At 38.4% G+C, this 144,179-nt stretch overlaps 5 protein-coding genes and 1 non-coding gene across 7 annotated transcripts; 2 read left to right on the top strand and 4 right to left on the bottom strand.

Annotated features, from left to right (window-relative positions):
- Positions 1-40,608: 40,608 nt before the first annotated feature.
- Positions 40,609-42,550, bottom strand: LOC104114637 (E3 ubiquitin-protein ligase RGLG2-like). The gene is made up of 2 exons (XM_070199577.1): positions 42,421-42,550; positions 40,609-41,679 (listed from the first exon to the last, which is right to left on the bottom strand). The coding sequence occupies exon 2, from the start codon at positions 41,672-41,674 to the stop codon at positions 40,685-40,687; it is 990 nt and encodes a 329-aa protein (XP_070055678.1). The 5' UTR covers positions 41,675-41,679; positions 42,421-42,550; the 3' UTR covers positions 40,609-40,684.
- Positions 42,551-45,235: 2,685 nt separating this feature from the next.
- LOC104114631 (exocyst complex component EXO70A1-like) lies at positions 45,236-56,292 on the bottom strand. The gene is made up of 12 exons (XM_009625118.4): positions 55,946-56,292; positions 55,745-55,840; positions 52,945-53,150; positions 52,142-52,393; positions 51,063-51,201; positions 50,784-50,996; positions 50,420-50,625; positions 47,760-47,960; positions 47,568-47,667; positions 46,548-46,657; positions 46,308-46,454; positions 45,236-45,811 (listed from the first exon to the last, which is right to left on the bottom strand). Exons 1-12 carry the CDS (start codon positions 56,114-56,116, stop codon positions 45,694-45,696), a joined length of 1,959 nt encoding a protein of 652 aa, XP_009623413.1. The 5' UTR covers positions 56,117-56,292; the 3' UTR covers positions 45,236-45,693.
- A 5,351-nt stretch (positions 56,293-61,643) lies between these two features.
- Positions 61,644-64,273, bottom strand: LOC104114632 (glycosyltransferase BC10-like). The gene is made up of 2 exons (XM_009625119.4): positions 63,035-64,273; positions 61,644-62,132 (listed from the first exon to the last, which is right to left on the bottom strand). The coding sequence occupies exon 1, from the start codon at positions 64,072-64,074 to the stop codon at positions 63,040-63,042; it is 1,035 nt and encodes a 344-aa protein (XP_009623414.1). The 5' UTR covers positions 64,075-64,273; the 3' UTR covers positions 61,644-62,132; positions 63,035-63,039.
- An 18,508-nt stretch (positions 64,274-82,781) lies between these two features.
- Positions 82,782-82,884, top strand: LOC117281074 (small nucleolar RNA R71). Its single transcript, XR_004511669.1, has one exon. It is a non-coding gene; the product is annotated as a small nucleolar RNA R71 (small nucleolar RNA).
- Positions 82,885-93,271: 10,387 nt separating this feature from the next.
- Positions 93,272-93,802, bottom strand: LOC117281073 (uncharacterized). The gene has a single exon (XM_033660879.1). It carries the CDS (start codon positions 93,800-93,802, stop codon positions 93,272-93,274), a length of 531 nt encoding a protein of 176 aa, XP_033516770.1.
- Positions 93,803-140,055: 46,253 nt separating this feature from the next.
- LOC104114634 (dnaJ protein homolog) lies at positions 140,056-143,726 on the top strand. 2 transcript variants are annotated; one of them, XM_009625120.4, is made up of 7 exons: positions 140,056-140,191; positions 140,287-140,467; positions 141,398-141,563; positions 141,657-141,798; positions 141,880-142,153; positions 142,244-142,442; positions 143,104-143,726. In XM_009625120.4, the coding sequence occupies exons 2-7, from the start codon at positions 140,318-140,320 to the stop codon at positions 143,433-143,435; spliced, it is 1,263 nt and encodes a 420-aa protein (XP_009623415.1). In that variant the 5' UTR covers positions 140,056-140,191; positions 140,287-140,317; the 3' UTR covers positions 143,436-143,726. The 2 variants fall into 2 exon arrangements, with proteins under 2 accessions (XP_009623415.1, XP_009623416.1); XM_009625121.4 differs by having other exon boundaries at positions 140,064-140,191; positions 140,272-140,467.
- Positions 143,727-144,179: the final 453 nt, after the last annotated feature.

Here is a 144,179-nt window from a genome sequence, read left to right as displayed (position 1 = left end):
CCTACCTATATATATTTTACCTCTTCATCTTTGGCGTCCTTTCCTACCATCGATGACCCTTACTCGCCTTGCGGTAATCCTTCTGTACTAAGGATAACAAAATTTTCTTACTCGTGAGGGTGACACTTAGTGTAACTGGCACATACAGTCCGTTAAGCTTAACTTTGCTCACAATATTTGCTTTAGGGAAGTGTCTTCCTGAATGACCATTCTCTAAATTTTTCATGAATCTTCTTCTGTTGTTTATTATGTTATCGCCGAAATGAAATATGAAATTCTCATGATGTTGACCATTATCACTCACTCGGTCCCTAATTCATGTTTAGTTTATCTTGTTCACTAGCCCATACTGATTTATAGTACTCTGGGGTCTAACTTTTCCTTCTGGTAGTCACGTTGGAGTCACGAGCTTATTTCTCGAAATGAGGATACAACTTTATGGCATATACTCTTTTGTTGTCCCCAGGCCTGGCACCTCTCATCTTTTCCTTCCCTTGACTATAGACTATATAATACTGTCATTTCATTTATTTATTTTTTCTACCGTTGTCATCCATGTATCACATCTTACTCACAATGCTTCATTAATTCTCTTCTTATTTCCCGCTAACATTTATGTCTATCACTTTATTTTGAAAATTCGAACAAGATATTCTTTTGCTCTTAGCTCCCCTTGCTCCATTCATTAGCTCTTCAAGTTGCCTAACATTCTCTCTCTACTATGGACGGGAGTCACACTAAGATAATATTTATCCCTTCCAGGCTTCTAGTGCCCATCTTTGTGATACTCATATCTAGCTGTACTATTTTAGAGTGCACCATCTGGGTGTTTCACAAGGAGATCTATTAGCATATTTGTAATATCCTTCAGAAAGGTCAACTAATGCAAACAATTCATCCACCATTTTGGGTCACTCTAACCCCAGCCGGATCCTAATATCCCGTCCTTCTCTTGAACCATATATGTTAGCTCCCATAGGGCATAACTAAGATCGATGTAGCCAATTGTACATACCTCTGTTACTGTTGAATGTAACTCAAAACACTTATATTCCTCTGCCTCAATTGTAAATATTGTTAACCTTCATTAACTAGGCGCCTTGTACCCTTCTTCATCTTGCTTCTCTTGCTTGCTGAAACATGTATTTATCTTCTGAATCTCTCATTGTCTTTCACCATAAAAGTGGATAGGTATTCTTGCCTCAAGGTTCCTTATTAAGAGGCTTACACGTCTTAGTACACACATGATTTGCGGAATACCTCATATTTATCCATCATAAGCATAATTCAAAAATTGAGTTCCTCTGACTCAATTCTTCCACAGCTATATCTCTTACCAACCGTCTTTCTAGATGTAGGTATCATCATACTATAAGTAAGATAGAGTTTAGGAAATTGAGTTCTTACAATTGAGCTCTACCACACGATCTAGAGTAGGAAGAAAGAGTGACAGTCCTAAATGCCCCGTAGCCTCCTGCTTATAAGTGTGGTGCACGACATACCCATAAACAAGACTCTACAAGACACGGCTTATAGACTCCCTAGGACAGAATTGCTCTGATACCACTTTTGTCACGCCCCGAACCTAAGGGAGAGACCGGCACTCGGTGCCTCACCTATCCTCTCGTACCAACTTGCGACTAAGGGACTCTGAATATATAATGTCATACTTTGGCCATGGGCCACATTGCAAGACAATTGCGAATACTGACTAAATATCAATAAAAAGTTGGGTCGGCTGTCATAACTACTACAGCTGACAATCCAACAAAATGTACATAAAAGGCCTATAAGCCCAACATACTGCATTAACTAACAAGATATGTCTACAAGCCTTTGCTAATGGATATACTATGATCGGAACAAGGCTCCGACCTACTCATATATATATATATATATATATATATATATATATATATATATATATATATATATATATACAAAGATGTACGTAAAGCTCTAGACCCGACAACTTCGAAGGGTATGGAGCTTACTGATTAAGCTGAACTTGGGAAACACCTAATAAGGAGGTCTACCCGTCTGTCTATCTGAACCTGCACACATGAAATGCAACGCCCCCAGAAAAGGGACGTCAGTACGAAAAAATGTATCGAGTATGTAAGGCACTATATTGAAAGCTGAAACTGAAATGATAATATAATAACTGAAAGCAACTGGAAGTCAATGATAATCTGAAGATATGCTTACATGCTGATACTGACTCAACTCTCTCAATATAGTAAGTAAAATAGTTGGCTGGCCTTATAAGGCTAGGTATTTATATAATTGCTTTGCCGTAGTAGGCTCGCTTATAGGTGCTTGACCATACTAGGTTCTGTATCTCGGCCAACTAGGCTCGCTCATAGGCACTCGGCCACAGTAGGCTCGGTATATAACTTACCATCTGATCAGAGGTTTCCCAATAGGGGCCTGCCCATCTATTATAGCTCGATGGTAATGAAAATACTGTAATACTGTATATATAGACTTTTTGCTCTCTTGACTGGAAAAAGTAAATACTCAATTGAATATGAAGTCTCGATAAGGAGAATATTATAACTTACAAGACTAAGAAAATATATGTAAATTCCGAGACATGAATTTTTTTTCTTTATACCTCGTTATCAAACTTGTGTAATTACTAAATCATGCAAAATAAAGGAAGAGCTTAGCCTTAACATACCTGAGCTGATTCTCTTGAAAATCCCTCTAACACACGTCAATTGCGACAACACGTAACGACGGATCGAAGTAGGAAAACATCCGTATGATATTCTTGAGAAAGATTATACCATGCTTCCTTAGAATTGCATCTTTCGCATAATCAGATCTTGTATGAATTTTCAGAAGCAATTTCACGTTTCCATCTCTTGCGTTCTTGGTCACTACTGGATTTGGTCTTGATTACAAGATATCATATTTTGGCTTGGAAGAATCATTAATCCTTGGAGTGCTTTTTGATGCATAACTCACGCATCCAACTCTCAAGATTGGAAAATATACTTATTTCCAATAGTTGGCCCAGCAAAATGAGTCCAATATTCAAGTTTGGTTCATTTTATGCCACCACCTACTTAATCACTTGATTAAATGGCAAGTTGCTGCCATGATTTTGACATACCACGTGGAAGTGTTGTCCCCTTAATATTTATCCAAATCATTCTTAGATAATTGTCCACAAATTTAATTTACAAGTTAATCTCCCACTTAAAAATTCATAATTACCCAATTATCCATATAATTAAGAATTATCTCAAATTACTTAAAATATTTCTCACTTTTAACACACATTATACACCTCACTATCATGGTCATGTGGTACCTTGTATGGTACTAGTCCATAAATATCGGGTATTATAGCTCGGACCGTATTTTATTCCAAATTGTCAAACTTCGATGAAACTCATTTTCTTTGATTCACTTACCCTCTTACCTTCACGAATTTAGTTATCACTTTTTTGAAATAGCATGATGCTTATAATCCCAAAATAAATCTCATTCCCAAACTTACTTCGATTAACTTACGACAAAGCTTTAACGTACAAAAACTTGGGGTGTAACAGTTACACGGCTGTTTGGTGGCTTTGGAACAACTCTGGGCACGTTCGAGGACGAACGTAAGTTTAAGTGGGGGAAGATGTAACGACCCGATTGGTCGTTTTGAGCATTTGCACTTCAATCGATAGTTTACGGGCATGAGTAGCTCCGTATGATGTATTATGACTTATGTGAATCATCGGTTTTGGTTTTCAGGTTATTCAGAATCGAATTGGAAGAATGAATTTCAATGTTGAAGCTTTAAGTTGGAAGAATTGACCAAGTTTGACTTTTGTGAATTTGACCCCGGAACGGAGTTTTGATGGTTCCGTTTGGTCCGAAGGGTGATTTTGGATTCGGGCGTATGCCCAGATTTGCATTTGGATGTTTTTAGAAGATTTCGTCACAAATTGGCAAAAATTAGAAATTTGAAGGTTTGAAAAATTCATAAGTTTGACCGGAAGTTGACTTTGTGGACATCGGATCTGGATTGTGGTTCCTGGAATTTGAATAGCTTCGTTATGTCATTTGGGACTTGTGTGCAATATTTGAGTTCATTCCGAATTGATTTGATATGTTTCGGCGTGAGTTTTGGAAGTTGAAAGTTCAAAGTTCATTTAAGTTAGATTTGAGGTGCGATTCATCGTTTCGATATTGTTATGTGTGATTTGAAGCCTCGAGTAGGTCTGTGTTATGTTATGGGACTTGTTAGAATATAGGGACGGGGTCCAGAGGGGCTCGGGTGAGTTTCGGATTTGTTTGGATCATTTTTGGCTAAATTGTTGGTGGCGGATCTGGTGTGATCGCACCTGCGGCTGGTTTGCGCAGGTGCGATGGTCACAGAAGCGACGAAGGAGTCGCATAGGCGAGGTGAGTGGTGGGTGAGGAACACCGCAGAAGCATAGGTTTGGAGCGCGGATGCACAGGTGCGCAGTGATAGGGTGCATGAGTGAGGTATTGCACATGTGCGGATGGTGGCTCGCACCTTCGATATCGCAGAAGCAGGTATTTTGTCCACAGGTGCAAGGGTCGAGTTCTCAGCTGGTTCCGCATAAGCGTAGGTTGTGTCGCAGAAGCGATGCCGCAGAAGCGGCTAATTGTTCGCAAAAGCGAAGATGCTGAGCAGAATGCTATAAATCGAGGTTTTTGGTTCTTTCATCATATTTTGAGATTGGGGGCTCGGATTGAGACGACCTTTGAAGAAATTTTCATCACAAAGATTGGGATAAGTGTTCTACACTTGGTTTTGATTTTATTTCATGAACACGTCTTCATTTTTGGCAATTGGTTGATGAATTTTAAAGAGAAATTGGGGGGTTTTGTCTAAATTTTCATAAAGCAATTTTTTGAGTTTTGAATGTTGATTCGAAGTCGGATTTGAGTAAAATTAGTATGGTTGGACTCGTAATTGAATATGTTGTCAGATGTATTGAGTTTCATCGGGTTCCGAGGTGCGAGCCCAAGTTGGGCTTTTGGGTCAATTTTGGGCTTTTGATTAAAGATTCGACCTTTATCATTTGGAAGTGTTTCCTTAGGAATTAATTAATGTATTTGAGTTGCTTTTGGTTAGTTTTGAGCCGTTCAAAGGCTGGTACGTGTGGAATGGCATTTTTGGAGCATCGCTTGGCTTTCTCGGTATTGGATTTGGCTTGTTCGAGGTAAGTAACACTTCTAAACATGGAGTTGAGGGTATGAACCCAGATTTTACGTGTTATGTGTTTGGTGTTGAGGTGACGCACATGCTAGGTGACAGGCGTGTGGGCGTGCACCGTGTGAAATGTGACTCTGTTATTTTTGTGGTACTGTGTAGTTACCTAATCTTATCTCGAACCTTGAAATCTCTATGTACTAGAGCTTTTGAACTGTGATTCATGCTAGAAACCATTTCTAGGCCACATGCTTATTCTACTGGGACCCACCGAGGTCATTGTTGCTGTTGAATTATTTGCTTATATTGCAATTACATACTCAATCATACGCATTCATTTGCATATCATATCTCAGTCTCTGTCACCATTTATTGATACATCACATCATCATTTTTGGGCTGATTTTCATGAAATTGTGAGCCCGAGACACTGGAGAGATTGATGATTGAGTGAGGCCAAGGGCCTGATGGTGAGGATATTTATGGGATCGGGTTACGCACCGTAGCATGTTTTATTGATTTATGCCATGATTGTCTTGTTATAGCGCTTGGGCTGAAGGAGCCTCTCCTGAGTCTGTACACACCCCCTAGTGAGCGCAGGTACCTACTAAGTCCGAGTGCCGAGCGATTGGGAGGATTGAGTGACTGGGAGGACTGAGTGAATTGATACTCTGAGAGTATGCAAATGGTTTTATCACTGAGTTGCATCGCATTGACATGCACACTTGACATACAGGCATAGAGATGAATTTTCCTTATGTTGTACGATATTGCGTCATTCATGACTTCATATACTCATTGACATGTAGGCATATAGATGTATTTTCCTCATGTCATTTGAAAATGAAGCATCTTATCTATTGTTGAAAAGTTTTGTTTTGGAAAAATCATAGTTTTACAAAACGTACTCATATTTTGGCGATTTCAGTAAAAGATTTGGGTTTTCACTGATATACTTGAAAAAGCAGGCCTATTTTTCTGAAACTATAAGCGAGCTGAGCATTTTATCTCTGAGCTACATCTTTTATTACTTCCATTATGTTGTTATGAATTGTTGTGGGCTATTGGTGTTGGACCCCGACTTGTGTCCCGACTCGTCACTACTTTTAACCTAAGGATAGGTTTTTTACTTACTGAATATATGAGGTCGGTTGTACTCAAACTATATTTCTGCACCTTGCGTGCAGATATTGGATGTTGATGTTGATTTGATCGACGGGAGCTAGATTTGAAGACGCACCTGCATTCCAATTGTAGCTGCCTCTTGTTCATGGTAGCCTTAGATTTATAAAAATTTGTTTATGTACATTTCGAATAAATGATGTATTTGTTTCATACCAAATTTGTAAATTTTAATCTTAGAAATTCATGATTTGTACTACTAGTCCTTGAGATTTTTTTTTTGTATAAAAGCGGTGTATTATCATTTCTTATCTTAATAAATCTTATTAAGTTAGATAGTTGTTAATTGGCTTACCCGACAGGTTGGGTTAGGTACCATAACGACTAGGTAGATTTTGGGTTGTGACGGTTTCATTGCTATCCAATGTATTTGATTGGGATTACTTGTAAACCGACTCAGTTTGCTAATAGCACATGCTATATCTGGTCGCGTACAATTAATGATATACATCAAACTTCCCAATACTCTTGCATAGTCCTGTTGTGAGTCATTTTCACCTTCATTCTTTTGAAGTGCATAATTTACGTCAATTAGAGTCTTGGCAATCTTGAAATCCAAATACTTCAAGTTGTCAAGTACTTTTTCAATGTAGTGAGACTGTGATAATGCTAGACCTTGTGGAGTCTTGTGAATTCTGATTCCTAAGATCACAATGGCAACTCCTAAGTCTTTCATGTCGAATTTGCTAGCCAACATGCTCTTAGTAGCATTTATATCTGCCATATTTTTGCTCATTATCAACATGTCATCAAAATATAAACAAACAATGACTTCATGACCTAGAGTGTTTTTAATGTAAACACATTTGTCACACTCGTTGATTTTAAACCCACTTAAACATTGTTTGGTCAAATTTGGCATGCCATTGTTTGGGTTCTTGTTTCCATAAAGCGACTTAACTAGTTTGTACACTTTCTTTTCTTTACCCGAAACAACAAAACCCTCAGGTTGTTCCATGTAAATCTCTTCCTCCAATTCTCCATTTAAGAAAGTTGTTTTAACATCCATTTGATGGATTTCAAGACCATACACGGTCGCCAGTGCCATTAACACCCTAACAGATGTTATCCTTGTTACTGGCGAGTAAATGTCAAAGTAATCAAGGCATTCCTTTTGTCTATAACCTTTGACAACAAGTCTTGCCTTATATTTGTCAATAGTGCCATCAGCTTTCATTTTCCGTTTAAAGATCCATTTCGAACCTAAAGGCTTATTTCCCGGAGGAAGATCAACCAATTCCCATGTATTGTTATCCAAAATTAATTGAATCTCACTATTGACTACCTCTTTCCAAAATGCTGAATCAGAAGATGATATAGCTGCTTTGAAAGTTTGAGGGTCATTTTCAAGCAAGAATGTCACAAAATATGGTCTAAAGGAAGTATATGTTCTTTGACGTTTACTACGCCTTGGATGTTCTTTACTTGGAGTATTTTCTTTTGGTTCTTCCCATGGTCATTTAGGTCTTTCACTTAACGACTCGCATTCAGTTTTATACGGATAGATGCTTTCAAAGAATTCAGCATTATCTGATTCAATTACCGTATTAACATGAATTTCGGGATTATCATATTTATGAACCAAAAACTGACATGCTTTACTGTTTGTAGCATATCCAATTAAAACGCAATCCACAGTTTTTGGTCCGATTTTTACCCTTTTGTGTAAAGGTACTTGTCCCTTTTCTAAACACCCCCACACTTTGAAATATTTCAAGTTGGGTTTTCTTCCTTTCCATTTTTCATATGGAATAGATTGCGTTTTATTGTGGGGTACTCTATTGAGTATTCGGTTAGCTGTAAGGATAGCCTCCCCCCAAAAACTCTACGGTAATCTGAAACTTATTAATAAAGAATTCATCATTTCTTTAATGCACAATTTTTTCTTTTCGCAATTCCATTAGATTGAGGTGTGTAAGGGGCAGTAGTTTGATGGATAATTCCATATTCCGAACATATTTCTACAAACGGAGATTTATATTCTCCACCCATATCACTTCTAATCATTTTATTCAATTGATTCTCCACTTCATTCTTCTATTGCTTAAATGTTTCAATTGCTTCATCCTTACTATTAAACAAATAAACATAACAATATCGAGTACAATCGTCAATAAAAGTTATAAAATACTTTTTCCCACCACGAGATGGTGTCTACTTCATATCACAAATGTCAGTATGAATTAAGTCTAAAGGATTTGAATTCCTTTTAACAGACTTATAAGGATGTTTTACAAACATAGATTCAACACATATTTGACATTTTGATTTATTACACTCGAATTTAGGCAATACTTCTAAATTAATTAACATCCGCAAGGTTTTGTAATTGACATGTCCTAAACGAATATGCCATAAATCATTTGACTCCAATAAATAAGAAGAAGCTGATTTTTTATTAATATTATCAACAACCATTACATTGAGTTTGAAAAGGCCCTCTATGAGATAGCCCTTTCCAACATATATTTCATTCTTGCTTACAATAACTTTGTCAGATACAAATACACATTTGAATCCATTCTTAACAAGTAAAGAAGTTGAAACTAATTCTTCCTAATAGTAGGAACATGAAGAACATTGTTGAGCGTTAACACCTTGCCAGAAGTCATCTTCAGAAATATCTTCCCATAACCCTCAATCTTGTCTGTTGCAGTATTTTTCATGGAAAGCTCTTCTTCGGGACCAGCAGTAGAGTAAGTCGCAAATGCTTCTTTGACATCACAAATATGTTGAGTGGCTCCAGAGTCAATCCACCACTCCTTCGAATTTCCAACTAGGTTGCATTCCGAAAGCATAGCACACTGATCATTGATGTCATCATTTTTCTCCTCTATGTTGGCTTGTCCCTTTTTCTTATCCTTTTTCGGGAGACGACAATCAGGGGCTTTGTGACCAGCTTTTCCACAATTGTAGTGGTTGCCCTTGAATTTCTTCTTGTTCTGCTCCTTAGTCTGTCCAGAAGACCTCTTCCTCTTCTTACTTTTTGGAGCAGTCTCCTCAACGATATTAGCTCCCATAATTATTTAATTTCTATGAGACTTATTCTTGGCTGTTTTGTTATCTTCCTCAATCTCAAGACGAATCACAAGATCTTCCAACTTCATTTTCTTGCGCTTGTGCTTAAGATAGTTTTTGAAATCTCTCCACGAATGAGGCAATTTTTCAATCATTGCAGCCACTTGAAATGCTTCATTCACTACCATACCTTCAGCAATAAGATCGTGAAAAATAAGTTGAAGCTATTGAACTTGGGTTCCAACAGTTTTGTTGTCTATTATTTTATAGTCTAGAAACTTGGCAACCATAAACTTTTTCAAACATGCATCTTCCGTCTTGTACTTCTTCTCAAGTGCATCCCATAATTCTTTCGAAGTTTTCATAGCACTGTAGACATTGTACAAGTCATCCTCCAAATCACTTAGGATGTAGCCTTTGCAAAGAAAATCTGCTTATTTCCACGCCTCAACAATCATAAATTTCTCGTTGTCTGGCATGTCCGCGGCAGGCACTGGAGGTTCTTCACTAGTGAATTTCTGCATACTAAGTGTGGTAAGCTAGAAGAACACCCTTTGCTGACATCCTTTGAAGTTGGCTCCAGAAAGTTTCCCCGATTTCTCGGCCGGTGGCACAACAGTTCGGCTTGACGAGGCTATCATCGTTGCCGCAACAGTCGCAGAAGGATTTTTATTATCAATTGCCATTTTTGACTGTCAACAACAGAAGAGTTCAATTAATGGCAAAAAATAGTACAGTAAACAATACTGTAATTAATGATAAACAGTACGTTTAATAAATAAAAATAGAAGTTTTTATATACTGTTTCACAGAAAACGATGAAGTTTTTATGTTCTTCAAATCGTTTCTGAATTTTAATATTCCGATGAAGTTTTTATATCTTCAAATCAGAATAGAAAAATTCAGAAGGAGTAGAAAACCACACAGGTTTTAATTTCCAAAAATCGAATACATATTATAACATAAAAAACTAATTTCCTTAAGATTGTTAGCCAATTTGTATTACTTTAATGAATAATGAAACAGTAAACTTTCTGAAATAGAAAACAGAAACAGAAATTTAGCAACAATAGAATGTCGAAATAATATCTGAAACTAATTTCGGAATAAATCGAGCCCACTAAATGCACAGTGTGTCCTTAAAAAAATTATTCCCCTCAAGCCATATTTATGCCATGGCTGTTGGAATAGGTGGGAACATTAATATTCCAGGAAAAAGGATTTAAAAATAATCTCGAAAAGAAACGGACCGGGCCGCGTCTTGGGTCCTGTGTTATTTTGGGTTGAATTTTCGTTAATTAATTAATTAAATAATTAAAAGAAATTTTGTCCAAAAATATTAATCAATTGGTCTTTGACCAACTCCGAATTCGAAGCCGAAGTCGAGCCGAGCGAGTGACATCGACGGTGCGAGGCTTACTTTCTTTCCAATCCATTTAACACCAAGAGAAGTGCTTTCTCAATATAAACACATTTACTTTTCTTTCTACCACCAATGAGGGACACTTGCTCTTTCCAAAGCAAATTCCCTCCACGTTCTTACCTCTATTTCTCATTCATCAATCTTTTAATCCCAACAAAAATTATAGTCAGGCTATCCCTAGGTTTTCCCTAATATTAGTCAGAAGTTAGGAGACGAGTTCCGACCAGCTGGCTCCTTCAGCTTTGCACGCCTGCATCAAAAAATCAGTATCTTGCTATAGGAATGTGAAAATCGTAATCCTCTTGAATCTACTGATGCTAGACTCAAAAGATTACAACATATCAAAATTTCACCTCCAAACATCTTCTGGATCGGACAGTATTAATTTTTGACGATGATCAACGCTTTTGGCCTGCTGATCTCACAATTTTGTGCACTCTCGGTGAAAATATCATACCTCGAGATAGGAGCGTCCAAACACAGAGTCGTTTATGCCGTTGAATAGAAGACTCTGAGAGATACAATATATACAAAGCAATATTCTCCACCCCCTTTGATCCAATCACAGTAAATCTTTGAATCAAAGGCCGAAATTGGGAGGATTATTCGGGAAACATATTATTTATTTTTACAGGTTTGACGAGAGAAAGGTTGGTGCCTCCTCATCCTTGTGGCTTTGGTGAAAAAATTACATAGAGAACTCATGTTTGTAACCTTTGGCTAGAAAGTCTGTGGTGCATCCTTCACCTTCAAGTTTTGGCGTGGGATAACTCCTTCTTCCAACTTGGTGAAGAAGTTCATAGAGCGTCTCATCCTTCAAGTTTTCGCGCGGAACAACCCCTTCTTACAACTTACTGAAGAAGTTCATGGAGAGTTCTGTCCTTCAAGATTTGATATGGAATAACCCCTCCTTGCAACTTGATGAAGAAGTTCATGGAGTTTCCTATTTTTGAAGATTTGACGGAACAATCCGTGGAGTATTCCATCCTTCAAGATTCAACAGAGAAGTGTTTGTCACTATGATCACCATCTATATTGAAGCGTCGTGTCGCCGATACTGTGGGATGCACTTCTTTTTTTTATCTTGTAGGTTTATAAATAAGCGCAACCAGTCTTAATATCAGCCCAAGAAGACGAAAGTGGTGTCCACGTAATTGGCAGGGAACCACTTGGAGTCTCTTCTTTACAATTTTGTGACTTCGGTGAGATACTAGTTGGTATGCTACCTCCCTCGAAGAAGTATATTTCACGTCTCCTTATTGCGGCTTGATGAAGAGACACATGATGCATCCCTCCTTGAGACTTGGCGAGAAGGAGGTTTGGAGAAACCATATACCATCCTTGGCAAGTCAGCACGTGGCGCATCCCATCCTTCAACCTTGTGGCGATGAATTACATGGAGTGCCTCAACCTTCAAGATTTTGGTATCGAACCACGTCTTCGTTCAGTTTGGAGAAGTCCATGGAGCATCCCATGCTTCAAGTTTTGGTGTAGAACAACCCCTTCTTGCAACTTGATAGAGAAGTCTGTGGAATGTCCTGACCTCCAAACTTTAGCATATAACAACGTCTTCTTGCAATTTGGAGAAGAATTTTATGGAGCATTCCATCCTCCAAGAATTGGAGTAGAACAAGCTCTTCTTGTGTATTGGAGAAGAAGTGCATAAAGCATACTTTTCACTACTCGATGAAATGATACATATAGTGATTCATCTTTCTAGCTTTGGAGGAGAGCATTATTATCTTCTCTTCGTCATCGTGATAAAGTAGACTTTTTTTAAAATTTATGTGACTGATACCTTCGCAAAGAGGATCAAGTCATTATGTAGTTCAAAAGAAGTACATGTATTTTTTTTTTGTATGCAGTTTATACTCGTGTAGACAATGAGCATATCAACTCGAAGCCTTTGCTCAAATTTAAATAGCTTTACATCTTGAAGACTTGCTTAATCTGAAGAGCTTTGCATCTTGAAGACTTTGCTCGAATTTGAAGAGCTTTGCAACTTGAAGACTTTGCTCGAATTTGAAGAGCTTTACATCTTGAAGACTTTTCTCCATTTAAAGAGCTTCACAACTTGAAGTATTTTCTCTAATTTGAAGAGCTTTCCAAGTTGGATATTTGGCTTGAATTTGGAGATATTTTCAACTTGAAGACTTTGCTAAAATTTAGAGAGCTTTGCAAGTTGAAGATTTGGCTCGAATTTGAAGAGCTTCGCATTAAAGTCTTTTCTCTAATTTGAAGAGATTTGGAGATTTGGCTTGAATTTGAGGAGTTTCGTGGCATACAGTTTAAGCTCGTGTATCAAGGAGCATCATAACTTGCAGTTTAGGCTCGTGCGTTGAGGAGCACTTTGACATGCAATTTAGGCTCATGCGACAAGGAGCATTGGAACATGCAGTTTAGGCTCATGCATCATGGAGCGTAGTGACATGCATGGACTCTTCGATTTCAATTTTGGATGAATACTTGCCCCTATTCTCGGCATCGTCTACTTCGTTTCATCGTGAGTCTCAAAGATAGACAACCTTTGATCTCCATGTGTAGCCATACTCAATTCCATATCATGTGCACGACTAGCCAACTCTTCAAAAGTTTTAGGCTTTATTCCTTGCAAGATGTAGCGAAGGCCCAAATACATACTTTGGATGCACATTTCAATGCCAGAAGTTTTGCTAAGAAGGTCTTTGCAGTTGAGGCTTAAACTCCTCCAACAATTGATGAATTTGATAACTCAATCCTCCTTCTGTTGGTGGGAATTTATTAGTTCAATCATGCTCACAGTGCGCCTCGTGCTATAGAAGCAATTGAGGAATTTTTGCTCGAGTTGCTCCCAACTATCAACGGAACCAGGTTCAAGATCTTTGTACCAATCGAAAGCATTTCCTTTGAGAGATCCAACAAACTTCTTGACAATGTGATCATCATAAGTTCCAACATCATTGCACGTCACGATGAAGTGTGCAACATGTTGCTTGGGATTTCCTTTACCATCGAATTGTTGAAGCTTAGGAGGTTGATATCCGCTTAGCATCTTCAAGTTATCAATCCTTTATGTGTACGGCTTTGTGTATGTAAGGAAATATTTAGGCGAAGGCTCAATTTTATCTTTGATGGCCCCTATGATGAAGTCCTTCAATTGCTCAATATGAATCTGTCCATCAGAAGAGACTTGGAGCTCTTTGGTCATTGTTGCTAGGTTTGCAGAGGACTCTCCTTTCTCTTGAATTTCTGGAAGCTTCATAGGTGCTTGGCTTGATTCTTCCTCTGTCATACTCTACACCTTATCCATCAACTTGGAAAGTTTATCATCTTGATATTTCATGTATTTTGTCAGGCCTTTAACTGCTTTTGTCAAATTTGCAAGTTGTTCTTTTATGGTAGAAGTTTCAATCATCATCGTTTGCATGACCAGCGCAGAGGACGAAAAATGGTATGGATCATCAATTGGATAGAGAGCAGATTGTGGAGTGACATGATTGGAGAAAATTTATTGCCCAAGACGTCATCATCTTTCTGCATGAAGGGATTGTGGGACTGGCGATGACATTCTTTTGAAAGGCTGAATCATGCCAAAGTTCGTTCGGCCACCTCAGCGATGTTGTTCCCTTCTTCTAGCACGTACGAATAGGATCTTACTTATTTTGGAGAAGATGAACCAAAAACATGAGTTGTGGATGGCACTCCAAGCATTTGTTGTCCTAGCATCTCGGCTTTGCTTCTTTTGATTTGGCCAATAATCTCCATGGCAACTTCCAATCCACTTTTGGAGTCAGATCTAGGGTTGATTTTCATTGAGGTCATCTTGGTGTTCTTGAACTTAGAAGAGAAGAGATGAGAGGTAGATATGGTCCCATTAAGCGTGCCAAATTTTGTAGCGACTAAAGTTCGCTCCTAAAAAATAATACTCAAGACAAGAAATATAGCGACAAATATTATATTCGATTTCAAGTTATGGAGTTACAGTCTCTAAAATATCTCAAATCTAAAGAGATGTAGTCCTCTGATTCTTCTCCTCACGAACGATAGTTCTAGAGCTTAAGAGCTTGATCTTGAACTTGATGGATTTCAGATTTGTAGTACATCGTGAATAATTTGAAGGTTGTCACGAACCAGGATTTGGTGTTGGATTATCACGAACAGAAGATTTGAAGCCGCCCGCCTATGATTTAAGTTTGACTTTGGAATTTGACCACAGACAACGATTGCAGATATGGATGAAGACCTTGATGTTATTCTTCAGAGCTTCTTTAGCCTTTCCTTCTGCTTACTTCATATCTTTTAGCCTTGTCCTTTGACCCCTTTATATAGGCGTGGGGTGGAGTAGCCTCCAAGAAAATCCCCATGGGCCACTGGGCTTGGGCTTTATATGGGTCGATCCATTTAGTAGAAAATTAATTAAATGGGTTAGCTCAATAATATTGGGCTTTTATTTCAATAAATTTAATTAGATTTAAATAAATAACCCAATTATACTAGCCTAAAATATTTGGTTGGACTAATATATATTTGATTTATGGTAAAATTCAAATTTCTTATAGATTTAAATTTAGTAAAATTTTAATTGTCTACAGATTTTATTAAAAAAAAATAAAAATTGATTCGGTACGGTACGGTTCGACTGATTTAATCAGTTTTTAAATATCCATTGACACCCCTAGATATTTCACAAATCCTAACACTCGAGGATTTTTGGTACTCACTTGCATATGGTACTCATATTTGTTTTTGCTAAGAAAAGCCTTTTATTGATAAACAGAAACTAAACTATTACAGTAGAAGGTACTAAACGAAGAGTTATAGTGCCTTGTAGGTCTAGATTAAAACACAGTAAAGTAAACATAGTAGGATTTTCAAAATGCACTACATATTGGGTATGTTGATAGGGCATGTCTCTTTCATAAGTAGCCAAAGCATCTGACACGCTGTTACCCTCCCTAAAAGTGTGGGAGACCTCAGGCTGTTGAAGATCACAGAGCATCAACCTAAAATTAGTAAGTAAATGTGAGTATTTAAGGTTCCCAGTAGAAAGGAATTAAAGTAATACTTGTGAATCAGTTTTCACTTTAAGCGGTTGAAAATATTTTTGGACAACGATGTGCAGTCCATGTAGTAGAGTTAATAACTCTGCTTGCAAAACCTCAGTGAGATAGAGGTTCTTGCAGTAGCCGTGAATCCAGTTACCAGTAGAATCACGAAACACTCCTACCGCCTCTCCATGGAGTGTTGATTCATCAAAGGCACCATCAATGTTAAGTTTATAGTAGCCAACATGGGGAGGTGTCTAATGTACAAGAAGAGTAATGTGTGGTGGAGGTTGTGGGGGCATAGGAGTCAAATATAGAAGTTCTGTTACATTAGTAATAATGTTCTGAATTGAAACACTAAGAGTGGTATTGTGGAAGACATTATGATTACTAGTTAGCCAAATATTCCATAGTACTATAGGTGAGAGCGTGGATAAGGGAACAAGTAGATTACGTGCTAGAGGGATGAAATATCTGGAGGTACAAAGAGTACATATCCAGGAACTGTAGTTATCAGTTGGAGGTGAGAGGTTTAAGTGGCGCCATAATTGTAAACCAAGAGGGCATTGAAGAAAAATGTGAGTAAGGTCTTCATATGGGTGGGAACATGTTTTACAAGATGTATTAGAGAGTATGTGACGAGATTGAAGTAAGGAGGAAGTTGGTAATTTACCACATAATAGGAGCCACAAAAATGCTTGATTTAGTGTGTAGCATGAGTGTTCCAGATCCTAAGACGGGGATAAATAGGAGGAACATTGTGTATTGGTGTAATGAGAGAGGAGTAGGCTGATTTGGTTGTAAAATTCCCATTAGGGCTATTACTACAATAAAGGGTATCAACAACAGTAAAATGGTGGCAAATGTAGGTGTTGAGGATTAAATATTTTATATGATCGGGGAATTCAAATGAGAGGGTGGAGAAGTTCCATGAGTGATGGGAAATGATATGGGAAAGGGGAAGTAGTAGTTCATGTTTCGGGATTGGTCCTTAGATAAGATCACATAGGGAGTATGATGGTGTAATCCAACGATCAGTCCATAATTGAATATGCTGGCCATTAGCAACTTTCCAATTAGTCCCTCGATGACATAAGGGATAAGCTTTGACACATGTTTGGAGAGAAAAATCTGTGAGGTGTAATTAATAGGAGTTGATGAGACACATTTGCATCGAAGTACAATGTCCCATAGGGTTTCACTATGCGTTTGGAAGCGCCAATTTAGACTAGCTAGCAATGCCATATTTTTTTTCAAAAGGTTTAGGAATACCAAGGCCACCATAATGCTTTGTATGGTAACGACATCCCAATGGACCAGATTGAGACGTTGTTTTTGAGGAGTGGAGGCCCAGAGGAAGTTACGTTGAATATGGTCAATATGTTGTAAGGTCTCTTGTGGTAAGAGTTTATTTTGTATAGCATATATAGGAATGGAAATAAGTACAAAACGAATAAGGATGACTCGTCCAGCTAGGTTAAAAAAATTAGTTTTCCAGCCTTAGAGGCGTTGGTTCATACGATCTAGTATATATTGATAATCTAAGTATTTTGGGTGAATATTTTGCATAGGTGATGGTAGGCTATCATCTCGTATTTTAGTCGCTTATTACACTTTAATTCACTGCACTTCATTTGTGTTTGAGCTTGAATTGGTATTGTTTGAACTTAGTGTGTGTTTTATGCCTTGTAGGAATAATTTCGAGTTATATACATATTGCGGAGCTAATTTGAGCTATTTGGAGTTTTGAAGTCTGAGTAAAAGCCCAAGGGTTTATGTCAGGATCGTGTTTGGGGATCAATCGACGATAGTGCACTTAGTGGGAGGAAAAAGAGTTGAGCAGAAGTGAAACTCAGATGCACGAATGCGCATGAGAGACTCCCAGCGCGCACACGACTGCGCAAGTGACATAGTATTCTGCCAGACATGCGCGGCCATGAGAGCGGCCACACCTCCAGGTGCGCGGCCACACACGTCCACTTCCGGGAACTTTACCCAGGCCTATTTTGGTAAATTCGGAGGCGACTCTTTTTGACCTATATGAAGCCTAGCTCATCTCAAAATAAGGTATCTCGGATTTTGGAGCAACTTTTGGAGAGAAGAAGGAAAGGAAACAATGGAGACTCAAAATACTTCATCCAATTCATTCAATACGGAAGTTGTTTGATTTTGGGAATTGTAATGTCTTCTTGTTCTTCTAATACTCTTGTGATAAACAACTTCTCCACTATGGAGTAATCTTTCTTAGGGTTATTGACATATATTGTGATTCGACAATTGTTAGGGGTTTACTCTATGTTAGTTGCCTGAATTTGTTGAATGGGTTATTAATTGAATTGCAAGGTCAATCGTGGTTCTACTTTAATCGAAAGAGAAGTGTTGTTGCAATTCGTATTGTGTTATCTTTTTGGGGTTGATTTTACGCCTCTCATAAGTAATCGAAAGAGCTTAGAGAGTTATCAATTGACCCAATTTGGAGGAATAGCCGAGAGACGTTCTTCGAAAGATCATTCATTCACTGTATTTTTACATATGTTCATTGGATTTGTTATTAGGTTGGTTAACGGAACTCTCATTAATTCGGAAGAAGATTTTGAATCCTAAGATTAGCCTAATCATCCGTTGAAATCGAAGAAGTCGGTAGAAGTTGAGAGTGAACTTAGTACGGAATTACCCAAAATAATAGTTGATCTCATATCTTGTCACAACCCTTACTTCTCACCTTGAATTTCAATCGTTGCTACTTGGTCAGTAAAGTTCCATTATTTTCTCATAATCGATAATCTTAGTTTTTACTATTAGTTGATAATAACATAAATCAAAGGTTTATTTTTCTGAATGGTGTTAAGCTGAAGATTTAATAGAACAATATTTAAGCCAATCCCTATGGAGATGATTTAATACTATACTATCTTTGACTAGCGAGCCTAAGTTTTATACACTGGTTTTGCTCTCATCAAATTTTGGCGTCGTTGCTGGAGATTGGCGATCAATATTGTTTGAAAAAAATTTCGGTGCTAATTCAGGAACAATTCTACTTTATTTTCCTTTTTTACGCTCTTCTTATTTGTGTGCAGGCAACAGGTTAAATTCAGTGGTGTATGACTCGATCCTCTTCCAAGGAATTGGAGCCATACAATCCAGAACTAGACAAGCACCTGCGACAGTTGAGAAGGGAGAAAGAATCGAGTGGATCATTATTGAGCCAAACTTTGACTCAAAATACAATGGTGAACGACGGAAGGGGCATGGACCTAGCTGCAAGAGAGGCAACTCAACAAAAGGATGCACGGTTAGCAGCTGAAGCAGCCCGTAGAGCTGCGAATGAAATAGTTGACGAGGATCGAAGGTTCAATCTCAACCGAACCATGGTCGAAGATGAATTTGAAAATGCAGCTCCCATGCCTGGGAGGTCTCTAGGAGATTATGCCAGACCAGTATACAACCAACAACAATCTAGTGTGAGGCCCCCGCCCATTGATGCCAACAATTTTGAACTCAAGCAAGGAGTCATCAAGACCATTCAGAACAACTGCATTTTCATAAGCAAACCCAATGAAGATCCCAACAACCATCTGATGGACTTTGACGAAATTATGAACACATTCCGCTACAATGGAGCATCACATGATGCCATCTACCTTATAGCATTCCCTTTCTCACTTAAGGATGATGCAAAGCAGTGGTTGAGAAGTTTACCTACAGGGTCAATCCGTACGTGGGAGGAAATGACTACCAAGTTCTTAGAAAAATATTTCTCTGCTGCTAAGACTGGACGAATGAGGAAGGAGATTCACAATTTCAGCCAAGGTGAAGGGGAGACGGTGTTCGAGGCATAGGAAAGATTTAAGCAGCTATTGTAGAGGTGCCCTCATAACGGAATGGAGCAATGGATGCAACTCCAAGACTTCTGGGACGGGTTAAACCCATCATCAAGAAGATTGCTGAATAGTGCGGTTGTAGGTCCTCTGATGAAGAAAACTCCAGAAGAGATTGTCACATTTCTGAATGAACTATCTGAAGACACAGAACACAGGTCCACTGACCAAGAGGATCGAAGAAGATCAGTAGGGGTGCACCAAGTAGAATCGTCTGTAGCAATGCAGGCCCAAATTGCAGCAATGGCTAAGGACATCAAGCAATTGATAATAGCTCAGGTGTAAAATCAACCACAGGTGGGATGTGACATCTCTGGATTGGGACACCCAACTCATGAGTGCCAAACATTCACCGTAGAAGAAGAAGTTAAGGCATTGGGGAATTTTAACAAAGGCAACTACCAAGGAGGTGGTAATTTCAATTCTATGGGACAGAGACTTCCGGGGTCATCATGGAGTTCTTCAAATGGTAGCTTTAATTCTTAGCAGCAGCAAAATCTCAGAGCACCAGTGCAAGGACCTCATGGCTTCCAAAACTAGCAGAGACAACCATACCATCCTCCACAGCCAAACAACTCAAGATTAGAAGATCTAAGAAGTCATTCATAAATAAATCAGATGAAAAACTTGAGACTCAAGGGACCGCTATCCGAGATCAAGGCATAACCATCCGTAATCTAGAAAGACAAATGGGGCAGCTCACATCATTGTTATTAGAAAGGGCTCCGAGGACTTTGCCGGCAGACACTGAGAAGAATCCAAAAGAGACGATCAAGGTCGTGTCTCTCAGGAGTGGGAAAACATTAGCAGAGCCCATTGCAAAACCAAGGGCTGAGAAGGAGATCAACTCAACTAGATAGCAGAAGAACAGAAAATTGGTAAATCTCTGCCTAAGGAGGATATTAGTAGCAAGGAGGTTGATAAGCAGAAATTAAGCAGCACAGTTGAGGAAAGCAAGCACATGCTATTGTTACCGTTTCCTCAAAAGATGAAGCGGGAGAAACTAGACAAATGCTTTGTAAAATTCTTGGATATGCTGAAATATCTGTATGTAAACATCCCATTCACCGAGGTGCTCACCCAGATGCCAGCCTATGCAAAATTCTTAAAGAAACTACTTTCAAGTAAAAGGAAGCTCGAGGAAATGAAAGTGGTCAAACTCAATGGCCACTGTAGTGCCATTCTACAAAATAAAATCTCTAAAAAATGTGGGGATCTTGGAAGCATCACTATACCCTGCTCATTGGGGAGAGAAAATTTTGACAAGGCTCTGTGCGATTCAGGTGCATCCATTAAATTGATTCCATTATCGGTGTTCAAGAAATTGGAAGGAGAATTAGGAGTGATCAAATCTGTGTCGGCATCTTTGCAACTGGCTGATCAGACCATGATCATACCGGAGGGCATACTTGAGGACATTATGGTGAGGGTGAACAAATTTATCTTCCCAGTAGACTTCATCATAGTAGACATGGAAGTGAATAAGCAGGTACCTTTAATCCTGGGAAGACCATTCATTTCCACTGGCCGGGCTACTCTTGATATATATGAAGGGAAACTCATGCTTGGGGTGGGATACAAAAAAGTAGTGTTTCAAATGAAGAGAATGATGAAATACCCATGTGATGAGGCATCTGCCTATGCTTGTCTCAAACTGGATGTGGTGGGAGAGTTAGATGAACAACACAAGTTGGATAAGCTGGTAGGTGATTCATTAGAGAGATGCATTAGTCAGTCAAGCACAACAGAGGATAAAGATCCTGAGATCAAGAAGGAAGTTGAGGCACTGGAAGATGAGAACCAGGTGGTAGGTGAAGAAGAATTCGAGAAAGAAATGATCAAGCCGAAGCTGGAATTGAAAGTACTCCCGACACATTTAAAATATGCTTTTTTGGAGACTAATACTTTTTCCGTGATTGTTGTTGTTGATTTGACATTGAACAGGAACACATGCTTGTAGAGTTACTACAGAAGCATAAAAAGGCAATCGGTTGGAGTATAGCCGATATTTAGGGGATCAGCCCCACAATCTGCATGCATAAGATCCTGTTGGAAGAAGGGAGCAAATCGGTGGTGCAGCCCCGGCGCAAATTGAACAAGAACCTTAAGGAGGTGGTGCAGAAAGAGATACTCAAACTTCTAGATGAAGGTATAATATTTCATATATCTAACAGCAAATGGATCAGCCTCGTACAGGTTGTGCCGAAAAAAGAGGGCATGACGGTGGTGAAAAATGAGGACAACGAACTAATTCCTACCAGAACAGTTACTGGTTGGAGCATGTGCATAGACTACCGAAGGCTAAATGATGCAACAAGGAAGGATCACTTCCCTCTTCCTTTCATTGATCAGATGTTGGAGAAGGTGGCAGGGCATGGATGTTAATGCTTCTTAGATGGATATTCATGTTACAATCAAATACCAATAACTCCCGAAGATGTTGAGAAAACTACCTTTACCTGCCCTTACAGAATCTATGCATACCGGATCATGCCTTTCGAATTATGCAACGCACCGGCTATATTTCAGCGATGCATGATGTCAATCTTTTCAGATTTGAATGGGAAGTGTCTTAAGGTGTTCATGGACGACTTTACTCTATTTGGAGATGACTTCAAGGATTGCTTGAGGAATCTCGAACTTATTCTGAAATGTGTATGTATTAAAGTGCTTAGGGAGGTGTAGTCACTCTTATATCCAAATGCATCCTACACATCCCGCAGCCTACATTTCAACCAATTAAAGTCCTACTTGATCCTTGACTGAATGAGCTCAATTAATAGAGTATTACACTACGGACAAGCATATGGTACGTCTTTTGTGGCATATGAATGTTGTTTCAGAGAGTGAGTGAATTCTTTTTATCTTAAGTTCCTAATTTTTCTTAAATTTCATTGTGTGTGGAACTACTTTCTATTGTTATGTGAGGGCACTTGATTCACAAAGGAAAGGTAATGTCGTTAACCTCTGTGTTAAAGTAAGTGAGTGGGTTATAGGAATGCGTGATGCTTTTGAGTCAAATCTTGAGGTGAGGATGTTACGGTATTGTGCTTAATCTGTTTTAAATATTCTTTGGGTGATGATTTATGAGAGTTGTTGAGAAAAGGTTGTGTCTAGATGAAATGTAGTTTGATTGCTCGAGAACGAGCAATGGTTTAAGTGTGGGGTGTTGATGGTAGGCTATCATCTCGTATTTTAGTCGCTTATTGCACTCTATTTCACTGTACTTTATTTGTGTTTGAGCTTGAATTGGTATTGTTTTGCACTTAGTGTATGTTTTATGCCCTGTAGGAGCGATTCCGAGTTATGTAGATATTGTGGAGATAATTCGAGCTATTTGGAGCTTTGAAGTCTGAGTAAAAGCCCAAAGGATTAAGTCGGGATCGTGTTCGGGGATCAATGGACAAATAATGCACTTAGTGGGAGGGAAAAGAGTTGAGCAGGAGTGAAACTCAGATGCGCACCCGCGCATGAGAGATCCCCAGTGCGCACACGACTGCGCAAGTGACATAGTATTCTGCTAGACATGTGCGGCCATGAGCGCGGTCAAACCTCCAGGTGCGCGGCCACGCACGTCTGCCTCCGGGAACTTTACCGAGGTCTATTTTGGTAAATTCGGAGGCGACACTTTTTGACCTATATGAAGCCTAGCTCATTTCAAAACAAGGTATCTCAGACTTTGGAGCAACATTTGGAGAGAAGAAGGCAAGGAAACAACATAGACTCAAAATACTTCATCCAATTCATTCAATACGGAAGTTGTTTGATTTTGAGAATTGTAATGTCTTCTTGTTCTTCTAATACTCTTGTGATAAACAACTTCTCCACTATGGCGTATTCTTTCTTAGGGTTATTGATAGATATTGTGATTCGACTATTGTTAGGGGTTTACTCTATGTTAGTTTCCTGAATTCGTTGAATGGGTTATTAATTGAATTACAAGGTCAATCGTGGTTCTACTTTAATCGAAAGAGAAGTGTTGTTGCAATTCGCATTATGTTATCTTGTTTGGGTTGATTTTACGCCTCTCATAAGTAATCGAAAGAGCTTAGAGAGTTATCAATTGACCCAATTTGGAGGAATAGCCAAGAGACATTCTTTGAAAGATCATTTATTCACTGTATTTTTGCATATGTTCATTGGACCTGTTATTAGGTTGGTTAACGGAACTCTCATTCATTCGAAAGAAGATTTTGAATCCTAAGATTAGCCTAATCATCCGTTGAAATCGAAGGAGTCAGTAGAAGTTAAGAGTGAACTTAGTACGGAATTACCCAAAATAATAGTTGATCTCATATCTTGTCACAACCCTTACTTCTCACCTTGAATTTCAATCGTTGCTACTTGGTCAGTAAAGTTCCATTATTTTCCCATAATCGATAATCTTAGTTTTTACTATTAGTTGATAATAACAGAAATCAAAGGTTTCTTTTTCTGGATGGTGTTAAGCTGAAGATTTAATAGAACATTATTTAAGCCAATCCCTATGGAGACGATTTAATACTATACTATCTTTGACTAGCGAGCCTAAGTTTTATACATCGATTTTGTGCTCGTCATGTCACGATCGGATGATACGTTTTTGGAATAAATAATTTTGGATTTTGAAAGGTTAATGCGTTGTCCAGAAAGGGACTGATTTGGTTAAAGATATCTATGATAGTGGAGGCATTATGAAAATCAGCCTCGGAAAGGAGTACCAAATCATTGGCGAAAAACAGATGGGATAATGGGGGGCCATGTCACGATCCAGTTTCTCCTATAAGCCGTGATGGCGCTCAACATCGCCGCTAGGCAAGCCAACGGTGAACTAAACATGTGACTATTCTTTTAATAAGTTTCCAAGTAATTAAATTCTATTTATTAAGAGATTAAGGAGTAGAAAATTTAATAAAATAAAACGAAGGCAACTGAGTGGGCAAAAATAGTGACATAAATACTCCAAAACCATAAAGTCTACTAGTTTGTGTGCCAAGACCTGGTGTCACAAGCGTGTGAGCAACTAGTAGAATGTACAAAATTCTAATTACTGTCTGAAATAAAGGAGACAGAAAATAGATACAAAAGAGAGATTCTAGGTGCTGCAGAACAGCTCAGGAAGCAGCTCACCACTAGGCCTCGGGGTAACGGGGGTGCGCGCCGATATGACCGCCATATGCACCTGCCTCAGATCCTGCACGATTAGTGCAGAAGTGTAGCGTGAGTATATAAACAACTTGTACCCAGTAAGTATCTAGTCTAACCTCGAAGAAGTAGTGACGAGGGGTTAACTTCGACACTTACTATGGGCTAATAATAAAATACATAAATTCTAAATAAGCATGGGTTATATAAACAGTAATAATAACTCAATAACAAGCAGTAAATACATAATCCTTTCACTAATCATAAATTCCAGGTCAAATTCTGTCATTAATAATTACAACCTCCCAATCCATAAAATAATATCAAGTATAATTAGGCTCCGAATATTATTACGCACGATGTATGCCAAGGTCGTACAGCCCGATCCAGACTAATATGTACACTGCTGAGGGTCGAGCGACACGAACCATAGATGTTACTATCTACTGCCGAGGCGTTCGGCCCACTCCTCAAGAAGAGAGGATACTTTATGAACAACCGATTTAGAAGCTAATACAAGGCCAATGCACAAGGAAGCACAATTTCTATTAACGGTCAAGTAACTAACAAGTTTCAATATAATTTAGGCACTTTAATTAACAAGTAGGGTACAAACATTACAAGTATTTCATGATTTGGGTCCTAAGCTACCCGCACATAAGCATAATTAATAGCTACATACGGACTCTCTTCACTTCGTACGTATGTAGCCCCCACAATTAGCAGCAAATAGTAATTTAAATCATCTATGGGGTAAATTCCTTCTTATAAGGTTAGGCAAGAGACTTACCTCGTCTCGAAGCTCACTTTTCGGCCCACAAATTTGTTCTAAAGCCTCAAATCGGTGTCGAACAATCCGAAACTAGTAAAATGTTATATAAATTAATCAATACATGTTCAAAAGTTCATAATTTAACTATTAGAGTAATTACCCAACCCAAATTGGAAGATTCCTAAAATTCAGCCTCGGCCCCACGTGCCCGGATTCCGGAAATTTTCAAAGATAAATGTTACCCATAACCTAACGAATAATTTTTGCCCAATTTCATAACCATTTCCATGGCTAAATCCCATTTTATCCAAAACCTAGGTTTTCCAACTAAACCTATAATTTTTACAAATTTTATATGTTAAAATCTACCCATAATCTATGTTTTAAACTCATATTGCATAGAAATCACTTACCTCAAAGTGCTTGGTGAAAATCTCTCCTCAAATAGCTCTATATTCGACCAACAAGTGAGAGAAATGAAGAAATGAGCCTAAGTCTCGCCTTAAATGCAACCCTTCTCCCCAGTGGTATTTCCGCACCTGCGCAAGGGTCTCCGCTTCAGCGGGACCGCTTCTGCAGTCAACTGTCCGCATTTGTGGAACACGCATGACCCCTGACCCCTTGCACCTGCGGCCAAGTCCCGTATCTGTGAGCCCTCTTCTGCGGCTCGCCTCGCACACCTGCGACCATGGCCAGGCTGCCTCTCTCCGCATCTGCGGACCTATTCATCGCAGAAGCGAGTTTGCTTATGCGGAAATGCTTCGCTTCTGCGGAATTCACTTCTGTGGAAATGCTTTGCTTCTGCGGAGTTCGCTGACCCCTCCTCTTTCCGCTTCTGCGAGCGAGGTGACCCATCTGCGGTGCCACTTCTGCGGTCATTCCACCGCAGGTGCGAACGCACCAGATGAAAGGCACCAACAGCTCTTCTCCAAATAGCAAACAAGCTCCGAAGACCCTCCGAATCCTATACGGGGTCCCCGAGTCCTCGACCAAATATACCAACAAGTTTGTGACATGAAACGGACTCGCTCGAACCCTCGGAACGTGGAAAATAACATTAAAACTGAGAATCACAACCCAAAATCAAATAGAATCAACTTATGAACTTCAAGTCCTTCCAACTTACTCCGAACGCGCCGAATCATACTTAAACTACTCGGAATGACACCAAATTTTGCGTGCAAGTCTTAAATTACCATACAGAGCTATTTCCAGACTCAGAATTTCAAACGAACCTCGATAACTCCAAAACCTACTCCAAACCAAATTTAAAGAACTTTAAAACCTTTAATGTGCCAACTTTCAACTTTATGCGTTGAAACGCTCCCGGGTCATCCAAAACCCGATCCGAACATACGCCCAAGTGCGGAAATTATCATACGAATCTATTGGGACCATCAAATCCCAGTGCCGAGGTCGTTTACTAGAAATATTGACCCAAGTCAAAATTAACATTTTAAAGTCAATATTAAGGAACTAAGTGTTCCGATTTCAACCCGAATCCTTTCAAACCCGAACTAACCATCCCGGCGAGTTATAAAACAGTAAAAGCACGTACGTGGAGTCTTATTTAGGGAAACGGGGATCTAAAAATCAAAATAACCGGTCGGGTCGTTACATGCCAGCCCGGGCAATTTTACTGGAATCCAATCTTTGTGGGTAACTGCCCTCTCAATAAGTTGAGATAGCGTTTCCATACATATGATGAAAATGTAAGGGGATAAGGGATCTCCTTGTCGGATGCCACAGGATGGTTGGAAGAAATGTGTAGGTTTACCATTAATTAAAATAGATATGGAGGACGTAGTAATACAAGACATGATATGGTAATGAATGTGGGAGGAAAATTCAGATTTTGAAGAGAGTATCTAATAAACGACCACTCTAAATAGTCAAAGGCCTTTTCAAGATCAAGTTTGATCATCATTTTACCAAGCTTACCCTTTGTTTTCCTTAACGAATGCAAGGCTTCCTGAACTAGGATAACATAGTCCACGGCACGACGACCATGGATAAAACTACATTGGGTTGGGTTGATAATTTTGTGAAGAAGAGGCCTAATGCGTGTGGCAATAATTTTTGTTATTGTTTTATAAATAGTATTGCACAACCCAATGGGTGGATATTGACAGATATGTTCTGGGCTTTGAACTTTAGGGATTAATGTGAGAAAAGTAGTATTAATATCGGAAAAACTACCCTATATACCTACCTAATCAAAAGTAATTACCCGTAATTACCCATTTTAAAAGTAATTACATCAAATACCTATTATATTACAACTAATTACCTGCACAACCTAATACATAAGTAGCTTTCCTTTTTTTGTCTCCTCATCAATTCTCGCTGCTGCCGCTACCAATTTCCCAAGTAGAACCAGCAAACACTTTTAAGAAGTTTCAAAACTAATTTTCCTCTTTTACTCCATGAAAAATCACAATTCTCAATCACAAAAGAGATTGCATTTGTATGTTGTTTGTATTGTACCTTTTTCTTGCTATCATCGCCCTTTTTTTTTGTGATCCATAATTCATTTTATCTCCTAAAAGTAAAACAAAAAATAATATGTACTATCTAACTAAGATTTGAAATTTCTTATCTGTTTGAAGTGTTTGTTGTTGGAATTTATTGTGTATTGTTCTTTGATGTGTAGATTATGATGTTAATGCTAATTTTCGAAGATTTTATTGTGAGAAAATTAAATCCATCATTGAAGGATCTTGAAGCTTGAAACTCATTAATTGGGTTTATTGAGTTTATAGTTATTTCGATCCAATTGTGATTAGAGTGTGCTTGAATATTAATTGGAGGTTGTGGTTATATTTTGAATCAATTTGGTAGAGATTTTGGAGTAGATTTTACAATTTTGGGTTGAACTAGCAAAAATGACGAATTTATACTATATACTAAAATGGTATATTATATACCATTTTGGTATATAATTAATTACAACAATATAATGTTATAGTATATAGTATAATATAATAGTATAATATTGAATGAAGAACACAAGATATTATTTTGATATATTGTAGAACTGTATTCCCTATTGGTATAATTATATGTCATATTGGTATCATATGGTAGTTGGAATATTTTTTGGTTGTTTTAGTTGCATTTTTTAGTGAATTCTATTCTGAAATTATTTATATGATCATGTTTTGCTATGTTGGATTTTTTTGTACCTATGGACATAGATTTTGTGTATTATGTAATAGTTTTTATAGTTATATGCAGTTGTTGGAACGACCTCGTACAACTATATACCCTATTAGCATAGCTACATACTATATTAGTATCATATGCTAGTTGAATTATTTTTTTGTTGTATTAGTTGCATTTAATTGGTACACTATTTGATTTTCTTTTAATAATAGTAATATAGTACAATATCTTGAAATACTTTATTAAATTAATATGTGGTACACTATTTTTTTATTTTTCTCTTCATGCATGTGTGTTATGTAATATGTATAGGTATTTGGACAAACTGCAGCTCACTCTGCACCATTTCAAAGAATGGACTTTACAGCATGTTCCACGAGAGCAAAACAGTGAGGCTGGTGCACTTGCAAATTTGGGATCATCGGTCGAGGAAGGCGAGATAAGCTCGGGGACTGTCATTCAACTCTCGAGATCCGTGATCGAAGAAGGTCATGCCGAGATAAATTCTATGAGCTTAACCTGGGATTGGAGGAATAAGTATATTGAATACTTAAAAAATGGAAACCTCCCATCGGACCCTAAAAATTCGAGGGTCCTACGAACCAAATTTGCTCGATTCACATTAACTGCAAATGGAACGCTATACCGAAGGATATTCGATGGACCATTAGCAGTATGCTTAGGTCCAGGAGACACCGATTATATACTATGTGAGGTGCACAAGGGCACTTGTGGAAATCACTCCGGTGCCGATTCATTAGTCCAAAACATAATCAGGGCAGGGTATTATTGGGTCGATATGGGCAAAGATGCAAAGGAGTTTGTTCGAAAATGTGACAAATGCCAAAGGTTTGTACCGATGATCCATCAGCCCGGAGAGCAACTTCACTCAACCCTATCCCCATGGCCATTCATGAAATGGGGAATGGATATCGTCGGCCCTCTGCCATCGGCCCCAGGTAAAGCTAAATTCATTTTATTTATGACTGACTATTTCTCTAAACGGGTTGAAGCGCATGCGTTCGTGAAAGTAAGAGAGAAAGAAGTTATAGACTTTATCTGGGATCATATCGTATGTCGATTTGGGATACCCAACGAAATAGTGTGTGACAATGGGAAACAGTTCGTCGGCACCAAAGTGACAAAATTCTTCGAAGACCATAAAATAAAAAAGATATTATCAACACCGTACCACCCTAGTGGGAATGGACAAGCTGAATCAACGAACAAAACTATCATTCAAAACCTAAAAAAGAGGCTGAACGACGCTAAGGAAAAATGGAGAGAAATCCTACCCGAAGTTCTTTGGGCATATCGAACAATATCAAAATCCAGTACGGGGGCAACCCCGTTCTCCTTAGTATATGGCTCTGAAGCCTTGATTCCAGTCAAAGTTGGGGAACCCAGTGGCAGGTTTCTATATATAATAGAAGAGTCAAATAACAAGGCTATGAACGCTAGCCTCGAATTATCAGATGAGAAATGAGAAGTTGCTCTCGTCCAATTGGCCGCCCAAAAGCAGCAAATCGAAAGATACTATAATCGAAGAATCAAGCTTCGCTATTTTAAACCCGGGGACTTAGTGCTAAGGAAAGTCACCCTCAGCACCCGAAATCCAAACGAAGGAAAACTAGGACCGAACTGGGAAAGACCGTATCAGGTTCTCAAAAAAGTCGGAAAAAGATCATACAAGCTCGATATTATAAACGATAAACAACTATCAAGCAATTGGAATATGTCGCACCTAAAACGATACTACTGGTAAGGTACGACCCTCCCATATTCATCTGCATTTCGAAACTAACCACTACAGGAGTCCGATCAGGAGCTAGGATAAATCCGTCAATACTAAGCCCTAGGTCTGGAAGCATGAGTCGCACTCTTTTTCCCTTAGACCGGTTTTATCCCAAATGAGTTTTTCGGCAAGGTTTTTAATGAGGCAACCAATGATTGTGCTATACTTGGAGACAATTCAACAGTATCCGAGGCCTCTTTACAATCGACCTTGAATACTGGGGGGGGGGGCATTAGCCTTCAAATATATCAAGTTATGATGCAAGAAAGTTATTTCATAACAACAAGGTTCTAATAGGAAAAGTTGTAAGAGCCAAATGGTCAAAACAAACCATGCTCATGTAGTTGGCCCGAGCCTTGACGCAAATCGTGAATACGTGTATAATGCCTTGCAAAGAAAATTCTCTTCTTTACCGATATCTTATATCCAAGAAATATTCCTCTATGTCGAAATTGATTATGCTTACGCCTACGGGCTACATTACTTCGAGTTCGAAACATTCACTCGACTATTACACCTATGGATTACTTTACTTTGAGTTCGAAATATTCACTCGAGCATTACGCCTACGGACTACATTACTTCGAGTTGAAACATTCACTCGACCATTACGCCTACGGGCTACATAACTTCGAGTTTGAAACATTCACTCGACCATTACGCCTACGGGCAACATTACTTCGAGTTTGAAACATTCACTCGACCATTACACCTACGGGCTACATTACTTCGAGTTTGAAACATTCACTCGACTACTAAGCCTACGGGCTATTTTTATTCCGAGTTAGAGCAAGAACTCACTCAACCATTATGCCTACGGGCTACTTTACTTCGAGTTCAAAATATTCACTCGACCATTATGCCTACGGGCTACATTACTTCGAGTTCGAAACATTCACTCGACCATTACGCCTATGGTCTATATTACTTCGAGTTTGAAATATTCACTGGACTACTAAGCCTACGAGCTATTTTTATTCCGAGTTCGAGCAAGCACTCACTCGAACATTACGTCTACGGGCTACATTACTTCGAGTTTGAAACATTCACTCAAATATTAAGCCTACGAGCTATTTTTATTCCGAGTTTGAGTAAGCACTCACTCGACTATTACGCCTATGGGCTACATTACTTCGAGTTCGAAACATTCACTTGACTACTAAGCCTACGGGCTATTTTTATTCCGAATTCGAGTAAGCACTCACTCGACCATTACGCCTACGGGCTACATTACTTTGAGTTCGAAATATTCACTCAACTATTAAGCTTACGGGCTATTTTTTCCGTGTTCGAGTAAGCACTCACTCGACCATTATGCCTACGGGATATTTTTATTCCGAGTTCGAGCAAGCACTCACTCGACTATTATGCCTTTCGAGTTCGAATCACTCACTCAACTAATAATCCTAAAGGCTACATCATACTTCAAGTTCAAATAATCACTCAAGCATATGGGCTACCTCATTTCAATCTTCAATAAGCGCTCACTCGGTTATAAAGGCTACTAAGTACAAATTCAATAAATTCGATCAAATTACCTAAATCCTTACAAAAACATTCAAAAGGCATGAATAAAATCTTCACAAAGTAGAAGCAAAAGATATTTTTATATACAAGATTGTTTACAAGATTGATTAAAACATAGAAGCTAAGGGCTAAGCTTCTTGGCTATCCCCGAGAGCGGTCTCCTCTCCACCGGGGTCCCCCCTCCCCCCCCCAATTCTCGAACTCACTCATATTCCTATCATCATCATCATCATCGTCGTCGTCGTCGTCATCGGAAACCAAGTCTTCAGTATCAGTTTCGAGTTCTTTGGCCCTTTTTATCTCTTCAGCAAGGTCGAAACCTCAAGCATGGATATCCTCGAGGGTCTCCCTCCGAGATTGGTGATTAGCAAGTTCAGCGACCCAATGTGCTCGAGTATCAGCGGATGTGCTCGAGTATCAGCGGTCTCGGCTGCCTCTTTTGCTTAAACTTGGGCAGCTTCAGCCTCGGCCCGATAGACGGTCACAAGTGCGTTCGCATCAGCCTTTGCCTTTTCAATGTCATATTCGGCCTTAGCAAGTTCGGAGGCCAACCGAGCCTCGATCTCCTTTATTCTTCTTGCTTGAGCCGAGCCTTTCTCTTTTATACTGTGAAGTTGGTTTTCAGCCGCTGATAATTGAGTTCGAGCGACTTCTTTCTCTGTAGCGAAGCGGTCGATACCTTCTTTCCACTTCAAGGTCTCCGCTTTTATCACATCGACTTCCCCACGAAGTTTCCCGATCATCTCAATTTTCTGCTGCAGCTATGAGACCGAAATATTAGCCATCGTTCCAGTATCGAGTCCATAGGCTTTTAAAAGTATCATTACCTGCTCGGATAGATCGGCCTGATCTTGGTGAGCCTTGGCCAACTCGACACGGAGGTCTTTTATTTCCTCTGCCCTTTGCCCTAAGAGGAGTTTAAGGGAGTTCCTATCCTCGATAATCCGTTGAAGATTGGCCTTATATCGACATAGCTCGGCTCGGGACCGAGAACATGCTTCTCGATGACTTCTGCGGCCTGCAAAGAGAGAATAAACAAAGTTAGAAAAGAAAAGCAAACATTAAAGTAATACCAACGAAATAATTTAAGGCTTACCTAAGCCTGTTGCACCCTATGAAAAAGGTCCGATCTATCGCTAGTAGCAGCAACGTCCTCGACACCGGTAAACAGGTCATGAAAAGGATCCTCTCCGCCATGAGGCCTATCTAGTTTGAGGGCCCCCAAAGCTTGGGCCTCTCGAATCGCCCCTACGAAAAAAGCAGGAAAGGTGGGCAAGTCTTCGATTGCTACTGCCCCAAGTGAATCACTTGGAGCATTCTCTTAGGTTCAAAGAGATTCGAGGAGGGCCCCTTCGGATATATCCCCCATCCGTTGGCTTCGATGGGAAGCATATTCGATCTCCAACAACTCGGGGACTCTGCTCGAATCCTTCTCCGATATATCGTCAGTTCGAGGCGGAGCCTTATGAACCACCAGCGATCCAGCTGCCTGTGGAACGTCGGTGGTCTTCTTCATTCGGGCCGCCAGCGCGGACCCATCATTTTCTTCTTCCTCTTCCTCTTCCTCTTCATCCCTTAGACGCATAACTGATTCTACGGTCAAAGGAATGGTATTCCTGTTCGGTTTTCGAGCCGTCCTCTTCTTCGGCTTTGGATCCTCGGGAACTGAAGCTCTTTTCCTCTTATTATATTTTGCCGGCTTTGGGACAGAGGCCAAAGCTTCTTCCTCGATGGACAAGGGCCTCAAAACCGCATCTTTGCCCACACCTACATGTGGGAAATTTTATTAAAAATATATGGAAAGTGTCTCGTTCGAACTACTAAAAGGTACGAGAAAGGGGCTCACCGTGATTGTTTGCCTCCCATCGGCCCTTTGACAAATCACGCCATGAGCTCTAGGAGTATGTGGAGGTCGAAACCAAAGCTCGTACTCAATTCTTGAGTTCGGGAATTGCTACGGGCATCTAGGGAACCGTTGCATCACAGAAAGAGGAACATTGGTGAGAAAAGAAATGAAAGGGCGAAATAGAAGGAAGTAACAGCAGAACCACACTTATTTCTACTCTATCTACTTTAAACCCTCCATTACTCTCGCTCCATATATTATGAAAATCATTAAATGGACTCCTGACTTTGTCCCTGAATGTGAAACCTCAATTGCTCCTATCTGGATCCTAATTCATCAACTTCCATGGCATCTTTTTAGATGGGATATTATTTCAAGAATGTTTAGTTCTGTTGGCACTGCTATGGCACCAGACATGTCCACTTATTCTAAGTCTAGTGGAAATGTGACCAAGCTTAAAGTTGAAATTGAGCTCTTAAAACCCAAACAAGATCAAATTTGGGTGGGGTTCAAGAGATTAGGCACTAACGAGGAGGAGGGATATTGGTTAGACATAGAATATGAAGGTGATCCCTCATACTGCCAATATTGTTCTATGCAAGGCCATGATATATCTTCCTGCAGAAATAAGAAAAGGGATGAAGAAGCTCAGGATCAAGTTATGAAAAGAGATGAGGAGGTTCAGGTCTTGGGTACATCCACTAAAGAAGTAAGCAATGATGAATGGACAGTACAGAGAAACAATAAGAAGAAGAATCAACAATCAAAGGGCAAGAATATTTTGAGTGGATCATCGCAACAAACTCAATGTGAAGGCAACTTCACAGAGCACAACTTGTAATTGCAGAAGGAAGAGCATCTAATCCAACAGTCAAGGGATCAGGGGAACACTCAAAAACAGATGATGAATAAAGCAAAACATTCTGAATATATTTCACAAAACCAACAAGTACCAAAGCAGCATAATAGATCAAAGAAAAGAGTTCACTGGCAAGCACAACCGAGTAACCATACAACCTATCTTCCTCAAACCTCCAAGCAATCATTGTAACAAATCAATACAACTAACCAACCCATTCCAAGCTTAAAAAAACACTCTTCCAACCAAAAGGTCCCAATCACAACCTACTACACCCAATCCTAACTACTCAACAGAAACTCACCAAACCCCTCCTCCCAAAAAAGAACAATCCTCCCAGGTTAAATCTAATACTATATCCATTTTCATCCCTCCTAAGCAATAAACTCTAACATCCCTAATCGACACCATCCCAAGACCAATCCAAAATAGTCCAACCCAGCAAATAAACCTTACTTCAGTGCAATTAGTAAAATCACAATCTCATCATACCCTTTATATACCACATGACCCTCTACCGAATGATCCCCTACCAACAGATATTGCTTCTACTGAAGGCAATAATGATGTAGAGCTCGAAAATAAATATGATGTAGATTCATAGTTTAAAGTCGATAGGGAAGAATCAGAAACAACTGAAAATAATCTAATCATAAATGACACTGAAGATGACTATGAAATTGTTGTAGATCAATCGGAGTCCAGTGATGAAAATACGGATGCAAAATCCACCAATAGTGATGATGTGGATGACGTATTGATTGAAGGTTGCTCTACTCAACTACATCTATCAGATGAAATTTCTCAAGCCTTTCTGATGATATGACTTCACCATGGATGGTCGCTGGCAACTTTAATTCTATAATGGAGCTTGAGGAGAAGAAAGGGGGTAGAATTCATAGTATGTCTAAAAACCTTCCTTTCATTAATTGTATAGTAGGCAGTGGTTTGATGGACCTTGGCTACTTTGGTAACCCCTTCACCTGGTGTAATGGCTGGGCACCTAGTAAGAGGATATGGTCAAGATTGGATAGGGCATTAGTAAACTCTGAATGATTGCAAATATTTCCTGATACTTCAGTTGTTCATTTGGTCAGAACTGGATCTGATCACGCCCCATTGCTTATTTCTACGGCCAACACTATATGGGAGCCTAAGAAATATTTCAGATTCTTAGACTTTTGGACTGAACAAGAGGACTTCTTAAAAGTCGTTGAACAAGCTTGGCAGATACAGGTCGAAGGAGGTTCTATGTGAAAATTTCATCTCAAGCTTAAGAATGTTTGTAAGAGTCTCTCCTCCTGGTCTAGAAACACTATTGGGAATATTTTTGACAAAACCAAGGAACTACAAAATAGACTTGCAAAGCTTGAGGATAGATGTTTGAATGATAACTCAGAGTATAATAGGATGGAGTACAACAATGTGAATGCTCAGCTTATCAAGCACTTTAAAAATGAAGAATCCTTTTGGAGGCAAAAAGTTGGATTGAAGTGGTATTCAGAGGGGGATAATAACACAAGGTTCTTTCATTCTGTTATCAACTCCAGAAGGAAAAAGCTACAGTTAACGAGAATTAAAAAACAGGATGGCACATGGATTGAAAATAGGGATGACATAGTTACTGAAGTTGTTGCCTTTTTTGAACAATAATTTGCACAAGAGACTACATGTAGAGATTTTTCTATTCTCAAGAGGCTTCCCAGAGTGATAGGTGAAGATGACAAGCTGGCATTGGAGGTCATTCCAACTATAAATGAAGTGAAACAAGTGGTCTTCTCTATGAGTAGTAGTAGTTCACCTGGTCCGGATGGCTTATCTGGGAAATATTTTCATCACTGCTGGAATATTATTGCTAAGGATCTTTATGATGTTTTACTGGATTTCTTTTCTGGTAGTGAACTCCCAAGATATTTCACTCACACATGCCTATTCCTTATCCCTAAAATTGACAACCCCCCAACGATACACTGATTTTAGGCCCATTAGCTTAAGTAACTTCACTTCCAAAATCATATCCAAGCTGCTGAATATTAGACTATCCCTTTTGATGAATAAGATCATCTCCCCTAACCAAATGAGCTTCATAAAAGGGAGATCGATCTCTGAAAATGAAATGCTCACACAGGAATTGGTTCATAATTTAAAAAGGCAAAATATTAATGGGAATGTAGTGTTCAAACTGCACATGGCCAAAGCTTTTGATAGGGTTGCTTGGGACTACCTTTGCCAGACTTTAAGACAATTGAGATTCTCTGAATTTTGGATTGACATGGTTGCCAAGTTGGTCTCTAACAACTGGTATTCCATTAATATCAATGGAGTTAGGCATGGATTTTTCAAATCCTCAAGAGGTCTCAAACAAGGTGACCCACTATCTCCCTCACAATTTGTTATTAGAGCTGAGCTATTATCTACTATGTGGATCAATTGAGGAATAAGAATTTCATCCCCTTTTCCGTGGACTATGGTAGTCCTTTGATCACTCATCTTACATATGACAATGACACTATACTTTTTTCCTATGTGGACCTTCTATCCATTTCCATGATGATAAGGAAGCTAGAAATTATGAGCAAGTCTCAGGCCAAATGGTGAATAAAAGAAAATCTTCTTTTCTGGTATCTCCCTCTACTCCTATTTGTATCATAGATGATATCAAATGCATTACTGGTTTTTCTCATTCCCCTTTCCCTTTTACTTATCTAGGGTGCCCTATTTACATTGGAAGAAATTTTTTTTTGTCATTTTGGAAATATGGTGGCCAAAATAGCAAATAAAACTCAGGGGTGGAAAGGAAAACTTCTTTCTGTTGGGGGTAGAGTGGTCCTTATCAGGTCTGTACTGCATTCACTATCATTGCATATCATATTTGTTGTGCATTCACCAAAAACTACCCTTGGACATATTGAAAAATCTCTTGCTAATTTCTTTTGCGGATCTTTAGAAAGCAAGAGAACTTATCACTGGTTTTCATGGAAGAATTTATGTTACCCTAAGGTAGAGGGAGGGGTAGGATTTAAGTCATTGCATGACATGTGCATTTCATTTGCTGCTAAAGCTTGGTGAAATTTCAGAACTCATAAGTCCCTTCTCACTCTCTTTTTGGAAGCCAAGTACTGTAAATGAAGTCATCCAGTTTCTAAAAAGAAGAACTATTCTCAATCTCCCTCTTGGAGAAGGCTAATGGATATTAGAAAAGATTGTAAAAAGTATATCTTATAGAAAGTGGGGAAGGACAACATCTCTTTTTGGTGGGACAACTGGACAAATAAAGGTACATTAACCAAAGTAATTGGACAAGGCAACAAATCTAAGAAGATTAGAGTGTCCGACTTTATCTCAAGCAATCGATGGATCCTTTTCAAGCAAATCAGCTTGGAAGGCTCTTAGGAAATCTAAAGGTTCCTCACTCACCCTTCTAAGATTTGGCATAGTAAGTTACCATTCAAAGTCTCTTTCCATACATTGCGGTTATTGAATGGTAAATTAGCCACAGATGATTCTTTGGTTAAATTTGGCGTGCATGGCCCTTCAAAATACTATTGTTGTCCTAATAGTACCTCTGAGTCTATTAAGTATCTATTTTGTGAAAGTGTGGTTGCTGGGAAAGTTTGGAAATATTTTCAAGATGCATGTGGTTTGAGAATACAATCTACAGGTGGCATAAGAGTCAAATTTATTAGATGGTGGATTGTTCAACCTCAAAATAAACTTCATGAGTTGATATTGCAATGTCTTCCATCTGTTATATGATGGAAAATTTGGAAGTATCGATGTACTTTTAAATATGAGGGAGTTAGAAATACTATTAGCAGTATCATTGCAAAAATTACATACCCGATGCGACTGCTTCTTTCGGCTCAATTCTCTTCTTTATCCTTCACCTTTCCCTTTCCAAGAATTACCCAAATAGTTGATACGATTAAGCTCAAGTTGAGCATCATTTCAGTGATATGGAATAATCCTGCTTTCGGTGAGTTCAAATTAAATGCAGATGGGTGCAACAAAGGAAATCTTGGGAGAGGGGGTGGTGGGATTTTAAGAGATCACCTTGGACATATGGTCATGGCTTTCACTGTGTATCTTGGGTGTTGCTCCAATAATTCAGCCGAGGTGCAGGCTATTAAAACTGGAATGAGGTGGTGTTTAGACCACGGCTTTAACAGATTAACTATTGAATCAGACTATTTACTTGTTCTTCAAATGATAAAGGGAGAAATCTCCACGGCATGGCAAATCAGAGAAGAAGTCAAAGAGATTCAAGCAATGAACACAGATGGACAGTTTCAATTCACTCACACCTTCAGGGAAGGTAACATTCCAGCTGATCTTCTAGCAAATTTAGCGGAAAGAGATAGAAAAAATCAGTTCTTCATTGGCGCTATAAACATGCCAAGGCAGATTACATCCTCAGTGAAAAATGATGAGCTAAGAAGACCAAGTTTTAGAATTAAGGTAACGAAGAACACCTTCATCTTTGATCCAGGTTGAATGTGATATTTGTGCTAAGTTTCATACTTAGCAATTTTGGGACCTTAATTGTTTCAGGAGTAACCCTCCTTTTCTTTCTGTTTTCTTAGGGATAAGACAATTGTAAAGTTGGATTTGTCCAATTAGCTCTATTTTGATGAGGTCAGGTATATGCCCCCTCTATGTTCCTTTTGACTTATCTTCAATATAATCTCCTATGGAGAACCTTTGGCGGAAAAAAAAAGAACGTTATGTATAAACAGAAGCTCAGAATGTTGAAAGATGCAACAACAAGAATGTTTTTAAAGATACAGCAGCAAGAATGCTAAAAATATATGGTTGAAAATTTGTCACAGCGTACGGTACTCCGGGCATATTTTTTTCTTTTCTTTTCTTTTTTATAAGAAAAATTTTCATTATCGTCAAATTAGTTGAAGCTAGAACTGAACCCGCTTTGAACCTGTCTTCAACCTCGCTCGGCTTTGAAGCCATTGATCGCTTTGTTCAACTTGCCGACATGCTCAACTTGCTCAAAAAGATTTTGAGCTCGGTGTACCAAGCTAGGGGAGCAAACGGATTTTTTATCTTTTATGTGTTGACTATAGGGGGGGAAAATTCCAAGCAGTATCATCTATCTGTTTAATTTGTAAACTGGAGAAAATATTTTAAGGATAGGTCACTACAGGAAATAAGGTTTCAGCCTTTCTGCGGCACCACTTTAGTCGCCACCAAAGGTAAGTGCCGAATCGCCACAATAAGTGATGGTTTCAGGGGGAACTATATGTTAATGTTTTGAGTAGCGACCTGCCTTAATTTTGTAGCAATCATTTGTTTACTTTTTGTGCGACTCTAATAAAACAAATTAGCTTTTGTGGCGACCTAGTTGCCACAAAATGTAAGCAAATGCGCCACAAAATAGATATAAGGTTGGTCGCTATTCCAACCAACAACATATGGTTCGCCGCTGAATTTGTGGTGACTCGGCACTTACTTTCGTGATGACTAAGAGGTCGCCCAGAAAGTCGTCATTGAAAACCTTACTTCTACTTCTTGTAGTGAGTGTCTTCCAAAAATATAACATCCCTTGATAAATAGACTTTATTTTTGACAGGATCAAAATATTGTCGGAAATATATTTGAGATTTGTTGACATACTAAAGATTCTTGTTTGAGATTTGTTGGAATAAATATGCAATGTGCAAAGCATCCCAGGCAGCCTTGGCAGTGGCTGTAGCGGCGAAGTAGCAGCAAGTGTAGGATAAATCGAAGGAAGTAGTGATTGATAAACCAGAAACTTGCTCCACATTTACAAAAAACTTAAAAAGAACAAACTTTAACACCAGAAAGCATTCAGTGATTGATATTTGGCATAGTGGAACCTCATTGTCATGAGATATAACCCTAGAAAAGTGACTAAATTGCACCATAGGGAGGAGGAGGGAGAGGAATCGTGCCAATTTCCAGCCCTCGACGAGCACCCAAAATGTTCAGCTCGAGAGTTGCCTTGTACTGAGAAGGTATTTCCATCAATGCTGCCAATGCAAACTCTGCTTCTATCCTGGACCAGTTCACATTTTTTGACATGATTTCTGTAAAATTAACAAACTGGAAATTGTCAAACGCTCGAGCAGGTATATTGTCATCGAATTCCCTCATCATATCCCACGGCCCATCTCCAACCCCAACTACAACAATAGACAAGGCATATTGGCTTGCTTTCACAATTGCTTCAACTGTTCTCTTCTCTTGAGGGCTTAATTGACCACGCGCAGCATCTACACTTGTTGTAACCTGTCCATCTGCTATTATCAACAAAACATGGTATTGGCCACCACTCTGCTCTACAATACTGATTGCCATTTCAATAATAGGAGCAAACGACGTTGGTCCAGCAAGGCGTAATTGAGGAACTAATTCTCTATATCGACTCAGTACTTGCTCGAATCCATAACATACTTTCTCATCCTGATAGAAACTGAAGACTTGTTGGTCATGTGTTGAGGCATCACCAAATCCAAAACAAGGAATTAAGTTGTCCTCATCAAACTTTGATAGTGTTCTTCCAATGATAGATATTGCTTGTTCATATGGATTTTGCTGATTATCCGCGATATGATGCAAACTTTTCCCTTGGAATGACCTTGCACCGGTCCACTCATTGCTCTTGGTAAAATCGATGCCAACAATTAAGTTCGAAGACTCTAGTCCTGCACGTGCAAGCGCATCAGTAACCTGTTCTATGCTGTTGTAGTCATCGTTGATCTTTGAATATTTCCTTGATGCAGGAAGTGGACCACAATATGCCTGATAAGTCGGATAATTGTAGCTTGGTTGAGTATATGATGACTGCGGATTGCCTGAATATCCGCCAGTTTTTGGCCTCTTTGAACACTTGCCACCCATGAAATCTGCAGTTTGTAATATCTCTCAAACACTTCAATTGATATAGCAAACTTTGTAACATTAACTAGCTAGTTAAACGATTTACTCAATCTTTTTACCACCTAGTAAATGATAGGTTTAACTTTGGCACTTCAATTTTTAATGGTCTCTTCGCATAAATGATGATTTTCAACATTCTCTGAATCAAGTCATATATACCACCAAGACATATTGATTAATACATAGTCTCGTGGGAAAACTTGAGTTGCGCGAATACTTCATTTGTGGTGCCACACCCGTGTCGACACGACACTGACACTAAGTATGGGTGTGGGATACGTAGCGGATCTAGTCAAATTTTGACCGTAAACTACGAAGATATTAGATATAAGATTTGGCATTTTGATATCTCAAAACAAAAGCGATTGTAGATTTCTAGATGTCTACTTACAACTTGAGAATAAAAGATTATGTTACTACACTCTACATGCTACATGCAAGTTTTCCACATAATGTCTCATAATTTAGGCATATTTTTATAGCTCTACTTTTAAATATAGTCGAATCCAATGCAAGCACATGTATCCGTACCTAGATCCATATTCATAATCTTAAAATTTCAATCTTGATGGATCCGACCTCTGGATCTGCACCCGTTTGGACCGAGCCTGAGGGTTCAATTCTATATTGCGAAAGATTACATAATAATGTTCTAAACATGCAAGAAAGTGTAATATTTTGGCTAATCTGAAAGTGGGAGTAAATACCTGTTGGAAACTTTCTTGAACTTCCTTGTCTTGCAGATATGCTTCCCAAGAATTGTAGTGTAGTTCGGACGGTTTACTGCATTATATTTATAATATCAATTCTAATCCCACTCCAAGTAGGTAATTCCAATAGGAATTGTTTCTTTCCATATTAATAATTTTTTTGTACTGGGAAAAAAAAAAAGAACAATCATATTCCGTTTGGGATCAACTAATTTTTTCTATCTGATAAAAAATAATTGTAAAACTCTAAATTAAATAATCTTCTTACAAGAATCAAACATTTGTATGTGTGCGACTCCACGTTCAAAACTAGAGCCTATTTGACCAAATTTTGAGAATCTGCTTATTTTGAAAAATGTGTTTTTCATAAGAAATGCTTTTTGAAAATAGTTTTGGATAGTAGTAATTTATGTTTGTCCAATACATTTAAGGATGTTAATATTAGAATATCAATTTATGTTTGATCAATCTTTTCAGAAAGTACTTTTGAGTGTCATGTTATAATAAATATATATAGAAATTCACTTTACAAATAATATTATTTAACTAGATAAATAGTTTTAAATATTTCTTATGATAGATTGTAGCTAAACATTTAGTTTCATTTAATCTAAATGTATAAAGTAAAATAAGTATAATTAAACCAACAATATGGCACTTGACATTTCATACGGGTATTTTAATTGTTAAGATGATTTAAGTAGGGATAGTTTGATATATATAAATTTTTGTTAAGGATATTGTTGTCACGAATAAAATTAAAAATAACTTCTACTTCTACTTCTGCTTCTACTTTTTGGGAAAAGTTATTTTTCTGACTTCTTCTCCACGATAGGAAAACAGCTTCTGCTGCCACGCAAAAGCACTTATTTTTTTCTGAAAGCTTGGCCAAAAACCTCAATTCTCCAAAAGAAGCTTGACCAAATAGGCTATAAGACTTGCCTCTTCTAACTCTTTTTAATGTAGCTTAGTAGATAATACAAAATCCAGTCTTATGTTCTTTTTTCTGTTATTCTACTACATTAGTTAGCTATTAATTTGTAACTTTGAATTATAGCAGATATGGAAACAAAGATCGTGAAGGATTGTGGTTGGAGGGATAGGATATACCTCGATACTTACCAAAGCTCTTGGGTTCGAGGCCTGGAAATAGAGAAAATCCGTTAAAATAGCACGGGCTAGCCAGTTTTCGGACTGGTCATTCAAAAATAGTCGGTGTTTGCCAAGTCATTGAAAAATAGCCACTATTTTGCTGCAACAGAGATTGGTCCAGCATAATATGCTGGAGTTCCAGCAAAGTATACTGAAACTCCAAACTCCAGTATAATATACTGGAGTTCCAGTATATTATACTGGAATTCCAGTATATTATGTTGGAGTATTTTCCGGATTTTGAACAGTGTTTTCTTTCAGATTTATCTTTATATGAAAAATGGCTAAATTTCAATGACTTTTGAAACTGTGTCTATTTTTGAATGACCACTTGTAAATCTGACTATTTTTGAATTTCTCCCGATAGTGTAGCACTTCAGAAATTCTCAAAATGCGTAAAGCCTAGTTGAAAGTTTATCAAGTACTCCCTCTGTTCCTACATAGAATTTTTAAGTTTTTTTGGGAATAAAATTTACATATTTGAAAACTAAATAAAGAGTATTATAGACCCTTATGGTCGGACCCTTTCCCGAACCCCGCGCATAGAGGGAGCTTAGTGCACCCGGCTGTCTTTTTAAATAAAGAGTACTATAATTAACAATTCAAAATATTTTAATAGTAGGGTGTTTAATGAAGTTCTGTTAGCATAATCATTATCAGCTGGTTTGGTATAGCTGTTTGTCTACAATCAAAATGCCAAGGAGGGGTACAAGGTGGATTTTCATTCAATCTTTTCTACAGCATGAAAATTTGCACAAGCAAGTCAATAACTATGTAACATTATTTTCTCAGTTAGTTGCAACAATCTAATTGTTACCATTATGTATTCAATACAGTCAAATACAAGGCTAGACATCAATATACATCAAGACTGCAATTTTTTTAATGACCGAGAAATTCATCCGGGGCCATTCCTCATGACCAAACGCGGCCTTCAAAACTCAGGGATAATAGGTCTGCCCCTCTACCCTTCTCCGCTTAAATATCAGTCATAGTTCGCATGGCGCAGGGATTGAACCTTTGAAGTCAAAAGTCCCTCAATCAACCTTTGCGACTTGAACTAAGCCTTGGGGGCGAGCGTAAAGATTATCTATTCTATATCACTGAAATTGAAGGGAAGAAAGAACTTAAGCTTCCATGAACTAGAAAGAAAGAAAGGCAAGAGGAAAGAATAAACTGAGGGAACTTGAACATTCATCTTACTTAGCAATTAGAATGACTAATTTTCTCTTAAAATAAGTCAAGGAATTTCAATAACATGACATATAAAGCATGGTTCAGCCAATTCAATTTGGCACCTGCACATTGGAGCTCCATAGAAGTGGTTAAGTATAGCTAAACAGATAGAAATGAGTTAGGTGAAAGTGTCCCACAACCTAACACTTTTAGGAAAGTTGAAGAGTCTCTTTAAGTTACTTGCTCTTGTGCCTAATGCCAAAGATCTTGTGAATGCTAAACCTACACATCACATGTTCAAAATAATCTTTCATTTCTATTACTAATTTTTCAAATAAAATAAATTAAAGAACCGGCTCAAATTCATCGCTCAGCAGTTCAGAGTAGAGTGTCAACAAAAAACACCATAGCCGCCTTTCAAGCTGGGGTGGAAAAAGCTCATTCACCTCAAGTAGGTTCAGACTCAACTCAGTGACCAAGCATATGAGTAATTAAATGGCATAATACTAACATTATCATTAAATTGTTGAATCATTGTCAAATATAGACTAGCCAAGAAAAACTCTGAACCTTAGGACCAAAAAAGAGCTCCCAAGAGAGAATATCAAAACAGTTTGCTATACAAAACCACACAAGCTATGTTGACTACAACACGACCTTAACAGAAGCACGGCATTTTTGGACACGAGATTTGACAAACCATAATACTTGGACAGGTTCCGTATCCAAATATAAGTGAACTTCTCTATACAGCTTGCTCTTTTTATTTTTCACTTTTTATTGCAAATCCTGTTGATCCTGAACATAGAGTAGTGAATGGAGAACCATAATGCTGCCACCAATTTGGTGCAAGAACTCAACCATGTAGCAACTATATCAGCAATGGCAGAGGAGAGGATAGTGCAGAGAGCATAGCTGACCTCAAAAGTGGCTAGCTGAGGTTCACCGTTTGGGCTCATTTAACGTCTTACCCTCAAAGAATTCACCAAGCATACGGTCAAGATCTTCAGCTGAATATCTGATGTACTTTTGGGAGTTTTTACCACTCTCAACTAAAGGCCTGACAGACAGGAAAAAGGAGCATTTTACATCATCTCAACTTTCCTATGGAATTAAACAACATAGGAAATACTCCTTATGTTCCATCTTATACGACACTATTACATATTTTGTTAAGTATAAAACTTGTGACATGTAGTACTACTTTATGTAGCTTCTAACTATGTAAATTTTATTCAGGAAAGAGTAAAGACTGGATTTACATAATTAGAAGGTTATACCCTCCTAGCAATGCGAATTATTTAAAGCATGAAGCAAAAGAACTGTCTCTGTGTCATATATTTAAAAGATGGCAAGTGACCAAATATCTTATTTTTTCCGTTTTAGTACTGGAATTGAATTTGAATAAAGAATTAATAGAAGACGGAATCACTGAAATCTTGTTTCATCTTCACTTGAAACTTGAGTAAGGAGCAACTATCTAGCTACATCACGTTAGAGGTTTCAATAAACAAGCATGCAAGAGAGAAATAATAGCAAAATCAAATAAAAAATACCCAAAGCGTTTAATGAAAGATCTGTATGCAGGCAGCAAAACTTCAGCGACCGCAAGCCTCAATGACTCTCGCAACTCAGTATCTGGAACAGTCCATTGAGTTTGCCGTTGATGAAGCTCTTCAAACTGCACATTGAATATCTTAAACCTGATAAAGAGTAAAAAAGTTATTCATATCAGAACCAAGATTAGATCATCACTGTTAACAAAAGTTTCTAAAATAAGAAACCTGAGAACCTACCTGTCTTTCACAATCGATCTTGAAACTCCACTACTATTCTGTCCATCTACACTACCAGAGTTACTGCCTCCAGATGATGTTAGCCCTTGAATTGATAGGCATTGAAGGATCTACTCAAGAATAAAACAAAGTGTTGATTAGGACAATTGTATGGGAATTTCATATTCTTTGTCCACAGTGATCATTCTCATGGCATGACATAATTCCACCATTTGAAAAGAATTTGACAGTTCAGAAAGAGCAGTTAATTTGCACATAATAAAAATTAAAGCGAAGGTAACTTTATTTTTTAAAACAAGTAAAAGAAAGGTAATTATAATTGCACCTATTCAATGTTCTTCATAATTTTATTTACTAATCTAGAGATGATTTTCCAAAAACGCACCCGATATGATAACTAGATTTAACATTCTCAGATACTTTAACAAACTGCACACCTACTTTAACAAAAACGATGCAGGAAACTTCCCCCTCGCTGGAAAACGAATAAGATAAATAGAAGTTTGCCAAACATTGAACTATCTGTGGTTGCATCTACCTAAGCTCTTCCTTTATAGAAACAATCTTGTTGGCAGCAAGCAAAGAGTTGATATGATGATGGAATTGGTTGCAAGGGAAGATTCTCCGAGACGGCAGGAAAAAGGAAATCTATGATACATATAAAGGTTAATGACCAAAGTGAGACGGTCTATCCCTTTTTCTACTTTGCAGTTATTGTCATGCGAAAAAAAAATGATCCTGCTCTATGCACTCACACAAGCTCTTGATATGGGGTAGAAAATGGAAGCTCATCAGGTGAGGGCAAATGATTCAAATAATAGTACACTAACTGATCAATCACCATAATCATAAATGAGACATGAAGCTGCAGAATAGAGCATATTCAGTAAAAGCAATAACCCAAAAACAAGAAATGAAGCAGCAAAAAAAAGCAAATCAGGACGAATGCCCATTCATCCCCCCCCCCCCCTTTTTCTTGAGGAAGGGAGTTGGAAGGAGGAAAAGCGAGATGAGCAATACCTTTGCCCAAGCAATTCTTTTATATTGATTTGCATGTTGTTGTACAACTCTCCGGTGTCGTTGCACCCAGTCATCCCCTAATAAATCTTTGGCTTCAGACCTGGAAGCAACAAAAAGATCAGCACCCAACCATAAAGCAATCGGACAACCTTTGAGCTTGTCATCAGCATCCTGATGTATAGTTAACTTAACCTGCGCACAGATCTGACCATATAGTGAATATTGTTCATAAGGAACAAGTGAGTCAGAGCAGGATCCTTATACTGCTTAGATTTCCCGTCCAAATTGCTTTGAAGAGCCTGCATTATACGCATAGTAACAGCAGCTAGCTGAGAATTTGAATCTCCTCCATTTTCAAATTCTTGGAATAGTTGCTTCAGTGTTGATTGATAGCTGAAACAAAAACATTATGCAACTCGTCAAGGCAATTATGTCAATAAAGACTGACAGCTTATCTACAGGCAGTTCCTTTCCTTAAAACAAAACAAATCCAATTCCTATGTACTCTTCTGCAGCAGATGTTTGCTCCAGAATAAAACCAACAAGCCTGGAGAAGCATTTCAGAATAGCCTAACAAGTCGTGGGTTCGAGCCCCACAGTGGGTGCTGTCCTTAAAATTACTTATTATTAAAAATATATATAAATGAAGAAGCATCACGGTGCCTGGAAAACCTATTTGATTTTATTCATACTGTATAAAGTACTTCTGCTTACTGTACAAACACACACACACACACAGCAGCAGCAGCATATAATGACATGTCCTCAGTTACATATGTTGGAGAAAATGACAAAATACTCCACGATTGTGCAGGTCAGATAGTGATAACGCAGAAACCATTCTACTGTTTCTGACCAAATAATTTAAAGAAAGCTACTCTGCCCACAGAAAATCCAGGAATAAATAGTTTCTGATAACTTATCCAGGAGCAAATAATACTCACTTAAATATTTTATTCTTGCATTCCAGACAAACAACCAAACACATCTTGCTCTTGCTGAATAAAGGTTTCACTCGGTCTGTTGAATAATAACATGTACACTATGATCAACTTCCTTTGAAATATTCTTTTTTGAACTTATTACTTCATTCCATGAAATGGACCTGAATTGAGCGGAATAGATATAGAGGATTCACAATCAACAGATTTGGAAGAGGCACCGTTGATTGATATTACGTCATTCCCCTACCCTTTTTAGTCTTCTTCCTCCAGAACAATTGCATTCACGAGTATTACGTAAACCTAAAACTACAAAATCTACACTTCTCTTAAAATAGGAATTAGTTGCCCTTGTAATACATAGTAATTGCCCATTTATTTTATACATCCTTTTGAAATCTGACAAATGCTTTCATTACTAATCTCTGTGACCAACTAACTTCACATCTGTCTCATTGGTTCCTTGAGATCTGAATTATGCAACCCACTGACGTAGTACCTCATCACTGTTGTAAGGCAAAGTGTTACCCACCCTCTCACTATATGCGGCCAGTCATCTTCCAGTTTCGACTAATACCACCTCCCATCCGACACTGCATATTAATCACTGAGCTTGACCACCTAGCTTATTCATCTTTAGGCGTCTCCTTTTTGATAACATTATTTTCTCATATGTAACGTGTATACTGAACGCCTTAAAGCTATGAAGAAGAAACAATTTCGACACAACTATTATCAACAAAAAAAAAACTTTTTCGACATAACTCAATTTATCCACCGGGTATATCAGGTGAGCAGCAAAGCGTAAAAAGATGGAAAAACAATAATGAGCTGATCGTCTGTTCTCCCTATGCTTAGCATTAACATAACAGCAGCATGAGGGTCAAGACCTCATACTATATTTGTTTCTCATAGCATAAATGTTAAGCTCAGCTCAGCTCTGGAGGATGATCAAATGCAGAGAGAGAGAGAAAGGCGGGGAGGGAGGGAGAGTCAAGAGCTCAACCTGTGCTCTGTGTATTGAATAAACTGAATGAATGAAAATGTAGGGGGGGGGGTTGATCTGTGAATGAATGAAAACGTAGGGAGGATTGATCTGTGATCGACTGAAAATGAACAATATATCTTCTACTTAACCAGTAACCGCTACCACAAATAAATCAGCTACCACTAACCTCCTACCTTAACAACCTAAATCAACTTCTTAATTTAGCAAGGACTACTTGCTGCTATTTATAATGCATCACAAGCATAGGTACAATCGGCCTGCAACTGGCTGTCACTATAGCATTCCTCATCTGCAATGATAAACATCCCACCAGCTTCATTGTTCCTTAAATCTGAGGCTTCAGAAAACTCTGACCAAACAAAGCAAAACGGTTTTCTGCAACCTTGCAGTCAAGCAAAATTTGATTAAGGTCTTTCCTAAAATATATGCTAATACAGTAGGTAAGTGAATCCTCAAAACCTTAAGGATCCTTCACATTAACCCTCGTGCCCAAATTGTGATTGGTGTTTTACAATTCCATATATGAATCCTGAGGCCCAACGTATTGCTACTACAGTTCTTAGTTTAAAAAGTTGCAACTAACCAGTTCCTTTGTGTGGTTCTATATGGCATGAGTATGATGATACTTATTCATCCACCCTAACGCTGAAAAAACCAAAGAAATACAGAGGTTATCCAGAAACCATGGCAATTAGAGCAAGTCTTATCTACTTTGCTGCTGGCACAAATTCTCATATTATGGCACACTAAAGAGTCCCCGGGATACCCACTCGGAACGTATTCATACAATTTAGTGAAGATGTGGTAAACTAGTAATATACCCTTGGAAGAAGAAAGCTACTATCGGACTTTGCCTCCTACCAACAAGCAAAAAAACATGTTATATAGTTGAGTGAACTTACTCAAACAGGAACTTCACATAATTAATCACATAGCTGGTCAAGGGATGGACAGTTCCATCTGAGACGGCAGTTTTAGTTGCATCCTTCTCAACTGCTTCTTCAAAGTCACTAAAGGTTTCTTGGGCTGTCTGGGCAAGTCGCTTTGTCAAACCAAAGGCAGATTCCCTAATTTCATTGCAAGCTTTACCTATGAAAAGTGATTCAATCTGCAGAAGAGCTCAAACTACATATTGTTAGTATATAAACCATGAAATTTGACCCCACAAAATTAAAGACTTCAACGATTGAGTGTTTGGCCTTGGACTGTCTTCCATGTAGGTAAAATGTTATGAATCAAATGCCTGTTTGCTAGTATTTCTCATACCTCTGAATGAAGTTCCCGCATTATTTCATACATATCTAGAAGCACAAATAACTTCTCAGGTGATCTTTTGCTTTTTGCAATTGCATCACCAAAACTAAGGAGCATTGCGACACTCGAGGTAGTAACTTCAGCAAAACATTGATCCTTGAGTGAATCAAATCCCTCAAATATTTGATCACACACTTTATGCTCCCCAGAAAATAACAATTTGACCTGTTCAAATAGCACTTTAGTCGAAGGCAAGCTTTTATCTATTTCCAGGGGTATTAGAGAACTTACAGCAATTCGCATAAAATGAATCCAATTTCCAATTTTAGCTTCCAGAACTTCCCATTGCATCTTCTGAACATCATCTTTGCTAAGTTTTTCCACTCCCAAAAGGCGAAGACTTTCTTCCAGTACAGGAGAACGCGTATCCCTATCGAGACATTTATAATCAAAAGAATAAGAAAATAGGCCGAAATGAGGAAAGGAATCATCAATAACTGTTGCAACGTGGATGTAAAAATTTCCAGGAAACTACTACTTATGTTCAATCATAAGAGAATAACCAAGAAACTTTTTCATGTATTTAGAATTGGCCTGATGCTTTCAATTCCTCATTGATCTCTATATATGCATCTCCACACTCTATTAACCCCAATACAACTGGTGAACAACAGAAATACCAAAAGTCGTCTCCTAAAAGAGTTCATCGAATGAAAAGGTAATTAAACCACAACTAGTTCTTTCCTTCTACTCTTCTGTTCTATGATAACTCCTACTCTTCTATTTTCAGGTTGGTTATAATATGAACAAATTTGAGGAAACTAAAAGGTCTCCCATCTATCAAGAAAAGGGCATCTTAGTATTTCACCTTTGAACTCTAAGTTAAAGGTGGAACTTGTAATGCTATAATCAAATTGGAGGTTTTGAGAAAGAGGCAAGGCTAGGGACCTACCTACCTCCCTCCCTCCCTTCTCTTCCTTAATGAGAAAAGAGCATTCTCTACTGCTATCGTTGTTGTTACTACGACTAAAGAATACCAAAAGCCTTAATAACCACTTTGATGAGCACCGTATTTACTGTATTGGACATTTAAACTTCTGCAACAAGCGCAAATTGTGGCAACAGTCTATAAGTTCGACTTTTGGTTCCAAATTAATCCACTCCGATTACGTGTCAAATTAAGCCACACATTGTCAAAGCATGTAAGGCAGTTATCTTAAGCTTCGCCTATTTCTAAACTGCTTAATAGAGAATAGTTCAGCTTTTAGCCGGTAGATTAATCTTTTCTCCAGGATATTATACTTAAAAAGCAACATTGTCTGTACAAGATGTCAAGATCATATAGTTCATGATTAGAAATAGATATTTACCTGTATATTTTTACAAATTGCTGTTGATGACCAGCTTGAATCATCTGTTGGGCTAAATCGTGCAGTAAAGGCAGGATCCTTGGAGGTATAAGAGCTGGCGGTGTGAAGACAGCATTTTCTGCACCATTTTGCTCAGCATTGCTATTGGACAGACGGTTCTTACCACTAGACTCCTGGTGTCCAGGTGATCCAGATGATGGTCGCATTGAATTTGGGAGACACTCAAAGAGCCGATCAGGTTCAACAGGTTTACTGAAAGTGTAGAATTCAGATTTAATCAAAAAACTCCATTGGAAGATCAAATAGCAGTATTTGGGTGCATTTCTTCTTCAGTATTGAAGCATCATTTGGAGTATTGAAGGTTAAGAACATAGGCAAGACATAGGATTTTAGAACTTATATAGCAACAGCTTACAAGGATATTCCTCACAAGATGCCCCTCGAATCTCAAACCCTAAAATGGTACTAGGGCATAATCACAACCTATATAAAGGATAACTTAAACAGCACTGAAACAACCATTTTAACTTCCTTATATACTTCACTAATCTTTTTTTTTTGAGATGGAAATACTTCACTAATCTTTATATGTCAAAAAGGAGAAAACTAAAATTCCTATCAATATTGATACTTGAATTTCAAATCAATCATAAGTCTACAAATAGGTTTTCATGGAATTCCTGCTGGGAAAGAATTTACACGCAAAGTATCTAGGAAACAGGATCAGAATAAAGTGTAAAATAAGGTTTCGAGAATAAGTCTACCAATAGAATATGTTGTAAGCAGTAAAAATGTTAGCAAACCTATAAGATAACAAGAGCTGCTTAAACTCCTCTTCGAGCTTTGAAATAGCCTTGGCTAGCAAACTATTAGCATGACTGAGCACTCCATCGCTACTCTTGAAGCTCTTGTTGTTGCTGAAGAAGCGAATATTGTTTCTCAGCTGTTCAATTGCTTGAAGATAACTTTCTAGATCCTCATGTGGCCCTTTAAGTATTTTAACTTCCGCCTAAAATAAAGGTATTATTAATTAAGAAGTTCTAAAATAAAAATGTACATTTAAGAAAGACCAACTTTATCCGAAAAAATTTATCACAAAGATATAAAGGATTCTTCGCAGCTGATAAGGCAAAAAGGGACTACAACATTAAAGTGGATTTTCTTTCACTTTCTCATTTGTGGATCCCAGGGAAGAGCAGTTTAACCAGTACAGCAAAAGCAGAATATTCTTTCTAAAATCATATCCCAGCTACACTCACTTTTTACAGGGGGAAATGTAGCAGCAAACACTTATTCTTTTCAAATTCTACAGGGGTATTTTGCTGGCAGTCTTTGGGTTCAACTTTTACAATCCTGAAGGTTTGGGTATTGGAGAAGCCACTCTTTTGCCCTTCTCTTTTGATCTTGTTATAAAATTGGAGAGCCCAAAATGATAGAAGCTGGAATGAAACAAATTTTCTGCATCATGAAATAAGAAGAAAGAACTGAAAAATTATATAACAAGAAAATATTTTTTTTCAGTTCTCGCAGGTAAGTTTATTCAAGACAAAGCGACATTTGCTCCATCGTGAAGCACCCTCAGATGATGAACATTGACTCTTCCGTCATTGTTTCTGAGAGACCACTTCAAACAAGAACATCATGTTCTTCCACTCTGTGAGCTTGGGGTTAGGATTTGTTTCTCCTTTATCATTCTCCAGGTCCAGGGTGGCTGATAGTGGTTCATCTTTTACAATTTGGCTGTCCTTTAAAGTACGCATGAGTTAGAGAATTTTTGTCCTAACAGTTTCAACTTGATAGAACAAGTAGCGATGGCCGATGAGTTGGTAAGTGAAGAGGTGAAAATGTGAGGCTGGAGTTTGAAGGAGAGGTCATGGCCGGATGGTTCAGAGAGATCTTGAGGATCATGCTTCAAGTTTGAGCCTAAACTCTAGTACCACGAAGAAATTCAAGAAAGGAAATGGATAGTGAAACGTAATTTCTTTCCTGTCCTATGTTCATGTAGGAGGGGTATACTTATACACTACACAAATGTTATCCCTATCACACTTCTAGGAAGATTATGCTCATCTATATCTATTTGTATACATCTGATAGACTGAAACTTATCAAATAGATATTGGCGGTGAGTTCCGGTTTATCTTGAACACTAAGGTCTCATTTGTTTGAACTTAATAAAGGTCTGAATCGTTATTATTCAGATCTCAATCGTTAAGTGTGTTTGTTTCTAGTTAGAATCTTGATCATCGAGATCTCAATCATTAAATGCATTTGATTTTTTTTCTTTTACAACTACTTAGCGGGTCTGCTACATATTTGAATTACTAAGACCTATAATAGAGTTCTAATATTATTAAATGTTATTCATTCAAGGATTTCTGAATAGAAATTATTTCACCATAACTCCAGCCGCCTACCACTGTCAACTACCACCACCAAGTCACCACACTCAGCTGTCACCACCATCAATCACCACATTCAATTGTCACCACTACTAACCAACATTTACAATATCACCACCAACAACCGTTACCATGACCACCACCAATCACCACCGGAAATCACCGGCATGAGCCACCGTCACATATCGCCAACCACCACTATCGGGCTGTTAAGCACTTCCCGAATATATTCCTTTCTATTCTGTGGACACCGCACAAAAGGGACCTTGGCTTCACTTGTCGTGGTAAGACCACCTCTTTATAAGCTTTCCCTATCGCTCTGATGAACCTCTTTCTGCCTGTTCTCTAGAGTTCAACAACAGATTTTTGCCTATCCCTTCTTTGTCCATTAAGATGAAGGACGACTAAGCAATTATGCTATCATTGGAACCCCAAACTAAAAACTACAACTAGAAATCCAGCTTTAAGTGGTCAATATTATCAGAAACTCACTCTCTGGAGAATTTTATTGACAAGCATGAGTGACGAAGGGTCTTGTGTTACAATTTTTGGGGGTAAAGAAGATGTTCTTGTTCTTCAATTCCCTAAACTCATTTCAGTTTTCAAGATTGGGTTGGTGTTCTGATAGGTAAGAGGTGTAAGAACCGCGAGGTGTGAAGCCTGATCGTTCTAAAGAATGAAAATTTTTAGAAAATGAGAGATTTTAAAAAAATAAGTAAAAGTATAATGAAATATAGTCAGATAATATTATGATCTGAACGCCATCTTTCAACCAATTTTTTGGAAATTCTGTTATTGACAAGGGCAATATTTTGCTTGTACATCAATCGAAAAGAGGCAGCTGCAAATGCTATCAGTGGTTCTTCCTTCCTATCCCATCTATCTATAAGAGAGGCAGCTGCAAATGCTATCTTCCTTCCTATCCCATCTATCTATAAGAGTTGCTTGATTCACCCCAACATTCAGTTGTCACCACTACTAACCACCACTTACAATATCACCACCAACAACCGTTACAATGACCACCACCGACACATATCGCCAACCACCACTATCAGTTGCCACAACCACCACCATTAACTATCACCAGCACCCACCACCATATTCATGTTCAATTAAGTAAACTAAAAGGAGCAATGTCTATCAGATCTAAGCAAACCAAACGACAAAACAAACTATAGAGGCTAAAGCAAAATCAAACCTGACGAGAAATATCAAATTGGGACAGTATAACCTCAGCAGCCTTTAAAGTCTTATCAATATTTCCATGAGCTTTCCTAATAGCATGAGTCCTTATCTGCAAACAATACAAGATTGACTAAAACTGATCAAAAATGTAATTGCAAACAAATTAGCAAGTACTGACCACAAAATTAGATCAGGAAAAAGGAAAATTGCTGACCTGAGTGGGACGCATAGCAGTGTCAAGAGCAGAAAGGCGGTGATCAAAAGAACCCAAGATATTGACCACATTGTCTGTAATGGATTGACTCTTCTCCACTGCATCTCTCATCATTTTTGCTCTTTCACTTAGCACATCTACACCTCCTCCTGTGTTTCTTGGTATACCCATCTTCTTCAGTTCTTCTCTGTGTGTGTGTGTGTGTGTGTGTGTGTGTGTGTGTGTTTTCTAAAGAAAGGTAATTGGGAAGGAATGAAAGCAATAATGGAAAAATGGAGGAAAATTGGTTGGGGGGGGGAGGGGGATGACTGATGAAGAAAGGGGTCCAAGATTAGTTGAAAATGGTGGACCGATGTTTTTTCTTTCTTTGTAAGTTAGATCCTTTTAAATAAAAAAAGTTAGATCCTCTCTTCAAATGGTGTTTCTAATATGGTCAACTTAGAAATTAAGTATCATAACCCATAAGGGTATGTTTCTCTATTTTTTTTTCATTCTTTTTCTTGTTTTGATTTTTGTTTGACTCGTATCTTTTTATATTTGAATCATATTCTATTAAGAAATTTATATGCTTCCACTTTGGAATTGATTAAAACTCTACAAAAAGAAGTCAAATGCTCGGACTTTGTTTTGTGTTAAGAGCATAATAATGCATAATGTATAGGTTTATGCGCACATCACAATTCTCATGTTCCAACTCTAACGCGGATAAAAGCATAATATTTAAGTTTAAGAGGATTTTTGGGGTAAAATACTACTTTGTGGCTATTGATTAAAACATAGCAAACATTTTTAATGTATTTAAAAAAGGGATTGTCACACAAATAGCTTGTGAGATTTAATGTTTATTTTTTCTATACGATATATATTGATTATACATAGTGTTTTATATATATATATATATATTAAAAGAGTTAATACTCTAAAACTCGCCTAAACTATACAATCTTTGTCAATTGCCTACCTAAACTATCGCATGTCCCAGAAAACCCCCCTAAACTATATAGCCCTTCACAATATAAACCCCTCGTCGTATTCTTACTAGTGCGTATAATACACACTCCAAATTATTTTTAAAATCTGCCATGTGAAAATCTACGAGAATATTTATTTAGCTTAATCTAAAAATCAGACTTAATTAAGATTCTAATACTCTTTATTATATCATTATAAAAAATTATACGATAAAAATAAAAAAAGAGACTAGTTTAGATAGGGAACTGACAAAAGTTTAGACAGAGAACCGACAAAAATTATATAATTTAGGCGGTTTAGGATATTAACTCATATTAAAAAAGCAATAGTGACCCTCCGCTTCTTCTCCGTTTCTTCGTGCTTTTTTTGCTTCTCCTTCTTGCTAAGACAATAAAGAGAGTGAATGCACGTATTATGCTTCAATCCCAAACTAAACTCCTTTGCGCAATATCAACTCCAATTCAAACCTCTAAACTTAATTTTTGAGGTACGGAGTTTAAGAAACAAGAAAGATTTTTCAAATTTATGATCTAAAACATATCATAGAAATTTATATGACTATAAATCATCTCATTAAGAATAAAATAAAAAATTTAATAAAATTACATTATTTCTGCATAAAGAAGTATGATATTTTTTTTGGGACACACTAAAAAGAAAAGTACGAATTATAAATTGAGAAAGATGGAGTATATATGATGCATAGCCACTTATTGTTGCTAATCGTTGTGCGAAGATTGTAAGGGTCGTTTGGTATAACGGTAGGATAAACAAGGTTATCCCATAAAATTAGCTATTCCACTTTCTATATGAGATAGCTTATTCCATCATTTTAGTATAAAATTTATCTCGGAATTAACTAATACCTTTAACCAAACATGGGATATATGCAATCCCAAATTCTATCTCGAAATTATTATTCTTATTCTGGTAACCAAATGACCCCTAAGAATACTACAACTACCGTAGAAAAGTGCAAAAAAATAATAAAGGTGAATATAATATGTATTCTTGTTAACTCTTTAACTATCATAGAGTAAAAAAATGCAAACTGAGAGAAACTATCTTTTCGGGGAAAGTTTAGGTCTTACCGAATCACGCATAGAGATATAGATAACACACATAGAGCTAGCGGTATTTTATAACTAATTAATTGAGCAGTTGCCCATAAACTACCTAAAAACGAATATTTTTTATTTAATTCACATCCCGACATAAGAAGTCCAATGGGATCAATACTTAAAATGGCAATCCCGAAAAAAAAAACAGAAATACTAAGATAGGCTAGAACAAAGTGATCACCAAAATGAATTACTAAATCACTTACAAAGATAGATATTACTGCTATGAATGGTCAAATACTGAATAAACGAGTATCTCTTGTAGATGGAATAAGGTTCTCTTTCAAAAGTAATTTTATCTCATCTGCTGGAACTTGAAGAATTCATAAGGTTCCATACGAAGTTCTCAACTATATACATTAAATCTTATATAGGATCTTTATATAAATAGTTGGCCAAATCTACTGTTTACTTTTTCTAGCCGATATATAGAGACTATACACGATTATATGTATATATTTATATTTACCAACTATTTTTAGTTTAAGTAGCAGGGTGAGGCTATTTAGGTTAATTCTTCAAACTTAATCTCTAAACAAGCAATTTTAACTTCAAGACAGTTTATTCAAGAGTTGTTGAAACTTCATGCACCTTATATCGAGGCTGATGTTGTTCGCTTTTCATACGAGTTGCAAGTTAATAATAAGATGGTATTTTGCTAATTTATTCATACCTTTTTCTTGAGTTTTAAGGTTATTTAAGTAAGATTTAATAGCTTTAACTAACTTAATTTGGTCGATTTCAGATGTTTGAGCTTAAATAAAATATTTGACAAAGGATTGGATCAAAAAGGATGAAAAGAGATGGAATTTGAAGCATAAGATTGAAGAATTTGAATATTGAAAAGTGGAGATGGCTCCACTAAGGTCAATCGGGAGCCAAAACTGGGGTGCAAAAGTGCATAAAAAATGGCTAAGTCGGGAAAATTTGGAGTAAACTGCCCAACTTCACGATCTTGAACGTCTCCACGAACTGCTCCACGATCTTGAAGGGCATCTAGAGTAAAGAATTGTGCAAGTATAGCCCAGCTCCACGATCTGAATCGTGGAGCCATTTCAGCCCACGAACTAGGCCACAAACATCAGCATCTCCACGAACAAAGCCACGAGGACACCTGAAGCATTAAAGCTAAACGTGGAGACGATCATTAATCGGCTCCACGACTAGAAACCGTAGGGGTACTTTTGTTAGATATTGCAAACGATTATAAATAGCAATATAAGTCATTTTTAGTGTATCTTTGACCCATTTGAACATTGAAGAGTAGCTTTTGGAGTTTCCCTTTAAGAGTTTTGGGTAGTTTCATTATAGTTTGCTTAATTAATATGTTTAGATTATCATTTATCTTTGTATTTTTTTCTTTATTATGTCTAGCTAAGCTTCTTAAGCTAGGATTGTGAACCCTAAGTGGGGTTATATTTTTGGGTTGTTAATATAAATTCGAAGTTTGATTAAGCTTTGTATTATCTAATTACTCCATACTTTATTGATTGATTTTGTTGTTGCAAACACTAATTCATGCCTATTTTGCTTGTTCGAGCTTGGAAGAGTAGAACTTAGCTTAGATGTAAAGTAATTAGCAAGGAATTAAGTGGGTTAATTACTTGATTAATGAAATCTAGCTAAGAATAGTGTGATATATACTTGGACTAATCAATTGCTTATCATTGAGTCTTAGTTGGCTTGGAAGAGCAACTTGGGGTAAAAATCTCTTATTGTTGGAAGACATTAAGTTAGTAGAATAGAAATTAAAGCCATAACATATGCTTAATTAACTAGAATTGAACATTTGTATACCCAAAAGCATAACCTACACGAAGAGGAAGCAATCCTAACGCTTTTCTCTTATTTGTTACAACTTCATTTTTACTCGCATTCTAAGTATTCGATAAAATTCCTAAACTAGTTTTCATAGTAATTTTAGAAGTAACCTTAGAAGTAATTGAACAACCACTCTTCGTTTGAAGATTACATTAAGAATCACCAAGTTTACACACATTTGGACACTCTAACACACACATACTCCTTGTGGGATTTGACCCCAACCTTGTTGGATTTATTATTGCTAACGATTGTAGTACGCTTCATTAAGAGGTGTAGGATTGGACGTTAGCACCCATATTTAAGAATAAAAGAATAAAGACTTGACTGGACGATATTCACGAGCAGATGATAAACATGAGTGAAGAAGAGTCTTATGTTACCATTTTTGGTGGTAAAGAAGATGTTCTTGTTCTTTTATTCTCCAAACCCACTTCAGCTTTCAAGATTGGGTTGGTGTTCCAATAGATGAGAGGTGTGAAGCCAGATCGTACTAAAGACAATGAAAAAATTTCGAAAATGAGAGATTTATAAAAAATAAGTAAAAGTAAAATAAAAGATAGTCCTATATTGACAAGGATGAACTTTTTCACGAAGAAATGTTCGCGCCCAACTGCTTGTATATCGATCGAAAAGAAGCAGCTGCAAATACTATCAGTATTTCTTCCTTTCTATCCCATCTATCTATAAGAGTTACTTGATTTGCCCCCATCTTTAATAGGATTGGACTAAGTTCGGGCAGATCTCCGTCCCATTTCATGGGCTTCTATGAAAGAAGGCGGCGCAAAGGAGGCTCGAGGGCTTGTTAAGGAAGGAAAGGGTGGAAAATGAAAGGCATTTTCTGGTCCCCCTAAGCCGGGGGTGCTTGGGGGGGGGGGGGGGCACGAAGAAACAAGGGAATGAAATGCCGCTTCCAAAACTTTACGGTTAACTTACCACAATAGGACGAGAGGGAGATGCCTCAGACTAAGAAGAAAGGGCGAAGGAAATGGCCCCAAAAGAAAGGAAAGCTAGGACATGAAGTACCTTCCCCGTAAAAAAGGTGGAGCTATGTAGGCTTGCAAGCATAGGCTAGACAAGCGGTACACTGAACATCAACCCAATCTTGACAAAAAAAAAAGGAAAAGCAAGTACACTCTTTAACGCCTGGTACATGAGCATTAGCAAATGAGAATGTGCGTGCAAACATTAGTTGTGGAGGGCGCTATAGGCATTAGCATAGACAGGTGTTGATAAACATGAACTATGGAAAGACTACAAAGGTAAGACTTTGATCACTGAAAGAGTATTTCTTTTTCTTCTTTTTTTTGTTGGTCAATATTTTATACTAGACTAAATTAACAAAATGTTCACATTCCTAAATTTAAAAACAAATGTCGGACCAAATCAAAGTGCAGATCATCAATTTTTAAGTCGACTTGAGTCAGTTTTTTCATTTTAGACTTTAAGTAGGGACATTATTTAAAGATGTCTATTAGCATGAAGTACTAAATGAATGCATCAAAGCTCCATCTATGTGAAGTTGTCCATATTGTGAGTCCCAAACTCAAGTGAAGGAAGAACATTATGGTACGTTAGCGGTAGCAGCTAGAGTAAAACTTGTCAATTCATGATGAGTCCTCATATGATGATAACATTAGTTGAGCTTAAATGAAAAAGTAAGGATTCATATAGCCCACCCTAACTTATTTGGGATTGACACATAACTATTGCTATTAAACCAAATGAATGCATCTAGTTGTAAGAAACTAAACCTAAATAAGGTAAATTTGTTACACCAAATAGAAATTAAAAATGAATAAAATTGACACATGAGCGGCAAAATCTTCTACATGTAGATTACAATCTAGTTCCTTTACACAAATATGAAACAAGAGGTTTGTATAATATATAAATTTATAAGGCATATGAGTTACAAATTGAAACCTCATAAAAAGTATGTGTAAAAGGAAAGAGAACAAGAGAGAAGCATGTTTGCTACATTTTGCTTATCCTTGCACCAAATCCTTCTCTAACTGCATCTAAGCCCATAATTAGCACCATTTTGACCATCGCACCATTCCAACATCGTTTATAAACACCCGATACGGATAAGTTTTATCCAACCAGCAAGAAAGCCAAGGCAGTTCCCTAATTTATGTACAAGAGAGACCACCAAATAGCAGCAGCATTTGTTTATTTTGAGAGGGCTTTGGCTTAAGCCTCAGCCTCTTCCTGCTTCAGCCTTCAGACTTTTGGTTCCTACAATAACCTAAAACAACATTTCAAACCACCTGCAAAATCAAATAAAGTAGCGCGCTTCAGTAATACAATAGAGGGGAGATTGGTTTTATGGCTCATTACAAATATTATTTTAATCGTCTAGTTATTTTTACAAGAGATTAGTAAAATATAACATATGAGGTCTGTAAGCAAAACACAATAGATCTTTGTAGAATCCGATCAACAACAACAACAACAATCCAGTAAAATCCCGCAAGTAGGGTTTGGATAGAGTGTACACAAACCTTACCCCTACACTGGAGAAGTAGAGAGACTGTTTCCGAAAGACCCTCGGCTCCTTTGTAGAATCAGATCATTTTTAAAATTATATTAAAATTGTAACTAGTCATAGGAGATCATTTTCTTGACCATATATCTCATCATACATCAATATTAGGGAAAACGAATCAGGCCATAATGAATTCTACTCCGATGAAAATATTATGTAACTCTTTAACAATTAACGAAAAATTACCTTATTTTCATGTGTAATATTTAAGAAAATGGTAATTTGGGTGATTCAAAAAGAAATTATAAAAATAAATATCCAATGAACATACAAAAATGATAGATCAATAAAAATATTGACAAAAATATGCTTCGCATCTGATGATAAACATGGTACACAATTGATAAATCAATTAAAATATTATCATTAGGTGTTTTATTTCCGTAAACTTAATCCTAGTATAAGTTATTCCATGTTAGATCCAATATGAAATAATATACTAAAATTTTCTATAAAGTTATCTTGATATTACTTATATGAAAAAAGAAACGCCATATCAAACACGGTATGTAATAGTACTATCAACTTTTTCACTTCGGATTTATTTTTCTAATCCTAATAACCAAACAACTTCTAAATATTTTTGTTGCAATAACAAATATGTTTTTAAAAAAAATAACATACCCGGTTTAATCCCGGAAAATGACCTTGTCTGCAATATCCATCAACGGCTTCAAACAATCCGGCGAGAATTTTCTTGCAAACATGTGAGAATACGTAGAATTCGATTCCCGGAGCTTATAAATAAGCTCCGACGAAATCTCCGCCGGAAAATAAGTACGCGGGTGTCCATCAACACTCTCCGTCCAATTAACACGAGTTAGAGTATACTGTGTACAACCTTCGGGATCCTCCATTGACAAAAGTGTTGGGAAATAATGCTCCTCAGGATAACACGAATCGTCGTTCAAACAAGGTAATCTAAACTTCCTCCATAACCTCCTATCCCTAATTACTACCAATGCATGTCTTCGCGTCAGAACAAAGAATTGAGACCCAAATCGAAACCTATCGAATGGTACTTCGGGTAGCATTGCACTTTCGCCACGTGCTACGTATCTGTCCCACATGTACGACTCGTTAGATAATATTTGGATGAAGCTCCGATATTCGGGGAATTGAGATGTAAAGAGGGAGTTGTAAATATAGTTGAATGAATGTAAAGGGATGCAATGTTGTGAAACAAGGGCAAAATAGGAATTTAACGGGTCGTCTAAGAGAGCCGTCGCCATAAGGCGACGAGCAGCGGATATTAGGGTAGGGGATGCACGTTGAGTCCTCTTGGCCGCGATAAAACGGCCCTTGAAAATCTGCCCGCTAGGTGGCGAAACTTTGGCTGAGGGATCTGCATGGATGTAAATATTGTAAAGACCGTCGTGGCCGGCGAAGAATCGATCCCAAAGAGGAGCGAAATGAAGATCAGTGTTGGTGAGGAAGAGAAAAGCGATCTTCAGATGGGGGTTGGTGGTGCCAAGGCGAGAAATGGCACCACCGCCCCTATCAATGGAAGCAAGGGTAGCGCGGCGGAATAACGCTAAATCATCAAGTTCATCAGGAATTGAGATTTCTACGTGTTTTGGTGGAAAGATTCGTGGTGCGAAAAGGAAAAGAAGAGGAAATGATAATAAAAGTGCAAAAGATAGAACAAAGGGCGTGTTAAACATAGCCACCCTTTACGTTAAACATATATAAACTATAGGGGAAAACAACAAAAACGAATGTAGATATGACAAGATGATTTTATGTACAATGTGATGAAGATGAAAGTCAGAGGAGGAATTGGAAAGTTATTCCCAAATACTGAAGGGGACAGAGCAAAAAAGTTGGAAATTTGTGGATAGTGATTAAGAAAAAAAACAATTAGAGAATGGTGCCATGAAAATTCACAAAAGTAAAAGTGGAAGTCTTATCTCCTAAAGCTTCGGAGGCAATGGTAGGATGTGAGTTATTTTAGGAATTAATATATATATATATATATATATACGGGTGAAATCGGGCTCATGAGACGCCTCGGTTTTCCAATAAGGTAAACGGAACAAGAGGCATGATGACAAGGGACCAGAATCGAGGCAAGGATCCCCTCGAGATGAGATCCGGGCAAAGCGCCCGAACTCGGGAGTATCGGGGCCATGGCCCCGAGTTCGATTCGAATCCTAGAGGCATCAGAGAGCACTACCAGGCAATCGAGCACGACCAACAATAGGCCGTGATATACGTGACTAACCGGATATCACGGCGTGGATCTCGACACATATCGGCAGAAATCCAGTGATTAGTTAAACGGAAGATTTTTAACTTTTATGGAACTGTATTTAGAGTAAGACTCCCCTACTATATAAAAGGGAGGGGGATCTGATCATTATTCATTAACCACATTGTAATACGCACATCAAGATAATATACTACTCCATATATTTCAAATTAGACGAGATACTTTCCTTTTTAGTCTGTTCCAAAATAAATGACACATTTTTAAATTTGGAAATAATTCAACTTTAAACTCTTTATTTTACTCATTTTACCCTTAATGAGAAGCTTTTATAACCACACAAAAATATCATTACCCCACAAAACCTTTACCCCTTAAGCTTTTAAAACCACAAGTTTCAAAAGTCTTCTTCATTTTTCTTAAATTCCGTGCCGAGTCAAACTATCTCATCTAAATTGAAACGGAGGGAGTATTATTTTCTCTGTTATTCAAAGTTCTCACTTTTGTTCATCAGTGCTCAGTTATTGTGAGTCCGAGATCGAGGGCAGATATTTCATTAAGGCTGTTGTTGATTCCGGAACCTACCCCTTAAGCGGTTTGACAATTTATTACGTCTTCTATCTGTTTAATCTAACACAATTTATCGTTCGTATTGAATTAATCCGCGTATCCTTAAAATCACTTACAAATTTAATTGTTACCCGTTTTGAGGGTAAAGATATATCTCAACATATATACACAAGTACACTGGAGAAAAATTTCTAGAGTCAGAACTCAAATCCAATAAATAACATTAAGACTTAATTTTTACACTTGCAGAAGCTTTAAACCTAAATCATTTCAGTATGAGGATTTTAGTTATATACTTTACAATGCAAAGATTAACTTGTTATAGTAAATTAAGTACAATTACTTTAGGTCACGATATTAAATAGAGTTATATATAATTACCTAAGTGATCTGATTATGTAAATATTTTTTACAATGTCAGTACATAGAGTTAAAATCTATAATGAATATTTCATCTTTCTATATATATATATATATATATATATATATATATATATATATATATATATATATATATATATATATATATATATTATATTTATTTATTTATTTTTATTTTGAAACATCTAGATACGTTCGAAATAATTGTCGCAAAATTTCAAAAGAATCAATTAGTACCTCCGTGTGATCACAAATTAACGTGAATTGGCCTAGGCAGTTAGAATTGAATTTTTTTTCATTCTCAACTCTATATTTGAGCAACATGAGCTCGACTTTGAGAGGGATTTCGATCGCAATCACTCCAAACTACTTAAATACGATGCCTAACACAATGATTGGTTAATATAACGGATTACTACAATAGTTAGTCTTCAACATTAGAAACTATATCACAAAAATTCATTTGTTTTGCTCCAAGACTCAAAAATATGAATTTTGGAAATTGAGTTAATTTGAGCATCATGATGGACTCTAGCAACTAAAAAAAAACGGTCTGGTATTTATTGAGTGTTATAAAATAAAGACTGCAAAGCAAATAAATCAAAGATATGTATAGAGAGAGACTAATATTTTATTCAACTTCAAACTGATGTACATAATAAACTGAAAGCTCCTCTATTTATAGAAAAAGAAAGCAATTATGAGGCTTCTTAGGAAGCAGCTGCGAGGATTTTCTTGAGCTGCTTGTAAGCTGTCTGCATGAGTTGCTCACAACCTGCCTGTTTTATAAGAAGTTGCTACAAGTCATTGAAAGTACGGGGGAGGGGGGGAGGGGTGAATTGTCGATTTTTATTTTTAGTACTTTAAGTAGTTGACTAGTTTACCAATTAGTCAACTAAAGATAAGAACAGAATAATAATAATAATGTAGAAATAACGTGCAGGAAATAAAGACACCAGAATTTTTATTACTGGCTCGGATTCAATGTGAATCCTATGTCCAGTCCCCTTGGGTTGCAAGGGTGATCTCTTTCAGTTATTGAAGTTTCTCGAGTACAAGATGGTTGATGTAGCTTTACACCAACAACTTAGTCTCTATGTCACTTTTCCCTTCTTGATACAATGCCTCACCAGTGTTTATCTCTTTTTCTTCTCTCACTAATTATACAGCAGATCTAAAAAAAATGCAATGCTTGTTTGAAGTAGAACAAAAAAAAGTGATAATGGTTCGTTCAAAGTATGTCTGCTTCAAGCCTGGAACAGATATATATATATACTTCGTGAGGCCTTCTTGACTCTTGATTGACGCGTGTCTTGAGAGAATACAAACCCAAGGGAATTGATCCTTGAACGGAATCGCAAATTGATTCTTTCCAAGAATAAGATCAGGTTTCCGTTGATCTTCCTTGACTTGTGGCCTTGACAGACTTTTCTTCCGTGGGGCAGATCTTTCCGTTACTTGAGTGATTGATGATGGATCCCTTAATTTCGGGCTTTAACGATCTCCAGTGTAGAGCTTTGCACTCTTGTTTTACTTTGATTTTGGGACCTTCCCTAGCTTCCATCAATCATCTATCAAATCATTGATTGACTCTTCTTCCGGATTTCCGCTGCTTCTTCCTTTATCATAGCTAATCATTGATACTTTTCCTTTCCTTTGCTTCCGTTGATAGATTGTTTCCTTAGTCTATGCTTGAATGATAGGGAATCTTAATTTCTTTGTTTTATCTCTTGTGATTCTGCACCAAACGTATATTTAACAATCTCCCCCTTTTTGGTGATGACAAAAATAATATATATAAACAATAGTTTACTTCCCTGTCGGCTTGCTCTGTTGTAGTCGACTCCCCCTCAACAAGTGTTGCATGTACTTTAGTCGACTTCCTCTCAACAAGTGCTGCATATGCTTTAGTCGACTTCCCTCAACAAGTGCTGCTATTTGTCCTGCAATGTATGGCATCTTTTCTCCCCTTTTTTGACATCAGCAAAGAGGGGACATGCATATGTAAAGTTGAAATGAAGCAGAGACAGGCACATCATAGGCAAATATTTGTAAATTATAGGCATACAAAGTTTAGCAAAAGTAAACAAAATATCCAGCGACTGGTTATCCAGTCCAAAACAAAAAAAAAGGGCAAAATATTGTCGGAAACATCCACAACTAATGACGCAAGAAATAAGTGAGAGTGTTACAAATTGCCTCCTTTAGACGCTCAAAGCTAGCATTAGTTGAAACTGTTACCCCATCAATTATGTCATGTACTTCCTTGAAGGTTTTGACTGCGTTTTCTACAAGTTTGAGAATTTTGACCCTTATCTTTGAAACATCGGACCCAGTCTCTTTGGAGATGGCATGGATGTCCCCAAACGTTGATTGAGTTGTAGCAAGAAGGTGCTTGATAATGGTCAGCGTATTGTCAATAACGGTTAATTTTTCTACAAGATCAGGATCACTTACACTATGATGGGAAACATAGGCTTTAATCTTAGAATCAGGCTGAACATTCTTGACTTCACCCTCTTGTTTCTTCACCCAAGAATCCTTAACACAATATACCCCATACTAGCTAAGGCTCTGAAGTTTTAGGACTTTGAAACAAAAATAAAAGGGTATTCTGAGATAGAGATGTTGCGGGCTTCCAAGATGTGGGTGATAGCCATACCATAGGGTAGACTGGTGGGGTCATCAGCACTTTCAATCATGAAGTTTATGACACATGAGGACAGTTTAACCTTAAGTTTGGTCATAACACAGTAGGCAAGAAAGGTGTCTCGTTGAGAGAAGGTGTAGAATGAGCCAGTGCGAGGAAGAAGGGTAGTTTAAACAATGTGGGCCAGAACTCGAGTTTCGAAACTAACATCTCTGGGACCTAACTGGTTAGGAAGAAAATCAGATGGACACTTAGCTATATAACATTTTGCTTGATCAAAAGAGATTTCAAAGTCATCAGGCCAAGTATTTTTTGAAAAGCATGGGAAAGCCAGAGCACTTACATTAAAAAATTAAGTCAAACATGGCACAATCAAGGACAATGTATTTTCCTAGAACTAGGGATTCTAATTATCAAGCTTGCTAGAATGAAAATTGGCATAGAACATCCTCACTAAAGTTTCATAAACTTTGGGAGGGGGTACAGAGAGGAATTTAGAACATCCTTGAAAATCAAACAAGTCCTTTACCTTACAATTGAGGGCCCCATGTCATCAAGATCGATTACTCTGCTGGGAGCAATGGGCTTGTCTTTGAGAGCAACAAAGAAATCCCTATTTGGGGTGTCCCAGAAATTGAGGTCAGACTCTAGAGAACTCGAGAAGTCTACTTTGGATTTCTTGGGGGTAAAAGATTCAACGGAGTCTTCCATGCTTTTGCCAAGAGATTTTTCTCTTATTTGGTGAGAGTGGTCAGATGGTTCTGCCTGAGAAGAGGCAAGCCCTTCTGAGTGGTCAGACCCTAGGTCTACTTGTTCTGGAGGCTGAGAAGAGGGTTTTCCCTTAGAACGAGTAATTTTTCTTATGGAGACAGATGGATTCTTGGAGTGTTTAGCTATTGGAAGATTTTGAAGAAGGGTTTCTGAGTGATAAGAATAATGAAGACAAGAGAGGATGGTTCATATGATTAAAAAGAAAAGGTTTTGACTGTTGAGTACAGGAAAGGAAAGGGTGTCAGTGATAGGTCATGATGATTGATTTTTCTTTCTTGAAAGCTACGACTGGTGGGAAAAGAGAGGGAAATCGGAGGCTCTTAATTAATGTGTACTTACAAAGAAAATAAAACTGAAAACATTAGATATGAAAGAATTAAAATTTACAAATAGGTCCTAATTTTTATGATCAGGCAAAATAATGCCAAGTAGTTCTCTTAAGGAGCAAAATCTATCTTCAAGTAAAGGCTTAGTAAAAATGTCTGCTAATTGATCAGTGGTGCCAACAAATGATAATTCTATATCTCCCTTGAGGACATGATCTCTAATGAAATGATGTTTAATATATATATGCTTAGCCCTAGAATGATGCACATGATTCTTTGAGAAACATATAGCACTAGAGTTATCACAAAATATTTGAATAGGTTTAAAACAATAGTTCATAGTCACCCAGTTGATGAGACATCCATAGTAATTGTGCACAGCACTGTCCAATGGCAATATATTTTGCCACAGTTGTGGATAATGCAACTGAGCCTTGTTTCTTACTATTCCATGATATTAATGCATTTCCTAGTAAATGACATGTTCCACTGGTGCTCTTTTTGTCTTCCTTATCACCTGTAAGATCAAAACCTAAAAAACCTTCAAGCTTATAATTGTTAGAATGTGGGTACCATAGTCCATATGAAATAGTTCTAATGAGATAACGAATTATTCTCTTTACCACAGTCAGATGTGATTCCTTAGGAGCTAATTAAACCTAGCACATTTACACACACTAAACATAATATTTGGTTGACTAGCAGTCAAGTAAAGCAGATAGCCAATCATTCCATGGTATTTAGTTTTATCAACTAGATTTTCTTTTTCGTCCTTGCCGAGACTTGTTAACGGGCTCATTAGTGTATCAATTGCTTTAGCACTGCTCATGCCAAACTTTTGAATTAATTTCTTTGTATATTTCATCTGGCACACAAAATTTCCTACTTCAGATTGTTGAATTTGAAGTCCAAGGAAAAAGTTAAGCTCTCCTATCATGCTAATTTCAAACTCGCTTTGCATGAGATTAGCGAATTCCTTGCACAAAAGAGGGTTAGCACTTTCAAAGATAATATCATCAACATAGACTTGAATAATAAGATTACCTCCTTATGATCTTTTGATAAATAATGTAGTGTCTACTTTACCTCTTGTAAAGCCATGATCAAGTAGAAATGAGCTAAGTCTTTCGTACAAGTCTCGTGGAGCTAGTTTGAGTCCATACAAAGCTTTAGTCAACTTATACACATGGTATAGAAATTTTGAGTCTTCAAAACTAGGAGGTTGTTTTACATATACCTCCTCATCAATAAAGCCATTTAAAAAGGCACTTTTGACATCCATTTGGAAAAGTTTAAATCGTTTGAAGGATGCATATGCAAGAAGAATCTGTATGGACTCTAGTCGAGCTACTGGAGCAAAGGTTTCATCGTAGTCGACTCCTTCATGCTGTGAGTAGCTTTGGGATACTAATATGGCTTTGTTTCTCACAATATTTCCATCTTCATTTAGCTTATTTCTGAAAACCCGTTTGGTTCCAACTACGGTAGCATTTGCAGGCTTAGGTAGCAGTTCCCAGACTTGATTTTTATCAAATTGATCGAGTTCCTCCTCAATTGCTTATACCCAGCTGGAGTCTTTTAAGGCTTCCTCAACCTTCTTTGGTTCGATCTGAGAGATGAGTGCTACATTTGCCTTTTTCTTGAGAGCTCCCCTGGTTTTTATTCCTTCACTTGGATCTCTTATGATAAACTTTTGAGGATATTCCGGCTCACTTCTCCACTCATTTGGACGTGTTGCAATCGTATGAGTAGTTGATTCCTTCTATGATTCTGGTTGATTATTGACAGGTTCATTAGTCGACTCTGTGACATCGTCTGTATTACCAATCAACTTTTGTGATTTGCTTGTTTGTGATGTTTCTTGGTTGATGTCTTCATCACCTGCAATAATTCGTTTCTCGGCCGTAGTGTTATTTTCATCAAATATGACATGTACTGATTCTTCTACAGATAAAGTACGTTTATTATAAACTCTAAAAGATCTATTGTTTATGAAATAACCTAGAAAAATACCTTCATCACTTCTTGGATCAAATTTTCCAAGATTGTCCTTATCGTTATTGTGGATAAAACACTTGCTGCCAAATGGATGAAAATAGCCTATGTTGGGCCGTTTACCTTTCTATAATTCATATGGAGTTTTCTTCAAGATAGGTCTTATAAGACATTTGTTGAGAATATGGCAAGTTGTACTTACTGTTTCTGCCCAAAAATGATTTGGCAGGGAATGTTGCAATATTATTATTTTGGCCATATCTTGTAGAGTTTGATTTTTCCGCTCAACTACTCCATTCTGTTGAGGTGACCTTGGAGCTGAAAAGTTGTGAGTATATCCTTGATCATTGCAGAAATCTTCAAATGCTCTACTTTCGAATTCTCTTTCATGATCACTTTGGATGGTTGTAATGAGATACCCTTTTTCTCTTTCAACTTTTCTACAGAAAATCTCAAAGTATTTCAAAGCTTCATCTTTATGAGATAAGAAAATCTCCCATGAAAAACGTGAGTATTCATAAACAATAAAAAAAGCATATCGTTTTCCTCCAATGCTAGTAGTTCTGGTAGGTCCAAATAAATCCATGTGAAGCAATGATAAGGGCTTGGCAGTAGACACAATGTCTTTGCTTTTGAAGGAGTTTCTGGTTTGTTTACCAATCTGACATGCATCACATACATGATTTCTACAAAAATTGAGTTTAGGAAGTCCAATTACTAAATCATGCTTGGAGAGTTTATCAATTAGATGCATGCTTGCATGACCAAGTTTCTTATGCCACTACCATGGATTATCAAATATAGATGCTAAGCAGATGTGGCTATCTAAATTTTCAATGCCATCAAGAATGTAAACATTTCCATACTTTTTTCCTAAGAGTATAATTTTACCTGACTCATCTTCAATAGCGCATCTTGTTTTCTTGAATTTAACTTTGTACCCTGAATCACATAGCTGACTTATACTCAGGAGATTATAGTTGAGTCCATCTACAAGATATACTTCAGTGATATCACAATTGCTATTGAATGGAACTGTACCGGTGCCAACTATCTTTCCTCTTGAATCATCACCAAATTTGACACTTCCTCCATTTATCTTAGTAACTTCTTTGAACAGGCTTTATTCACTTGTCATGTAACTGGAACACGCACTGTCTAAGTACCATTTTCCTTTGCGGCTCTTTCTGTGGTGTTCCTGCAAAATAAAATTATCACTTTCTTTTACGTACCTAAGCTTGCTTGGGTCCTTGCTGGTTAGTTCTACTGGAATCAGGTTTGTCTTTGGGTTTCCAAATCTATCTTGAAACATTAGACTTACGAAATCTGCAAAAAGAGTAATTATGTTCAACTTTGTTACAGTAATGACACACATTGATTGATCTAGTTTTTTATCTATCACTTGTGTTAGTACTTGTGGATTCAGTTGTAGCCGGCCCGTTTCTAGTTGACTTGTAAGTCACCTGGTTGGACTTGACGGAACTATGACTGGTGGATTTACGCATGCCATTCAATTGCATTTGCAAATCCTGAACCTCATCTTAAAGTACATCCCTTTCGATTTCACATACTTCAATTTTGATTTCCTAGTCCTTTGTTTACCTATTGAGTCTTCTCAATTCATTCAACATATTTTGAGACTCCTTTAGGGTGAGATCAAGAATATCCTATAATTCTTTACATCTATTACAATTATAAGATCTTACCTTGCTTGTTTCACCACGTGCCATGAAATAATTTTCAGTATTTTCTATGCTTTCATCATGCGATGTGTCTTCATCAGTCCAGCATCCAGAGTATTTGTTCATGTCATTTTCTAGAATTGTCATGAAGCACATGTTTGCTATTTCTTCATGTTCTGAGTTTTCTTCATCACTCCAGCTTCCAAAAGATTTGTTTTTTTTGAATCCTCTGGAGTCTTTTCTTTTAAGTTCAGGACATTCAGCTTGAACATGCCCTTACCTTTTGCATTCATAGCATTTCCCATCATTCTTGTCTTGTTCATTATATTGCCCGGTTCATCTGGATGACATCCTTCCCTTTCTTGTGTTTCTATACCTTCTCATTAAACTATCCATGTTTCTTGATACCATGGAAATCTCCTCTTCAAGAGCTTCTAGGTCGTCATCAATATCATTTTTAGGTCTTTCAGTTGTAGCTTTGAAAGCAATTATTTTCTTCTTTTCTTCCTGGTTTGTTTTCTTGAGATGTGTTTTCTCGAATGCTATAAGATCTCATCATAGCTCATCATATGAAAGTTTGTTTAGTTATTGAGATTCGAGTGTGACTACTTTTTCCTGCCAAGTGGTTGGTAGACTCCTTAGAATTTTTCGAACTTGATCACCATTTGAGTAGGGTTTACCAAAGGCTTTTAGACCGCCAATGATTTTGCTGAACCTTGCAGATATTTTCTCAATGGATTCTCCTTCTTTCATCTGGAAGAGTTGATAATCATGAACCAATATGTTTATGTGAGTTTTTTTCACCTTGCGGTTCCTTCATATGTAACTTCTAGTTTATCCCACATTTCTTTGGTTGTGTCACAACTTGAGATTTTCTCATACTCCTCTCTACTTATAGCATTATAGAGTAAATTTCGTGCCTAAGCATTGACCCGAACAACTGTCATTTGCTCGTCCGTGTATTCATCTATATCTTCCGGATCAACTGGTGGTTGAGCTGTTGCTGGTAGTGGATAGTTACCCTTTTTGATAACGCGCCATACTTTGACATCATAGGATTTTTTATATATTTCCATTAATACTTTCCAGTGAGAAAAGTGTTGTCCATTGAAATATGGTGGCCTGACTTGCGACATTCCTTCTTGAAAGAGTGCTCCAACAGTTACTTGATTTGCCATGATCTTTTCTCACAAGATTTTAAGCAAAAGTGTGAGACTCTCTCTGATACCAATTGAAAGTACAACAGGGAGGGGGTGAATTATCAATTTTTATTTTCAGTACTCTAAGTAGTTGACTAGTTTACCAATTAATCGACTAGATATAAGAATATAATAATAATAATAATGCAGAAATAAAGTGCAGGAAATAAACATACCAGGATTTTTATACTAGTTCAGATTCAATGTAAATCTTACGTCCAGTCCCCTTGGGTTGCAAGGGTGATCTCTTTCAGTATTTGAAGTTTCTCGAGTACAAGATGGTTGATGTAGCTTTACACCAACAACTTAGTCTCTATGTCACTTTTACCTTCTAGATGCAATGCTTCACCAGTGTTTATCTCTTTTGCTTCTCTCACTAATTACACAACAGATCTAAAAATAAATACAATACTTGTTTGGAGTAGAACAAAAAGAGTGATAATAGTTCGTTCAAATTATGTCTGCTTCAATCCTGGAACCGATGTATATATACTCCGTGAGGCCTTCTTGACTCTTGATTGATGCGAGTCTTGAGAGATTACAAACCCAAGGGAATTGATCCCTGAACGGAATCGAAAATTGATTCTTTCCAAGAATAAGGTTAGGTTTCCATTGATCTTCCTTGACTTGTGGCCTTGACATGCTTTTCTTTTGTGGGGCAGATCTTTCTGTTACTCACGAGCGCAAAACACCACTTTAATTATGTTCGCTAGTCAAAGATAGTATAGTATGATATCGTATCCACATGGATTGGAGTTAAACAATATTTTCTTAGTTTCTAATTTGATTGCTATCTAGGAGAATCAACAATTGAGATTTATATGATTACTAACTAAAGTTAACTAAGAATCTAAAGCTATTGACTAATGACTATCGCAACAAAAGTAAGCAAGGAAGTTATCAGTGGGAGAAAATAGGAATTGAAATTGTAGGTGCAAGATAATTGTTTGGGATTTAACTCTAAATAATTCACTTCTAATGTTCAAGTGAGTCTCTCAAATTCACTCAATTATTAGTTCAAACGTTCAGCAACAACTCTTCTCTCGATTAAGTCTTAGCCTCACAAGATGAACCAATTTAAGCACGTGAAGATATGCAAGAATGCGTAGTGGATTGATCTTTAGGAGAACCTCTCTCGATTATCCTCCTAACTAGATTTAATCAATGATTCAAGTAGCCTCTCTCGATTACTAAAAAGAATTAATGAACTCAATCAACAAGAATATGCAAAGATATCACAAGTTATGCCTCTCTCGATAACACGAACAAGTGAATATAGATGCAACAATTAAATCATCCAAAAAATGCTTCAATACATAAAACTAGAGTTATAATCCACAAACAATCATCAATACACCAAATCCATTAAACCCTAAAGAGAACTACTCCATAGATATGGAGCAATTCATCACAAATATAATTAAAAGATAGGAAAATATAAATTCAATCCAAACTCGTGTCTTGAATGAGAAAGGAATGATAAAATCCTTCTGCTCATGATCTTCCCATTCCTCCCTATCCTCCTTAGGTCGAATATGTGTCAAAAGTCCAGGAAATAACGTTTTCCTATTTATTTATACCAAGTAGGGTCAGACCCTGATGAAATCACCTTCTTCTATCCGAAATAGGAAAATTACTCTGTAAAAATTGCACAGGCGTGCCGCATGGGGCGACGCGCCATGCGGGGCATTAGTGGGGAATTCCAGAGAGTTGGTTCTGACAGGCAACAAAGATTTGCACAGCCGCGACGCCCCACGCGGTTTTCTCAGACTACGGATATTTCTTGCGTTTTGACGTCCAGACTTGGTCCTCGACCCCCGAACACGATCCGGGATTAATCTCTTGGGATTTTACTCAGACTTCAAAGCTCCAAATCACTCAAATTAATTTCATAACATCTACATAGCTCATAATCACTCCCACAAGGCATAAAACACACAATAAGTGCGAAACACTATCAATTAAAGCTCAAAATAAGTAAAGTGCAGTGAATTAGAGTGCAATAAGCGACTAAAATACGAGATTATAGCCTACCATCAACACCCCCACACTTAAACCATTGCTCGTTGTTCTCGTCCAATTTCACTCCTCTATTCGAGGTTATGAAAACAGTCGATGCAATAGTAATACCCAACAAGAGTCGGGGTCGAATTCCGCAGGGAGCTATATGAATGGGAGTTAGTAGTATATATCTTAGTGTGTAACTTTGCATATATAAATTTGTACTTCCGCAAAGTTGGTTGTTTAAAAACCTAAATTACACTATGATTGCAATTTAAAGACTGAAACTAGGAAAATTATTTTTGTTGTTTTTCAAATGATATAAAAGGCCCAAGGCTATGACCTTCACCTAGGTGTTTGCCTAATGGGTTGTAAACTTTAAAGCTTGTTTTATTGGTTGGGGTATATTATAGCTATCAACACTCGGTTACCCACTCAATACCTCTCGGTCAGAGAGTGATTTTGCCAATTTGGATTTCTCAAGTCCAAATGGGTGTTGAACAAAACGGTTGAATAAAATCTCAAGTCGGGTTTTTACTATCTCTAGGTTCAACCCTTTAATTTGGCTTATCAATCTCTCGATTGACCCAATTTCTTGTTAGCTAAGTTTTCCTAGACTAAGTCTCTCTTTCTCAAGTAGAGACCAAGTCAAATAGGCATGAATTAATATTTGCAACCATTAATTCTTCAAATAAAAGCAAGAACAAGGCTAAATATTAAACACTCAACCATAAATAGACAGCAAATCAAACACCCATTAAGTTTACACATTAGGTTGGGTCACAACCCTAGTAAAATTCTAGCTACTCATGCTTAAATTGGAAGAAAAAGAAGAAGAAATGGAAAAATACAAAAAGAAAGTGAATAAGTTGAAGAGTTAAAGGGATTCAAAGAAAAGTAATGATGCAAAGCATGGAGAAATCAAAGAAGGAGAAAATGAATATCATGACCAACAAAGAGTGATGTTAACTCTCTCTATTTACCCTAAGAAAAAGAAAATGCCTCAAAGAGTTGGCAAAGCATGAGCCTAGAAAAGAAAATGGAATGCTTAAGGAAAGATGAACCTGTTCTATCATAGCATTTCCAACCTTAGTCCAAAAGCCTCCATTGCATTTCGAAAAAGCCCTACGTGATTTCAAGCCGAGTGAGCTTACATTAGTGGTGATTTACATAAGGGTCAAGCCTATGGTACTTAAAGTCGTACTTGAGACATTTTGTTGAGAAAGATGAGCGAACCTTTCACAAATCTTTGGATTGAGTGCTATATTTTTAAGTGAGATAGGAAAACGGAGAGTAGAGGAGGAGGAGTTTGGGATCCACAATGAACTACATGAAAGAGCGAGCTTCCTTGATGAACAAAGTCAACTCTTGATGCTCAAGTGTCACACTAGAACTATTTGTGCTTAAAGGTTTAACTTGTTGCCCAGTTGATAATACATAAGTGGTTTGGATAATTTTTGGTCCCAATTGATGTGTGATTGATTCACTTTTGATTAGCTGGAATGGTTCCTAGCTTGTGGAGGTGGGAACTACTTTATTTTCTTGAGGACAAGCAAAAGCTTATGTTTGGGCGAGTTGATAAGTGGGAATTTTGACTACTTATTAGTGCCATTTAGCTTTCATTTTAGTCCAAAAGTGCTTAATTATGTTCTGACGAACTATGCTTAATTGCAGGAATATTGTAAGATGAGCTCCTGAGATGAAATCCAACTCAAGAAGGAGTAATCTGAACTTAAGGACAAAAACAGGCATAAAAGCTCAAAAGTGCGGACCGCAAAAATATCATCTGCGGCCGCAAGTTGTAAAGAATCTTCCATCAAAGAATGTTGTAAAGTGCGGTCCGCACATGAAGTGTGTGGCTGCAGAAGTTGGGTCAGAGAAAAAGTTAAGATAACCTGCATCTCAAGTCCACCAAAAGTGCGGACCACACAATTATTGTGCAGCCGCCGAAGAAGAGCTAAGCGGCCGCAGTCACATTTGTGCGGACCACAGAAGAACAAGGTGCGGCCGCACTTACAATTGTGCGGATCACAGAAAGAGTGCAGTGCGACCGCAGATCAGAATTATGCGGCCGCAGATTTCCAATCCTGTCAAGCTGAAGAATAGTGCGGACCGCACATGGAATTGTGCGGCCGCAGAACCTCCAAAAGGAAATTTGTGTCCAAAAATTCCAGCCCTGTATAAATAGAAGAGTTTCACTTTTTAAGGTTAACTTTTGACATCAGCTGCTATAGTAGATGGTTCCTTTTGTAGTTCTTGCTATTTTGAGCTTTTTGAACATAGAGTTTATCATTTTAATTAGCAATATGGGTTTAATTATCATTTTTTTCTTCTTCCTTTTCTTCCAATTTAAGCACGAGTATCTAGATTTACACAAGCAATAAATCAAACACCCACTAAGTTTACACACACTAGCTACTCATGCTTAAATTGGAAGAAGAAGAAGAAGAAGAAGAAGAAGAAGAAGAAATGATAATTAAACCCATATTGCTAATTAAAATGATAAACTCTATGTTCAAATAGCTCAAAATAGCAAAAACTACTAAAAAGATTAAAAGGAACTGTCTACTGTAGCAGCTGATGTCAAAAGTTAACCTAAAAAAGTGAAACTCTTCTATTTATATAGGGCTGGAATTTTCGGACAAAAATGTGCTTTCGGAGGTTCTGTGGCCGCACAATTCCATGTGCGGTCTGCACTTTTCTTCAGCTTGGCAGGACTGGAAATATGCGGCCGCATAATTCTAATCTGCAGCTGCACTGCACTCTTTTTGCGGTCCGCACAATTGTAAGTTCGACTGCACCTTATTCTTCTGCGGTCCGCACAAATGTGACTACGACCTCGTAGCTCTTCTTCGGTGGTCGCACAATAATTGTGCGGTCCGTACTTTTGGTGGACTTGAGATGCAGGTTTTCTGAACTTTTGCTCTGACCCAGCTTCTGCGGCCACAGACTTCATGTGCGGACCGCACTTTGCAACATTCTCTGATGGAAGATTCTTCACAACCTGCGGCCGCAGATGATATTCTGTGGTCTGCACTTATGAGATTTTGTGCATGTTTTTGTCCTCGAGTTCAGATTACTCCTTCTTGAGTTAGATTTTATTTCGGGAGCTCATCTTACAATATTCCTGCAATTAAGCACAATTCATCAGTTTTTGGACTTAAACGAAAGTTAAAGGGCGCTAATAAGTAGTCAAAATCCCCACTTATCACTCGTCCTCGAGCAATGAAACTACAATTCACATAGAACACGACCTTTTTCCAACACTTTTCATAACTCATCATACCAAGAATATTTTAAAAAAGATTAAGTACAATACCATAACATCGTAGCCTCAAAAGTTGACTCAAAAGTACCATGCATTATTTATAATCTGCTCACTTACTCTAATATAGAAGTCAATGACATTACCTTTCCTTCGTGAATCAAGTGCCCTCACACAACAATAGAGAGTAGTTCCACACACAATAGAAATTAAGAACAATTAGGAACTCAAGATAGAAAGAATTCACTCATTCTCAGAAACAACATTCATATGACACAAACGACGTACCATAATCTTGCACGTAGTGTACTACTCTACTAATTGAGCTCATTCAGTCAAGGATCAAGTAGAAATTTAATTGGTTGTAATGTAGGCTGCGGGATGGGTAGGATACATTTAGATATATGAATGACTACACCTCACTAAGCACTTTAATATATATAATTAATCATTCAAAACCCTACACTTATGTCAAACCATAACTCGACCTTCACATCAATATATATTTACTCCCTACTTCTTTAAGCACAATTACATCAAGTTACCACTATCAAGGAACCTTTTTCACAATCATACACTTATATTTTCTTTCCTTTTCAATTCAAGAATCTCTTTCTTTTTCAAAACAATGCACCTTTCTTCTTAGTTCAATAGTTCCACTCAAAAGCCAAACCAACCACCCCACACTTCACTTTTACAAAGTTCATGACAAATTCAAGTGCTCACGAGAGGTACAAGGTTCAAATGGTCAATTCGAGAAAATGGGTAAGGCTTGTAATGTGGTTGCCAAAGAAACATGATTAAGTCTCAGATGGGTTAACTAAGATACATAACAACTAGGTGGGTAAAAGCATATAACTGGCTCAACAAAGAAATACCTATATCCCTTCCAAGACTGAATAAAACTACTATTTCGCTTAACAAACACACGAGGCAAGTTCTAGACATCAAATGCAATGCGCAGAATCCACAAACCTCACACACACATGGCACATAACTCACTCAGGATCGGATTATCAAGATACACTAGTCAAAGCAGTTAAGCAAAGTTAAGATCAAACAATTTAAGGTACTTATACAAGAGTCAAAAACTGAGCCTGAGCGTCACACTAAATCACTCACACTATTCTCAAGGCATAATAAAGTCAAGAGATATTGTTTTCAATTTAAATCATAGCACAACGTTTCCTATTCCTAAAAAAATAAAAACTAACTATACCCGGTTCAACCAAAAACCTTGGAAAAGAATCGCGACACAAAGAAAAACTAAGGGGGAATTATTATACTACCTAACAAAAGAAAATCTTTTTGTATTTTTCTTTCGACTTTAATCCCTCAAGAAATCCGTCGAATGATATCCATCATCGGAAAAATTAAAAAAAGTTCATTTTTATGTTTTTTTAAATTTTCCAACTACTACAACTAACACATATACATACAACATACAATTATCCCCCACCCCCACACTTTAAGTTGTGGCATGTCCCCGTGACACAATTAAAAAGCATAAGGTAAAGGAAACTTCCCTGAACATCTAGTCGGGGTCTAATTCGAAGTCGGGCTCCATTCCTCGCCTTCGGACTAATGCGCATATCCATGCCGACAGCTTCTTCTCAACCTTTTTGGGGTACACCCCGCACTTATCTTTCTCACTTAGTGCAGCCTTCTCTTTTGAGCCCTTCACTTTCCACTCAATACTCGCAACTGGTTTTTCTTTTTGTGCCCCTTTTCTACATTCATATCAAATGTCACTGTCTCCTCACCCACTCTAAGCATGAGTTTCCTCTCGTGTATATCTAATATAGCTCTACCCGTTGCTAAGAATGGTCTTCCTAGGATGAGGGGGATTTCCTTCTTCTCCTCCATATTCACCACTATAAAGTCTATAGGAAATAACTTATCCACCCAAACTAACACATCTTCCACTATCTCCTCGGGTATTAAAGTCGCCTGGTCTGCCAGCTACAAAGATATTGGCACCGACCTTATCTCTCTAATATCCTTCTCTGGTTTCCTGTAAATAAATAGTGGCATTAAATTAATTGAAGCACCAGAATCACATAATAATTTATTAAAATGAATCATTCCTACAGAGCAAGGTATAGTAAAACTCCCTGGATCTCCACACTTTTGTGGGAGTTTATTTTGCAATATCGTGCTGCAATGCTCCATGAACTTCACCACTGCAATCTCCTCTATCTTTCTCTTCTTCGTAAGGATCTCCTTCAAGAATTTGGCATAAGCAGGCATTTGCGAGAGCACTTCTGTAAATGGTAAGTTTACATGGACTTGTTTTAGCACATCCAGAAATCTCCCAAACTGCTTGTCCAACTTTTCTCTATATAGCTTTTGAGGGAAAGGTAAAGCAGGCATATGCTCGCTCTTCTCAGGTTCCTCCCTTATCGATTTTTCTTCCTTCTTCTTCTTCTCAGTTTTCATTGGGCCTTTCTTCTTCTTGTCATCATCACTTTTCAGCTGCTCCCCACTTTCTTTTGCAATTATCACATCATTTTGGATTGGGGTGGGATCCTTCAACACTTGCCCACTTCTTAAGGTCACAACATTCACTGTTTCTTTGGGATTTATCTCAGTAACAGCGAGGAGTGTTCCTAGAATCCTCTCAGACAATAGAGTGGCTAGCTGCCCAACCTGTCTTTCCAAGTTTCAAAAACTAGTACCTATTTCTTTGATAGCTGCTCCATGTTCCCGTATAGATGCTCTATGAGTTTCAAGCCTCTCATCAGTTTTCAAAATGAAGGCCTTCATGAGATCTTCTATGCTAGACTGAATGGGTTGTTCAGGCTGAAATTGCTGCCTCTGGTGATTTTGAAATGCTGGCGCTCCTTGTCCCTAGGGTCTAGAGTTATTTTGTTGCCATGCATTCTCCGTACCCCCAAGTGAACTCCATAAAAATCCGGGGTACCTCTGACCCATTGCATTAAAATTGCAGTTTCCCACAACATTCACTTCCTCAGTTGAGGCTTGACACTCATGAGTAGGGTGTCCTCTTCCACATATATCACAAGCTGCGTGAGGCTCACTTTGTATCGAGGCTAAGGTCAGCTTCCGTATTTCTTTAGCCATAGCAACAAGTTGTACCTGCACAGATGTATTAGCATAAACTTGGTGAACACTAGTTGATCTTCTTCTTTCTGTACTCTCAGAGGGCCACTAATTTTCATCTTCAGATAACTCATCTAAAATTGTAACTATCTCCTCTAGAGTCTTCTTCATCAACGGGCCTCCAGCTGCATTGCTCAATATTCTATGTGAGGCCGGTGTCAATCCATCCCAAAATTCTTGGAGTTACATCCAGAGTTCAATTCCACTATGTTGACACTTTCTAATTCCTTAACCCTCTCCCATGCTTCAAAAATAGTTTCATTCTTTTTCTGGCATAATTTATGGATTTCTCTTCTAAACTTGCCCGTCTTAGTTGAGGAAAAGTATTTATCAAGGAATTTTCTTGTCATCTCCTCCCATGTTCTAATTGAGCCCATGGGTAAGCTTCGAAGCCACTGTTTTGCATCATCTTTAAGAGAAAAGGAGAATACCCTTAGATATACTGCATCTTGTGACACACCATTGTATTGAAATGTGTTCATCATCTCCTCGAAGTCCATCATATGTGTGTTTGGATCTTCCTTTGGCTTCCCTCTGAAGACACAACAATTCTGAAGGGTTTGAGGCAACCCTTGCTTTAACTCGAAATTATTTGCTGCAATTGGAGGTGGTCTAACACTTGATAAACCTTGATTGTAGACCGGTCTAGCATAATCTCCAAGTGGTCTCCCAAGCAAGGGTTGATGTTGATGAAGTCTGAAACCTCTCTCTTCTTCATAGATATTCTGTGCATTTCTAATAGTTGCTTCCTCAGCATCCCGTGCTTCTTGTTCTCTTCGTTAGGCTGCTTCTTTCGCAGCCAAATCCACATTATCTTCACCGTTTCCAGCCATAAGTTCTTTGGTTGAGGATTGCCCAACCTTTTATGTTGTCTCGGTAAAATTTCTTTCCTTCTTCATCTATAGTAGTTGTTTTTCAATTTCTGGATCGTATGGTAGCACTTCCTTCACAGAAGTGCGAGTCATGCCCAAATCTAACCTGTAACCTGCACACAATAAAAGAACACCAAACTTAAAAAGATAAAAATAAAAGAAATATTCCTGAATTCGCACTACAAACTATTTTAAACACTATCGATTGCCAATCCCCGACAATGGTGCCAAAATTTGACGAGCGCAAAATACCACTTTAATTGTGCTCACTAGTCAAAGATGGTATAGTATAATATCGTATCCACAAGGATTGGAGTTAAACAGTATTTTCTTAGTTTCTAGTTTGATTGCTATCTAGGAGAATCAACAATTGAGGTTTATATGATTACTAACTAAAGTTAACTAAGAATCTAGAGCTATTGACTAATGACTATCGCAACAAAAGTAAGCAAGAAAGTTATTAGTGGGAGAAAATAGGGATTAATATGATAGGTGCAAGATAATTATTTGGGATATAACTCTAAATAATCCACTTCTAATGTTCAAGTGAGTCTCTCGAATTCACTCAATTATTAGTTCGAACGTTCAGCAACAACTCCTCTCTCGATTAAGACTTAGCCTCACAAGATGAACCAATTTAAGCACTTGAAGATATGCAAGAATGCGTAGTGGATTGGTCTTTAAGAGAACCTCTCTAGATTATCCTACTAACTAGATTTAATCAATAATTCAACTAGCCTCTTTCGATTACTAAGAAGAATTAATGAACTCAATCAACAAGAATATGCAAAGATATCAAAAGTTATGCCTCTCTTGATTACATGAACAAGTGAATATAGATGCAACAATTAAATCATCCAAAAATACTTCAATACATAAAACTAGAGTTATAATCCATAAATAATCATCAATACACTAAATCCACCAAACGCTAAAGAGAACTACTCCATAGATATGGAGAAATTCATCACAAATATAATTAAAAGATAGGAAAACATAAATTCAATTTAAACTCGTGTCTTGAATGAGGGTGGAATGATGTAATCCTTGTGTTCTTGCTCTTACCACTCCTCCTTAGCCTCCTTAGGTTGAATATGTATCAAAAGTCCAGGAAATAATATTTTTCCATATATTTATACCAAGTAGGGTCGGCCCCAGACGGAATCACCTTCTCCTAGCCAAAATAGGAAAATTACTCTGTAAACATTACACAAGCATGTCGCATGGGGTGACGCGCCATGCGGGGCATTAGTGGTGAAATCCAGAGAATTGGTTCTAACAAGTAGTAGAGATTTGCATAGTCGTGGCGCCGCATGCGCCGAGGCAGTGAGGTTTTCTCAAAGTACGGATTTTTCTTGCGTTTTGACGTCCAGACTTGGTCCTCGACTCCCGAACATGATCTCGGCTTAATCTCTTGGGCTTTTACTCAAACTTCAAAGCTCCAAATCACTCAAATTCATTCTATAACATCTACATAGCTCGAAATCACTCCTACAAGGTATAAAATACACAATAAGTGCAAAACACTATCAATTAAATCTCAAAACAAGTAAAGTGCAGTGAATTAGAGTGCAATAAGCGACTAAAATACGAGATTATAGCCTACCATCAGTTACTTGAGTGATTGATGATGGATCCCCTGATTTTAGGATTTAACGATCTCCAGTGTAGAGCTTTTCACTCTTTTTTCCCTTTGATTTTGGGACTTTCCTATACTAGCTTTCGTCAATCATTGATTGATTCGTATTCCGGATTTCTGTTGATTCTTCTTTTTTCATACCTAATTATTGATACTTTTCCTTTCCTTTGCTTCCGTTGATAGATTGTTTCTTTAGTCCATGCTTGAATGATAAGGAATCTTGATTTCTTTGTTTTATCCCTTGTGATCTTGCATCAAACGTGATATATTATTTTTCCATCATTGAAACTCATATTTAACGGTTATTTTATTGAGTTGCTTGCAACCTGTCTGCATCAGCTACTTGGAGATAAACTTCAATGGAATAATCTTCTTCAGGAAGATTATCTATAGCAAAGTAATAAATGGACATCCACAATATTTTCATAACATCCCCCTTCGTTAAAACCTTACTAGAAAAAATCTCGTGGGAAACAATTCTAGTCAGAGAAAAAGAGTACAGTACATACTTTACTCCCCCTGATAAAGACGTTGTTTCAAATACCCAAGTCTTCGCATTCCAATATTGTATATCATCTTCTCGAAGGTTGCAGTTGGCAAAGACTTGGTGAACAAATCTGTATAATTTTTACTTGAACAGATTTGTTGCATATCAATGTCATCATTTTTCTGAAGATCATGTGTGTAGAATAGTTTTGGTGAAATGTGCTTTGTTTTATCTCATTTTATAAATCTTCACTTCAATTGGGATATGCATGCAACATTGTCGTATAAAATTGTAGGTCTTCTATCACATTTCAGACCACATTTTTCTTGAATGAAATGAATCATTGATCTCAACCGTATGAATTACCTACTTTCTTCTTAAATAGCTATTATCTTAATATGAATTGAAGAAGTAGCAACAACAGATTGCTTTTGGAGCTCCATTATATGACAATATCTCCACATGTAAATACGTAGCGAGTTTGAGATCGAGCTTTATGGAGATCAGATAAATAACCTGCATATGCATAATCAACAAAATCTGCACTACCTTTGTTAGCATAAATCAAACACATATCAAGAGTTCCCTTTAAATATCACAATATATGCTTAATCACGTTTCAATGTGTCCGTGTAGGAGAAAAACTATATCTTGCTTGTAAATTAACAGAAAATACTATGTTAGGCCTTGTAGTATTAGAAAGATATATAAGTGCACCAATTGCACTGAGATAGGGTATTTTAGGACCAAGGAGTTCCTCATCCTCTTCTGGAGGGAGGAACGGATCCTTATTCACTTCAAGTGATCAAACAACCATTGGTGTACTCAATGGGTACGCTTTATCTATGTAAAAGAATTTTAAGACCCTTTTTGTATAGGCAGATTGATGGATAAAGATTCCGTTTGCTAAATATTCAATTTGCATCCAAGATAAAGTTTTGTCTCTTCAAGATCTTTAATTTAAAATTCTTTATTAAGATATTAAATTGTCTTTTGGAGCTCTTCTGGAGTTCCAACAGGATTTATGTCATCAACATAATAGCAAGTATAACATGAAAGTGCAGGGGGGGTGAATTATGATTTTTTCTTTTCTTTTTCATAGTAGTCGACTAATTTGAGTTCTAGTCGACTGGACTTTTCAGGAATCGAATGAAAAAGATAAATTACAGAAATTAAATGACAATATATTTTTATATTGGTTCGGATTCAGAGTGAATCCTATGTCCAATTCCCTTGGGTTGCAAGGGTGATCACTTTCAAGTATGAAATGGCTCAGTACATATGAGTTGATGTTGTTATACACCAAGAACCTTTGTCACTCGTTCTTCTCTATATAATTGATACAATGTCTCACCAATGTTCTTTTATCTCTCTCTCTCTCTCTCTTCTCATCTTTGTTACACAAGAAATCTAAAGTAGACTACAATGTTTTGTTTGAAGTAGAACAAAGAGATTGAAGTTGGTTTGATCAAAGTATATCGTTCCAAAGCCAGTGCAGTAGATATTTATACTTCTCGATGCCTTGAAGTCTTGTACATATTTTTGAGATATTACGAACCCAAAAGAGTTTGTATTCAGACGGATTCATTGATTGATTCTGACTTGTCTTGACTCGCAGGCTTCAATGATTTCTTCCTTAATTGAGAGAATATTCTTGTTGCCAAATCCCTTGATTGATGTCTTCGATTGACGTCATTATGTAGGAGAATATTTTGCGGATGATTTCGTGCTAGTAAACTCCTTTGATTTAGATCCTTCTAATAATATCTCGTTTAATTGATTTTGCCATCTTCCTTGATTGATTTGTTCGCTTCTCTTTCCTTTTTCGTTTGATTCATATTTGCCTCCATATTATTGCTTAGATCATTTCCTGCACATATGGAGTAATTGGTTATTTTTCATCATTGAAATTCAATGAGATATAATAATCTCCCCCTTTTTTATGATGATCAGCTACCTTGAGTGTGTTGTAGTCAACTCTCCGTTAATTAGCGTTTTTGGTAGAAATGTCTAGTCGACTCCCCCTCATTTGGACATTCTATTGTACCTCATGTGTAGTCAGTTACCCCTCATTTGTAGGCGACTCCCCCTCAGTTGTATACCGTATGATATACCTGTAATTTAAAAACAGAGCATAAAACACATAACACAGAAACAGGGAATATATAGAAACGCAGGCTTTAAGCTTGCTTACTATTTCTCCCCCTTTGTCATCAACTAAATAAAGGTAGGAAAATTAAAAGTATTTGTCCTAAGAGTACAACCCATGACTGAATCATCAATCGCAAAAATAGAGCAAAAAGAAAATTTTCTTAATCAACCAAACATTAGCGACACAGAAAGTAGGTAAGGGTGGTGCAAACTGCCCCCTTGAAGCGATCAAAACTAGCATTCACTATGACCAGAGACCCCATCAATTATGTCGTGTATCTCTTTGAAGTTCGTTACTACTTTTTCTGCAGTCGTGAGAATCTGCACTTGAATCTTGGACACGTCGGACCTTGTCTCCTTTGCCATTCCATGGATATCTTCAATCTGGCTTTACATAGAGGTTAAGGAGTTCTTGATGGCACACATTGTTTCATTGATGGAAACAAGCTTTTCTAGGAAGTCAGAATCACTTGTACTGGGGTGAGACACAAGAGCCTTTGCCTTGGAATCGGAGGGGACATTCTTAGTTTCACCTTCTTGTTTCTTGACCCAAGAACCTTTTACAGAAATATAATCTATGCTAGCAAATCCCCTGGAATTGTAAGACTTGGTGACAGTAATGTAAGGATGGTCAACAAGGGATATGTTGTTGGCTTTTATCAGATGGGTGATAACCATACCATAAGGAAGACTTGTGGGATTATCAACACTTTCTATCATAAAATTGATGACCCAAGAGGACAACTTGACTTTGTGCTTGGTCAGAAGGTAGTAAACTAAGAAGGTATCATGCTGGGAGAATGTAGAGAAGGATCATATTCTTGGATGAAGAGTGGTTGCTACAATATGTGCTAAGATACGAGTTTCAAAATAGACATCACTCGGTCCTAGTTGACTAGGGAGAGAGTCATAGGGTGATTCAGCTGTACATCTTTTAGCTTGATCAAAAGAGATTTCTAAGTCCTTAGGCCAGGTATTCTTAAAGAGCATAGAAAAACCATAACAACTACATTGAGAAAATAGTATCAAACAGAGTATAGTCCAAAATAATACATTTGCCAAGAACCAAGGTTTCTAATTTATCAAGTTTACTAGAGCGATGATTAGATAGAATATTCTAACAAGGGGTTCATATACCTTTGGAGGAGGCAAGGAGAGAAACAATTTCCAACCTTGGAAGTCGAAGAGTTCCTTCACTTTGCAGTTGAGGTTGTCCATGACATTTAAATCGACAACTCTGCCATGAGTGACATGCTTGTCTTTGAAAGCAATGAAGGCATTCCTGTTTGGAGTATTCCAAAAATTTAGGTCAGACTCAAGAGAACTAGAGAGATTAGTTTTGGGCTTTTTGGGAGTGAAGGTTTCAGGGAAGTCTGTCATGGGTCATTTTCCTAGGGCCGTCTCGTTGAGGCTGCGAGCATCATCTGAGAGATATTGAGAGGAGGTAAAGTCCTCGGAGTGATCTGATCCTAGATTGACTGGTTCAAGAAGTTGAGAAGAGGGTTTTGCCTAAGAGCGGGTGCTTTTGCGGGTAAAGGCAGATAGATTTTTGGAGTGCTTTGCCATGGTAGGGTTTGGAATAGGGGAGTGGAGATACAAAAAATTTGAGAGGGACAGAGGAGGCTTTGAACTAAAGGGGTGATAAACGGCGGTTGAGTACAAATGAAAAGGCGTCAGAGATTTGACGCAATGATTGACCGGTCTCTGAAAGGTTGTGAAAAGGTGTAAAACAAGAAAAGTAACAGACATATAATTAATGCATTTTACACACTTAAGGAAATATTTAAACTAAGATACAGAAATAATTAAAAATACCACAAATGCCCTAAAATTATGAGTTTATGAAAATAATGCCAAGAGAGTCTCGTAATGCACAAAATCTGTCTTCTAGCAAGGGTTTTGTGAATATATCTGCTAATTGATCAGTGGAACTAACAAACAATAATTCTATGTTGCCTTTAAGAACATGATCTCTAATAAAATGATGCTTAATATACATATGCTTAGCTCTAGAATGATGCACAAGATTCTTTGATAGACAAATAGCACTAGAATTATCACAAAATATTTGAACATGCTCGAAAAATAATTCATAGTCACCCAATTTATGAGACATCCATAGCAATTGAGCACAACATTGTCCAATTGCTATGTACTTTGCTTTAGTTATGGAAAGAGCCACTGATCCCTGTTTCTTATTGTTCTAGGAGATTAGTGCTTTTCCCAGTAATTGACAAGTCCCGCTTGTAATTTTTCCGTCCTCCTTGTCACCTGCGAGATCATCATATGAAAACCCCCTAAGTTTAAAATTGTAAGAGTGAGGATACCAAAGTTCGTAAGAGGTGGTTCCAATGAGATAGAGAATAATTCGATTTATTACTGTTAAGTGAGACTCTTTAGGAGCTGACTGAAACCTGGCACATTTACAAACATTGAACATGATATCTGGTCGACTAGCCGTTAGATATAGTAGAGATCCAATCATTCCACGATACTTGGTTTCATCTACTAAGTTTCCATATTCATCCCTGTCTAAACATGTAGACGGACTCATAGGAGTTCCAATTGATTTGGAATTGCTCATTCCAAATTTTTGAATCAATTCATTTGTATACTTGGTTTGGCAGATGAATATTCCACTATCATATTGATGGATTTGTAGTCCAAGGAAAAATGTTAGCTCTCCCATCATACTCATTTTGAACTCACTTTGCATGAGATTTGAAAAGTCCTTGCACAAAAGAAGATTAGTACTACCAAATATGATATCATCTACATAGATTTGAATAATAAGATTACCTTCAGTAGATCTCTTGATAAATAGACTAGTATCCACCTAACCTCTGGTGAACCCATGATTAGTTAAAAAAGAACTCAATATTTCATACCAAGCTCGAGGAGCTTGTTTGAGTCCATAAAGAGCTTTAGTAGCTTGTACATATGATAAGGAAATTGTGAGTTTTCAAAACCAGAAGGTTATTTTACATATAACCCCTCATCAATAAAACCGTTTAGAAAAGCACTTTTGACCACAATAGGCAAGCAATATACGAATTGATTCTAACTGTGCAACCTGTGTAAATATTTCATCATAGTCGACTCCTTCCTACTGTGAGTAGCCTTGAGCTACTAGTCTGGCTTTGTTTCTTACTACCTTTCCTTCTTCATTTAGCTTGTTTATAAATACCCACTTTGTTATCGACTATAGTAGCATTTGCAGGCTTAGGAACTAATTCCCAAACTTGGTTTTTGTCGAATTGATCAAGTTCGTGTTGCATGGCTTGAATCCAGCTAGAGTCCTTTAGGGCTTCATCATCTTTCTTAGGTTCTACTTGAGAGATGAGTGCAATATTTGCTTTCTTTTTGAGAGACCCTCTGGTTTTCATTCCTTCGCTTGGATCCTCTATGATGAATTTTTGAGGATATTCAGGTTCACTTCTCCATTCATTCAGTTGGGTTCCAACTGCATAAGTAGTCGACTCCTTTTGTGGTTCAACATGATTTATCACAGGTTCATTAGTCAACTCTGTAACTGTAGCTGGGATATCAGTCGACTTTTGTGGTTTATTTGTCTGTAATACTTCTTGGCTGGTGTCTTCATCACCTGCAATAATTCCTTTCTCGGCCATAGAGTTATTTTCATCGAATATAATATGCACTGATTCGTCTATAGATAATGTACATTTGTTGTAAACTCTAAAAGATCTACTATTAATAGAGTAACCAAGGAAAATACCTTTATTACTCCTTGGATCAAATTTACCAAGGTTATCCTTACCATTGTTGTGAATGAAACACTTACTTCCGAACGGGTAAAAGTAGCCAATATTTGGTTTCTTACCTTTCCATAATTCATATGGAGTCTTCTTCAAAATAGGTCATATGAGGCACCTGCTAAGAATATGGCATAATGTACTAATTGATTCTGCCCAGAAGTGATTTGACAGTGAATGTTCTAATATCATTATTATTGCCATATCTTGTAGAGTTCTATTCTTGCGCTCAACTACTCCATTCTGTTGGGGTGATCTTGTTGCTGAGAAGTTATGGGTATACCCTTGATCATTACAGAATTCTTCAAAAGAACTGCTTTCAAACTCTCCTCCATGGTCGCTTTGGATGGTTGTGATCAGATACCCTTTTTCTCTTTCAACTCTTTTGCAGAAAATCTCAAAAACTTTTAGAGCTTCATCTTTATGAGATAAGAAAATTACCCATGTAAAACGTGAGTAATCATCAACAATAATAAAAGCATATCGTTTACCTCCAATTCTGGCAGTTCTAGTGGGTCCAAACAAGTTCATATGAAGTAATTGAAATGGCTTGGTAGTGGACACAATATCCTTTATTTTGAAAGAGTTTCTAATTTTTTTACCAATCTGACATGCATCACATACATGATTTCTAGAAAAATTGAGTTTGGGAAGACCAATAACTAAATCATGCTTGGACAGTTTTTCAATAAGATTCATGCTTGCATGACCAAGTTTTTTATGCCAAAGCCATGGATCGTCAAAAATGGATGCTAGACATATGTGACTATCTAGATTTTCAATGCCATCAAGAATATAAACATTTCCATACCTTTTTCTTGGAAAAATAGTTTTACCTATTTTATCCTCAATGGAACATCCTGTTTTCTTAAATTTTACTTCATATCCTGAATCACATAGCTAACTTATGCTCAAAAGATTGTAGTTGAGTCCATCTACAAGATATACCTCTGTAATGTCATAATTATTTTTGAATGGAACTGTACCGGTACCAATTATCTTTTCTTTTGAATCATCACCAAATTTGACATTTTCACCATTTATTTTTGTGACTTCTTTGAACAGATTTTTGTCACTCGTCATGTGACTGGAACACACACTTTCTAAATACCATTTTTCTTTACGACTTTTTCTGTGGTGTTCCTCGCTTGTTTCACCTCGTGCCAAGAAACAATTTTCAGTATTTTCCTTGCATTCATCGTCTGATGTATCTTCATCAGTCCAGCAGCCAGAGTATTTGTTCATGTCATTTTCCAGGATGGTCATAAAATATAGATTTGCTATTTCTTCATGTTCTGAACTATCTTCATCACTCCAATTTTCGAAGGATTTATTTTTGCTGAACCCTATGGAGACTTTTCTTTTAATATCTCGGCATTCAGCTTGAACATGCCCACACCTTCCACAATCATAACACTTCCCATCATTCTTGTCATGTTCATTGTATTGCCTAGTTCGCCTAGATGGCATCCTTCCCCTTCTTGTATTTCTATACCTTTTCATTAACCCATCCATGTTTCTTGATACCATAGCAATTTCTTCTTCAAGAGCTTTTGGATCGTCATCAATATCATTCTCAGGTCCTTCAATTGTAGATTTGAAGGCAATTGTTTTCTTCTTTTCTTCCTGACTTACCTTCTTGAGATGGGTTTTCTCGAATGCTATAAGATCTCCTCTAAGTTCATCATATGAAAGTTTGTTTAGATCTTGAGATTCAAGTGCAACTACTTGCATCTGCCAAGTGGTAGGTAGACTACTAAAGATCTTTCAAACTTGATCACCACTTGAATAAGGTTTACCAAAAGCTTTCAGATCATTAATGATTTTGCTGAATCTTGCGAACATTTCCTCAATGGATTCTCCTTCTTTCATCTGAAAGAGTTCATAGTCATGAACCAACATGTTTATCCGAGTTTCTTTCACTTTGTTGATTCCTTCATAAGTGACCTCCAGTTTGTCCCATATTTCTTTAGCCGTATCACAGGTTGAAATCTTCTCATACTCCTCTCCACTTATAGCATTATACAACAGGTTTCGTGCCTTGGCATTAACCTGTACAACTGCTATTTGTTCATTTGTGTATTCATCTATATCTTCAGGATCAGTGGGTGGTTGAGCTGTTGCTGGTAGTGGATAGTTTCCCTTTTTGATAATATGCCATACTTTCACATCATAAGATTTTGCATAGATTTCTATTCGCACTTTCCAGTGAGAAAATTGTTGTCCATTTAAGTATGGTGGCCTGACTTGTGATGTTCCCTCTTGAAAGAGTGCTCCAACATTTATTTGATTGGCCATGATCTTTCCTCACAAGGGGGGATGAATTGTGATTTTTTTTTCTTTTCTTTTTTGAAGTAGTCGACTAATTTGAGTTCTAGTCGACTGGACTTTTCAGGAATTGAATGAAAAAGATAAATTGCAAAAATTAAATGACACAATATATTTTTATATTGGTTCGGATTTAGAGTGAATCCTATGTCCAGTTCCCTTGGGTTGCAAGGGTGATCACTTTCAAGTATGAAATGGCTCAGTACAGATGAGTTGATGTTGTTATACACCAACAACTTTTGTCACTCGTTCTTATATCTATAATTGATACAATGCCTCACCAGTGTTCTTTTCTCTCTCTCTCTCTTCTCTTCTTTGTTACACAAGAAATCTAAAGCAGACTATATTGTTTCGTTTGAAGTAGAACAAAGAGAATGAAGTTGGTTTGATCAAAGTATATCGTTCTAAATTCAGTGCAGTAGGGATTTATACTTCTCGATGCCTTGAAGTCTTGTACATCTTTTTTAGAGATTGCAAACCCAAAAGAGTTTGTATTCAGACGGATTCATATGTTGATTCTGACTTATCTTGACTCGCGGGCTTGAGTGATTTGTTCCTTAATTGAGAGAATATTCCCGTTTCCAGGTCCCTTGATTGATGTCTTCGATTGATATTATGTGGGAGAATCTTTTGCGGATGATTTCGTGCCAGTAAACTCCTTTGATTTAGATCCTTCTTATAATATCTCTTTTAATTGATTTTGCCATGTTCCTTGATTGATTTGTCTGCTTCTCTTTCCTTTTTCGTTTGATTCATATTTGCCTCCATATTATTGCTTAGATCTTTTCCTGTACATAGGGAGTAATTGGTTGTTTTGCATCATTGAAATTTACTGAGATCTAACATAACAAATTCTGATGACATTTTCTTTATAAAAATACAAGAACAAATAACATCTTTTATGTAACCTTCTTTCAGCAAATATTTACTGAGGCGATTATACCATATGCGCCTAGATGGCTTTAAATCGTACAAAGATGTTTTTAATTTAATCGAGTACATTTCTCGATATTTTGAATTATATGCTTCAAGCATTCTAAATACTTCAGGTATCTTCATATAAATTTGATCAAATGAGTCATATAGGTTATGACATGCATATAAATGGCATGATATCTTCAGGTGTCTGGACTACAGGTATGATCCTTACATTCTTTTATAATATTGTGCACTATATTGTATCAAATATATCGTCGACGACTATTTTGTATCGGTTCCCAAGCGACATAACTTATTGAGATCTCTTCACTTTCTTTATTTTCAGATACCTGAACTTCTTCTGGAGTTTCATGAAATGTTATGTTGTGGGCTCTTCTATAGCTCATTTCCTCATTATGATCATTTGCTTCTATCATTTTTCAAGAATTATTATCTTTGGAACCGATCACGCTTCATGCGTACAGTAAACTTTATCCTTCAGGTACTTTAATTTTAATAGGAGCATTTGCAGCTGATATATGATATTAAATTTTGGATCAGCAAATGCCTCTGGCATTTGACTTGAATTGTCTTCTGAGTGAGGATCATATTAATGATAATTAGATTCATATAGCATATTTTTCAGCTACATATTCCATCTCCCAAATGTTAGAAAAACTAACATATATCCCCAATCTTCTTTGGGGAACCTATCTTTGTGCACGTGGTAGAGAAATTAATTGTATACCACACATCAACAGTTATTAGATAGTAAAAATATTTGGTTTATGATCCAAAACGAATTGTAAAGGGAGGACTTATCATATCTTGTTGGTCTGATGAATACAAATACTGTTGTATGCAATTTAGAAAATCTTAGACCAACACATGAAGCTTTGTTCTTATAAGCAATAGTTTAGCCATTAATAGGAGGTATTCAATACTAAACCAACTTGGATAAAAACCAACTTTATCAAGATGAATTATCTAGATTTCATAATCCGAAAAATATTATGCTCTTAATTGAGAAAAGCAATTTCAAATGTCAAACTATAGGTTAATAATAAACACACATGTAACCATCTCATATATGCATTTATAGGTGGTTCACATGATAGGTGAATGTGCCCATATTCACCCTTTATATATTTCAGGAAAGTCCTGGTGCCAAGAGAGGATCATGAAAGAACGGGTAAAATCTTATAACACGGTTATCAAGTGAGAAAGGCTATAGGCTCAAAGGGGGTTGACTAGGGATAACAACATTGGTTGGGAATAGAAAGTTCAAACGGCCAAGGAAAGCCTATAATCATTTCTCAAACCAAGCAAAACTTAGGATTTCGCCTTGAAGCACATTCGGGGCAAGTTCTAGACCATTCGCACGGATACTTGGACTAACAACAAATCATCTCACCCCTCACACAAATAGACCGTAAAAGAGGATAGAGTCGAGAATCTACAACGACCACAATCAAGTTAAAGATCACTATAGTCCAATTAACCACTCGGTGATTACCAAAGTCAGCTCAAGAATCTCAAAGACACGGACTGGAGTTATTTTCTTTCAAAAACCTTGTTTCAAACTATAAGCACATAATTAAGTATGTTGGTACTAAATGAAGCATGAATAACTCTTTTTCGAGAATGACTTGATTAAGCATTTTATTCATTACTACTACTATTATTACCTAAACACAAAAATAGACTCATTCCTTTAAGAAGGTTGTCACTCCATCCATCGTTGAGACAAGTCATCCGGTTCACATAAAAACTACCTTTGGAAAGAACCGTGGTGTTAAGAAAACCAAAGGCTTATTATCTATGATAGCATAAAAAGAAGCTACTAACAAAACAAGAACTAAAGTGAAAAAATAAAGAAGCTAATGAACAATAACTACTAAATATAGATAAATACAAATAAGTAAAGGAAGAGAATCATCATATTATTACAGTCCAAATGTATCCAAAATGTGTCAATGTATCAAATAAACTCTACCCCACAATGTATCAAATAAACTCAATCCCCCACCCCCCAAATAAAAGTAAGCATTGTCCCCAATGCTTAACAAAAAAAGAGTGAAAAAAAGAGGGTGAAGAAAACTCCCTAAGGATCCTTGGACATCTCAGTGTCCCTAGCAATATCATCTGTCATAGGGTCAGCCATCTGTATCTCATCATCATCAAATCTAGGCATGGCGGGAGCGGTAAACATCACACGCACTACTTCAACAGTGTCGGCAACAAGGTCTGGCTCCTCAGATTGGCCAGCTAGTGCAACCGGTGCAGATGGTGCTGATGGATCTGGGGCAGACTGTTGCGGGTCAAGTAGCATGTCTAAACGTATATCTCTCGCTGTCACAAGTCTGGTCACCTCCCTCCGGAGCTTGTCCATTGATTTCTTACTTGCTTGGGACTTCCTCATCTTCTTCACTTCCTTGCTCAGTTCCTCAATAACCGACCCGTGTTGTACCCGAGTGTCCATGATCATATTCTGGTTGTCCAGAATCTTCTTCAATTCCTCATTAAGATCAAAGGATACATGTGGTGCATGTGTAGATGACTGCACTGCAACAATAATAGATATGTCAGACGGCTTTGAAGTAGCTGTCTGCATCCAGTTATTGAGACTCGCCAATGTCTGGGAGACTCGTAGAGCAGATAATGGAGTTGTAGGCATAGTTACTCGCCTTAGAGTTGGAGTAGGGGATGCCCTAGGGCTGTGGTAGGAGCTGAGGATGGTGGCAGAGGCATAACAACACTAGAAGAGGGCTTAACAGAGGTGGATGAAAGGTCATTTGTCTCAGTAACTACCACTGTCGGCTCATCAGACTAGCCTGTGGTGGTAGAAGGCCGGGATTTATTCTTTGGGTCGGTCTCATCCATCACTGAATTCCAATCAAATGGCTTCTTCGGCTTTACCTTGGTGTCAAATGATCTCGGCTCTACCTTCGCATCAGTGAGGTACTCTATGATTGTGTTGGGATAAAGGTAGGCCTAGCTAGCCTACTATGCTATCAATGAAATGTTGGCCGACATCACGGCACCCACATTAATTGGGTACCCATCCATGATGAAAGCCACATGAACAGCCCGAGGAATAGGTAAATGACTCTCATTCTGGCATGGATCAAGTCTATTGCAAACAAAGTTCTTCCACCATTTCGCCTCGAAGCTCAATTTGTTCCGCTGAATGGGAACCCCAGCGGTAATCCATGGTGGTGGTGGCCCTGGTGGTGCTAAGATCTCAGCCATCCAAGGTCGGACTTCTTCCTTCATTGCAAATTTCTCCAGATACTCCTTTGGCTTCACGTCCTCAAATCCTAAGTACGCGTTTAGCGTATGCTGATCAAACCTCACCTTGAGGTTGCATACTTTGGTCACCTTCGTACCCTTCTTGATGTGAGCAACATTAGCGTAGAAATCTTGGACGAGGTATTCCTTGGCATCCTCAACTCTCTCAGTAAACCACATTCAACCATTTCTTACTCTGAATTGCCTCAATATCGTCCGGTTGTATTTCTCCAAATCCTTCAATAGGACTTGTTTCTCAAGTGTCAGAGACCTCACTGTCCACCACATACAAAAATCAGTGAAGACGGCCAAGCTGACAAACCTATACTCTCTTACCTCCTTTTTCTTTGATCTTTCCACACCCGTGGTTGTACCATTTCCCCCTCTACCATCATCGGGGATCTCCTGTACGGTCTGTGCCTCTGTGTCTGGTATAGCTACTGGCTCAGAGGTCGGGCTAGCACTCTCCAACCCCTCGGAGGTGCTGTGAGATGAAGAGGGCTCATCCCTGAGCTGGTATCTTCCATGTGGACTAGATGGGGTGGTTGTTTGCTCCTCCTAAACAGATGCTGAGTTGCCCTCTGACACTTCCCTAGACAGGCCATAGGAACTAGATTTGGAGAGGTCTGCACCTCTCCCTCTGCATGTGTGGTTTTCTTTCTGATGGTCTTAGGCTGGCCGAGGGGAAAGGTACCTCTACCTCGACCCCTAGAAGATTCACCTCTTCCCTTATTAGTGTCGTCGCGGCCTCGCGATTGGACCATTGCCTGTATCAAAGCAAAGAAGATCGTTAGTTGAAAGTTTTCATTCAGCACATTCAGGACTTATGTAGGCAAATGAGGCACATGGGGATACAATGGGGTTATGATTAAAACACAGGGTTGCAGGTAATAAGTTCTGCGGTCCGCCTAATTTTTATGTGCGGACGCAGAAAGGAATTGCGGTCCACAAAATTTGGATATGCGGTCGCAGAATGAAAGTGAAGTCCACATAATCGCAAGTGTGGCCACACTTCAGACTTTCAAAGTTCAGAGGATCATGAGCCTATCTGAAGATAGTTCAATGGCCGATCTGCGGCCGCAAGGGAAATCTGCGGTCCACATATTTTAAATTACGGCCACAGATGCACTGCTTCACTAAGTTGCCAAAACTCCTAATATGTGGACCGCATAAACTCAAGTGTGGCCGTAGATTTCAAAAACTACGTACAGTCAACTTTTTCATCTTAGATTTTTCAATTACTTGCACAAATAGATATGGCAACATGGTATAAGAATGTAATTTCACTAACCCAATCCCATTAGAGCATGTATTATGATTACCCAGTTTAGATCTACCCTACATAGACACATGGATGAACTTTAATAACAGATGGCCTAAAAAGAACTAAAAATCTAAAAGTTAAACTAACACAAAAAATTAACATGAAATAAAGCATACCAGATAGAGTGAGTGCAATGGGGGAATAATCACAGGTGGCTGTGTGTGGGGACAATTAAAATCTCTCAAGAAAATCAACAGAGAAACATTGTTTGTTAAGATAGGGAAAAGTGTAAAATGATCTATTTTCCTCTATTTATACCAAGTGATTGCAAAGGGAAAAGATTCGAGCGCGGACACACATTTTCATGTGCGGTTTGCACTCTGTCACCTAGGTTGAAAGTCTCTGATCTCAATGTGCAGTCCGCACATTTTTAGGTGCGAACGCAGATTTCACGTGTGGTCGTAGATCAGCCTCCGCACTGACAAGCTCAAACTTCAAAGAGTTAACATTTTGTCACTTTTTCAATTTTCCAAATGTGCGGCCGCAATTCCCTTCTACTGTGGCACACATAATTATATGGTATGCGCAGATAAAGTGCAGTCCGCAAATCATTCAAACACTTAGCCAAATTTTTATTCACCTTTCTTGCAAGTCACACTCATCCCTGTAGCACACTTCAAATCAAGTTAGAACACAAATAAAACCTAACTACAAAAGAAAAAGGAAAAGAACATGGGTTGCCTCCCAAGAAGCGCCCGATTTAACGTTGCGGCACAAAGCAAAATACCCTCAAGTGAAGTGAATGACCGACACCATGTGGCTAAATCCAACCTTGCCTAAGTATGCTTCACCCGGTGACCATTGAATCGAAACACTTCATTTTTTTATTCTTTAAGTCTAATGCACAAAAAGGTGTCACACAAATAATTTCAAATGGACCGCTCCACTTGGATTTTAGCATCCCGGGAAATATTCTCAACCTTGAGTTAAACAACAATACAAGATTGACCACCTTGAACTCTTTGTTCCAAATGTATTTGTCATGAAGATATTTCATCTTTTCTTTGTACAAGATGAACTCGCATAAGCATGAAACCGGAACTCATCCAATTCATTCAAATGTGCAACCCTCAAATTATGGCTACATCCCAATCAAGATTCAACTTCTTTAGAGCCCACATTACCTTGTGCTCTAGTTCTACTGGAAGGTGACAAGATTTTTCAAACACCAACCGATATGGAAACATTCTGATATGTGTTTTATAAGTCGTCTGATAAAGAAGGACAGTACACTTCTCGCCTCATTGTTGGGTAAAGCGACGGCCTCAACCCATTTGGATTCATAATCTACATAGACCAAGATGTAGGTGTTACCACAAGAACTCACAAAAGGGCTCATGAAGTCAATGTACCAAACATCGAAAATATCAATCTCCAAGATGGTTGTGAGAGGCATTTCATTTTTCCTTGAGATTCCACCGGCCCATTGACATTCATCACATATTTTCACCAACTCGCTAGCATCCTTGTAAAGAGTAGGCCAATAGAAACCACAACTAAGAACTTTGCCCGACGTTCTCGCTCCACCATGATGACCACCATATGGCGAATAATGACAAGCCTCAAGAACATCACCTTACTTTTCTTCTGGTACACACTTCCTAATCACCCCATCTGTACAAATTCGGAAAAAAGTATGGTTCATACTAATAATAAACTTGACAATCCCTTTTGAGCTTCTTCCTTTGGCTTGAAGAGAACTCATCCGGAATAACCGCTACGTCACTTGCATCAGTTCAAAAGGCACACTCCAATTTGGAGCGGTGATGATGGGAGTAATTGTCAACTTGAGCTTCAACAATTCAAAATATCTCAGGCAATCATCATTGAAATTAAACTTGGCACCTTCTCAAGAGGTTTGCACAACGGGCTCACCACTTTAGAGAAGTCTTTGATAAAGCACCAGTAAAAACCCGCATGGCCTAAGAAACTCCGTACACCCTTCACCGAAGTTGGGGGTGGAAGCTTAGAAATAACCTCAATCTTTGCCTTGTCAACTTCAATTCCATTCCTTGAGATTTTATGGCCAAGGAAAATACCTTCCTCAACCATGAAATGGCACTTCTCACAATTCCAAATTGGTTTCTTCACATCTAGCCAACACTTTGTCCAAATTTGCGAGACAAACATCAAAAGAGTCACCAACCACCAAGAAGTCATCCATGAAAAGTTTAAGGTAGTCCTCTGTCATGTCCGTGAAAATAGCCATCATACACCTTTAAAAAGTCGTTGGTGCAATACACAAACCGAATGGCATCCACTTGAAAGAAAAAGTACCATAGGGACATGTAAAGATTGTTTTCTCTTGATCTTCCAGAGCAATGAGAATTTGGTTGTAGCTCGAGTACCCATCAAGAAAACAATAGAAAGCACGGCCATCCAATTTATCGATCATTTGATCTAAGAGAGGAAGTGAAAAGTGATCCTTCCTTGTGACTTTGTTGAGCTTGCGATAATCCATACACGCCCTCCAACAGATCACTGATATTGTAGGAATCAATTCATTCTTGTCATTGGTGACCATGGTCATGCCCCCCCTTCTTTGGGACACATTGAATCGGAGAAGTCCATGAATTATCGGAGATGGGGTAGACAACCCCGACATCCAACCACTTGATAATCGCTTTCTTAACAACTTCTTGCATAGCCTCATTGAGTCTCCTTTGATGTTCAATAGATGGTTTAGCACTATTCTCCAACTTGATCATATACATACAAAACATATCCGCCAAGGTCCACCTAATAGCGTTCTTCCTTTTTTGTAGCACCGACAATGTGGAATCTACCCGCACGTTAGTCAAACAAGAGGAAATAATAACCGGTAAAGTAGAACAAGGGCCAAGAAATTCATAATGTAGATGTAAAGTCAATGGCTTCAACTCCAAGGTAGGTGGATCTTCAATAGAAGGCTTTGTAGGATGAGTCTTCCTATTTTCAAGATCCAAGGACAATTTCCGGGATTCATAGTTGTACGACCCCATTCCTTGCAAAGAGTTCACATATTCCATGAAGCCATCCATATCGTCATCATCAAAGTTGAGCAAGATGGCCTCCAATATATTACCAACATTGATTGTAGCACTTGTATCATCAACAATGATATCGGTCACCAAAGCTACAAAAGAACACACCTCATTGCAATTTGGTTGCCGCATGGACTTACACATATGGAATACCATTTTTTCATCACCAACCCGGAAAGTAAATTCTCCGGCTTCAACATCACAAAGAGTCTTACCCATAGCAAGTAAAGGTCTACTAAGAATAATTGCCACCGCATAATCAACCTCACAATCTAGAATGACGAAATCCGCCGGAATAATGAATTTATCAACCCAGACCAAAACATCTTCAATCACACCGAACGGCCTTTTCATGGTACAGTCAGCTATTTGCAATCTCATAGAGGTGGGTCTTGGTTGTCCAATCCCCAAAGTATTGAAAACCAAATAGGTCATCAAATATATACTTGCCCCAATATCACAAAGAGCTTTAGCAAACTAGGCACTTCCAATTGTACAAGGAATCGTGAAAGCACGGGGATTCTCCAACTTAGGAGCCAATGAATGAACAATTGCACTCACTTAATGAGTAACTTTGATAGTTTCAAAATTCATCGACCTCTTATTTATCACAAGATCTTTCATAAACTTTGCATAACCGGATATTTGTTCCAAAGCTTTGACCAATGGCACATTGATTGAAAGACTCTTCATCATTTGAATGAACTTCTTGAATTGATTCTCACCATTTTGCTTGGCAAGTCTTTGAGGGTATGGAGGTGGAGGCTTAGGCAATTTTGCCTTTTCCTTTTGCATTATTGGCTTCGGTATGTCAATAATGTGTTCCCTAGACAGGTTCACCTCCTCTTGAGTCTCATCCATACTATCATCAATATCAATTCGAACTTCCTCATTAGGTTGAACAATATTGTTCAGGATCTCTTCTTCTTGCATCACTTGATCATCATCAACAAGTTACCTTCCTCTTGAGGTGGGTGCATTCCTTTCTCTTTCACTTTTTGTGATAACCGCCATAGCATGCCCCGTATTGTTACCATCCTTTGGGTTTCACCGTGTCACTTGGTAGTGCCCCCTTAGGACGAGAATTTAAAGCTTGGGAGATTTATCCCATTTGAATTTCTAGGTTGTGGATTGATGTATTGTGAGAGGCAAGTTGGGCATCCGAATCGACATTCTTTTCTATCATTTGCCTGAATATACTTTCAATACGTCCCATCTCATTGTTTGAAGAACTCGAACCATGTAAAGGATAAGGAGGTGAGTTGATCGGTTGTTGATACATTGGGGGCCTTTGAAAACTCGACCCCCGGTTGCCTTGATTGTTACTCCAACCACCTTGATTATTGCCTCCCCAATCTCCTTGGTTGTTTCCACTCTAATTTTCTTAATTGTTGTTGTTATGCCAATTCCCTTGATTGTTAGAATTCCAATTGCCATGATTGTTTTGTGGTCGCCATTGTTGTTAGTTTGGGACTTGGAATTTATTTCTTTTTGCCCTTGAAAATTGTTCACATATTACACTTCCTCCTACTGCTCAATATAAGAATCATCTTGCTCAAAACCACCATCATCTTGCACATAGTTCTCCACTCGAGTTTGCACTTGTGGACCCTTAGTCCTTCTCTTGTTCACCAAAATATTCATTCCCTCCATAGCATTAACATGTTTAGGATCTTGCACTTGATTTAGTTGGGCCTTTTTTAGTTGAGTCATGGTAGTGGTAAATTCGGCAATGGCTTGCCCATGGTCTTGCAATTCTTTGTGAAGGTGGATCATATTCGAATCACCTTATGGGACATTGGCCCGGGATTGCCAAGCCAACGATGTTTCCGCCATCTCATCCAAGATTTCATATACCACCGCATAAGGCTTATTCATAAAGTTCCCACCAGCTAGTTGATTCACTATACATTGGTTGGTTATGCTAATCCCACGATACAAGGTTTGTTGTATCATGTTTTCCGTCATATCGTTGTTGGGACATTCCTTAACCATTGTTATATATCTCTCCCATATTTTGTATAGTGGTTTATTCAGCTCTTGCTTGAATGCCAAGATCTCATCTCGAAGTGTAGCCATATGCCCGGGAGAGAAAAATTTAGGAATGAACGTTTCCGCCAACTCATCCCAAGTGTGAATTGAATGGTTCGGCAATCGTTCCAACCAATCTAAAGCTTTTTCCTCTAGAGAGAAGGGAAAAAGCCTTAGTCTCTCGAAAATATTAGTTCGCTTGCTCCCCCAACATGTATGCACAAAGCCCTTCAAATGTTTATAAGCATTTTGAGTTGAAGAACCGGTAAAGAAACCCCGTTGCTCAAGCAAAGTGAGCATCACATTGGTGATTTGGAAGTTGCATACCCTAATACAGGGAGAGACTATTGCACTAGCATAACCTTCATTGGGCCATATCCGGTGTGGAGACGCTCGTGGTGGAGGTGGGGGTGGAATGTGCACGTTGTCATGTGGTACCCAACCTCTCTGATTGGCTTGAGGCTCAAGAGGTACCTCCTCTACTTGTCCCTCCTCGCCGTTCAATTCCCCCAAAGGCAAATTTTCGAGGTCATTGTTCGCCATGTTTGTACCTATAATTTCTTAAACAAGTTAGTAACACGGAAGGGAAAGAAGATATTCCAAAAACACACTCAAATATATAGCTAACACCATTTTAACTCCCCGAAAACGACGCTAAAAACTGATTCACATCCAATCAGCACTCAATAGTGAGTGGAAACGGTCGTTGGAAGAATAGTATCCAATAATAGTCGAGGTCGATTTCCACAGGGAGTTTAATATGGGTGTTAGGGTGTATATTTGATGAGAGTAAATAAAATAACTAAATTGTGCTTCCAAACAAGGGATTTTGTTTTCTACTTCTAAATTAACACTAACAATTATAAACTAATGAGAAAAAAACTAGAAAGCGAGTGATTGTTTTTTTGTTGTTTTTACCAAATGGTTAAAAGGCTTAGGGATGTAACCTTCACCTAGGTGTTCGCCTAATGGGTTAAGTACGTTAACACTTATTTTATTGATCGGGGTTATTATAGGTCTCAACTCTAAGTTGTCCACTCAATACCTCTCGGTCATAGAGTGTTTTGGCTAATTTGGCTTTCTCAAACCCAAATGAGTATCAAGCTAAATAGTAGATATGAGCTCAAGTCGGGTTTTCCCTATATCTAGTTCAAACCCTTTAATTAGGCTAGTCAAATCCTCAACTAACCCAATTTCTTATTAGCCAAGTTTTCCTAGACTAGGTCCCTCTTTCTCAAGTAAAGACCAAGTCAAAAGGCATGAATCAATGTTTGCAACCATTAATTCTAAAATTAAAGCATAAAGAATGCTAAATAATCAACACCCAATCATAAACAAGCATTAAATTAAATACCCATAAGGTTTACACGCTAGGGTTGGGTCACAGCCCTAGTAAAAGTCTAGCAACTCATAGTAGAAAATGAAGAAAAAAAAAAGAAATACTAATTAAACTCATAATATAAAATTAAAATGATAAACTATGATGTTTGTTATCCAAAAATGACCAAAAATTTCCTAAAATGGAAAACTACAACTACTATAGTTGCTAGAACTTCAAAACTTGACCTAAAAATATGATTCCCGTCTATTTATAGTGGCCCAAAATTTACTGACAAAAATACCCCTCGAGAGGTTTTGCGGCCGCATAATTCCATGTGCGGTCCGCACATGCTTGAATCTGCAGGGAACTTCATTCTGCAGCCGCACAATTTGGTCTGCGGCTGCAATTCAGTTTCTGCGGCCACACAATTCTTGTGTGGTCCGCACTTCAGGCAAGGCTTCAGTCTTGGTCATTTGCGCACTCTCTAAACTTTTTGAATTCTTGTTAGTGCAAACCATGTTCTGCGACCACACAAATTGTGTGCGGTCCGCACTTCTGCTTCAGATGCTTCAGGGCTGCTTCATCAGTTTTGCGGCCGTAGAGGGAATTCTGCGGTCCGCACTTGCTTCCACGGACCGCACTTCTTGTATGTTGCGCCTCTTCTTGCCTTATGAGTCGAAACACTCCTTTTTTAGTCGAATTTCTTCACATGAGCCAAAATGTCCAACATTCCTACAATTTATACATTTTCATTAGTTTTGGGAACATAAATCAATACTTTCGGACTAAAACAAAAGTAAAAAGGTACTAATAAGTGGTCAAAATCCACACTTATCAGAGGCTAAAAGTATTATTAATAGCTAAAGATGAAATAATTATCACCCAATACCTTAGTCAATTGATAGAAAAGCCAACAATCACTCAAATAATAAAACTCTAGCCCAAATCCCACACTAAGACCATGGAGCATATAACAGAGTAATATGAGTTTAACTAACGGGTATGAAAACCCCAAGGAAAAGGAAATTAACTAACACGAACTGGATAAAGCTGAAATTTAAGCCTCCACAAACAATGCAGTGGCTCACCTTAGCAATAGGATCCACTCGAACAAACTTTTCAACCACTATCTCTATCTCCCGCAACGGTATCTGAATAGAGATGCATGTAATAAGTGAGTTATACGTAAATATAACCTAGTAAGATCCTCGACCCGCCACTTTAAATACCTATGGAACAAGTGTTAGAAATTACAAACACACCACAACAAGAACGATATAATAAATACGATAATTATACAATAACTCAATATATACGTATCAACAGAGTTAATAACAATTAACCAACAAGAGTACACACTAAGGACTTATCATAATCGTAGTGAAAGAAACTAACCAACACATCTACGAGTCCACAACGGCACCAGAATGACTCAAATATGTAATGGAGCATACACAATGCCCCAATTATATCAAGAAGCATACACAATGCTCGGGTGATGTACAAAGGCATACGCAATGCCCCAATATCATGGCTCACAGCCGTATCAAACTATCAATCTCAACACCTTGGCTCACATCCGTATCAAACTATCAAACTCAACATCATGGCTCACAGCCGTATCATGCCATCAAATAACTTATAATTTTATTGTTATTTTTCATAAAATAATATATTTGCGGCTAGTCTAAGACCACCGATTCTGCCAAGCGAACGCTTGTCCCAACACATGGACTAGGCAGAGAAAACATATTTTCAAAGTGGGTTTTAGAAAAGCAAGCATCCAAATTCTCCAACCTTGCAACATAGAACACCAACCAAACGGCCTCCAAATGGCCTTAATCTGTTATGATTTCCTTCCCAAACTTTTCTTCTCTAATTGATCGTCACCTCTGGTTCTACCATAATATTGTGTGCCTTCTTCTAATTTTCTTTTTTTCTATTTTTTTCCTTTATTAAGTCCTAAATTACTCCTTTTCCTACACCTAGCCCATTTCTTTACCATTATTTATTTTTTCAGTTATTTTATTATCCAACTTAATATGTGTAATAGTTAATTAGGTTCACTAACCATTTAATAAATTTTCAAACTCATAAAGTAATAAGTATGTATAAACAATTTTGGTTATTACACTTTAGCTGGTATAATCAATTTATTATGAGAACAAGCAACACAAGAGAATTCTTGAAGAATCTTCTAGTTCTTCAGTATATACTTATATGAATCTCAAATAGCTCATTTAAAAATGGAAAATGAAAACTTTAAGTTTATCATGGAATGTTCTATCTCTTAGTAAACTTCTGATTTACTATGGCATGAACTTTTGCATTAATAAACTTCTAATTTAATGCGGCTACTTTTGTATCAGCAAATTTTTAATTTACTGTAGCTACTTTTACCTCAGTAAAACTTCTGATTTACTGTGACTACTTTTGCATTAGTAAACTTCTGCCTTACTGTGATACATGATGTAGTACAATTAAAGAATAGGGTGGGTAAGTTCTCACATACATATTATTTTACCTCCTATGATTGTGAAAACATGAAGATTTTCAATCTTCCAATCATTTGTAGTCTCAGTATGATAGCCATTCGTATTAGAAAACTTCTAGTTTATTACAATATATGTCTTGATCACAATCATTTAACATGAATGGCATATTTGCATATAAGTTCTTCGAGAGCCATCATTTATTATCCACAATCTAATATTTGTTTACCCGTAAAATGGTACAGTTGAATTTATACGTGATTTCTAGTCTGGGGCCAGAGTTTTCGAGCACAACAATGATGAAACCAAGGAACAATAAAGTAAAATTGTGTAAAGCTCTTAATCGATTATAGCGTATGTTTTCCAGAAAAGTTATGTCATTTACAATGATAATAGGGCTCTTTATTTATAGCTACGCCTAGGAAACAAGGTCCTAGGATCGTGCCCTTATTTAAATCCAATTATGAGGGCCATTAATGAAGGTGTAACTGTGAGCATAAGTGACAAATTATCTGTAACAAGCATCGCACTAAATGCTGTGGAATATTCTCCATCAAATGCTACCGGTCGGAGGGTATCTGTTGCATCTTTACGGGTGTCATTCTTTTTGGTGACAAATGGGATAATTGCCTTCGGTTCTAACTATCCCCCGCCTTAAGTTCTATATGTCACTCTCTTAAGCATCCACTTAGCATAGCGTATTTTACCGTATGTAGATAGTCCCCCTGCCTTCAGATGACATATTTATGTCACCGGGAAGTTGGTAGAAACACTTTTTTTGGCGGGACTACTATAATTCCTTCTGAAAAGCTTCTGACGGTTGATTAGATGCAGGTCTCTACGCATTTAATGCTCTAAACACGTGTCATCCCACGATTCAGTAGAGCTTTTTGTTATCGAAATAATCATGGCCACGGATTCAACCGCCTAAACCTTTACTTATACGCATCAACCTTCTTTACTCATACTCCATAACTCTCCAAACTCTCTTTATTGTTCTTCAACCTTTCTTTAACTTTCTTCAAACGAAAAAGCTTTTCCTTCATCCATAGCATATAATGGTTTCTTCTTCAAAGAATACCAGCTCTTCAAAGAGCAAGAGCAAAGCCGAGGACATTGCTCCTCCGATAGTGGGCACCATCATCCCTAGAAGTCTTGTTACAACAAAAGACTTCAAAGAGAATTTTCCTTCAGCTAACCCTCGCACGTGGGCCGTTGGCAGATACCCTTCTTCCATCCGTCCTTCTAGTATTTATGTTGTGAAGTAAGATTGTCGCTGCCAAGATTTAGACATTGTTTCTCCTTATCTAACAGAGCGAGTAACCCTATCTAGGAGGGATTTACATATTTTTACATGTATCCTTTTACTTTGGGTGCATTTTCTTTGAGTGGAGAGCTTGACTTCGTTATTCCGGAGTTCTGCCTCTACTACCATATGTGTTTGGCACAAACAAATCCTTCTGTGTGGAGGACGATTGCTTGCCTTAGGCATTTGTTCCAAGAGATGGGAGAGGAGCTTTCCTTAGCTCATGTGATGAATCTCTATTCCCCCAAAGTGTTCCGCAGGGGAATGATAACTTCAGCAAACGCGGCCACCATTCTCTATTATCTAGTATGGATGACGACAACGACCGTAGGTGGATGGAACGGTTCATTGCAGTTGCCACCAATGATATCATTCCGGCAACGGCTTCATCCTTTCCAGAATCATGGAACCGCACTCGTAAGCTCCTTGTTTAATATCTCTTTTATTAGAAATTCCTTCATTTTCGTACTGATCCTCCTCCTTTTGCCTATTTCAGCAACTTGATGGGTTCTACCTAGGGTTGAAGGCTTGGCCCAGTTGGTCCAGAAAATCTTGGAGGTTACTACGCCCGAAACCCGCACATGGAAAGAAGTGGCCCTCAAATACGGGTGGAAGGCCAAAAATCATGGTAACTTAAACTCGTCTCTTTTTTGCTTTTTACGCGAGGAAATTGATTGATACTTTCTCCCTTTTCTGAAATCAGGTCTACTTGCGATCTTGCTTGTCATCCCCGAGGAGGACGTTTTGGCTGATCCTGCTGACACGACGAGGCTGCTTCACAAGGCGTTTACTCGAACAGGTATCTCCGGGCCTGCTTTGGGTACAAGTGTTTCTTCACGAAGTCTCCAGCTGGAGGACAAGCAACCAAAAAGAAGACATTCCTCTGCGGTCGGGGAAAAGAATAAGAGGGTGAAGACTGCTGCCCCTGAGTCATCTCCGGAAGTCATGGTGACTATCCCTCCTCCCGGGTCGGTCATAGACACCTTGATGATCGACGATGATGGAGAAGATAGTGATGGGGAAGCTTCTCTACATAGAAGGCAACGATACTCATCAACTCAATAGAATGCTCAACCTGTTGAGTTAGTTACACCAACCGAGGACGATGTCTCAGAACTTTGGGGGGAGTTTGAGATGGTAGAAACAGCCAACTCCCATTTTTAGGTCCCAGTCACTATGTCCGGTATTGCGGGGTTGAGTACAGGGTCGCTGCCGTCTTCAGTTGGAGAGCAACCAACAATTAGCACTGCGTTTGTTGCGTTTGCTTCTCACCCTTCATCGCCATCAGCTTCATCTACTTCTTTACCAACTCTTCCATCAGCAACTTTTACATCATCTCCACCGACGGTATCTATCCGAGAAGAGGATATTCATCTCCCCCAGTCCCCAGTTCATGGGAATTTAGGGGAAAATTATGAAGTGCCCTCTAAAGATTCGCAAAGGAGGAGGAACGTTACTCTCTCGGTCTCCACCGGGTGCAACTTGCTATCTCAGTCGGTGGAACCTGCTAATTATCTGAAGCCTTTGGCTTCATAGAAAGATTGGGAAAAGATACAGGCTCTCTCGGTAGAGTGCTTGTTGACCAATTCCATGCACAATGTTACAGCGGTACATTTTTTACTTCCTTTATTATTTCTTCTATTTTTGCCTAAAGATATCCCAAGCTTGCCTTTCTTGCAATGTAGGCCAACTTTCTTACTACAGAAGGCCTCCAAAGGTTGGTTCGGGAAAAGGAAGAACTTACCTCTGTATAGGACCAACTTTTGGCTGAGCGGGAGCAAACTGCCACTCGTCTCTCAGAATTGGAAGCCAAAGTTGTTGAGGTCGTTGTATTAGAGACTAGTTTGTAGCAAAGCGACCAAGAAGTGGTAACCCTTAGCCAAGAGATTGGCCCGCTGAGGGTTAAATTTGAGGAAGCCAGGGCCAAAGGGGTTGAAGACCATGATGTCGTTTTTGCTGCAACCGACCGCGAGGCTGCCTAGCTGAAAGATTGACCAACTTATAAGCAGCCTTGAACTCTCAAAATTGAAGAATTTTCTATTGCAGGGGTAAAACATTCTCAGCTGGAGGATAGGTATAAGAAGACTATCGAGCATAATAGGCTCTATAGTTCAACTGTCTGTGACCTCGATATTCGTCTCAGATCTGTTAGATCCGCCCGGGAAAACCTTTTTGCCGAGGTAACCCAACTCAAAGAAGAGCTTAAACGTTGAGTGACTTCCCTCGTTGTTGAGAAAACTTACGTTATGTACAACATAAGGAGAAAAACCTTGGAAGAGGCCAAAGCTGGTATCATTGACTTTGATGCTGAAATTGCTAAGGCCCGTGAGCTTGAGTTAGCTGCTAAAAGTGGTCTCCTGGTACAGCATGATGCTTCCGGTTCTTCTGGTTCTTGTTCTTAAACTTTGGGAACTGAAGAGGAAACAGAAGGCGAAGATGTTAAAGGCCAAACTGATGAAGGCCAAAATGTTGAGCCATCGGCGGATCTACCCACTTCCCCTGGGGGGGCGGACACTTCTCTTCCTCCGAGTTCTGGAGATGCAGCAGTTTAGCTTTTCTTTTTCTCCAACCTTTTATCCATGCCACTTTGGCACGTTATTGTAAATAAAGACATTTTTTTCCCAAGTATTATTTGAGCCTTTCTTTCGTTTGAACGTTTATACAAGTTTGGCATTCTCTTTTTTCTTTTGCCTAAGTGTTTTGTGTAAGTTTTACTGTTTGCGTCTTATTACGTAAAGCCTTGGGTGTATTTTTCCCCGAAAGCATTTTGATTTCGGGCATAAGTTCTTCTGAAATCAACCCTTTAACGTGAGGGTTTTCATAATAGAGGGCCCTTTTATGTTTACGGTGCTCTTGAAGAGGACGTCTCTTGTTCAATACGGCACTAGAATTGAAAGTACTTCTTTAACTTTCAAATGATACAATCAATTCATCGATCAAATAAGAAACAAGCATTTGTTATGCTAAAAAGAAATATCCATTACTTGTGGCTAATTCATACAATTTATTTCTACGGGGCTCGCCGCGTGGTCCTCTATCCCGATGAAACAGTCGTGTTCCTGATTTTCGTGCTCCGGACGACGTGGGAATCATTGTTGTTGCATTATCACATCATCCCCCCCCCACCCCAGTGTTCAAATGCGAAGAATGTGAATTGGAACACTGGGAATCTTGCACCTTCGAGGATCCCACTAATGAATTGCTATGCAATCTTCTGCTCGGTAACAAACTTCGCTTCCCCTTAGGAATTTATCCTATCAAGCAAAAGACTATCTAACAATCCTCTAGTGGTTTGCACTTGTGAATGGTCGGATAGACTTTGTTTGATAGCAAACTCATTTTCTCGGTGGGAATTTTGCTATCGAGCCAAAGATTATCTAACTGCCCCGGAGTGGTTCTTCACTTTTGTGCCTTGCTGCTACCGTTGAAACTTTCTTCGTAGTATGCTTTCCGTTGCTGCCTCGTTAAAAACCTTGCCAGAAAAATTCAATTGGGACAAAAACTGGATGAAGGGAAAAAGAGTGCAGGACATACTTTCAGTACAAGCGATGTTTGTCAGCAATAATATCTCTTGAGGTGTTCCACATTTCAGTTGCTTGGCAACTTTTCTCCATTCTGATTCACTAACTCATATGAACCTTTCCCGGTGACAACTGAAACCTTGTATGGGCCTTCCCAGGTTGGACCTAGCTTCCCTGCATTAAGTTCCCGGGTGTTCTGTGTTATTTTCCTTAGAACCAAATCTGCCACTTTAAAATAATGAAGGTTGCCTCTTCGATTGTAATATCTTTCCATTCTCTGCTTCTGTACCGCCATCCTTATATACCCTACGTTCATCGAGTAACTCCAATTTGATCAATATCGCCTCGTCGTTCGTCTCTTCGATTGCTTGGAAATATCTTAAGTTAGGCTCACCTACTTCCACCGGAATTAAGGCTTCTGCTCCGTACACAGGGGAAAAAGGAGTTTCACACGTGCTTGATTTGGTCGTCGTTCGGTATGCCCATAAAACTCCAGGTAGTTCCTCAATGCATTTACCTTTAGCCGCTTCCAACCTTTTCTTGAGGTTTTGTATAATCACTTTTTTCGTTGACTCTGCTTGACCATTTGCGCTCAGATGATAGGGTGAAGATGTGATTCTCTTTATTTTCAAATCTTCAAGGAACTTTGTGATCTTTGTGCCGATAAATTATGACCAAATTAGTCGTATTTACCTCATAGTATCTATCCACATCCAAGACTATCACGACTTAAACAGATAGGCCACGACGGGCACCCGGTACCTTACTCAACCGAGTACCAATCATAACGTATCTTTCGTATCATTACATCATAGGTAAATGAACCGGAGTAAAGCATGCAGGAATAAAGTTATACATATGACATACTGGCCTATAAGACCCAAAATGATCACTCGTACACTGAACATAGGCCGACAAGGCCATATAACCTTTCATATACATTACATCTATCTACAAGCCTCTAAGAATACATAATTGTCTTAAAGCTCGGGACAGAGCCCCGCCATACCAAACAATACACATCTAAATCATATTGACCAAACAAGCAACTCCGAAACAAATGGAGTGCACCAACATCTTTCGCTGAGCTGATCGCTACTTGGAGGACTCTCGACCTGTCTATCGAGACATGCGGGCAGGAAACGCAACGTCCCCAGGAAAAAGGAACGTCAGTACAAATAATGTAACGAATATGTAAGGAATGAAAATTAGTAAATAATAGACATGAGAGAAACATGGAGTAAAAGACTCGACATGTACGTCTGCATAGCTCTGTGAATCATTTCATTTTTATAATGTCATGCATATGGGTATAAATATCATACCATGAATTGGTATATGCGTTCATAACATCATCAAGCCTCTGAGGGCATCCCATCATATCATTTCGACCATTGTGGGCAAATCATCAAGGTATACCAGCTGATCAGGTGGTGGTGCGTATATAACGTCGTAACATTTTCCCATATCCCATATACATATAATATACGCGTACATAATGCCATCTGGTCATGGGTAAATGTACATGTATAAATGCATGAAATGCATAAGAAATACGTTAATAAGCTTTTCTCAGAATGTCATAAAAATAATATGCTTGTCGGATAAATTTTATCAAATACGTATTTTTCTGAGACCCATGAACAGAAGATATAATAATAATTCACATGGGGAATCAAGAATATAGACACCCCTAATATTTCTATCAATAGAGTCATTTATGGAAATTGTGCATTTGCTCGTTTCATTCGTGTTGTATAAATCATGCCAAAAGAGAGAAGGGATAGCCTCAACATACCTGTGTCGATTCTCTTGACAATCCCTCTAACATACGTCAATTGTGACAACACGTAACGGCAGGTCGAAGTAGGGGAAAATCCGTATGATATTCTTGAGAAAGATTATACCGCGCTCCCTTAGAATTGCAAAATCTCGTTGCTACTACGCTAAAAAGTCTCGGATGAATTCTTGTTGAAGTGATTCACGTTACTATCACATAGGTTCTTTGATGAAATTTTATTGCTGGAGATCATTACTTGGAAAATGGGAGGAGGTGAGCATTTCTATTTGTGAATTTTGATTATAACGTTACAAGTCTTTTGTTGAATTTTAAGAAGCCTTTTATGTCTTAGCCAAGAGGCCCTCTAAAGGTACCACCTATCTTCATGACATATTAGTCACATTAGGCTTGATGAGAACATTACACATGTTGCCACGCTAATTATTAATCCTTATCCAACAAGTACCCACTTAATTCCTTAATTAATTTGTTAATCCCCCATTAACCAATAAGTATCCAATTATCCACATAATTAGGAATTATCTCAAATTACTTAAAATACTACTCACTTTTAACATACTTTTTACACCTTATTATTATGGCCATGTGGTACCTTGTATGGTACTAGTCCATAAATACCGGGTATTTTAGCTCGGGCCGTATTTTATCCCAAAATGTCAAACTTCAACGAAATTCATTTTCTTTGATTTGCTTACCCTTTCACCTTCACGAATTTACTCATCACTTATTTGAAATAGCATAATGCTTATAATCTCAAAATAATCTCATTTCCGAGATTCCATCAATTTATTTATGGCGTACTTTCACGTACGAAAACATGGGGTGTAACATCATTCCCCCCTTTGGAACATTCGTCCTCGAATGTTGACTGATGCACTTATCATTTTCATAACTTATGTCTTTCGAATGCTTTAATATTCTGCTTGCCATTTAGGCAACTGTTATTTGAATAAATCCAAAGGCCAGGGCATTCCCCCCTTTAGGTCTCTTTCTCCTACCACGGTCTGTGGTCGGAATTCTTCCAATCTCGTAACTCTTGCTACCTTCTGTCATGCATCTTGTAGGACGTTTTCCTTGCATGTGCTCCTATGCGACTCTTCCCTTCAGCTTTTAGCCAATCTTTAGGAGGAACATATACAGAACTTGATAAGATGTCCCTTTAGGCATCTATAAGTATACTGAAGTTCTTTGCTCGGTACTTTGTCGAACTTATGAATATTGGTTTATCTTATTTCATAGATCTGGTTATCCATCCGCATGATTTTACTGCATCTAGGTAGTTCATACTATACCATAACTCTTCCTTCGATTTATCGTTGCTGAGGTTTGCTACCAAACTTCGGGTTACTTTCGTTGCTTATCCCATATGTATAAATCTAAGTCCTTCAATGTTTCCCCATACAGTTCATCTTAAGAATGACAGCCTAATCTCACTACATTCTTTGTGACTTTTGTCAATCCATTATTGATCACCTCAATATTGATCTACCATATACCACTGATAACTTGAAACCGCTTATGTAATCACTAGGGCGCACGTTGCATCGTGGAACATTTGAAGTGATTTTCCTGATCCACTTGGGGTGATACAATACTATACTTCCATAACCGTTTTTCATAACATGGGTATTTTAATCTTGTACACTTCATGAAATTATTACTCAATCGAAGGCCCAAACGTCATCCTTCATTTATCACAATTACACCCTTATTCTATTCCTAGGGCAACATTCCATCTCTTTAAATGCTGCTAGTCTTAGACTCCTTTGCTTTTATTCAGGCTATACTGAGTTTTCTATAACTTAGAGAAACGATCAGCTCTCTTATTTTTATGGGCTTAATCCTAAGGACTTATCCATTCTTATCACCTTCTCACTCGCCCTTTCTTATCCTTACTCATGTCTTCCTAAAACCTTGTCGCTTTACCATACTTTAGCTTGCGACCTACACATATCTAGTTATACTACTCACAACTTTCTTCCAACTTGCTTGCACCATAGATTTCCTCGTGTTATTTTGGAACATCAAGCGAGACATCACATCGTCGCAAACTCTTTTTTAATCTCTTAACTAGGCCTCTCGATACCTAGAAACCATAGGCTGGAAGATATCTACCACTGACGACGACGCTATCATTCTTGGATACTGAATCCTAGCGCTTCTAGCCTTCTATCCGAAGTATGGACTATTCACAACCTTCTGTATTTGAGTATCTCTTACGTTGTTCACCTTTACCTTACTTACCTTAAAATCTCTCATCACATCTTCTATCTCTTTTATGACCTCCCTTCCATATAAGTATGATTCACATCCACAACTTGAAGCTCTATTATAATACTTGCACCTTTGGTGCATACACAATCCGATAAGAGCTTCATACTGACTTTTTATGAGGCTGGTACTCTTTTAACTGGCTTTATCATAGAGCCATTATAGAATATGGCTACTGTACTATCTCTCTTGTACCTCTGATATTAAGAGTGATCATGCAATGTTCTCAATCAAGATTTCTATAATTTTCTAGGTCCAGTAATCAGACTCCTGATTTACGTAGTTGATGTAACTCTTTGGTTTCCTCTTTCCTCTGATCAACCTTTATGCTGATTTGCGGCTCATGGTATCAGTTATTACATATAGCCTTTTATGGGCGCTATGGAATATCCATGATATAATTCTTTAAAAATTCAATCCTTTGTTTATGACCCGGGATCAATTCTTTCTTTTAACTCATACCGGAGTCTTCTACGGCTGTATGATTGTCAACATATATGTTGCATGGATAATACTCTGAATCTTAAGTGTGTTCATAACGTAACTAACTCTGGATCATTGCTCAAAAAAATCCTATTTGTTCCCTCTCAGCTTTCTTTAAACGTAAGCTATTGCTTCTCCTGGTCGTTCTACCACTTGTTGCGTACTTAGCTTATCTTAGTGCCCACACATTTTGGAATTCCATACAACTCATATGATCTTGAATATCACTTCTGATTTTACTCCCCGTTCAATAGCCACGGTAGGCGCCACCTTCTTATGGAGTGCATACAATGTTGTTGTGAGATTGTTGTTACATGAGCATTTCCTATGCTTAGGTTGAAGCCTTCTTCCTTATTTCCCCAGCTAGTTTTTCATTATAGTACTTAGGGAGACCTTCTGGCTCTTGTAAAGTTACAAGTTGGCTGTATCATTTACCCGACAAAATTTTTCATGTTCGTACTCACCTATAATAATCCTTAGTTTACACTCATGTGCTTGTAGGGTTGCCTCTGAACTTGATATTTTGACTGTCTTCCCAGTGGCATTCTCTTTTATTTTAGTAACATTCATACGGTACCTTTAACTACCCCAACTCCTATGTGAATATTTCTCAAGTATTATAATATTATAATTGCGAGGCTGAATTCCCCATGTTGGGGTTTACTCTGTTTATCCTACACGATCTATTGATTTGTTTGTATCCTCTTATCTAGCCTTAACTAGGCTCCTCCTGAACCAACTACTAACCACTCGTTGGCCCACTCTCATATCAATATTCCCTATAATCTTTCTTGGGTTATTTTCTTTGTCCTAACTTACGTCTCGCACTGGCTCCTTATTTATCAATAACATCTCGGGCACGAACCCTTACCTCCTTTCCTTGACGTCGTTCTTGCATAATGTTCTGGAATCGTAGCATATATATAGGATTGGGGTAAGTGCAAGCTCATTCCTTTTTCATTTTTTTATTGCATTCTTCCTTTACCATTCCATAATTACTAGAACCATTTAATTCTGACTCCATGCCATATCACTCCATATTCCCCCCTTTAGGGGAGTACTAAGAGTTGGAGCTACGACGATTTACCTATATATGTTTTACCTCTTCATCTTTGGAGTCTTTTCACATCATCGATGACCCTTACTCACCTTGCGGTAATCTTTTTGTACCAAGGATAACAAAATTCCTTACTCGCGAGGGTGACACTTAGTATAACTGGAATGTACAGTCCCTTAAGCTTGACTTTGCTTGCTTTAGGGAAGCATCTTCCTGAATGGCATTCTCTGAATTTCTCATGAATCTTCTTTTGTTGTCCATTCGATTATCGCCAGAACGCAATCTGAAATTCTCATGATGTCGACCATATTCAAATCATTCAGTCTCTGATTCATGTTTAGTTTATCTTTTTCACCAATCCATGCTGATTTCTATTACTCTAGGTCTAACTTTTCCTTTTGGTAATCATGTTAGAGTCACGAACTTATTTCTCGAAATGAGGATGTGACTTTATGGCATATACTCTTTTATAGTCTCAAGGCCTGTCACCTCTCGTCTTTTCCTTCACTTGGCTATAGACTCTGTAATACTGTCATTGTTTGATCTACCATTGTCATCTATGTATCATTTCTTACTCATAAGCTTCATTAACTCTTTTCTTATTTCCCGCTAACATTTATGTCTATCACTTTATTCTAAAAACTCGAACAAGACATTCTTTTGCTTTTAGCTCCCCTTTGCTCCATTCAGTAGCTCTTCGGGTTGCTTTACATTCTCGCTCTACTAGGGATGTGAGCCATACTAAAGTAATATTTATCTCTTCTAAGCTTTCAGTGCCTATCTTCTGAATTCTTTTTGATCATGCGAATATTCACATCTAATTGTAATATTCTAGAGTGCACCATATGGGTGCCTCACAAGAAGATCTATTAGCACCTTTGTAATATCCTTCGAAAATGTCAACTAACACAAACAATCCATTCACTATTTTGGGTTACTTTAACCCCAACCGGATCCTGATATCCCATCCTTTGCTTAAACTACACCTGTTGGCCCCCATAAGGCATAAATGAGATGGGTGTGGCCAATTATGTATACCTCTGTTATTGTTGAAGGTAACTCAAAAGGCTTATATTCCTCTGCAATAATCTTCATTAGCTGGGTAGCTCGTACTCTTTTTCGTCTTGCTTCTTTTACTTGCTGAAAATTGTGTCTACCTTCCTATTCTCTTATTCCTTTTTATCGTAAGAGTGGACAAACATTTTTTCCTTAGGGTATCCTTATCAAGAAGTTTACACATCTTAGTACACACAGGATCTGCTGAATACCTCATTTTTATCCATCATAAGCATGATGCAAAAATTGAGTTCCTCTTACTAAACTCTTCCACAGATATATCTCTTACCAACCATCTTTCTGGATATCGACATCATCGTATTATGAATAAGATGGAGTTTAGCAAATTGAGTTCTTACAACTGAGCTCTACCACACGATCTAGAGTAAGAAGAAAGAGTGATGGTCTTAAATGACTTATAGCCTCATGTTTATAAGTGTGGTGCACAACACACCCATAAACAAGACTCTACAAGACACGACTTGTAGACTCCCTAGGACAGAACTGTTCTGATACCACTTTTGTCATGACCCAAACATATGAGCCGCGATAGGCACCCGGTACCTTACTCAACCGAGTACAAATCATAACATATATTTCATATCATTCCATCATAAGTAAATGAACCGTAGTAAAGCATGAAGGAATAAACTTATACATATAACATACTGGCTTATAAGACCCAAAACGATCACTCGTACACTGAACATAGGCCGGCAAGTCCATACAACCTTTCATATACATGACATCTGTGTACAAGCATCTAAGAATACATAATTGTCATAAAGGTCGGGACAGATCCCCGCCATACCAAACAATACATATCTAAATCATATTGACCAAACAAGCAACTCCGAAACAAATGGAGTGCACCAACATCTTCCGCTGAGCTGATCGCCTACTTAGAGGACTCTCGACCTGTCTATTGAGACCTGCGAGCATAAAATGCAACATCCCCAGGAAAAAGGGATGTCAGTCCAAATAATGTACCGAGTATGTAAGGAATAAAAATCAGTAAATAATAGACATGAGAGAAACATGGATTAAAAGACTTGACATGTACGTCTGCATAGCTCTGTGAATCATTTCATTTTTATAATGTCATGCATATGAGTATAAATGTCATACCATACATTGGTATATGCGTTCATAATATCATCAAGCCTCTGAGGGCATCTCATCATATCATTTTGGCCACTGTGGGCAAATCATCAAGGTATACCAGCTGATAAGGTGGTGGTGCGTATATAACGTCGTAACCTTTTCAAATTTCTCATATATATAATATACGCATATATAACATCATCTGGTCATGGGTAAATGTACGTGTATAAATGCATGAAAATGCATAAGAAATACGTTAATAAGATTTTCTTAGAATGTCATAAAAATAATATGTCTATCGGATAAGTTTTATCAAATACGTATTTTTCTGAGACCCATGAATAGAAGATATAATAATAATTCACATGGGGAATCAAGAATATAGACACCTCTAATATTTCTATGAATAGAGTCATTTATGGAAATTGTGCATTTGCTCGTTTCATTAGTGTCGTATAGATCATCCCAAAAGAAAGAAGGGATATCCTTAACATACCTGAGCCGATTCTCTTGACAATATCTCTAACACACGTCAATTGCAACAACACGTAACAGCGGGTCGAAGTAGGGGGAAATCCATATGATATTATTGAGAAAGATTATACCGTGCTCCCTTAGAATCACACAATTCTATTGCTACTACGCGAAGAAGTCTCGGATGAATTCTTGTTGAAGTGATTCACATTACTATCACATAGGTTCTTTGATGAAATTTTATTGTTGGAGATCATTACTTGGAAAATGGGAGGAGGTGAGCATTTCTATTTGTGAATTTTGATTATAACGTTACAAGTCTTTTGTTGAATTTTAAGAAGCCTTTTATGTCTTAGCCAAGAGGCCCTCTAAAGGTGCCACCTATTTTCATGACATATTAGTCACATTAGGCTTGATGAGAACATTACACATGTTGCCACGCTAATTATTAATCCTTATCCAACAAGTACCCACTTAGTTCCTTAATTAATTTGTTAATCCCCTATTAACCAATAATTGCCCAATTATCCACATAATTAGGAATTATCTCAAATTACTTAAAATACTACTCACTTTTAACACACTTTGTACACCTTACTATTATGTTCATGTGTTACCTTGTATGGTATTAGTCCATAAATATCGGGTATTTTAGCTCGAACCGTATTTTATCCCAAAATGTCAAACTTCGACGAAATTCATTTTCTTGATTTGCTTACCCTTTCACCTTCACGAATTTACTCACCACTTGTTTGAAATAGCATAATGCTTATAATCTCAAAATAATCTCATTTCCGAGCTTCCATCAATTTATTTATGGCGTACTTTCACGTACGAAAACATGGGTGTAACAAGGACCGAGTGCATCAGTTGTACTACCATCCAGGAATCTGATCCCTTCCTTTTCGTTTATGAACCAAGCTTAGCCAGTGCATATGCTTTTGCATTTTCTTCCCTCGGATATGAGTAATCGACCACTCCTGAAATCAAGCCAGTAGAGCATGGACCTTTACTACGTATTGTTGCATGCGCTCCTCTTTGGTTTTGAAGATCCCGTAGACATAATTTACAACCAGTTGTGAGTCGCACATGATTTGTATGACCTCGTAATCTAGTTGTGATGACCTAGCCAATCTTCTTGAGAGTTAAAGCCTTGATCCACTATTAACTGTTTTCCGCATATCCTTTTCTGCAGTTGTGACTTGCCGGGATGTTTCATTTTGGTTTTTGGAGTGTTTTGGGACACTTAGTCCCTAAATGGAGGCATAAGTCTTAAGATTTGGACCTTAGTCGGAATTGTATGAAGACGACTCCGGAATGGAGTTTCGTTAGCTCTGTTAGGTGATTTTGGACTTAGGGGTGTGTCCGGATAGTGTTTTGGAAGTCTGTAGCTCATTTAGTCTTGAAATGGCGAAAGTCGAAGTTTTGGAGATTTGGACCGGTAGTGGAATTTTGATATCTTGGTCTGATTCTGATTCCTGAAGTTAGAATAGCTCAGTAGGGTTGAATATGACATGTATGCAAAATTTAGGGTCAATCGGATGTGGTTTGGTTGGTTTCGGCATCGGTTGTCGGATTTGGAAGTTTCAAGTTCTTTAAGTTTGAATTGGAGGGCGATTCATGATTTTAGCGATGTTTGATGTGGTTTGACGGCTCGACTAAGTTCGTATGATATTTTAGGATTGTTTGGTATGTTTGGTTGAGGTCCCGGGGGCCTCGGGTTGATTTCAGATGATTAACGGATCATTTTGGACAAGTGAAAGATAGCAGATTTTCTAGTATTTTGTTGCATTATTTTTCTTCATCACGTTCGCGAGAGAGGTCTCGCGATCGCGTAAGGCATCTGAGAGGCCAACTGAAGTTGTTCTTCGCATTCGCGAATATAGGGAAGTGATCGCGTAAGTTGGTCAGGTTGTGCATCGCGAACGTGTGGGCTATGCCGCGTTCACGAAGAGGAAGTAAAGCAGCAATAGAATTCAAGTGTTGTTCTTCGCGAATGCGTGGGGTTGTTCGCGATCGCGTAAGTATGAGAGCCAGTGAATCGCGTTCGCGTAGGGTTAAATTCTGGGGCAGCGAAGTTGTGCTTCGCGATCGCGAGGCTATTTTCGCGATCGCGATTAAGGAATCACTGGGCAGTATTAAACATTTCAAAAACGAGGGTTTGGCCATTTTTATCAAAACTTGAGTTTGGGAGCTCAGATTTGGACGAGATTTTGGGGGATTTTCAGAGACATCGATTGGGTAATGATTCTACACTCTATTATGGTTGTATCCCACTAATCTATCATTAATTTCGAATTTTGGGCTTGAAATTTGGGAAAATTTGGAAGAAGTTGTTCAACTAAGATTTCGAGTTTTGAAAGGGGATTCGTGGTCGGATTTGAATAATTTCTATATGGTTGAACTCGTGAGTGAATGAATATTCATATTTTGTGACTTTTACCCGATTCTAAGACGTGGGCCCGGGGAGGCTTTTTGGGGTGATTTCCTAATTTCTCCCTTTAGCTAAGATTTCATTGACTAGATTAGTTTCTTATAGCTATATTTATGGTATGTAATTGATTTTGGCTAGATTTGGGCCATTCAAAGTCGGATATTCATGGGAAGAGCATTGCTACCGACTGATTTAGCTTAGTTCGAGGTAAGTGGCTTGCCTAACCTTATGTGGGGAAAATCCCCTTAGGACTTGGTACTGATTTTACTATGTGAGCGCCGTGTATGCGAAGTGACGAGTGCGTACACGGGCTATTTGGTTAAAAACCTGAATTTTACTGAGAAATTCCCTGTTTCCACCTTAATTGAGTATACTAGCATACGTAGTTAACTTGTTAGCTTAGAATAGCATGTCTATGTGCCTTATTTGCTTAATTAAACTCTTTGCAGCATGCCTATTGAATTCCTGCTTCTTTCCTGACTTGTACTTAGTCTAGACTATAGATTCTCTTGTTGTACTTGTCGTTTGTAATTGATTGCGCTGTATATTTATTTTGGGACTACGGGACGGTATCCCGGGAGATCCAATTACACATTTACTTTGAGACTACGAGGCGGTACCTCAGGAGTTCACCCTGCATATTTACTTTTAGGACTACGGGATGGTATCCCGAGAGATCCCCGTGCATATTTACTTTAAGACTATGAGACGGTACCTCGAGAGTTCTCCCTGCATATTTACTTTTGGGACTACGAGACGGTATCTCGGGAGATCCCATGTCGCTTAATTCCGTGCACTATTATGTTATTTCACTATGCTTTCCTTTGTTGAAATTTAGTCTCTTATTATACTGCTTATTCTCCTGGTTTTATTAGTATATACCAGTGGGTCTGACCTGACCTCGTCACTACTCGACCGAGGTTAGGCTCAGCACTTACTAGGTACCGCTTTGGTGTACTCACACCCTTTCATGCACATGTTTTTCGTGTGCATATCCACGTTCCCTTTACCAGCCTCATCCTTAGTTGCAGTTGTTGCTGTTTCGGAGAACTTCAAGTTACATCTACCCTCGCCCGTAAATCCTCGGAGTCCCCCTCTATCCCCCTATGTTTATTCTTCTCTTATTTCTATAGACACTGATGTATAGAACGGTTAGAGCTTCGTAGAAGCTTATGACTTACGGTGTTTCGGATCTTGGGAGTATCATTTATATTTCGAGAGTTGATTATTGTATATGTCGAGCGGCATATCAATTACTTATTAAAATATCTGTTACTATTAGTTGTTAATTTTCATGTTTTTCATTTCATTTCCGCAAGTGTTAGGCTTACGACGATTCACGAAGGGAGAATTTTGGTCGTGACAAGTGGGTATCAGAGCTCTAGGTTCATAGGTGTCATGAGTCACAGGCCAATTTATTAAAGTATCGCGGATCGGTATGGAAACGTCTGTAGTTATCTTCATGAGGCTATGGAACTGTTGGGAAAAATTATGCTTCTTTGATTCCTTGTCGTGCGAAATTTGTTGGCATCAAAAACTTCTAAACTTTTGTAATCCATTCTTTCTCATAGATGGTGAGGACCTGTACTGGTGGATCTGATGACCAGGCACTCGCGCCCCTTACTTGATCCGCCAAAGTCCGGGGCCGGGGTAGAGGACGACCACGCGGTGCAGCCAGAGTACCCGTGCGAGCTGCGAAAGAGGAGCCCCAGTAGCTGCAGCTAGAGATCAAGCACCAGAGATTCCTATTATTGCCCCAGCCCTCCAGGAAACTCTAGCCCAGTTCATGAGCATGTTCAGCACCTTAGCTCAGGCTGGATTGATTCTGTTAGCTCCCGCCACATCTCAGGCCGGGGGAGGGGCACAAACTCCCGCAGCCCGCACTCCTGAGAAGAGGGTCCAGGTTGATCAGGCCCCAGAGTTCATTCATATGACGCCGGTAGCTCCGGTTCAGCACGAGACTAAGACAACCACTTCTGAGGCGGAGCAGCTCAGACTTGAGAGGTACAAGAAGTACCACCCACCTACCTTCAACGGATTGGCTACAAATGATGCTCGGGGTTTTCTAGAGGAGTGTCATCATATTCTCCGTACTATGGGTGTAGCGGAGACGAGTGGGGTTTCTTTTACCTCAGAGCCTCAGGGACTCATAGCGCGTGAAGTTTGAGCAGCTGCGCCAGGGTGCCATGACTGTGTCAGAGTATGCAGTCCACTTTAGTGATTTGGCCCGACATGCACCGGCCTTGGTTGCCACAGTTCGAGAGAGGGTTTGACGGTTTATTAAGGGACTCCACCCCAGTATCCGGATTAGTATGGCCAGGGAGTTGGATATGGATATCCCTTATCGGCAGGTTATGAGTATTCCCAGGATATTGGAGAGCATGTTTGCCTGGTACCGAGAAGAGAGATAGGCCAAGAGGTCTCGAGAGACTGGTTCTTATTCTGGAGCTCGTTCCCCAGTAGCTCGCTATGGTAGGGATTATGTGAGTCGCCCATTCATTTAGCTCTTCCAGTCACCAGTGGTGTTCTAGCCCCTTCTAGGCTCCAGGAGCCTTATTATGCACCGCAAGTATCTAGTGTGCCTCCTGCTCGAGGTGCTTTTAGCGGCCAGTCCAACAGACTTGGCCCGAGTCAGTCGCAATAGCCACCCCCTCTGAGGGGCTGTTTTGAGTGTGGCGACACCCGCCATATGGTGAGGGATTGCCCCAGACTTAGGAGGGATGCACCTCCACAGACTTCTGAGCTACCACGTGCTCCACCGGGTCCTCAGGCCATGATTCCAACACCAACTACTGCCCCACCTACTCAGCCAACTCGAAGTGGAGGTCGGGGAGGTCGAGGTCGCCATAGAGGGAGAGGCCAGGCCAGGTATTATGCTCTTTCATCTTGTACAGAGGCAGTTTCTTCTGACTCTATCATTACTAGTATTGTTCCAGTCTGTCATAGAGATGCGTCAGTATTATTTGACCAGGCTCTACGTGTTCATATGTGTCCTCTTATTTTGCCCTACACTTGGGCTTATCTCGGGATTCTTTGAGTTCCCCTGTTTATGTGTCTACTCCTGTGGTAGATTTTCTTGATGTAAACTGCGTGTATGAGTCGTGTTTGATTGCTCTTAGTGGTTTTGAGACCAGAGCCGATTTATTATTACTCAGCATGGTAGATTTTGATGTTATCTTGGGCATGGACTGGTTGTCGCCCCAATATGCTATTCTTGATTGTCACGCTAAGACCGTGACGCTGGCTATGATAGGCTTACCGCGATTAGAGTGGAGAGGTACCTTAGAGTATACTCCCATCAAAGTTATTTCATTTCTTAAAGCTCAACGAATGGTTGAGAAGGGGTGTAACGCGTATCTAGCTTATGTGAGAGATGTCAGTATTGATACCCCTATAGTTGAGTCAGTTACGGTATTGAGGGACTTTTCGGATGTGTTTCCAGCTGTTCTTCCGGGCATGTCGCCCGATAGAGAGATTGATTTTAGCATTGATTTGTTGTCAGGCACTCATCCCATCTCTATTCCTCCATATCATATGGCTCCTCCTGAATTGAATAAGTTGAAAGAGCAGTTACAAGAGTTGCTTGATAAGGGCTTCATTCGGCCCAATGTGTCACCTTGGGGTGCTCCTGTCCTGTTTGTGAAGAAAAAGGATGGTTCTATGCGCATGTATATTGATTATCGCCAGCTGAACAAAGTTACAGTGAAGAACATGTATCCATTGCCTCGTATTGATGACTTATTTTATCAGTTACAGGGTGCCAGAGTGTTCTCCAAGATTGACTTACATTCAGGCTATCATCAGTTAAAGATTCAGGAGCCAGATATCCCGAAGACTGCTTTCAGGACCCGATATGGTCACTATGAGTTTTTTGTTATGTCTTTTGGGCTGACCAATGCCCGATCAGCCTTTATGAATTTGATGCATAGTATGTTCCAGCCTTATATTGACTCCTTCATCATTATGATTATTGACGACATTCTTGTGTACTCTTGGACTCGGGAGGATCACGAGCATCACCTGAGGATTGTACTTCAGACTTTGAGAGAAAAGAAGTTGTATACAAAATTTTCTAAGTGTGAGTTTTGGCTAGACTCAGTGGCATTCTTGGGCCATGTAGTATCGAGTGATGGGATCAAAGTGGATCCGAAGAATATGGAAGCAGTGTAGAGTTGGCCTAGACCGTCATAAGCTACGGAGATCCGCAGTTTTCTTGGGTTGGCTGTTGTTTTGTTAAGGGATTCTCATCTATTGCATCACCTATGACTAGGCTGACCCAGAAGGGTGCTCCGTTCAGGTGGACAGAGAAGTGTGAGGAGAGCTTTCAGAAGCTCAAGACAACTTTGACTATAGCCACAATTTTGGTATTGCCTATAGGTTCGGGGTCTTACATTGTATATTGTGATGCATCGTGGATTGGTCTTGGCGCGATGTTGATGCAGGATGGTAGGGTGATTGCCTACTCGTCTAGACAGCTGAAGGTGCATGAGAAGAACTATCATGTCCACGACCTTGAGTTAGTAGCTATTGTTCATGCCCTGAAGATTTTGCGCCACTATTTGTACAGTGTTCCTTGTGAGATTTACACTGATCATCGGAGTTTACAGCATATGTTCAAGCAAAAGGATCTTAATTTGCGTCAGGGAGGTGGTTGGAGTTACTTAAGGATTATGATATCACCATTTTATACCACCCAGGGAAGTCCAATGTGGTGGCCGATGCTTTGAGTCGCTGGGCGGAGAGTTTGGGGAGTTTAGCATATCTTCTAGCAGCAAAGAAACCCTTAGCATTGGATGTTCAGGCCTTAGCCAACTAGTTTGTGAGATTGGATATTTCTGAGTCGAGTCGAGTTTTAGCTTGTGTGGTCTCTAGTCTTATCTTTATGATCGTATCAGGGAGCGTTAGTATGATGACCCCCACCTGCTTGTCCTTAAGGACACGATTCAGCATAGTGATGCTAAGGAAGTCACTATTGGGGATGATGGTGCATTAAGGATGCAGGGCATGCTATGTGTGCCTAATGTAGATGGTTTGCGTGAGTTGATTCTTCATGAGGCTCATAGCTCGCGGTACTCCATTCATCCGGGTACCGCAAAGATGTATCAGGACTTGAGACAACATTACTGGTGGAGGAGAATGAAGAAGGACATAGTGAAGTATATGGCTCGGTGCCTAAATTTCCAGCATTTGAAGTATGAGCATCTACGACCTAGTGGGTTGCTTCAGAAGCTAGAGATTCCAGAGTGGAAATGGGAGCAGATCATTATGGATTTTGTTGTTGGGCTCCCACGGACTCAGCGGAGGTTTGATGCGGTTTGGGTGATTGTGGATAGGCTCACCAAGTCAATTCATTTCATTCCTGTGATGACTACATATTCTTCTGAGCAGCTGGCTCGAATCTACATCCGTGAGATTGTCAGACTTCATGGCGTACCGGTATCTATCATCTCTGACCAGGGTACGTAATTTACATCACGGTTCTCGAGGGACGTACAGCATGAGTTGGGTACTCGAGTGGAGCTGAGCACAACATTTCACCCTCAGACGGACGGACAGTCCGAGCGCACTATTCAGATATTAGAGAATATGCTTTGTGCTTGTGTAATAGAGTTTGGAGGGTCGTAGGATCAGTTCTTACCACTTGAGGAGTTTGCTTACAACAACAGCTATCAGTCGAGCATCTAGATGACACCGTATGAGGCTCTGTATGGTAGGTGTGTCGGTCCCCAGTGGGTTGGTTCGAGCCATGTGAGGCCAGATTATTGGGTACACACTTGGTCCAGTATGTCCTGGATAAGGTGAAGGTGATTCAGGATAGACTTTGCACAGCCCAGTCCAGACAGAAGAGTTATGCGGACCGGAGGGTTCGCGATGTAGCATTCATGGTTTGAGAGCGGGGCTTGCTTCGGGTATTGCCTATGAAGGGCGTTATGAGGTTCGGAAAGAAGGGCAAGCTGAGCCAAGGTACATTGGTCCTTTTGAGGTGTTGAGGCGTGTTGGGGAGGTTGCATATGAGATTCCCTTACCTCCCAGTCTAGCAGGAATTCATCCGATATTCCACGTTTCTATGCTTCGAAAGTATCACGGTCGAGGAGGCGACTTGGGAGAACGAGCAGGATATGCGCAACCGTTATCCTCATCTTTTCACAGCTTCAGGTATATCTCTATACTCGTTTGAGGACGAACGATTGTTTTAAGAGGGGGAGGATGTGACGACCCGGCCGGTCATCTTAAGAGTTATAACCATGAGTCCCTATTAATTGTTTTCCCCATATCATTTTCTGCTATTGTGACTTACCGGGAGGTTTCGTTTTGGTTTTTGGAGTGTTTTGGGACACTTAGTCCCTAAATGGAGGCTTAAGTCTTCGGATTTAGACCGTAATCAGAACTATGTGAAGACGAGTCGGAATGGAGTTATGTCAGTTCCGTTAGCTCCGTTAGGTGATTTTGGACTTAGGGGCGTGTCCGAATAGTGTTTTGGAGGTCTGTAGCTCATTTAGGCTTGAAATGGCAAAAGTCAAAGTTTTGGAGATTTGGACCAGTAGTGGAATTTTGATACCGGGGTTGGATTACAATTCCGGAAGTTGGAATAGGTCTGTAGGGTTGAATATGACCTGTGTGCAAAATTTGGGGTCAATCGGGCGTGGTTTGGTTGGTTTCGGCATCGGTTGTCGGATTTGGAAGTTTCAAGTCCTTTAAGTTTGAATTGGAGGGCGATTCCTGATTTTAAAGTTGTTTGATGTGGTTTGAGGTCTCGACTAAGTTCGTATGGTGTTTTAGGATTGATTGGTATGTTTGGTTGAGGTCCCAGGGGCATCTGGTTGATTTCGGATGATTGGTATGTTTGGTTGAGGTCTCGACTAAGTTCGATCGCGTAAGGCATCTGAGAGGCCATCTGAAGTTGTTCTTCGTATTCGCAAATATGGGGATGCGATCGCGTAGGTTGGTCAAGTTGTGCATCGCGAACGCGTGGGCTAGGCCGCGTTCGCGAAGAGGAAGTAAAGCAACAGTGGAATTCAAGTGTTGTTCTTCGCGAACGCGTGGGGTTGTTCGCGATCGCGTAAGTATGAGAGCCAGTGAATCTCACTCGCATGGAGTTTTCCGTGTTTGCGTAGGGTTAAATTCTGGGGCAGCGAAGTTGTGCTTCACGATCGAGAGGCTATTTCCGCGATCGCGATTAAGGAATCATTGGGCAGTATTAAACATTTCAAAAACGAGGGTTTGGCCATTTTTATCAAAACTTGAGTTTGGGAGCTCGATTTTGGACGAGAATTTGGGGGATTTTCAGAGACATAGATTGGGTAATGATTCTACACTCTATTGTGATTGTATCCCACTAATCTATCATTAATTTCATCTTTAATTTTGGATTTTGGGGTTGAAATTTAGGAAAATTTGGAAGAAGTTCTTCAACTAAGATTTCGAGTTTTGAAAGGGGATTCGTGGTCGAACTTGAGTAATATTTATATGGTTGGATTCGTGAGTGAATGGGTGTTCATATTTTGTGATTGTTACCCGATTCGGAGACGTGGGCCCGGGAGGCTTTTTGGGGCGATTTCCTAATTTCTTGCTTTAGCTTAGATTTCATTGACTAGATTAGTTTCTTATAGCTATATTTATGGTATGTAATTGATTTTGGCTAGATTTGGGCCATTCAGAGCCGGATATTCATGGGAACAGCATTGCTACCGACTAATTTAGCTTGGTTCGAGGTAAGTGACTTGCCTAACCTTGTGTGGGGGAAATCCTCTTAAGATTTGGTACTGATTTTACTATGTGAGCGCCGTGTACGTGAGGTGACAAGCGCGTACACAGGCTATTTGTTGAAAAACCTGATTTTTACTGAGAAATTCCCTGTTTCCACCTTAATTGAGTATACTAGCATGCGTAGTTAACCTGTTAGCTTAGAATAGCATGTTTATGCTTATTTGCTTAATTGAACTATTTGCAGCATGCCTGTTGAATTCCTGCTTCTTTCCTGACTTGTACTTAGTCTAGACTATAGATTCTCTTGTTGTACTTGTCGTTTGTAATTGATTGCATTGTATACTTATTTTAGGACTACGGGACGATATCCCGGGAGATCCCTTTGCACATTTACTTTGAGACTACGAGGCGGTACCTTGGAATTTCTCCCTGCATATTTACATTTGAAACTACGGGACGGTATCCCGGGAGATCCCCGTGCATATTTACTTTGAGATTACGAGGCAGTACCTCAGGAGTTCTCCTTGTATATTTACTTTTGGGACTACGAGACGGTAACACGGGAGATCCCCTGTCGCTTAATTTCGTGCACTGTTATGTTATTTCACTGTGCTTTCCTTTGTTGAACTTTAGTCTCTTATTATACTGCTTATTCTCAAATTTTTATTATTATATACCAGTGGGCTTGACCTGACCTCGTCACTACTCGACCGAGGTTAGGCTCGGCACTTACTAGGTACCGTTGTGGTGTACTCACACCCTTTCCTGCACATGTTTTTCGTGTGCAGATCCAGGTTCTTTTTACCAGCATCGTCATTAGTTGTAGTCGTTGCTGTTTCGGAGAACTTAAAGGTACATCTGCCCGCGCCCTCAGATCCTCGGAGTCCCCTCTATCCCCTTATGTTGATTCTTCTCTTATTTCTATAGACACTGATGTATAGAACAGTTAGAACTTCGTAAAAGCTTGTGACTTACGGTGTTCCGGGTCTTGGGAGTGTCATGTATATTTCGAGAGTTGATTATTGTATATGTCGAGCAGCATCTCAATTGCTTATTAAAATATCTGTTACTGTTAGTTATTAATTTTCATGTTTTTCATTTCATTTCCGCAAGTGTTAGACTAACCTAGTCGTAGAGACTAAGTGTCGTCACGATGATTTACGGAGGGAGAATTTGGGTCGTGACACTAGTCCCCGGGCCAGTTCGAGTCCCGCAATCAAAGCCTCATACTCTACTTCATTATTAGTTAAAGGGACCGTTCTGATGGCTTGCCTTAGGGTTTCTCCCAAAGGCGTGGTTAATACTGTGCCTATCCCGGACCATTTTACATTGGAGGCTCCGTCCGTAAATAAAGTCCAAACTCTCGATTTTTATTCTGACACCATTACAGCCTCTTTAGTGCTAGAGGCAGCAATCCCAGACTAAAATCGACCACAATGTCAGCCAAGACTTGTGACTTAATCGCAGTCCTTGGTTTATACTCTATGTCGAATTCACTCATTTCGACGCCCCATTTGGCCAACCTACCTGAGAGTTCGGGTTTGTGAAGGATGTTTTGCAGGGGAAATGTGGTCAACACAGCTATCGGGTGACATTGGAAGTAGGGCCTCAACTTTCGAGCGGCGACTACGAGAGTTAAGGCGAGCCTCTCCAAATGTAGGTAGCGAGTTTCAGCTCCCGTTAAAATTTTACTAACGTAATAAATAGGAGATTGTGTACCTTCGTCTTCATGGACTAAAACTGCACTTACCGCTACTTCCGAGACTACGAGGTAGACTAACAGCATTTCACCTTCCTTCGGTTTTGAAAGTAACGGAGGGCTTGACGTGTACCTTTTCAAAGCCTGCTGGCATTCGAAGGTCCATTCGAAGTTGGTTTTCTTTTTGAGCAGCACGAAAAAATGGAGGCATTTCTTTGATGACCGGGAAATGAACCTGCTTAAAGCGGCCAATCTCCCTGTGAGCCTTTGGACTTCTTTCACGCTTGGCAGCTGGTCCGGGATGTCTTCGATGGCCTTCATCTTATCGGGGTTTACTTCAATCCCCCTTTGTGATACCAAAAATCTTAGGAACTTGCCGGAGCTGACCCCGAACGCACACCTCCTGGGGTTAAGCTTGATATTATGCTTCCTTAGGATGTCAAAAGTTTCTTGCAGATGCTTAAGGTGATCAGATGCGTTCAAAGACTTAACGAGCATATCGTCTATATAAACTTCCATAGTTTTCCCTATTTATTTTTCAAACATCTTGTTTACGAGCCACTGATAAGTGGCTCTGGCATTCTTCAACCCGAAGGTCATCACATTATAGCAATATGTGCCGGAATTTGTTATGAACGAAGTCTTTTCCTGATCCTCCGGGTTCACTTTAATTTGGTTGTACCCGGAATAAGCATCGAGGAAACTCATTAACTCATGCCCGGCCGTCGCATCAATTATTTGATCGATGTTTGGCAATGGGAATGAGTCTTTCGGGCATGCCTTATTCAAGTCATTATAATCTACACATGCGAAATTTATTGTTCTTCTTAGGAACTACCACTATATTAGCTAGCCAGTATGGATACTTTACCTCTCAGATCGAACCGATATAAAGTAAGCGTGTTACTTCTTCTTTGATGAATTTATTCCTGGCCTCCACAATAGGGCATTTCTTTTGTCTTACCGGAGGGATGTTGGGATCCAAACTTAGCTTGTATATGGCCACCTACGTTAAGATACCTGTCATGTCCGCATGCGACCATGCAAAACAATTAGAGATATATTTAAGAAATTCAATAAAGCTAGACCTGAGCTCGGGGTGCAGTCCTGTACCCAAGTAGAATTTCCTTTCTACAAACTTTTCAAACAATGCAACTTGCTCGAGCTCTTCTGTCGTGGATTTTATTGCATCCGTCTCTTCTAGTACCCGGAAATACCTTGGCACCTGATAAGATTCTAATGCTTCTACCCCTGGCTAACTTCATTCGATTCGAGAGTGGGCGTCAGTTCTTGTAGTTCCTATGCCGCGTGCTCCTTACCTTTGCTACTGGAGACCGAAATCGCATTCATCTCCCTTGTCGTCGGTTGGTCGCCCCTTATCTGTTTAATTCCTTCGGGCGTTGGAAATTTCAGCAACTGATGATACGTTTACGGTACAACTCTCATCTCGTGCAACCATGGTCTTCCCAGAATAATATTATATCCCATATCACCATCCATCACTTCAAAAAGATTCATTTTCATCACTCATTCGGCATTCGTGGACAACAAAATTTCTCCTTAGGTTGTCACGCTCACAAAGGCTGAATCCGGCGAGGCATTTTGTGGTTGGAATAATGCTTCCAGTAAGTTTAGCTTGCTCAAATACTCTCCATTATATGACATTGGCCGGACTTCCTAGATCCACTAGAACACGTTTGATTTTAAAGTCTAGCACATTTAAAGAAATTACCAATGCGTCGATGTACTATAGCAACAATCCGTCTGCGCCCTCCTCCGTGAAAGTGATGTCGCCTTCAGAAACTTACCGAAGTCTCTTGCTATGGGTTATTGATACTTTTGTCTTTTTTGTTGACGAGAAGGTGACCCTGTTGATCTTGTTCCCCCCGAATATCATATTGATCGTCTGGCGCGGGGGATCTTCTCCTGCTTTCGAGGGTTCCGTGTTATCCCGGTTGCGACCGTAGTTGTTCTTAGCCCAGTCACTTAAGCATTCTCTGAGATGCCTAGTCTTCAATAGTGTCGCCACTTCTTCCCTGAGATGTCGGCAGTCCCTAGTCCGTTGGCCATTCGTCTCGTGGTATTCACACTACAAATTGGGATCCCTATGGCTGGGATCAGATCTCATTGGCTTCAGGAACCGGGCTTCCTTGATGTTTCTCATAGTTGATACCAACTCTAATACACTGACATTGAAATTTTATTCTGATAACCTGGGGTAGGAAGGATCCCGCGTTCCTGACGCTTATTTGTCCGGCAATGATATGTTGTTCCACTGCGATCAGTCCTTCTGTCGGTAGCGAACATGTCTGTTGACTGGAAGCCTCTGTTGCGGCCTTCGATTTGTTCGTAGGGCAAAAACCGACCCCTCGAAGACCATCTGTCCGTGTCGAAATCGTCTTTTGATTTTTCTTTATTCTTCTCCTGTCCTTTTGCCGACGACGGGAAGCCAACCTGATCATCTTCGATCCTTATTTTTGACTTGTACCGATTGTGGACATCCGCCCAAGTCGTCGCTTGGAACATAAGCAAGCTTTCATTCAGTTTCCGGGAAGCGTCTGAACTTCTCGGATTCAGACCCTTAGTGAATGCTTCAGCCACCAATTCATCTGGAACAACCGGGAGCAACATCCTCTCTTTTTGAAACTGGGTGACGAACTCTTGCAGCAACTCAGATTCTCCTTGTGCAATTCTGAATATGTCAGCCTTTCGGGCCTAAACCTTTCTGGCCCTATCATGTGCTTTAATAAAAGAGTCTGCGAGCATCTCAAAAAAATCTATGAAATGCTCAGGTAATAGCGAATACCACGTCAAGGCTCCCCTCATAAGATTTCAGCAAAACAGATTTAATCTCGCGGAGAGCTAAATCATTCCCTTTCACCGTTGTTGTATAGGTGGTAATATGCTCGTGAGGGTCTGAAGTTCCATCATACTTTGGCACGTTGGGCATTTTAAACCGCTTCGGGATTAATTCGAGTGTCGTGCTTGGTTTGTACGGCAATTGAGTATACTTCTTTGAGTATGTTCCTTTCAGCACCGGTGATACGCCATGTATTTGGTCCATGCAGGCATTCATTTCTCTCATAAACCGTAAAAGTTCATCCTTGAAGGGATCATTTTCATTGTTGGGGCCGGATCCGTTCCCCCTAGCCCCATCGGAGCCAACCTCACACCCTCGGGTTGTTGTTGTCGACCCTCGGCATTGTTTGATTTGCGGGAGCGCTGGGAGGAACTGAACCTCGTCTATTCGCGTTATTGGAAGCCCCCGATAACTCTTGCTTCAAATCCGTCATAATCTTATCCTGTCATGTGAGGAGGCCTAGAATGATCGCTTGTTGCTCTTGTAGGACCCTTATTGCATTAACAACATGCTCTTCTTCAACATCATAGGGAACTCCCCCCCTTCCCCCCCCTCTCCCGAACATGTCGTGGGTACTGCCTGTCGTGGACCGATGTGTCATCGTTCTCCTCATTGTGGGTGTCACTGAGTGAATCCTCGATATGAGACTGGTCTCCTTGAACCTCAAGATCGTGTCTATTGTTACACCATTATCTGCCATTTCTTGTGATTTTTTGCTAAGACAAATAATCAAATCACGTTAGTAAAAGAGGCAAGGATCAACTTAATTATACGGCTGTCTAGGCCCCACGGTAGGCGCCAAACCGTTTATCCGTAAACCGGTACAATTGAATTTATATATGATTTCTAGACAAGCGAATTAATTCGATCCTGAAATGATGAAATAATTAAAGAAATGCGCAATACTTAGCCTTGAAATGAAGATAAAATCAATAAAAACAGTAATTCCGGGGCTAGAACTTCCGGGTACAACAATGATAAAGCCAAGGAACAAGAAAGTAAAATTGTGTAAAGCTCTTAATCGATTATAGCGTAAGTTTACCAGAAAAGTCGTGTCCTTTACAATGATAACAGAGCTCATTATTTATAGCTACGCATAGGGAACAAGGTCCTAGGATAGTGCCCTTATTTAATGTCAATTATAAGAGCCATTGATGAAGGTGTAACGATAAGCATAAGTGATAAATGCTCTGTAAAGGGCAGCGCACTAAATACTGTGGAGTATTCTCCATTAAATGCTATCGGTCGGAGGGTATCTGTTGCATCTTTACGAGTGTCATTCTTTCCGGTAATAAACAGGATAATTGCCTTCGGTTCTAACTATCTCCCGCCTTAAGTTTCACGTGTCACTCTCTTAAGCGGCCACTTAGCACATCGTATTTTACTGTATATAATATTATTTGGACAATGTTGGTGTCATTGTTTTCTAGACAAACAATTAGCTCTTCAATAGCTAAATATTGTTCTGACACTTCTGGTGTCATGAGAGAAAATCATAATCAAACGAACAATATATAAATAATTTATAAATAAAGAAAATTAAGAATCTCAGTATTTCTACTATTAACTTTGTGACAAATATATCCTTTAGGAAGAAATGTCATTAACATCTGAATATTTACATCAAAGCGACAGCCACATAGTTATTACATCCTTTAAGGAAAGATACACGAGTTGTTATTTCCTTCGGGAAACTCAATAATAACTAACCATAATATATTAATGTGGTTATAGTAGAAATCATTCTACAAAATATATATCCTTTTACTTTAAATGATTCTAACAAATTATTCAAGATATTCTGATGTACGACGGGTACGTGCAACAATAATCTTCATGCCACAAAATAACATTTATATCTTTTGTTATTCTACCTCTTCAGGAGGTGAGTTGTAGTATTTATTCATTCACTTTCAAAGGTATAACCTCTTTAGTATATTTGTTGCCTCAAGAGCAAATCGAGGTATGCATATAATATAGATAATTTTTCTAACTTATCTTCATTATAATCATAGTAAGCCCAAATTACCACTTCTGATGGTCATAGGTATATACCACTTCTGGTGGTTAACAAATTTAGTTACAATGAGATATATGAAACATAGCCGCTTCTGGTAGCGTTATTCTGCTGGAGTTCAAGTGAACCATGAAGTTAAGCCATAACGAGACTTAGAAAATATTACAACTGTTGGTGATCATATATTTCTTATAAACTCTCTAGGAGTTTAAGATGGATCTTACATTGTTATCTGCCTTTTAATCATTCACTAAACGATCAAGTATGAAAATAAGTATAAAAATAGCTATTGTATAAGCATACGTAGCCCCAACTGTTTGCCACATAAACTACTGTTGTAGTCTCGCGACCATATAATAAATTAAGCAAAATTAATTTTTCTTTCCAATTTCACGATATCGCATCCAAGTAAAATGGCATGTACATCATTAATTGGCTAGAAAGATGTGATTAACATACATAATAAATATATATTTATTCAAGCTCAAAAGGCACAAAGAACATAATTTCATAGTACTTATCTTAAGAATAGCAGTAGAATTTCGCCTATGGTGTTGAGAGAGTTGGATTTTTTTTTTTTAACAAAGACTAACCAAGTATTGTCACGAGAGAAGAAGCGCACCACTTCTATTTGCAAAGTTGCCCATAGTCAATTGGTGATTTTCATCCTTTGATACTTCCGAAATGTTTGCTTAAACAGAGTTTCGTGCTGATAGCGTGTTATAAAATAAAGACTACAAAGCAAATAAATCAAAGACAAGTATAAAGAGAGACTGATATATTATTCAGCTTCAAACTGATGTATATAATGAATTGAAATTTCCTCTATTTATAGAAAAGAGGAAGCAACTGTGAGGCTTTTCAGGAAGCAGCTGCGAGACTTTTCTTGAGCTGCTTGTAAGCTGTCTGCATGAACTACTCACAGCCTGTTTGTTTAATAAGAAGTTGTTGCAAGCTATTTAATTGAGTTACTTGCAACCTGCATGCATCAGCTCCTTGGACATAAACTTCAATGGAATACTACAACGAAGTAACAAATAAACAATCACAACAAATTTCATAACATTGAGATTATCGTTTGAAAGATTATCACTTTGCAAGTACTAGTAAAGTTTAACTCATATACTACGACCATATAACCTTTTTACACTACTATATATATATATATATATATATATATATATATATATATATATATATATATATATATATATATATATATATACACGTTAGTTATTCATAAAAAAGTAAAAATTTGAGCATGGTTCTAGTTTAAAGCACCTTATCTGCCATCCCCTTTCACCTTATCAGTATATATAAATTATTATTACTCTACAATTATCTTATTCTTTAATTTTATTACTAATATTCTTCCTTACTAATAAAGTTTAACTCATATACTACGACCATATAACCTTTTTACACTCTATATATATATATATACACGTTACTTATTCATAAAAAGTAAAAATTTGAGCATGGTTCTAGTTTAAAGCACCTTATCTGCCCTCCCCCTTCTCCTTATCAATATATATGAATTATTATTACTCTACAATTATCTTATTCTTTAATTTTATTACTAATATTCTTCCTTTATTTTGGTTATCTTTACTATTTTTATTGTCAATATTTTTCTTTCTTAAGTATTTTTATTTTAGCTTTTTTTCTCTTGTATGTTTTACATCTGTTTCGATAACACTTTTTTTGAGCAGAGGCCCGAGAGTCCATTAGAAACAACTTATTTACCTCACACAAGGTAGGATAAGGCCTGCGTATACTGACTCACAGTCTCCAGATTCCACTTATAGTATTATACTGACTATGTAAAAATAATCTTATAGTGTAAAAAAGAATTTGATTATCCATACTATCGGTAAATAATATACTTAAACTCAATTAGGTAAACAAGGTTTGTTGAGTGGGAACATAGAGTTAAATCCAATTTTAAATCGGTGAGCCTACCTTTGACCGCACAAAATTGAAGACCTTCTAGATTCTTCCATTAATCCCCAATCGCTATTAAAGCCCAACAACAAATCTAGGCCGTTCATTCCCTTCCTTTCAATAAAACCACAGATCCTACGCTAACCGCCTCCTTACTCTTCTGCTTTTCATTCCCAAATACCTAAATCCCAAATCTTCTCAACTTTGGATTTCAATTTTCAATCGGTACGTACTACTATAAATTTATAAATTATTGCTGATTTAATTCAGTTTAACGTAATCACAATTCACAGTTGGTGAATTAGATTTGTGATTTGCAGGTGAGATTGAGTAATTAAGTTGAAATCAAAGATGTTTGGGAGAACACCAAAGAAGAGTGACAACTCGAAGTACTATGAGATCTTAGGAGTTCCTAAGAGTGCTTCACAAGATGATTTGAAAAAAGCTTACCGTAAAGCCGCCATTAAAAATCATCCTGATAAGGGCGGCGATCCTGAAAAAGTAAAATTCTTTAATTTTTTAATATACTGCTTTTACTGTTCTGACTTTCTTTTTTGTTTATGGATTTACAGTTTTTGTAATTTTTACTGTTTACATAGGATCCGTCTTAGTTTATAATTGTACTGGGAAAATTGAAACGGTAAAATTGATGTTGTTAGTGAAAGTGGAATGAGTCACGGGGGACTAGGGTTCAAATTCCAGTAGTGGTTAAACAAAAAAATGAGGTGAAAGTTTTCCTGTCTATCTAACCTACCTTTTGGTGGATTACTTGAGGCGGTGGCGGAGCCAGGAATTATGACAAGGGAGCTCAATAGTAAACAAAAGTCATACCTGGGATTTAAACCTGTATTTCTCTTTGTGTAAAGGGGTTAAAAAAATGTTATAGACGTATAAAAATGTTGTTTTTAACCCTATTCAGGTGTTGCAATTGGTCAACAGGAGTTTTTAATGTGATCTCTGGTAGGGTTGACTTAGTTTGTGAGACACCATTACTTCTATACGGTAGATTGGAAGTTCGAGTCAGTGGGGGTGGGTAAAAAAGAATTCTATATATTTGAAAGAAAGGATTATTGTGTCTAATTTTTCTGCTTAACCGAAGTAGAAGTAGTTAAATGTTTTGGTGTCACCTTGACCTATTTTGTAATTGACACCTCGCGTTCTTCAGTTTCAGCTCTCAACTTTAGATGTTAGGTATTATATGAAACTGCGTGGTTATCATGATATATTTGAGATAACTTCTGCTCTTCTAACTCATGATTAGCTGGCTGGGTTACTTATTTGCTCACTAAGAATGTGAATCTTAGTGTCAAAGTATGAGCTGTAATGGTTGTGTTTAATGTTGATTGTGTTTTTAGTGGAGCGGTTATGGTGATGATTGCTTTGCAGTGTTGTTAATAGATTAGTTATTTTGTTTTCAAATTTATATTTCAGTTTAAGGAGCTTGCCCAAGCCTATGAGATTTTGAGTGACCCAGAGAAGCGTGAGATTTATGATCAGTACGGTGAAGATGCTCTTAAGGAAGGAATGGGTGGTGGAGGTGGGGCACATGACCCATTTGACATATTCCAGTCGTTCTTTGGTGGTGGTGGATTTGGCGGTATGTTTCCAACCATGTTTTGTAGTTGAAGTACTGATTCCCTTTATGCATCTCCAATTAATTTCTCATGGATACAGATTATTTGATGTCCAGGTGGTGGAAGCAGCAGAGGAAGAAGGCAAAGGAAAGGGGAGGATGTTGTCCACCCTCTCAAGGTCTCTTTGGAGGATCTCTACAGTGGGACATCAAAGAAGCTATCACTATCTCGCAATGTGTTGTGCTCAAAATGCAAGGGGTGAGTATGCAATCTGATTATTTATATTTTGCATAATCTAATGAAGATCTGCTGACAGTGGTTATATATTTGTATTTCCAGAGTAGGGTCTAAATCAGGTGCTTCAATGAAATGTTCGGGCTGTCAAGGGTCTGGAATGAAAGTTTCTATCAGACAACTTGGCCCCATGATCCAGCAGATGCAGCACCCTTGTAACGAGTGTAAGGGTACTGGTGAGAAAATCAATGAGAAAGATAGGTGCCCACAGTGTAAGGGTGAGAAAGTTGTGCAGGAGAAGAAGGTGTTGGAAGTTCATGTGGAGAAGGGTATGCAGAATGGACAAAAGATTACATTCCCAGGAGAGGCTGATGAAGCGGTAAGATATGCAACAAAGTATTTGAAATGTTTTGTTTCTTAATGACCAAAACTGTATTGATTCTTAACATGGTTTGTGTTTTTTTCGCAGCCCGAAACTATCACTGGGGACATAGTTTTTATATTACAACAGAAGGAACACCCTAAGTTTAAGCGCAAGGGAGATGATCTCTTTGTAGAGCACACCTTGACCTTGACTGAGGCTCTATGTGGTTTCCAGTTCGTCTTGACTCACCTAGACAGCAGACAGCTGCTCATTAAATCCCAACCTGGAGAAGTTGTCAAGCCTGGTAAGCTGAAGAAACTTGATGGCCTTTTGATTCTGATATTTGTGTTTAATTATCATTTGCAATGTATTGGAGTCTGCCTGTATAGGCTGCTTCTGTCAATTATGCCTCCTGGCAACTGCTGTCTAGTACTAACCTAATATATTTGATGTGATTACTATTAATTAATTAATTAATTTCCTGGAATTTGTATGCTTTTCTTTGAGCCCTCAAACTGGTAACTAGACAATTATAAAGCACTTCATTGTAGTTCTTGGTCTATCCTTTTCTTTCAGTTCTTTTTTATGCATTTATGAATTTATATGTATATGTCTACATTTTCAGCACTTAGTGCTTAAATAAAAAAAATTCTTAACCAAAGGTCTCGAGTTCGAGTCCTAGGAATGAAGTTGCATTTGGTAGGGAGTACTTTAAACCCCAAAGTGGGACTTCTAACGGGAATCCGGATTAGTTGGGCCCTAAAGCAGGTACCGGACACTGCTTGAGAAGTTTAGATTAAGTATCCAATTCCACACTCTCTCTCTATCTATACTTGATGCATAGAAAAGCATGTGTCTACATGATTGTCATTTGCTCATGGTTGCGATGGCCAATGTTTTACTTGCAAGTTGTCTGAAAAATATCCTCATGTTTACTGATCATGTAATTTCTTTTTGGCACCTAGATCAATTTAAGGGCATAAATGATGAAGGAATGCCAATGTACCAAAGGCCATTCATGAGGGGAAAACTGTACATTCACTTCACCGTGGACTTCCCCGAAACATTAGCTCCAGAGCTGTGCAAGAACCTTGAAGCAGTACTGCCGCCAAGGCCTAAAACACAAGCATCCGATATGGAATTGGACGAGTGCGAGGAGACCACTTTGCATGATGTGAACATGGAAGAAGAGATGCGTAGGAAGAGGCAGCAGCAGGCCCAAGAGGCATACGAGGAAGATGATGACGACGACGATATGCATGGTGGTGCGCAAAGAGTACAATGTGCACAACAGTAATTCACGCGTCTTTTGGCAGATAACAGGAGTTATTCCGGCAAGGGGAAGTATCAAGCCCTGGGCTTGGGTTTGATTATAGGGTTGATAAGAAATGACAGCCAGGAATGTGCTTTTTGTAGGAGATAGATAATAGATTACTATGAATTTGGATTTTATTTATGCAAACTGAATTGTTATTGACAATTGTAAGAGTGCTGAAAGATTTTTGCGACTATGTTTTGAACCACAGCTTTATTCAATTCTTTGATTTCCAGACTGATATAGAATGTCATATCTTCATTGTTTCTTCAATGTATAGCTGCCTCATCAATACTCCTGGACTATGTTGTATTTCCATAAAAGGCGTTTCAATTTGCTTTTCTCTTTCCCATTAGGGGCAAACACATCTCAAGATGATAAATGCCACAGGAGAGAGAGAGAGAATGAAGTCAAGAAGATTTGCCTTTTGGTTTGGCTTGTCTTTACTATAAGAGAGATGATAGTGATGGAGATCTCGGATAAAGGATATTGACTCAACAGTGATTTGTCGGTCCATTTAGTGGCTCCTACTTCCAAAAATAAGATCCTCTGGTGCTAGGGTCCGGTCGAGCCTCTTTCAAACTACATCCCTGCCTCTCATCTAACTTGTTTGGCAGTTGAAGTAGCTTGATTCAAGAAGTAAGACTATATTCTTAGGGGTATGTTACGAGCGAGCGGAAGTTCTCTTGCTAGTGGAAGTAAGAGTAGCAAGGTTAGGATCATAAA

The sequence above is a fragment of the Nicotiana tomentosiformis genome, chromosome 4 (assembly GCF_000390325.3).
Source record: "Nicotiana tomentosiformis chromosome 4, ASM39032v3, whole genome shotgun sequence".
Taxonomy (NCBI): Eukaryota; Viridiplantae; Streptophyta; class Magnoliopsida; order Solanales; family Solanaceae; genus Nicotiana; species Nicotiana tomentosiformis.
This window is presented reverse-complemented; position numbering and strand designations above follow the sequence as displayed.

What these genes read in the sequence shown, in the direction of transcription:
- LOC104114637 (XM_070199577.1), bottom strand. Translation starts at nt 41,674, where the DNA reads ATGGGTGGCAAGTGTTCAAAGAGGCCAAAAACTGGCGGATATTCAGGC.
- LOC104114631 (XM_009625118.4), bottom strand. Translation starts at nt 56,116, where the DNA reads ATGGGTATACCAAGAAACACAGGAGGAGGTGTAGATGTGCTAAGTGAA. An exon ending in CAATTTGTAAAAATATACAG is followed by an intron (nt 51,202 to 52,141) that starts GTAAATATCTAT and finishes ATGTCTCGATAG; the next exon opens with GGATACGCGTTCTCCTGTAC. An exon ending in TCTTTCATTAAACGCTTTGG is followed by an intron (nt 45,812 to 46,307) that starts GTATTTTTTATT and finishes CCTGTCTGTCAG; the next exon opens with GCCTTTAGTTGAGAGTGGTA.
- LOC104114632 (XM_009625119.4), bottom strand. Translation starts at nt 64,074, where the DNA reads ATGTTTAACACGCCCTTTGTTCTATCTTTTGCACTTTTATTATCATTT.
- LOC117281073 (XM_033660879.1), bottom strand. Translation starts at nt 93,802, where the DNA reads ATGGCCAATCAAATAAATGTTGGAGCACTCTTTCAAGAGGGAACATCA.
- LOC104114634 (XM_009625120.4), top strand. Translation starts at nt 140,318, where the DNA reads ATGTTTGGGAGAACACCAAAGAAGAGTGACAACTCGAAGTACTATGAG. An exon ending in TGGTGGTGGTGGATTTGGCG is followed by an intron (nt 141,564 to 141,656) that starts GTATGTTTCCAA and finishes TTTGATGTCCAG; the next exon opens with GTGGTGGAAGCAGCAGAGGA. An exon ending in CAGGAGAGGCTGATGAAGCG is followed by an intron (nt 142,154 to 142,243) that starts GTAAGATATGCA and finishes TTTTTTTCGCAG; the next exon opens with CCCGAAACTATCACTGGGGA.